The 121,896-nt window shown below is 51.2% G+C and overlaps 9 protein-coding genes and 1 long non-coding RNA gene across 12 annotated transcripts; 7 read left to right on the top strand and 3 right to left on the bottom strand.

The window, feature by feature from the left end:
• Positions 1-57,777: 57,777 nt before the first annotated feature.
• Positions 57,778-61,586, top strand: LOC149915312 (uncharacterized). The gene is made up of 3 exons (XR_016459216.1): positions 57,778-57,803; positions 58,421-58,531; positions 61,205-61,586. It is a non-coding gene; the product is annotated as an uncharacterized LOC149915312 (long non-coding RNA).
• Positions 61,587-65,364: 3,778 nt separating this feature from the next.
• Positions 65,365-87,679, bottom strand: TMEM132E (transmembrane protein 132E). The gene is made up of 9 exons (XM_090122554.1): positions 87,594-87,679; positions 74,993-75,899; positions 74,642-74,782; positions 72,365-72,557; positions 71,927-72,070; positions 69,191-69,396; positions 68,317-68,596; positions 68,046-68,237; positions 65,365-67,417 (listed from the first exon to the last, which is right to left on the bottom strand). Exons 1-9 carry the CDS (start codon positions 87,664-87,666, stop codon positions 66,392-66,394), a joined length of 3,162 nt encoding a protein of 1,053 aa, XP_089978680.1. The 5' UTR covers positions 87,667-87,679; the 3' UTR covers positions 65,365-66,391.
• A 19,547-nt stretch (positions 87,680-107,226) lies between these two features.
• LOC116227836 (C-C motif chemokine 13-like) lies at positions 107,227-108,235 on the top strand. The gene is made up of 3 exons (XM_031591333.2): positions 107,227-107,380; positions 107,519-107,633; positions 107,756-108,235. The coding sequence occupies exons 1-3, from the start codon at positions 107,308-107,310 to the stop codon at positions 107,859-107,861; spliced, it is 294 nt and encodes a 97-aa protein (XP_031447193.2). The 5' UTR covers positions 107,227-107,307; the 3' UTR covers positions 107,862-108,235.
• An 840-nt stretch (positions 108,236-109,075) lies between these two features.
• Positions 109,076-110,515, top strand: LOC116228127 (C-C motif chemokine 3-like). Its single transcript, XM_031591786.2, has 3 exons — positions 109,076-109,434; positions 109,715-109,832; positions 110,226-110,515. The coding sequence occupies exons 1-3, from the start codon at positions 109,362-109,364 to the stop codon at positions 110,323-110,325; spliced, it is 291 nt and encodes a 96-aa protein (XP_031447646.1). The 5' UTR covers positions 109,076-109,361; the 3' UTR covers positions 110,326-110,515.
• A 480-nt stretch (positions 110,516-110,995) lies between these two features.
• On the top strand, positions 110,996-112,024 carry LOC116228125 (C-C motif chemokine 5-like). The gene is made up of 3 exons (XM_031591784.2): positions 110,996-111,168; positions 111,367-111,475; positions 111,639-112,024. Exons 1-3 carry the CDS (start codon positions 111,087-111,089, stop codon positions 111,748-111,750), a joined length of 303 nt encoding a protein of 100 aa, XP_031447644.1. The 5' UTR covers positions 110,996-111,086; the 3' UTR covers positions 111,751-112,024.
• A 553-nt stretch (positions 112,025-112,577) lies between these two features.
• On the top strand, positions 112,578-113,548 carry LOC116228126 (C-C motif chemokine 3-like). The gene is made up of 3 exons (XM_031591785.2): positions 112,578-112,855; positions 113,118-113,226; positions 113,374-113,548. Exons 1-3 carry the CDS (start codon positions 112,777-112,779, stop codon positions 113,528-113,530), a joined length of 345 nt encoding a protein of 114 aa, XP_031447645.2. The 5' UTR covers positions 112,578-112,776; the 3' UTR covers positions 113,531-113,548.
• Positions 113,549-113,555: 7 nt separating this feature from the next.
• LOC116228124 (E3 ubiquitin-protein ligase PHF7-like) lies at positions 113,556-115,541 on the top strand. 3 transcript variants are annotated; one of them, XM_090122494.1, is made up of 5 exons: positions 113,556-113,635; positions 113,780-114,055; positions 114,174-114,280; positions 114,371-114,487; positions 114,716-115,541. In XM_090122494.1, exons 2-5 carry the CDS (start codon positions 113,807-113,809, stop codon positions 114,867-114,869), a joined length of 627 nt encoding a protein of 208 aa, XP_089978620.1. In that variant the 5' UTR covers positions 113,556-113,635; positions 113,780-113,806; the 3' UTR covers positions 114,870-115,541. The 3 variants fall into 3 exon arrangements, with proteins under 3 accessions (XP_089978620.1, XP_031447643.2, XP_031447641.2); XM_031591783.2 differs by lacking the exon at positions 113,556-113,635 and having other exon boundaries at positions 113,663-114,055; positions 114,716-114,834; positions 114,964-115,541; XM_031591781.2 differs by lacking the exon at positions 113,556-113,635 and having other exon boundaries at positions 113,663-114,055.
• LOC116228129 (C-C motif chemokine 4-like) lies at positions 115,534-116,522 on the bottom strand. Its single transcript, XM_031591788.2, has 3 exons — positions 116,396-116,522; positions 116,042-116,150; positions 115,534-115,875 (listed from the first exon to the last, which is right to left on the bottom strand). The coding sequence occupies exons 1-3, from the start codon at positions 116,466-116,468 to the stop codon at positions 115,782-115,784; spliced, it is 276 nt and encodes a 91-aa protein (XP_031447648.1). The 5' UTR covers positions 116,469-116,522; the 3' UTR covers positions 115,534-115,781.
• Positions 116,523-117,556: 1,034 nt separating this feature from the next.
• LOC116241585 (E3 ubiquitin-protein ligase PHF7-like) lies at positions 117,557-119,250 on the top strand. The gene is made up of 3 exons (XM_090122495.1): positions 117,557-118,389; positions 118,480-118,596; positions 118,825-119,250. Exons 1-3 carry the CDS (start codon positions 118,337-118,339, stop codon positions 118,976-118,978), a joined length of 324 nt encoding a protein of 107 aa, XP_089978621.1. The 5' UTR covers positions 117,557-118,336; the 3' UTR covers positions 118,979-119,250.
• Positions 119,251-119,756: 506 nt separating this feature from the next.
• Positions 119,757-120,737, bottom strand: LOC116228128 (C-C motif chemokine 5-like). Its single transcript, XM_031591787.2, has 3 exons — positions 120,583-120,737; positions 120,217-120,325; positions 119,757-120,050 (listed from the first exon to the last, which is right to left on the bottom strand). Exons 1-3 carry the CDS (start codon positions 120,653-120,655, stop codon positions 119,957-119,959), a joined length of 276 nt encoding a protein of 91 aa, XP_031447647.1. The 5' UTR covers positions 120,656-120,737; the 3' UTR covers positions 119,757-119,956.
• Positions 120,738-121,896: the final 1,159 nt, after the last annotated feature.

The following is a 121,896-nucleotide window of genomic DNA, read 5'->3' on the forward strand; positions in this document are numbered from 1 at the left end:
CACAGCAGCACATCCACTGCTGGCAGGAGGGAGCGGGGCAGAAATTATCACACTGATGTAATTAGCAGCACCACGGCCGGCAGGGCTGCAGACACCGACAGCATCACAAAACCATTAAACAGCAAATTTTAGTACTGTCGGGTCTGCTGTCAAAGCCAAAAAGAGGATCAGATGGGGAACTTTCCATACAGCCCAACTGTCAGTGTCAGATCTGGGTCCTGTGGAGCTCCTTTTGCTGTATAAAAGCTGTGTGAGGCCCAAGCCAAACCTAGCAGAAGCTCACCAGCCCTCATCCTCAAAACCTCTGGTTTTCCACCAAATCACAGCCCTCTTTTAGGGTGGAAAAAGAGAGAAAAGATGTAGGAGACCCTGCTCCCCTTGCACAGCAAAGCCCCTCCCTTGTATATGCACATTTGTGGTGCCCTCTGCTTTTATTTTACGAGTTCATTTTATTTTGCGTGTTTATTTTCGAGGGGATTACCAATAAATTTAATTTCAATACTGTTAATCCCCATATATATTTACTGAGGGCAATTAGCTGGCATTTAAATTAAATACACACAATAGAGAGCTGAATATACAGTTTATATAGTATAATTAGATATACACACGCACATAAATAGATGCATAACTCTGTCTGCAGCATGTACTGGTGAGGAAGGGCTGGAGTAATGTGCCGTGACAATATTTATCTCGTACCATATTTATACCCAGAGAGCTGGAGCAATACTGCAGGCACTGAGGGAAAGCAATGCTGTTGTGCAGACTGGGGGAATGCAAGGGGCTGGGGGGGCCCAAGGAGGTGGCACCAAGGGAAAGAGGAGCGGAGCAGAGGGCAGTGGGAGGTTTTCCTTCTTGAACTTCCCAAGAAAAGGCTCGGCTGACAGACATTTGTACTCAGAAAAGTGTGACCCTGTGGAAAACTTCACACCTCTTCCAAAGCGGTTGTCTGGACATGGCAAAGCCTTGCGCTTCACCAACTTGCAAAAACAAGCGTGATTTCCAAGGCATGCAAATGCCTTCGCTCCGTGGCTTGCTCCAGCAGTTTATCACTAACAGTAATAAAACCTGACACTGCCACTTTCCCAGTTTAACCTATCCAGCAGTCATTTCCCCTCCTGGTGGAACTGCAGAGCAGTAGGAGCTGCCTGTGTGCGTTGTGCCCTCAGCTCCAACACCTCAAATCCCAGGGTCGGGAGCTGCCGCGTGGACCCAGTGCTGAGCCAGGTGCTGAGCCTGAGCCCTTTGGCTTCTCCAAAGTACAGAACCAGTGGAAAACTTGGAGCCCAGTCCTGCTCTGCCAGGAGAAGTAAGCCAGGCAACGGCGTAATTAAACCTTCTCCTTACTTAAAGCACTGTTCAGGGAATTTGATTCCCAACCGCTATTTATGGCTATTGATTTCTGCACTTCTTATTACCGCGGTAAGTGACCTGTAACCAGAGCGGCAACTGGCGGGTTTATCAATCTCCTTCGGATAATTAGTAACGCAGGAAGTTGGAGAAGGAAATAAATGGGGAGATTTTGAAAAGTTTGCTTACCGCCCAGTGGGGCGGGCAGAGGAGCAATGCAGAGCTGGTGTCTGTCCTGCCCAGCCTGGAGATTTGGGTGCTGATCACAGAATCACAGAACCATTCAGGTTGGAAGAGACCTCTCAAATCCCACCGTGCAACCGCAGCCCTCAGTGCCACATCCCCGTGGCTCTGGGACACCTCCAGAGATGAGGACTGCCCCACCAATGGAACATTTGATCCCAACGCTGCCTGGCAGAGGTCTCCCTGCTGCATGGGAGCCCATCTTTGGAGAAAGGACATCTTCCCTCATGCCCTGGTATGCAGGTTGGCACAAGCATCGCATCCCCTCCAGCTGCTAGATGTGGCTTTTGGGCAGCTCCATGGGTTCCTTCCCCATACGCTGAGCTGTGAGCCCCGTGCTGGCAGAGCTTTGTTCCCACACCAGCTCCTTTCCTCACGAAACAAGGACCGGTGCACTTAGAACCCGAACCCCCCGGGGTAATTATCTTTCTGGCCTCTTTCCTATTGAAACTCTGCCTGCAATTAACTCCTGGCGGAGGAGCCGGGCGGATCGTGCTCCTCGCTCAGAGCCGTGTGGGTTTTCCGTGGGTGGGATAAAACACAGTGCCCCTGGGCTCCCTGTGCTGGGCTGCAGTGTGGAGGCAAAGAGCTTTGGAGGGCACAGCGGGTGGCTGGAAATGGAGAGATAAAATGAGAGTGAAGCCTCCGGGCTAGGACAGGGCCTTACCCCCAAATCATCGCTTTCGTGCTCCTGGCTGACCTCTTTCCCATGCAAATGGCTTTTCAGTGGAAGGCTAATTCATTCTCACAGCTAAAAATGATCATTGCTGTGAGAAAGTGTTCTGGGCGTGAATCCTTTTTGCAGCAAATAGCAGCATTAGCAGGTTCATTTTCTCCCAGCAATGCTATCAAAATCTCTTTAAACTGCTTGCAGAGCATACTACAGATGCACTAAACCAAGGCTGCAAAATGGGTGGGAAATGTGACTGCATTCCTGTGCCTGGTGGGTGCACTGTTCCCTGTTCCATCCTGAGATGCCCCAGAGCACGGGTTAGAAAGGTCTCTGTTTCCAAAGAAGTAAATTTCAAGGGAAGGTTGGATGGGAAGGGCAGCTCAGAGCACTTTGCTGCATGTGGGGTTTGTTGCCCCAGCAGCAACTTTGCCCGTGATCAGTCTGCACTCCCAGCCATGGGCTCTGCAGGGAAGCTGCTGGAGAATGGAGCCATTTCCCTGCCTGTGGCAGCTTTGTGCTCAGTTATCTCAAATTGTTGTGGTTTCTGGACACTGAGGTTTGCCTGTGTTCACTAATCCCTGTGACTTTCCCCTACCCCCAGGCAAACGAGCCTTTGGCTGCTCTGCCTCAACCATACGTCCCGTTCCCACATCTCCCAGCACTGGGTGGAGGCCTAGCATCAGTTTTCCCAGAAATCGTATTTTAAACCCATGAAATCATGGGGACAACCATTGCTCAAAGTGGGGAGGCACCATCAGCTGCCGATCCCCTGCTTTATCCATCAGGCATTGCAGCGCCCGTGCTGGTACACAGCCTTGCAAGTGTGATGCACTCACTCAGCTACAGATCTGCATCCAGGAGCTGTGTTGGAGCTACGATTTGGGACCAATTCCAGCTGCTCATTAGACTTATCTCCATACAGGGAATTATTCCAGGGACTCAGTGACTCTGCAGTGCCATGCACCTGGCTATTGAGGACAGCACAGCAAAGGCTTCTCCTGGCGCTGGAAGCAGCATGGAAGGGCAGAGGTTTGAATCGGGAGAGGTTGAGCAGCACCTCTCTTGCAGCAGCACAGGGTTGTGGATGCACAAAGCCTGGGGACGTGCTGGATGCAGTGGCTGGCTCTGAGCAAACGCTCTCCAAAGGTCACCAGCGATGCTCCCTTAGTGAAGAAAGCCCACACGCCTTCCCCATGACAACCTGTTACATGCGCCAAAGGAAAACAGTATTGCTCCTTTTTGTTCTGTTTTGTTGTTTGTGTTGAGGCTCAGCTGCCTCTTGCATCCAGTGAAGCTGCTGCTTCTGCCTCGTAAATCCATGCTGTGCTTTCGGGGGATGTGGATCAGACCCCGTGGGTTTTACTGACCCTGTGGTGCTCTGCCAGTGTGCACTGAGGGGAGCTGGGGCTAAATGGCAATGGAGAGAGGATACCAATAACCCTCTTCCTCCTCTTTATCCTCCTCCTCCTCTTCTTCCACCTCTTTGTTCTCCATCTTCTTCCACTTCTTCCTCCTCCTGTTTTTCCTCCTCATCCTCCTCCAATGTCTTGATCAGAGGGGTGCAAATCTGGAATGAAGTGACATGGCAGCTTTACAGCCATGGAGAGAAAAAGGAGGTGGAGATCCCATATCTGGAAAGGGATGGCAGTCATTGATCCCATAGTGCGCTCTGGAGATGCTGGAGGCTTTGCTGACCATGGCAGTGTCTGCCCTCATCCTTCTCTTCCTCTCTGTCCTCCTTAGGATCCAGCTCCAAGTGTGGCTCCAGGGCCAGAGGGCATATGTCACTGCTGTGAGTTTTAGGGGAAGCATGGCTTCCCAGCAAGCCAAGGATGGGATTGAGCTGGAGACCTATCCTGATCCATTGCGCGCTCCTTAACCTACCTTGGGCAAGCTGCTCACGCTCTCTTAGCAGCAAAGTAGCATTAACATTACTGTCCTACTTTGCAGTGATGTTTTGAAGACAAATTTGTGTTTCCCTGGAGAGAAAAACCTGTTCACCAACCAAAGCAGGGCTTAGCCACCCGGTCTGTAAATGGCGTGCTAAGGAACCTGAATCTGCAGCCTCCTGGGAGCAGCCTGCTTTTTTTCCTCCTTTTTTCCCCACGGAGGAAAAACTATCAAGATAAATTCATGGATATGAAATCAAAAGATCTCCGGTAACCTCTTTGACTATTAAAGTAAAATAACTCTAATAATGAGCACTGCAGTTCCACTCATCTCCGAAGATAAAAAAAGTCAGGCCAATTTCTTTTTTGCTTGACAGCAGATAAGAGCCTGACCCAGATTGGCAGCGCTCCGCTTCCTACACAGCTTTGATTTTCTTGGGGAAGCTCAGTCCTGGCTGCAGAGCCGGGTCCTCATGGTTGGGTTTGTGTAAGCACCCCTCTGTTTTGGAGCATCACATCTGGCAATTACTTAACAGGAATCACAGAATTATTAAGGTTGGAAAAGACTTCTAAGATCATTTAGTCCCAGCATCCATCCATCCATCACCACTATTGCCCACTACGCCATGATCCCAAGCACCACATCTACCCTTTCCTCAAACACCTCCAGGGATGGGACTCCCCCACCTCCCTGGGCAGCCGTGCCACTGCAGCACCTCTCTTTTGGAGAAGAGATTCTTCCAAATAGCCAAACTGAAAAAAAAAAAAAAAAAAATCAGAAAAAAACCCCAGCTCCAAGTTGTGAATGACAGCCCAAAGTACAGAGAAGCAGCAAATAAACGCTGAGGAGAGGATGGTGTTCAGATGCTGGCACAACGCCTGCACGCTCACTGTGTTTGGAAGTAACTCCTGCCCAGCCTTGTAGCACTGCATTAAAAAAAGTTTCTCTTGTCACTTTTTTTCCTCTCCTTTTCTTTCTTTCTTTCTTTTTTTTTCTTTTCCTGCATCACTTTGGAGCAGTGAGTTAGGTGGGACAGGAAAAAATAATGCGATCTGATTGAAGAATGAATAAAGATTAATGAATTTTTGCCAATGTAAAGGATTACATGGTAATTGCTTTAATAATATAAAATTGTTTTCTTCGGCAAACCATGATTAATGATACCAGCTGAGCATTTGAATCATGTGCCTTGTTATTATAAGTGCAGTGATTAAATAAATAATATCATAGTTTACTCTTAATTCTCCTATAGGCGGCGGTCATCAAATTGGCCAGGGCACAAGGGCTGAGCACACCTGCAGTTCTATGCATCCAAACTCCATCATTTCTCAGCTCCCCAGCTCACAGCCTATAGAAGCCAAGGGGGGAAAGAAAGAAAAAGGGCATACTGCATATTTTGGGGTGAGACAGCCCTATTTTGGAGAGCATTTCATGCTCATGAGCCCCGTTTTTGGCGACTAAGTTGACAGCACTGAACTATTTGTCTCTCTGGTGACAGAGATAGATAAGCCCTTACCCCCCTTGGAGGATGGTAATGGAGTGTTTAATCATTCCGTGTTTCTTTTGCTTTGGCTTCTTTTTATTTCAGTTTGCAGGAATCAGAGAAACACTCGAGCGTGGAAAAGGGGCGGCTATTGAATGTCTGTATCCGTTATTTGCCCCTTTGATGGGGAATTAATTGCCTTATGATTAATGAGCTCTTCAGAGCCACACTGGAGCCGGGGCTGAGGGGAAGGAGGAAAACGGGGGGAGCGTATCGCTCCCATGAGGTCTGCCATGTCCTGGGGGGTGAGGGAGCCAAATTCCAGCAGTGCTGTGGGGTGGTGCGGTGCTGGGGAGGCAGGGAGCAGGCAGGGAGTTGGGATGTGGCAGCAGAGAGAGAAATTCATGCAGCAATTTAATTTTATGAGTGCTTTCACGCCCCTTGAATGGAGAAGGGGAAAATGATTTAATTAAAAATATATTTACTTTTAATGCAACCATCAATATTTCCATCCGTGCTGATTGTTAAGAGGGTTTGTGTGTTTGCATGTTTAAACACTTCCAGGCTCTGCTTCTCGTTCTCTCCTCCACCAGCAGCTGCTTGCGCACGCTCCTTCGTGGCCCCATGTGCACTCACCCACACTTTTGGGCTTGGGCACTTTCAGGCCATTCCCCCAAAGAGCAGCATGAGCAATGTCCCAGGCTCCAACCGCAGCTCTGCTGACAGCTGGCTGCAGGGCCCTTTCTCTTTCCCCTAAAATCAGTGCATTTTTCAGGGTACGGCCCCGCTAGGTTTCTCCTGGCTCAGCATCCAACCTCAGGTCCCCTGCAGCCCAATCTCCAGCCCCGCTGTGCCATGGGTCAGTATGGGGTGTCTGCAGAATGGGGCTGGAGCTCACGTGGGTCTTCTGCCCCGCAGCGCCATGATGCTTCAGATGCACTGGCAGCACAAGTGTCCCCCAGATCCCAACACTGGGAGCTTCACCCTGCTGCTGTTTCCTAGAGAATTCACTCAATTGAAAATGGCAGGATTTGGGGATTTTGACAACATGCCAAGAGCTGTATTGCAAAGCTCCTTCTGATTTGTATTCCTTCCCAGCATCAAAACATTTCCCAGTTGCCATTTGCCTTTCTTGTTCCTGCGCTCCACAGCTCGATTTACACAATCTCTCCTCAGTAACCTTTAAATCCTGGTGCTGGGCACTGTCCGCAGATGGATGATCCTCTGCCACCTGGATACCACTGTGCCAAACCCAGCACAGGGCTGAGCACCCAGAACAGGGCTCTGCATGAAGGTACACAGGGAAGACAAAAAGTTTGGCTTAGGAGTGATGCAAACAGCCTTCATTTTCATCTTGATGCTCAACCACCACACCACTAAAAATGGTGATGCTTGGTTATCATCGTTCTCTCCTCCCATCATTCCCTATTTTTAGAACTTGGGCTGTATGTTGGGTTGGGGTTGTTTTGTGTTTATTTTCTGTTTTTCCAACATTGCAGCACCACCAGGAACACCTCCTCCTCCCCAAGCAGCCATCCCAGCTGTGAGCTCCCATCCCCGCAGCTCTCCCTCTCAGCAGTGCAGCTCACGGCTTTGCTTCCACTCTCATATTTCAAGTGGAAAATTTGGCGAAAACAAAAAATTAGCAGGACATTCTTAGCAGAGTGGCAACAAGCGGTACGATCTGTTAGCAACAGCCTTTGTTGTGCATGCACAGTTATTGCTGTGCGTATTTACGGCGGGGCTGCTGAGGGATAGAGCCATCAGCAGAGCTGAGAGGCTGTGAATCTTCTCCTCCTGGCAGCTCTGTGGTCGCAGCCCCATCGCTCCGCGTCGCCCCGAAGGAGAAGGCAGCTCCGAGCCTGCGGCCTCTGCTGAGACACAAATGCAATTTGCTGATTTTCTGAAAATGGTGTTGAAACTATATTAATCCCTGGCTCTACAGGAAAGATCAAAAGCGCCAGGCTGGCGGTGTCAGGCATGGAATGAAGTGATGTTTTGCTGGAAGAACAAAGCAAAGCGGAAACCTCCTGGCAGAAATAACTGTGTATTTAAACCAAACCCAATGGCAGCGCAAATTGCATTTGCTGGACCCAAACCCTTGAACACAAATGAGGACAAAAGGCCCCAGAGAGCTTCTGTGCTTCATCCCCTGTCCGGAGAAAGCTCTTCCTGAGCCATCTCTATGCCAGCGCTGCCATCAGCCCTTCGCCGTTATCACCAGTCTGTTCCGCTTCGCATCAGATGCAGCCCTGGATCTTTTTCTGCCGAGCTGCTGCCCAGCCTATTGCGGCCCATCTGGTGTTTGTGCGAGCAGCACTGCCGAGCCTCCCTGAATTTCAGTGTGGTTATGGGATTGCTCGGGCCTTTCCTCCGATTTCCCATCACTGGGTCTCAAATCCTCTCTGAATTCGGTTTCGTGCCCTCCTGAGCGCCAATAGCCCTTCCTGGGGCGAGCCCTCTGCAGATCTAATAAACATCCAATATACATCTCCCCTCGTCCATCACCCAGGAGGTTAATCGGAATATCAAATCGACCAGATCAAGAGAGAACCCTGGCAGACACGTCCCTCCCTGCTGGCAGCACACCGTTGATAATCCCTCCCCAGGTACAGCCCGATTGCAATACGGAGCTGCTTCCCGGCACGCTGATGAGAATGTCATGGCAGACAGCTTGAAAAGCCTTCCTGAAGTAAAGATAGATGACAGCCTCTGCTTCTTCCTCTGGCACCAGTCCTGCCACCCTGTCGCTGGAGAAAATTAGATTGGTTTGACCCAATTTGGGCTTTACGAATTCATGTTGGCTATTACTCATTTTTCTGAGTTCTTCCAGGTGCTCGCGTAGGCTTTGTTTGCTCCCAGTGTGCTTCTCAAAATCGGAGGTAAACTAATTTGCCTCCTTCTCCTTCTACAAAAGCAGGTGTTGCATCTGCCCCATCCTTTGTGTTTGCATCGTCGTGTGTCCAAGCATTGCTCATAGGTCCTGAAATGGCACGGTGGATCCGGGAGCATCTGGGGATGAGCAGATCCCACAGAAGCATCCTCCTTGGTTACAGGTGCTGGGATTCCTCTGTCCCTTCTTGTGTGTGTCACTCATCAGTGCTAATAATTGTGTCAGACACCAACTCACAGCTGATCTGCTTAGTAAAGGCAGAACTGAGGGAGGCTTTCAGCTTCTCAGTGCAGTCTGTCGATAGCTTTCCCTCTTCTGACATTTTCAAAGGCGATGGTTGGGTGTGGTTTGTTTTTTTTTTAAATTCAAGCTGACTATTTTTCTGTTTTAAAATGTAAATCAATGTCTTCTTAAAAAAAAAAAAAAAAAAAAGAGAGAGAGAGAAGCATTTTAATAACGAGGCTGTAAAGGTTGAAAGTAATACTTTGAAATAACTGCAGCCAAATGCTTCTTGTTACCTGAGCTCAATTCTCTTTGGAATAGCCATTAATGGTTGGAGCAGAGTTGGTGGGAAATGACTGAAACCCTCAGATTCCATCATTCTGTTTCTCTGTAATCTAGAAACACCGAACTCCCCCTGCCACGTGCTGGCCCAGCCAGAGCACCTGGTACTGCTGCAGCTATTTCCCTGCAAGGTTTCTCTGGGCAGAAAGCACCAGATTCTCACACAACTCCATCTGTATCTGCAGCAATCGATGCTGCCAGCCTGAATCCACAATGGGGAAAATTGGATGGGTATTGAGCAGAAATGTGTCTTGTCCCACGCACAGCATTTGAAAGCTTGTTTTAAATGCAAATAGGATGGGGAAGACTATGGAAATTCAATAGCAAATGTTCTTTAAGTTTCTTTCCATACAGCATGGATCATTAGGTAAACCTCGAGCTGCCCAGAGACCTCTGGCACGAAGCAGAAATGTGGAATTAGATCTTCCTGTTTCTCTCAAGTCAAAGTCCTGTCCGGTGTGTTTGATGGTGATGAACCCACCTGCTCAGCTCCTTAAAGAAGGGGGATTTCCTTTCTCCCAACCCCATCCTTTCAGGAACTCGTCGCTCCATTGAAAGCTTTCTCCCAGTTTCCAGCATGCACTGATTTGTGGCCGAGCTGCTCTTATGCAAACATTGTCCTTTAACTTAAGTAGCACTTCTCTCCTTGTGTCTGGGTGATGGATGGAGAGCAGCATTTGCCATTTCAGCTGTCTCCCACAACAGCTGCTGCTTCCAGAGAGAGAAGGATGTGGGTATCTGTACAAACAGCTTTCTCCAAACAGTGATTGTTTCCAAGAAGCAACAATCAACTTCTTAAAATCAACACCTAAGTGCTTTTCATGAATTGGAAAGTTCAGTTGGGAAACTGAGGCAGAGGGTTCATTGCAAAGATAACAATTACTCTTTCCCAGAAGTGGATTACAGCCTTGTTTCACTTCTTGTGTTTTTCCCCTTAAATCCTCTCCCTATCCTCAGCACTGCCTGGGATCTGCTCCTCCATCCCTCCACACGCCTCGTCTAAATCCTGCCGCTTAAAATTAATATGATATTGATTGGGAGGGCTTGGGAGGATGGCGGAACATTGGCATTCTGCCGGCCTTCTCCATTTAGGCCCAGAAGTTGGGTGGCTGGAACAGCAGGCCCGGTTGCCATAGCAACCAGCATGGCCTTCCTCTCAGCAAGGAGGAAGAGGTTGCAGGGCCTTGGTGCCAAGCACCATCACCAGGGCTGTGAAAGCCATCCAGGAGTCCCCACAGCCCGTGGGCACAGAGCTGGGCATGGGCAGCATCTCCGAAAATGTCTGCTGTGTCATCTTGGGCCAGGCACTCACTGGGAGCTCTCTTGTCCTCCTGGAAAAGAGCATGGGGTCCATCAGGATGTCCTCTGGGGCAACCTGGGGCTGTGTGACATCTCAGATGGCAGTACAGAATCATGGACTCATAGGATGGTTGGGTCGGAAAGAACCTTAAACCCACCCCGTCCCAACCTCTGCTGTGTGCTGGGTGCCCAGAGCTCCATCCATGATCTTGAACACCTCCAACAGACACCCCACAGTGTGGCTAAGCCCATATGTTGGCATATCCTGCTGCATCCCAAAGAAAGAATCTATACAAATCATGTTTCTTTCTCTAAGATCCCCATGCACCCCAAAACCTGGGCTTTGAGCTCCTTTTACACCACGGAATGTACAGAGCACGCGAAGAGGAGAAGATGGTGTGGGTCCTGTGTAAGACAGACTGCCTTTGTCCCCAGGTTGCTCCAGATTGTCTGTAATTATGCCGAGGGATGCATGCCACGATAATTGTTGATTATTTGCAGCTCCTGTGGGACTGCTTCCTTGAGAAAGAAAGGCAAGGAGCCCACACGTAGCAGAGACGAGAAATTGAGATCAGCAACATATTTCTGGAACAGACTCAAGCACTGAATAAATACATGAATAAATTAAATAAATAAAAGGTAGGGGGGAAGGAGCAGGATGGCCTTGCTGTGTCAAGATAACTGTACCTTGTCCCCTTGCTCTGCAAACTCTGTTGAGCAGATTTATTAGTTTTAATTAACAGGAGGGGGAAAAAAAAGGAACTGGGAATACATCCAAATTCCAACTCAGAAAATCACTGCTCCTTCCTCAAGATTGAGAGAGAAAGAGGGTGAATGACCAGAATAATAATCAGAGAGGAGATCTGGGTGCCAAGAAAGCCGTTTCTCCGCCCAGCCTTTGCGCTGGCTGGTAGGATCAGGACAAACTTGCTTAGAGCTGAATGGGAAATCCCAGCAGTGCTGTAATTTAGGACTGGTGCTGATAGGTCCAACCTATCAGCACCTTTCTTTCAATAGGAACGTGGAGCTAGGTTTACATTTATGTCTGTGTGTAAAGTATCGTTTTCTACAGTGGTTTTCTTCATTAGCAGTCCTCCTGCCCATGGATGATCAGTTTGGGGTCAGACTGGCTCCCCAAGGACTGACCAGTAAGATGGTGGGCATCTGTGGGGAGAACTGAGGTCCTGGACACCCCATTGCAGGGGCCAGCCTTAGCTGGAGGCCACAGCGTCCCCACGATGCCACAGCCAGCCCCCATCCCAGGGACATGTCCCCACACTGCCCTTTGCCCATACAATATCAAGCCTGTTACCCATGGTGCATACTCAGGAATGCTGTTAGAAAGGTGTTTAAATGGGTTGTTGCTTAGGTGCTGTAGCAGAAGACTTTAAAAAATAATACAAAGTCAACTTTCAGCCCAGAAAATGGCAGTTCAAACCATCCAAGAGAAATTGGTGCTGCTCCTTTTATTTATTAGTGGGGTTTTTTTTGTTGCTGTTGGTTTTTTTTTCCTTGTTGGCATCAAGTCTATGTTTCCTGCCAAGGATTTGATGAGGATGAAATGCATTTTCTTCCTGTTGGAAGGCTGGATGAGGATCCTTGCTCTGGTAGCATCTCCCTGCTGCCCATGCCCAAGGCAGAGCCCCAGCAGCTGCTCACTGTGGGACCTGCCAAGCACAGCCTTGTTAGCCCAGCGTGTGCATCAGCTCATTAGCCTTGATGAGTAAGAAAGAGTTAAGCTGCTCCTGGGCTTCTCTCTGCAGATGATGTTGTTTTGCAGCACAGTAGGAGCACACGCTTGCCTCTTGCCTGGTGGAGGAGGCTGACTTTTACAGCCTTGGCCCCATGGTGTTGTCCTGGTGGGCTGAACTTGCCTGTGCACAGGATCTGAAGGTTATGAGGCAGGGAGCTGCTGGATGACCACAAAGTATAAGCTGGTGAGGAGAGCGGGCTTTGTTTTTTCGACCACATTGAAGTTGTTTCCTTTCAAATTTTCTTTCAGCCCAGTAGAAACCATTTTGGACGAAGTGCTGGAATGAACGAACTTGGATGTGGCTGATGCCATCTTCAGGGTTCAGAGGTACTCGGACCACAGATTGTGCCTCAGTCCCTTCTCTGACCTTTACAGATGTTCATTAAAAGTGTTTCTGGAGAAAACACAGCATCACTCTCCAGGAACAGCAGTAGAACATTTTATCTTTGACTTTTGCAACTTCAACAGGTCCCTCGGGGAAGCGCACAAGCAAGTTTTATTAAAAATAAAAAACCCTCCTGGAGACGGCTAACGCTTTGTCTTCCAGATTTAACAGGAGCTGCTGGAGATAGCGAAGACACTTCAGAAAGGCTCTCAGGGCAGAGCAGGGCATAAATAAACAGCTCGAATAAAGGCTGGAGGGACCCAGCACAGTGATGGATGCGCAGGGGCCCTAAGGCCGCGGCTGGGTTGGATCTATCTGGCGATCAAAATGCTGGGAACAACAAGAGGTTGTGATGTAGCTTAGCTGTGAACACCAGCCCCACAGCCTCACAGGAGAAAATCCAAGCTGAAAACCTTTTGTCCTCCTTCAATTGTCTTGTTCCTATTAAGAGCCAAAGCCTGCTACTTATCACCTTTTCTTTTTTTCTTTTTTTTTTTTTCCCAGTTAGAAAAGCCAATAGAACTGAATCTGGACTGTGATTTTTGAGAACTTTGTCACAAGCCAATTATCTCCAAGATTTCATCCCATCTGTGCTTGAAATCTGCCCAGGTGTGCCAAAGTTTCAGGGTGGAAAGGTGACAAATAGTCACAGAGAAGGTGTGATTTTACAGCCTCATTTCCCCAGGAAACCAGTCCAACAAGGGCTATTAGATAAGTTCAGATCTTGGGTCTGATGGCATATGTTCAGATTACTTCATCAGAGGCCTATTTGAAACATTTCCATCAATGCTTCTGGCAGAGAATTGGTCTTTTTTTAAGCTAAACTATGTTGTTTTTTCCCACTTGAGAAATGTTGTCACTGTTATTAAAAAAAAAAAAAAGACGTACCCAAAAAACAGACCAACAACAAATGTTGAACAAATAGAGATGTTTTCACTTTGGGATGAAAATTCAAAATAGATCTGTTGAAAATGGAAATATTTTCACACCGACAGCACAACTTGCAGCTTTTGCTTACTTCAGTTGCCAGTTACGTGGCCAGTCCACTGGCAAAATGCTTGAGAGCTTGCTCTATGTGAAGCTCAAAATTGCAGCTAACCATAACCATGACCATGACCTTGACCATGACCATGACAGCCACCAATTGGCACTGAGCTCACTCCACGTGAGATATCCGTGTTTTGTCACTGTGTTGAATGTTTTCTTGCATTGAACACTTTTTGGAGACCAGATTTACCTTCCTTTCCAAGAAGTGATCTATTGCCTGCATTGGGAACAATCATCAGAGCCAAGGATGAGCCACCACCCAGCCTGATATATTCAGCTCTTTGAAAGTCATGGTGGTCCTGAGCTGCTCAAGGAACACAGGAGGGAAAAGTGCTCATGTGTGTGGCACCTCTGTTGTGACATATCGTGGCTTATAAGGAACAGAACTCCCGTGTCCAGCTTTGGGGTCACCATCCGGGTGCTCCTCACTGGTGCATTTTTGGAGGGCAGATCCCTGCTCTGCTGAGAGCCAGCAGCGAGCTGAAGTGTTTACACGCAAACATCCTGGCATGAGGCCACCTCCACTAGGGATAAAAAAAAAAAAAAAGCAGATAGAACATGAAAAATTAATAGGGTTTTAGACTATTACATTTTCCAGGGCTTGCTGGATTGTGGCTTTCAATCCTCAATCAATCACATTTCAATTGGACTGATTAATTTTCCAAAATCCCTCTTGGCTGGCATGGACGTGTGCTCGGCTCCTGTCCCGGGGAGCAGAGCCAAGCAGGGCAGTTTCCCCCATTCCTGCTTTCTGCTACCCTACAGAATACAGCCCGTGCTGCTCCCATCCCACTGCAGTGTGCCTGGCTTTGGCCATGTCCTGGGGTGCCGGAGAGCCCGCGTTGTGCTAACGAGGCACTTTGCCCATCCAGCTAGAGAGCAGCTCCGCTGTGGATTGTCTTTTGCTTTTTATTGCCCAGCGGGAGGAGCACGGGGAAGGTCTTTATGTGATTTTAGAAGAAGACAAAATGCCTTAATAGCAGCCGGCGCTGCCTCTCGGGGACCCAGGGGACCCTGCAGCAGCCCGTAATAATCATCGTAAATAAAAGGGGCTGTAGCTAGTGTGCAGCATGGGCTGTTAAAACAAGCCCTAGGGTGAAAGGGATGTCTTAAAAACAAGCTTTAGAGAATGTTTCTCTCCGTTTGTCTCCTCATTGCCCCTCTAATTCTCTTTCCCTGCATGGCAGAGCAGTGGAAGGCTGGCACGGCTCTCCCTTCTCCATGCCCCGATTAGCTTGACAAGTGCACATATATATCTTTATCTTCACTCTTCTGCTCGTGTGGCCTCGGGGAGGGGACTCCCACGTGCTTAGCTAAGCTCTTGCCTGGCTTTATGGCCTGGTAAGGCTGAGAGGAGGGAGCAGTCGGGCATCTCAGCCCTCCTCCAGGCCCGGCAGCCTGGAGACAAGTGGCAGGGGGAAGGCTCTTCGGCGCCGATGATGCACAGAGTCCTTTTCCTTTCTTACAACATGTGCTCGTCTCTCTCAGGATGCTTTTCATGGCTTTGCGAGCAACAGATTGGCAGCTATAAGTGTTTTCCTCTCTTTTCCTTATTTTCCCTTTCCCTCTGCAAATGTTTGGCAGAAAGGAGAACCTGCAATAACAGTGAAAAAAAAAAGTTGACTAACGGCCCTGAAGCCCAAGCTGAGAAAATGCTTTGGAGCAACTGCCTTTATTTTGCACATAATTCTCCTGTTCCATCGCAGTCCCACCCTTCACAGCTTCCACACACGGCTGTAACTCTGCTGGGGAGCTTCCAGCAGCCATTTGTGTTAAGCAGTCACTGCTACCAGGCAGGGCATCACCTGGTCCCAAAATGAATGGGATCCCCTATGTGCAGGGACAGACATCTCCCCCAGGATGCAGCTGCTTCCCAGCCACGCTGCACGATAAGAGTTCATCAAGCAATTAGCATCTTTTGCAGTAAAAGCACTTCACTTCCCCGCTGCCTCTCCTGTTATGTTCTCTCCCTCCCCTGCAAGGAACATTTTGACTTTGGACAAATGATCTCTTTGGGTTTGGTGGGGGCTGGAGGCAGTGGTGGAGCTGAGCCTTTCCCAGCCAGCTGGGAGCTGTGTCAGTAGGGGAAGGATGGAAGGACGGGAAGGAAGAAGTGACGAAAGCACTTAAATGAAACATGGGTTCAGGAGGTGGAAATGCTTCTGGACCTGCAGGAGCTAATAGATGGAGCTGGGGATGGAGTGGGGTTTCTTCTTGCTTGCCTGTATTAGCTCTGTAGGATTTAGGGTCCCTGTGCAACCTTCCTCCTCCTCCTCCACATGATTAATCTCCGCCTTGCCTCTCGCATAGTAAGAACATAACTGTAAGTGCAATCAGACAGTTTATGGTCTGTGCAGATCTGCTGGCACCAGCTAAATCCATAAGGCACTTGAGGCACCCATGGCACTTCTTTCCCTCCTCTCCCTCTGTGTATCCATCAGTGCAACAAGTTGCATATGCTCAGTGAGCATCGGCTTGATCCTCTCTGCTCCCAAATTCAGCCCCAAAAGTGGGGGTGATGCCCCCAGAACACCTGTGGGCTGCAGAGAAGCCATGCTGTTTGCAGCAAGCTGGGATTTCCCTCTCCTGCAACACCTGCTATTAAAAAAAAAAAAAACAAAACCAGCAGAAATCCCCAGTCTGGGGGAGGACAAAAGTGTCCTTTATGACTATTTGCATCATTCACACCATGTGTTGCAATGAGAAATGGGAACCTGATGTTTTGGTGCTACTTCACAGCCCGGTGCTCACCCCACACTGCTTCTTCCACCCACACCAAGAAGTCTTGATTTTAGGAGACAGATTATTGGGGCTGCTGTTGTTCTCCTCTGAGAGGTTTCCTGGAAGCCTGCTTCGTGTCCTGCAGCCAGGCTGAAAGCATCTGAACGTCGCAGTATCTCAGCTGTGTGCTGGGCTCTATGGCCTTGTTGGGGAGGGCAATGTCAGTTCCTGCCCCTGCAGCTGTCCTGGGCTATGATGCATCTGGGAGTGGGTGTAGAGAGCACCGAGGCTCCCAGTCCTAGAGTCTACCAAAAGAAATCCTAAAATAAGTGTTATCTGGGGATTTGCATCTATAGGCACCTCTATCTTTTGGCTGCTGGAGAGTGCCAAGCAGAGATTTGAATGGCCCAGCTCTGCTCAGTGCCTCTCTGGGTTACCTCCAGGAGGGGCTGTGCGGTGCTCTGGGGGGCAGTGATTGGGGGGCAATGCAGGACCCCCTGCAGCAGAAACCTCCCTGCAGATCCAGCCCTGATGAGCTCATCCCGACGCAGATTTTACTTGGCAGAAGTGTTTCAGAGGATGATTGCAGATGAAAAACAAACAGAGGGGAGCCAAGGAACATTTGTTTGGAGAACATTTTGCAGGTTTTGTTTAGGGTCTGGTTTTAGCCTGGCACTTGTTGGTTGTGTTTGCACTGGAAATAAGATAAATGTGACACCTGCTCTGTTTAATCTTTCTCTCCTTTTTCTTCCCCCCTCCCTTTTCCCTTATTTTAAGATTTCGCCGAAAGAGATTGGGAAAGGGAGAGAGAAACTGGATCATGTGCCTGACTGATGATTCTCTGGGGGGAAGAGAAATCATTTAACCACAATACAGAGCACTTTGGATAGAAAAGAACTTTAAATTCCATGTTTAAGCCAGGAGCAAAAACTGGAATAACAAACTATCTCAAGCTCGTGTCCGCGGAGTTTATCACCACTGGCCCAGAGGGCTTTGTGCTGTTATTAAGGCAAGCAATCGAATGAATAAATAAGCAAACAAGCTCCCAAGTCCAAAAGCAAACAGGGAGATGATGGAGAGCCTCTAATGAAGGGAGGAGCAGAGGAGCCTGTATTCTGGCACGTGGCACGGTGTGACGTGAGGATGCTTTGCTGCCATCCTGGGCAGCTTGGAGCAGGAGTCTGTTGGTCAGAGGGGAGGGCAGTCCCATGCTAGGGTTTCTGCTTTCTCTTTTAACTTCTTTTTTGGTTGTTTTTGTGACACTCCCCTGCCCCAGCAGCACGGGGCAACAGCACCCTACAGCCCCAGGGGCGCATTGCAAGGAGCCTTTTCTGCGTGGGACGCTGCTCAGGGGCAGTGCTGATAGATGTATGTGTTCCTCCCCTAGCTCCACAAAGCATATTGCAGCCAGCAGCGCAGTGCAATATGTTTCCCCATCTTTTTACACTGCCTTTTAGCATCCGAGGAAGCAAACCAGCAATTTGCACTTCCTTCCAAATAATCCGTAAAGGATGAGCGAAGCAAATATTGTCACAATTGTGTTAATTCTGTCAAGAGCGTACTAATGAGCTATTTCCCTGTTCAGTGGATTGTGCTCTCGCTTCCTCCCGCCCTCCTCCTCATGACACCCCCAGTGCTGTGACATGGGCACGTGCACGGATGTGGGAAAGCAAAAAGCAGGGAATGGCGTGTTCAGAATAAGCTGTTTGCTTTCCCCTGATTGTTGCTATTAATAAAACATTACATTAAATCAGCGCTGGAAGAATATAATTGGGATCATCCATCACATTTCTAGAGGAGAAGGGCTCCCGTTCCTCAGCCAGGCGGAGCAGTGTGGCCATTTAGGGCTCCCTGCTGCTGCTCTCCCCAAGGCACAGCTGCACAGGGAGGTGGGGGAATCCCATCCCTGTGGGTGTTTAAGGAAAGGGTGGACGTGGCACCGGGGGTTGTGGGCAGTATTGGTGGTAGGTGGGTGGTTGGGCTGAATGATCTCAGAGGCCTTTTCCGACTGTAATGATTCTGAGATTCCACCAGAAATAGGTTTCGTCTGCGGTTGCTTTTGGGTTTCCCACATTCGTGCTTTGTTTCTCCCTTGTTACACTAAGAACAGCAAATGAACGATGCCGTGTAAGCACAGATGATTCTACCATAGAAATGGAATGATAACAGGTAACACGTGGCTTGAGAAGAATAGAGAAAGTGCACGAGAAGAAACATTTTTAAAACACATCCCTAATTTCCGAGTATCAAGACATGATCAGTGCTAAAAGTACGGCCATCCGTCAGCATCCTGTCACACAGAGAGTCTGGGGCTCATTTTAGGCAATGACGAACTGAAAGAAAGGCCGACATCCTTCCAACATTAATACATAACTCAGCAATCTAAGAGGAGGATATTACACTAATAGCATAAATGGATTATAATAAAAGACCATTCTGACATGTCAATACTTCTACTGGGTTGTATTAGAGGAATCAGAAATGGAGAAGGCCTTTTAATAAGGGCTGGCAGCTGCATTCCTGATTTCCTTTGCAGTGCAACCATCCACCAGCACCCACCAGCACCCACCAGCACCCACCAGCACCCACCAGTACCCAGCAGCACCACATCATGGAAGGAAATCAACTGTTTTGAGTTGTTTTGAGTTAAAAACTCTTTTTTTTTCTTCCTGTTGCTGAACTTCAGCATTATTATTATTAATATTATTATTATTATTATTATTATTATTGCCCAATCGGTTTGCATTGTTTCTAGCAAGTCCTCCTGTGTAAAGCAGTTCAGGGAGAGGAAGAGCTGCTTTATGTGCAGGGCTGGAAGGTTTCCAGCAGGTTGGCTGTTGATCCATTTTGGGCAAAGCCTGCTCCAGTGATTGCAACTTTCTTTATGAATTGGAGATTAAAAAGTTGGGGGAAGAGGTGCAGAGGGGAAATAAGAAGATGTGGTTTGGAGCTGATCACTTTGAGTTTTTGGATCGCTCTAAAATGGATCTGACCCTGAGTTGTATCTGAGTCTCCCAGGAAGAGAGGAAGACCGTTTTGCTTTGAGCTGAATGGGACCGAAGGGCTTTTCCCTATTCTTTTAATTAAAAGGGATTCCCATTTAAAATAAAATAAAACCAAACAGAGATGCCGGAGAAAAAGCCTCCTACAGAGAGGAAGAAAAAATAGAGGATGCATTAAAAATGGGAAGCAGACAGACGGTGCTCATTTGGGGGAAGGTTTTGACGAACTAATTTGTTTTTTCTTGTTCTCCAGCCAACCTGAGCAGGTGGGGGGAAGGGGAAGAATTGCCTTCTGGGCTGGGTGAGCAGTGTTACTGCCCTCTGGAAGATATTTCAAGGCAATGAAAAGAATTTCAGAGGAGAGGACATTCAAAGAGCAAGGATTGCTGTCTCCCTTCCCATGAATTGAACTCATCTTGTGGGTTCTGCCTGGTGCTGTGGGGTGGGGGATGCCCATATAGGGCTGGGAAAATGCAATACGAAGCAAGGTAGGGGCTGGAGGAGGTGGGACTGCTCTGAAGGTTGGAACCAGATACAGGTCCCTTCCAACCCAAGCTGTTCTATGATTCAATGTCTTCTTCCTTTGAGTCTTCTGAAGCAGTTTAACTCAGTGAAGTTTTTCCTGATGCCTGCTGATCAAATCAGTCATTGTGCCAAAGCTGTCAGACAGATCCATCAGCACAACCTCCTCCTGTCTGCCCATCCCCATCCTGGCTGCCCTGTGTTGCTTGGCCCAAAGTCCCCTCCTGCAGCCCCAGGACCCCTTCTGTCCTCTGCCCCTGCTGGGAATGAGACAACAGAGAGCACCCAGCCATGAGCCTTGAGTTCTCCTGACACATCCAACCTCCTTTTTCCCTTTTGCTTTTTTAACATCAGTGCTGTCCATCAGAGAGCTGCTCAGTGCCCCAAGGAGCTCATCCATCAGTGCTGCAAGCAAGGAGAGCCAAGGGAAGATGCTCCACCAGCATCAAGGAGAGGACTGCAGGGATTCCTCTGACCCTGAACAACCCTTTGCTGCAGCCACTTCCTTGTGAGCCAGGGGGACCCTGCCAGCAAGCTCTGAGCACCCTGGGCTTTGTACTGTAGCATCCTCAATGGTTGGCTTTGCACCGCAGTCCTGGCTGCACAGGGTATGCAGGTTCAAAAGGCAAGGAGACAAATTAACTGAGGACAATGTGTTGAGCCCCAGAATGAAAAGAGAACTTCTGATTCAGGATTTTCTTTCTCTGAAAGCCAAAGAAGCTCCCTCCATCCCCTTGCTGTTACAGTGAGGACAAGAGGTGAATGGCTCAACCCAGCCACAGCCCCTTGCCCTGTGCAGTGCCATATAGGCTCTGCCACGGCCCTACAAGCCACAGCACTGGGGATGCATGGGTCCAGGCTCGCTGCTCACTGACCCACACTCTGACACGGATTTCACTCCCTGTTTGAGAAATGAGAGCATAACCGATCCGAGCAACTTCAGGCGCATTAGTCCAGCCCCCAGAGTATACAGGGAACAAATTTGGAGGGAAGGAGTCATTAAAAACCCAGAGCTAAATAGGAAATGACACAGAATGCAGTGCAAGAGATGTCAGGCTCATCTCGCGTTAGGTGCCGGATGGAGGAAATGCTGCAGATCCCTTCTCTCCATGCTTCAGTAAGGTGGCGGATACAGTGCCTCGTGGGAAATATTAATGAGGACAGGGATTAATGGGGGAGCGGGGAGCACACGCCGAACTTGCTAAAGAGGAGCTGACAGCTCCATGCACCACGCGGCGGGGTCTGGCTTGCAGAAGATCAGTCCTGAGGACAATTGAGTAATTTGGTTTCTGACCTCAGCAGAAATATTAGGAATGCATCAGTGACAGCGCAGGGAAGCGCCGTCAGTGCAGAACAGGGAGGACTAATGCCTCTGATTGAGGCACTGGTGGGATTTTTCTGCGGTCCTTGGCTCTTCTGGTCTCCTCCTGAAGGCAAATTGAATAGGGAAAGGGCAGGAAAGGGCTCGGCTGCGTCCCTGGGCTGCTAAACGGAGGCTGAGAGCACAGCAGAGGGGGAGAGGGCTCCTAAGGTGAAGGGACTCGCTTTGCAACACTCAGTAGAAAATGGACAGTAGTATATTTGAGTTCTAAGTTAGGAGAAGTGAAGTTTAGGAGTTAAAGAAAAAGGAAAAAAGCCAAGGAGGGAACAAACTGGCGTCTCCAACCCCAACGTTCTCTTCCTTTTATTTGGGTTGCTATTCCTGCTGAGGAATTTATACACAGGAATTCATGTTTGGCTTTTTTCTTCTTAAGAAAAATAAACCTACCATATCCCAATAGCTTCCTGGTGCCGTGTAAAACATAAATAGATGGAGCTTTTGATGTTGGTGAGCTCAGCAGCAGTGTTTGCAGAGCTTTGAAGTGAGGTGGGAGCAGTTGGGATAGGAGGGGGTTTGAGTGCTACTGGCTCTTGGGCATCCAGTGCTGGGAGCAGGATGGGGGCTGTGGGTTCTGGGCAGGGAGATGGGGGTTGTCCTGGGAATGGGAATGTGCTCCTCTCAGGTCCTCTATCCCCATGGGATCGCTGTGATTGCTCAGTCTGCTTCCCAGACCTTCATGGTGACAGTTCCTAATGGAGAAGATTGAATGGAGGCTCATGTACCATGCACACATGGATGCTTGTGGGTATGGTTCACATTAGGGATACAGCTGGAGACCCAATAGCAAAAAGTAAGAGAGAAAAAAGCTGCAGAAGGGAAGGGAGGCAATGTCAGCCTCCAGCCCCAGGCTCTCCCTCTTGGCTTTGTGTTCCTTCTCCCACACCAGAGAGGGGATTTCCCATCTGCTTTCTATTCTTCTGGAGCACCATCCTTCTCCAGGCCAGCCAGAACCAGGTCCCCTCAGCACCAATATGGGGGACATTGGGTCTAGAGAAGCTGTGGGACTGCTCTTAAGGAGAGCTGAAGGGCTCTGTCCCCATCCCAAACCATCCCTGTCACCAAAAACTATGAGCCACCCAGTGGGGCCTGGCTCCTATGGAGCCACCATGGGTTGACCCAACAGCAAATTTGACACTGGGACCTCTTACAGAGCATGGCAGGATGGAGGTCTGGATGCTGTGAGCGATGCTGTGTTACATTGCTTGCACATGGGTGGGAAATGGCTCTTTGGGATCAATCAAACAGATGGGCAGGTGGTCCCACCTTCTCATAGGTGCTGCTGGGCAGGTGGCAACTATAAGAGCCTGAGCATGGGGCAGGAGGGCTTGGATGGTGTGGGGGTGGTTCTGCTCCTCCTGCACAGATAAGGAAAGGTTTGTAGGGTTGGCCTGGGGGCAGTTCTGCCTGGGTCCTATGGTGGTTCATGGACAATGCTGCAGGACATCAGAGGGGAGCCAGGCAGGGAGGGTCCCAGGGGCAGCTTAATGACTCCCAGCACCTGCTTCAACCCCTGCAGCTGGGTCACAGAGCAAACCTTTTGTTTGTGTGCAATCCACACATTTACATCAATGGTTTGCCACTTTCCTTCCTTTGGGTGGACCCATACCCTGTGTTTTTTAGGATATAGTTTCTTTGTGACTGAGTCCTACCCCAGTGGTTGGATACCTATGGTGTACTGTGGCAAAGTCTGTGGTGAGGATAAAGGCAATAATGTTATCACTTCCTACGTGATAGGTGAAGACTAATTGCCACCACGATTGAAGCTCCTTTTCAAACTCTGAGGTGTTATCTCAAATGAACTTGAAAAATTCACTGTGTGAGGTAAGGGGAAATTAATGCTTAGAAGCACAAACTCACCCATGGGCAATTCCAAAGTCAGATGGACCCGAAGCTGTCTGGGTGGGAGGGGGATGCACTGCAGTGCCCCAACCATCAGGGGACCAACAGCTGCTCGATGCCTTCTCTGTAGTCTGTTCTTGCAATGAAGCCCTAAAGTGATTGTAGATCATAGGAACATTATGCAAACTGCCATTTGCATAATCATTATGCAAATCGAGATGGATAACCAGCTTTAACCAGACTCAAGATGCTTTCAAGTGCCTTTCTCAGCCGGCTTGTTCATGAACTTCAATCACTTAAAGGAAGAAAAAAAAAAAAAATTACCAAAACCACTAACTTTCTTCTTCGTTTGGTTAAACACCTCGCTGGGTATGGAGGGAGAGAGGTGGCACAGACAGGCACTGCAGTGCCCATGGGGCCTGGTGAGGTCCCTGTGGGGTTTGATATCCATGCAGTGACATTTATTAGCCATGGGATTTCTCATTGCTCTGCATCATGGACCTTGCAGACCATGCCCACTGTGCACCAAGAGTCTTTGGGCAGCTCCTAACCAAGAGCTGCTGTGTGGTTTGGGGTATCACTATATGTCCCCAGGCAAAATAGATTGGGAAGAGAATGGGGTGACCCAGATAAGGTCTTTGGTCAAGCAGAGAGCATGTATCAGTCTTCTCTGGGAAGGTGTTGATGTTATGGTGGACATGGAGATGTCACATATAAATGCTGTTAGTGGCAGCCTGGAGGTGGCTCAGCATCTCCCAGTGTGCCTGGTGTGGTGATTGGGTGCCCTGCAGGAACTGGGGGGGCACCCTGAGAGCAGGACCCCAAGGATCTGGGGATGGGCTTTAAAATTTGGGGAACAAAATGGAGAACAGGTGAAAGCTTCTTAAGTGCTGTCAGATTTCACTAGCAAATGGGGCCAGTTGCTAAGTTACCTGTAATTTGTGGGGAGAGGGCTGAACCTGAGGAGCATTTCGTGCCTTGTAGAACAGCTCAGCCCACCTGAGCTGATGGTTTTCCCGTAGCACACAGACTGTGCCCACCACAGCCTGAGTGTTGGTGAACCCCTCCCTACAGACTGGGGAACACGAGAATCAGAAAACCCACAGCTGCCTAAAGTGGGAGCTGTGATTGGAGCGCACTGCCCAACGTGGAGATGGGTTTTCAGAATCCTCAGGAGTGCACAGATGTGGGGAGGAGGGAGAAAGCTAAGAAGGGTGTTAGGGAATGCTAAAGAAGGGATGTTACCTAAAAATATAGGTAGCGTTTGGAAGAAATCAAAGAAGCTAATGGACTATGAATGACCAGAAGGGTCAAAGACAATAAGAAAGCACTTAAATGCACGGGGGAATTTATTTCTGTGTCAAAAAAAAACGGCTGTGTTGTTAGAGACAGATGGTAAAACTGTAAATAGCAGAGTGGAAAAGGTAGAAACGCTCCATAGATATTCCAAATACAGAAGAAATGAGGCAGGAGGACACATTTAGCACCGTGGCTGGCACACAACCTGCTGTTGTAGGGTGGGTGGTGTGTGTTGGCTATGGGGCCCTTGGAGGCAGCTCCCCAAATTGAATGATATCAGTGTTACGGGTGCTGGGAAGCTGTGCAGGTGAAGCAGATATGGGTCTTTGTGGCAGGTTTGTGTCTATGGTGGGTGACATCTGAGTGGGTTATGACGACTGTGAGATTCTTGGCTCAGTATCACATGGCCTCTTGTTTCCTTCAGGTGCAGTGTGTGAATTAAATCTCCTTTGCTGTGTTAGTTTGAGAGATTCCATTATTAATGGAGGGATCAACTGGGATCTCCCATGGATTCCCTTTTTGGGAATGTCATTTAATATCTCAATGAGGAAATGATAAAATTGCCATGATGTGCTGGGCTGGCAGCAAGTATTGTGTGTGCATTTTTCTTTTTTAAGTTGAGAATAAGAAAAATAACTTAAAAAAAACCCTCTTGCAGCTCCCACACTGGAATGGCAACTTGCCGTGAATAATTTATCTTCCAATAATTAATTATTCAGCTCATTTCTTCATTAGTTGAAGAACCTGAACTCAATTAGGTGCTTACCTCCACAAAAAAAAAAAAAAAAAAGAAAAGAAAAAAAAACCCAACAACCTCAGAACTTTTTCTCATGAAGCAAATAAATAAAATATGAGCCTCCCAGTGACCCTTTGCATTGCATTCCCTGAAGGCATCTCCAAGCACTGCTTTCCTGCAGTGGTTTGGTTTGGTCATGGGCCTCTTTGGGCTGTGCACTCCCTTTCCAAAAAGCTGATTCCAGGCACCTGGGGAGTTTGGTTGACTTTTCTCAACCCAACATCCAGTGTTACCTTATTTCAACTGCCAGACTCATGCATGGGATCTGCAGCCCTTTTGTGTCTTTCAGATATCATTGAATTGTTCTTGGGCATCCTTGAGCCTTTGGATGTGGATTCTTTGGGCTGAGGCTTGCTCCTGGCCTCTGGATGTCCCACCAGGACAGCTCCCACCATGCCCACTAAACCACATCCCCTGCCAGAGTATGAGCTGAGGGAGAACTGAAATAGGTGAATTTCCTTGAAGAGCTGCCTTTCCATCAGTTCCTGGCAGTGATTGCTCTGCAGGAGCTGTCGAGCAGCCTGAGAGCATCCTCTATGTGTGGGATCTGACCAGCCATAACTCTGCACCAGAGAGCAGTGCCACAATGCAACTCATTGGGTGGAGTCATTTAGGGTAGAATCAGCAATCACAGATCCTGGCTCCCTTGGGGTGTGAGCAGCTCACTTCCCTGCTGAGGGCTGACTCTCCTGCATGGATTACAGATGAACACAATTCTCTCCTCCTCTCTGGTGCTCCACATTTATGTGGACATTTCAAGGGGCAGTGACCTCTCTGCCAAGCAATCCCGCACTGAAAGTCCCTGCTGGTGCTTCATAACTCCCAGAATCTTCAGCCATGTTGCCTCTGGCCTGGCTCTTTCTCTTCCTCATTCCACATCAGCCCAGGCTCTGGGGTCAATCCTTTTTTTCCATTTGTTCCAGCATCCCTCAGCTTGAGGTGCCCATCCTATGGGCTGTGCAGTCCATCATTGCTACTTACTCTGAAGACATCTCACTAATTCACTGCAGTTAGAGCCTGCAGTGCCATGTCCCCTCCTGCAGTTGCTCCCAGACCTTCCACATCAAGCTGTCCTGGTCCCTGCATGCCCACCCAGCACAGTGGATGGGATGGCTGAAGTTTGAGCCACCTCTTCTGACACTCTCTGAGACTCCAGACCCACGACTCCCTGCTGCCATTGGGATTTCAGCCTGCTCCAGTGATTCAGAAGCTTGCTGATGTGTTATGGCCGCATCCATCCCCAGTCCTCCAGCACGTAACCCTGCCTTCCCTCCCACTGCCTGTGATGGCGGTGCCTCTCTTTTTCTCTTCCCATTCCACCTCTGAGATGGTTTTGCTTGAGCCTGTTTTGTCAGCTCTGCATTTCTCTGCGTTTCTGCTGACCCTAGTGAGAGTTATGCATGCTTTATCGCATCCTTTCTTATTTATCTGCATTCTTTTGCTTTGTACCAGAGCCAAAAAGACCTCAACACGGTGTTGCTGAGCTCTCCAGCTGCATGCACTGTGCCTCTGTGCACATTTATGCAAAATTACTTCGTCCTACTTTGGGCTATACCACAGCTGTCACCTCACTTGGCATGATGTAACCCACCCCAATGGCAAAGCCTTTGCTGGGGGCTACAGGTGGCTCTGTGCATGCATCCCTATCTTGTGGCCATATCTTTATTTCCATCACACGCACGTTGGCAGGTTGTAATGAGGGCTTTTATCTGATCGCCTGGCAATCTCAGGCACTCTGATTCTTCTGGCTGCTTTTTGCAAATGCTGACTTCTCCCTTAGTGCTGCTGCTTTTTGCATTTCATCTGGTTGAGATTAGGCTGTGTGCTGAAGAATGTGCACCTTGCCTTCATTATCAGCTGTAATGGGGTTGCTCACTGCTTGCTTCCTCCAGAAGGAAGTTGGTCCATCTCTCCACATCCCAAGGGCTGGCAGTGCACATGAGATGAAGTGTGCTTTTGCTCATCAGGCTCTTGCTGTCCAGGGTGAAAGCAGAGCCTGAAGCATCACAGGATTGTTTTAGGGGGCTGTTGAAGCTGTTACCTGGTCATGAATTGAAGCCAACTCCTCCAACAGAGCACGGGAGGGATGCACCCAGGGATGCTGCAGATGCAGAGATGCTGCATGGAGTCTCTTTACCCACCTTTTCCCAAGGGCTGGGATGCTGTCTCACTATCCCATCACAGGTCCAGCACCAAAACCCCTCCAGGACTGCAGTGCTGGGGGTCAGCAGTGTGGTCCAGCTGGGTGTTGGTTGCCAGGCAACCCATCTCCCACTGCTGGGTTTCCATGGTGATGGAGATGTGTGTTGAGGGAGGAGGCTGGAGCCAAGCAGATGCTGATTTTGGGCAGAGGTGCAGCTTTGTGAAAAGCTTCATGTGAGCCTATGGGCACAGGGGTGCCATGGAGCAGGAGCTCTACTCCAAATGTAGGAGCTTGCTGTTCTATGGCATAGGGAGCATAGGGGGTGTACGTGGGTGGATTACGAGTGAGTGACCTTGGCAGCCATCTGACCTGAGTAAAGGGCACTCAAAGAAGTCAGCTTGAAAGCTCAGTGCTTAATTGGGTGCTTCTCGATGTGCAGCAGGGATTAATGATCCTTATGGGTCCCTTCCAACTCAGGTTATTCTATGATTGTAAGGCAGCAGTAAGAAGAACACGAGTCTGCAGGGCAGCCCTGTATCTGCCCTCTGCCCTCTCTGTGCAGAGCAGATTGCTCAGGCTCTCATCCAGGTACTTAGGACATCTTTGGCTGCTCTGCAGACGGTTTTCTCAGCCCACAGAATCAATTTGGTGCAGAGATCGTGGTGATGTGGCTCCATAGGAATCCACTTAGAGCAGGCAAAGGGAAATTTGAGGTTCCAGACAGGCTGTGAGGATCAGAGCAGGCAGGAAAGGGAATTCATGCCCTGTGCCAGGAGTGCTCAGCTCTTTCTGAACAGTCTCTGCTCTTTCTGGTCCAGGAAACGCTGTGTTTCCCCTCCTAATCCAATTAGGATCATCACAGCAGCTTGACAGGCAGCTCAGAGCACATGTGCCAGGGGAACAGAGCGACCTGGGGTCACAGCCAGCAGTTCTCTGCCATGCTTCCCCAACCCAAACCCTGCCAGCCCCTTTCCTGCAGCCCATCTTCTCACTTTTACAACAAAAAGAAACAGACCAAACATGATCTGTTTTCTGGGGGGGGTTGCATGCAGAACACCTGTGGACAAGACTTCACTATTAAATAGTGTCTGTTCCTTCTCCACCCAGAAGAGGCCCGGGACGTTGTACAGCAGATGCCACTTTGGGATTTCTTCAGCAGGTGGCAGCTGCTGGCCACGAGCCTGTAGAGGAGAACAGGCCACCAACTTCAGTCCTCTACCATCACATCCAGTATCTCCTGCCCCTTCCTGGGCAAAGCCTTTGCAATCACAGCACCCATCATGGGAGCAGTTGGACATTTCAGGTTGGATTTGAGGAATAATTTCTTCTCAGAAAGAGTGGTGATGCAGTGGCACAGCTGCACAGGGAAGTGGGGGAGTCCCCATCCCTGGAGGTGTTCCATACCGTGGAGATGTGGCACTGAGGGACGTGTGCATGGTGAGGTGGGCTGGGGTTGGACCTGAGGATCTTTGAGATCTTTTGCAGTCTTATTGATTCTAACGTTCTGTGATTTCCTTTAGCAGTCATCACAGCCAGCTTCTGCCCATTTGTCCTCGTGCCAGCTGTCTTCTGGCTTCAGCAGCTCTTCTCTCTTCTGTGTATTTAGTTCCCAGTGTATTTATAGCTGAGAGCAACGTTCCCTACTGGGTTCTGCTGTGCTAGCTGGGCTCCTTCCTCATGGTCTCACTTGCAAACACAGGCGGTCGGATCCCAAGTTGTCCCCTCCAACCACAGCATTATCCTTGCCTCACACATGGGTCATGCTTCTCCCCCCTGTGCATGCAGAGTCCCATTCACAGCCATATGGCACTGCTGTTTCATGGTCCTGCCCTTCATCAGCCCAGCCCTTTTTATGAGGGACTGGCAGAAATGCAGGGAATGTTGGCAGTCCATGTGCATGGCCTTACTGCCATTACACCACAGTTTCATAGCACTTGTAGGGTACTCAAGTCCTGCAGTGCAATATCCTCGCTTCCTATTTTGCAACCAATCTCATCTGAATTTTCCTCTGGGGGACAAGGGCTGTTAGAAGTGCTCAACAGGCTCGGTCTCACTGTATGCCTCAGGCAGATGAAGAGAATTTCATTTTAATGATCAAATAAAAGCAGCTTTCTCTGCAGAGGCGATGGTCCTCTGGTGCTGCAGTGGTCGTAGGGGTGGTTCCCATCTGTAGATGTTCTGAAGCCTTCTTTTGAGATGTGGGTCTGACACGGAGCTGCTGAAGCTTCTCATCTTCCTGCCTCCATCTCTGCTGTTTTAGCCCATGCAGAGTTTCTTCTATTCCTGCAGCCTCCATCTCCAGGTCCTTTTGCTCTGGGTGGGTGAGAGCAGGTGATCCTGCAGACGAAGGGGTTGTGGTAATCCACCCAGTCTGCTGAGATCTCCTCTGTTAAATCCTTGTGCTGCTATTTACTTACTTTCAATTAGCTCCTCCATCCAAGTCTGCTGTGAAATCTCACCCTCTACAAGATCAGATTAATGGGCTTGTAACCCGTATTTAAATACAGCCCCCACATGTGCTGTGCTCCAAACCAATAATACTTTGTCTTGATGTAATAAAAACAATAGCTGGCAGAAATGCTCTCCCTTGTGCCTGTTCTTCCCCACTCTGGGGAACAGCTGCTCCCATTGCTCTCGCCTGTGTGGCATTTACCTCCATGGCAAACCCCCATTTGCTTCAAAGCTGAGGTGAAGCATTGCCCCCAGCTATGCTCTAATCCTTTCCCTGATCTCAAACAAAGAGAGGAAGAACAAGTGGTTGGGCTGGAGAGCTTCTGGGCTCTCTATCCAGCTTTTTGCAGGCTCCGACTCTGTGAGACTTTGTGCAGTTTCCACTTTGTCAAAAACTCTGTGGCTCCCATGACCCTGATTCTGGGACTTCTCCCTTCCAATCTGTGCAGGGTCTCTGCATCCTCCCAACGCCTCTCTGAGTGACTGCTCAGCCCATTACTGCTCCTCTGCCAGCTTTTATTTTTAGCCCCCTTTCCCTCTGCTCAGGATTTCTTGCAGCTCTAACACCTCTTGACTGCATGCAGTTCCACATGTCCTGTATATTCGGATCCATGACCTCTCTCCAGCTGACCTCACTAAGCCCTTCCTTTTGTTTCCTGATGTGTGTTTCACTTCAGACCCAGCTGCTGGAATTGCAGGCTTATTTCACACGTTCATTCACTTAACCACAAGTTGATTTAGGTTGGAGTACTCCATTCAAGGCTGACTTCTGCAATCAGACTTTCCACAATATCTCTGTATCTTACAAAATTAAGTCTAAACTAAAAGGGGGGCTGTAAGAAAGAAGGGGATGGGCTCTTTAGGAGGGTCTGTTGTGGTAGAACAAGGAGGAAAGCTTCAAACTGACAGAAGGGAGATGTAGGCCAGATGTAAGGAAGAAGTTACTTCCAATAAGGGCAGTGAGGTGCTGGACAGGGGGGGTTGTGCCCATCCCTGCAGACCCCCAGGGTCTGGCTGGAGGGCTGTGAGCACTGATGGACCTGTTGGTGTCCCAGTGCACTGCAGGGAGTGGGACCAGATGGCCTTTGGAGCTCCCTTCCAACTGAAATGCTTCTATGATTCAATGTGTTGGTAATTCAGTTTAGCCAGCTTTCACATCCAACTTTATCTGGTCTACAGATGCAAGCAGCACTTGCTTAGTGGACTCTCCAGATTTATGACTACATGTGAGAAGCATCCTACAAAGGATTATAGCCCCATCTCCCAGTCAGGGGGTTCAGTCCATGAAGAAGTTGCAGCCCCATGTTTGCCCCAGGAATTGCTGCTGATGTTTTATTATTTCCTGACACAACCTTTCTTCCTCCAAAGGAAGTGCTGAAATAATGCAGCACAGCTTGGTGAGCTCCTCCAGCAGCTCTTGCTCTCACTGGGCCTTGGCAGCAGGATCGGTTTGACCTCCTGGGTCAGAGTGACATGATAGAAATGGTCGAAAGAGCAAAATCAAGCCGGGAAGATTTTCAAGAAGGCTAGGAAGGAAATCTCCCTGTGCTCAGCCTCTGGTTTCTTATGAGATAAAGCTGAATTTTCAGCCACTCGGGGCAAAATGTAATTTTCTGGTTGGCTTTGCTCACACCCACCTGGCTGCTCTTTTCACCCTTCTTGCTCTCAGAGGTGCCCCTGGGCTCCAGCTGCCATCCCAGCCCTTTGGAGGGTGAGACCTGACCCTGCCCACATCCCACCGTGCATCTGAGCCCCCTGGGACCCTCCTGGCCCCACACACCACAGGATGCGCTCTGCTGGGTGGGAAGGAGAGGTGATGGAATCGTGGCAAATGGGAGCTGACTGCCCAATAATTGTGGACAACAAGGCTTTTCAGCAGGGCCATAAATCAATTGGAGATGGAGATGCAGTGGGTGGTGGTATTGATTTATTTTTTCCCCACGTTTGCTGCCCTGCAGAGTGGAAAGGCTCCAGCTTAACCGTTTCTTAAGACTTGCCTACCTCTCGGGTGTCTCAGCTCTTCAAGGAGGGTCCTCATGTGATATCTATGTGGTGCTTAGGCATCCAGAGGCTCCCACATATTGACCCCAGCTCATGCTCTGAGCCCTCCAGTGACAGCAACAGTGTTGTGGTCTTCTGGCTCGTGAAGGCAGCGTTATCCACGTGGGGATTTCATTTTAGTAACAGCTTTCTTTCCAGGATGAAAAGCTCTGCCATTAGAGCTGGTTGTATTTTTTTTTCCCATTCCCTTTTGTTCAAGGCTGCACAGAACACTTTGGAATTCATAAACTGGTAATTTATTGAACAAGTCTTTGGAGAAGGGAAGTAATGAGAACTGCCATATAAATTACAGCAAGGTTTGGGATCCTATTGCCAGCTGCCCAGCGGGATCTGACGGAGCCAGCACTGACATCAAGCTCCTGGCTGAGGAGCACAGAGCTGTGCCAGGTGACACCAGGGCTGGGAGCATGAGGCTGGGGGAACACGGCCCTCCTTAGGGGGCACTGCCCATGGCTTTGCACACAGGGCTGCCCAGAGGCCATTGGGTTTTTGTCACCTGGATTTATAGCTAATGGAAATTCCATTGTAATTCCTCCAGCTCAGCATGCTCTGTGGCCAGAATCACAGAATCACAGAATGACCTGGGTTGGAGGGGACCTCAAGGATCATGTAGTTCCAACCCCCCTGCCTAGCAGGGCCACCAAACATACACCTTTACTAGATCAGGTTGCCCAGAGCCTCGTCCAACCTGGTCTTGAACACCTCCAAGGACGGGGCATCCACAACATCCCTGGGCAGCCTGTTCCAGGACCTAACCACCCTCCTAGTAAAAAACTTCCCCCTAACATCCAACCTAAATCTTCCCTCTTTTAACTTAAAACCATTTCCCCGTGTCCTGCTATTATCAGCCCTTATGAAGAGTTTACTCCCCTCCTGGGAGTAAGTTCCCTTCAGATATTGAAAGGCTGCAATGAGGTCGCCCCGCAACCTTCTCTTCTCCAGGCTGAACAAACCCAACTCCCTCAGCCTGTCCTCATAGGGGAGGTGCTCCAGCCCCCTGATCATCTTCGTGGCCCTCCTCTGGACCCCCTCCAAAATCTCCATGTCTTTTTTGTACTGAGGGCTCCACACCTGAACACAGTACTCCAGATGGGGCCTCACAAGAGCAGAGTAGAGAGGGACAATCACCTCCCTATCCCTGCTGACCACCCCTCTCCTGATGGAGCCCAGGATCCCATTTGCTTTCCGGGCTGCCAGAGCGCACTGCTGGCTCATGTTAAGTTTCTCATCTATCAGGACCCCTAGGTCTTTCTCTGCCGAGCTGCTCTCAAGGACAACTCCCCCCAGCCTGTACAGGTGCCTGGGGTTCTTCCGGCCCAAGTGCAAAACCTTGCACTTTGCCTTATTGAACCTCATTAGGTTCACCCGAGCCCAGCTTTCCAGCCTGTCAAGGTCCCTCTGAATGGCCTCCATTCCCTCCACCGTATCGACTGCACCACTCAGCTTGGTGTCATCAGCAAACTTGCTGAGGGTGCACTCCATTCCCTCATCGATGTCATTATAAAGATGTTAAAGAGCACCGGTCCCAAGACAGACCCTTGAGGGACACCGCTCGTTACCGGCCTCCACCTGGACATAGAGCCATTGACCACCACCCTCTGTCTGCGGCCTTTCAACCAATTGCTTATCCATCTAGTTGTCCACCCGTCAAATCCACTTCCCTCCAGTTTGGAGATGAGGATGTGATGGGGGACCATGTCAAAGGCCTTGCTCAGGTCCAGGTAAATGACATCACCCATGACTTGATGGCACCTGCCAGAAGGTAAGTGTGGGGTCACTGGGGTTATCCTCCTGCCGTGCTGAGGCAGAAGTCTGTTTTCTGGATCGTGTGAACCAAAGTGGCATTGCAAGACCTTATAGATAGGCCTTTGACCCCAGGGCTGTTGCAGGTGGTCGACACGACCCAACGTGCATCTTCTACATGTTGTAGGATCACAGAATGCTGAGGGTGGAAGGGACCTTAAAGACCATCCGGGCCCAGACCCACTGCTGTGGTTGGATATTATGAAAAATTTCTTGTCTGAAAGTGCAGCGAAGCAGTGGCACAGCTTCCACAGGGTGGGGGGAGGGTCACCATCCCTGGAGGTGTTCTGGAACCTTGGAGATGTGGCAATGAGGGATGTGGTCAATAGGCATGATGGCTTGGGCTGGGATTGGACTTCAGGATCTGAGAGGTCTTTTCCAACCCTAATGATTCTGTGGCCCTATAATGTGGAATGCCCTCAGTCCCAGGGAGGATTTGGCAAGGTCTTGATTGGGGACAAGGTTTGGGGTTGAGCCCAAATGGCCACAGGAAGACATGTCCTACCCTGGGTCCTTGCAGAGCCATCTGGGTTTAGGAGCAACGTGTCACTGATCCCAGGAAGGCAGGGAGGCTCGAGATGTGTACCTGAGCTGCATAAGTAAATGAATTAATGAATGGATTAAATGTAAATTGTGGTGGCTTTAAAATGAAAGTCATAGTTTCCAAAAGTGCTTTTAACCGCTACTTATTCCTGCAGCAATATAACTGCCAGCAAGAGCTTAATTCATTATCACCAGAACAAAATGAAGACCCCGTAAATCTGAAGTCCAATTTAATTTCCCCAGGAAGAGATTTTTTCATCCTTCCCCTCTCCTTCCCTCCCTTCTGCTCCCTGCCCAATGAAGGGCAATTTCACAGAATTTCCCCAGCTCTGAACTGCTTTGCACTTCCTGTGAGTAGGGGTTGCTTGACATCCCCACTTGTGAAGCTTTGGTGGCGTTTGGGGGCAAAATCATCCATGTTGGGTGACATGCTGAGGAGAGGTGATGGCTTTTTGGGGATTGCATGGGGAAGGCAAAGGGATGGAGAGGCCGTGGGCTGAGCAGCTGCTGAATTTGCTGCTGAACCTCTCCCTGATGGGTCCCACCTACAGCCAAATTCCCATCCACAAATGCTCTGTTAGATAACTGTGCACATGTGTGCCTGTTTCCATAGCTGGAGGAAACCATGAATAGCGTGTTTCTGCCCTAAATCATAGAATTGATAGGGTTGGAAAAGACCTCTCAGATCCCCAAGTCCAACCTCAACCCATTCCACCATGCCCACTGACCACACATCCCTCAGTGCCACCTCTCCACAATTCTGGAACACCTCCAGGGACTGTGACCCCCCCCAACTCCCTGTGCAGCCAATGCTGCTGCAACACCACTTTTTCAGAGAGTAAATATCTCCAAATATCCCAAAAATGTGAGACAGAGGGGGAGCAAATAGGAGAAATAGGGGCAAATAGGGAAATAGGGCTGATGCAGTGGGAAGAGCGCAGGGACAGCTCTGGCATCCACGAAGGCTGTGTTTATACTCCTCACATTTTCCCATCTCCTTTTTTTTTGTTGCAGATTTTTATTTTTTTTTTTAAGGGAGTATTTTTAGCATCCAGGAAAGAGAGCAGCGCGCCGCTTTGCTGGGTGCAGGGCGAGCAGAGCAGATGGCATTTGAGCTTCCCCCGCTGCACTCCCTGCACAGACACCTCCATCCTGAGCCACTCCAGGGTGGCCGCTCTTCCTCCTCCTCCTCCTCCTCCTCCTCCTCCTTCTCACTGATGCCCTCAGCTCCAGGGATGCTCCAGCGCTTCGCTGAGGCTGGCATGTGGCAATGCAGAATAAAGCAGCAAAAGCATGAATGAATCAGGGAATGATGGTTACATCCGCTGGTGTCTGCCAAGCTCTCTGTTATGGATATTGGTGTCTCCAGGGTTTTGGCAGCTCTCTTGGGATAAAGGTCCCAACCGGAGCTGCTGGGGGGCCCACATCTGGGTGTGAAAGGGAAGGGGATTGGGCCATCACAGCTCTGCCTGGGCACGGCCCCGACATGGCCCTCCTCTATTCCTCCCTGTGAAATATTTAAGTATAATTAAATCATGTAATTTCAGCTTTTATACTGTGGTAAAATATTCATTTTCAGGTTGAGGCTGCATCCATCAAAAATTAAGGGATAAGGGTAAAACTTGACATATAGTGTTTTTTTGCCCTTTAGGGCACTGGGTGCAGAATTCAGCACTGTGTGCTCCATGCAGAACATCCCTTGGTTGGGGCTTGGGCTCCTTCTGGGGGCAGGTAGAGGATCCTGCATTCCTACTGCTTTCACCTGGCACACATCACTGCTTCCAGTGACCATGGCCAGCAGCCGGCCATGGAATGGAGAGGGAAAAGCAATGGCTGCAGATAGAAGGGCTGAACCTGAAACAATTAATGCCTCCAAGATGGGCTTAATGGATTGTCTGAGATTTGGGGCTGTGAAGTACAATTGAGAGCAAAGTGTTTGAGTATTGTTATAATTGTTAACAGGCTCCTTCTGAAGCCCCGTGCGAAGAAATGGATAGACTTCAGCCATCAATAATATCGCTGGAGGAGAAAATTGAAGGGATATCTGCCCAATTAAATAACCTACAGGGCTGGAATTGAGAATCAATGTGGCATGAACGATGAGGTATGGAGTACAGAAGCTGAACACTAAATCCACTGGAGCCTCTGATTTAACAAGGAGAAGGATGGAGAAGAGCATTGCAGTGGGAGAGGAGCACTGCCATGGGAGAGGAGGCACTGGCACAGGCTGCTCAGGGATGTGGTGGATCTCCGTCCTTGGAGGCATTCAAAGTCAGGCTGGACCTGACTCTGAGCACCCAACAGAGCTGTGGGTGTCCCTGTTTCTTGCAAAGGAGTGGAACCAGTTGGCCTTTAACAGTCTCTTCCAACTCAATGATTCTATGATTCTATGAATGGGAGAGAAGTGATGCAATGGGAGAGGAGCAGTGCAGTGGCAAAGGAGAAACACAACGGGAGAGGAGCAATGCAGTGCCAGAGGAGCAACACATTGGCAGGTTTCCTGGCTGCAAGAGGTGGGAGGTAGGAGAATGCTTTGGCATCGCTATATACGGATATGCAGGGATGCAGCCAAGCTACAGGATCTTGTTGCATGCACCCGTGCTGGCAGATGGACCTGCAGATGGGCACGTGTGGGACAGGCAGGGCTGGCAGTGCAGGAGACATGGGGACATGTAGCATCCATATCCCTGGGCAGGATGAGGAGCTGCCTCATCCTGGGGACAGCAGTGGGGGCTGCTGGGAGACTGGGATGCTGTTTTCTGGATTTATTCCTCCAGCTGGTCCAGGGGTGAAGGAGCACCAGCAACATGTGGCTCATGTCAGGGGGAAATTCTTTATGGAGAGAGTGGTGAGGTGCTGGAACAGCTGCCCAGAGAGGCTGTGGATGCCCCGTCCCTGGAGGTGTTCAAGGCCAGATTGGATGGGGCCCTGGGCAGCCTGGTCTAGCATTAGGTGGAATGGTTGGTGGCCCTGCGTGTGGCAGGGGGTTGGAGATTCATGATCCTTGAGGTCCCTTCCAACCCTGGCAATTCTGTGATTCTGTGATTCCTGTCCCTCCCGCACTGCGCTGGCCTCATGGGATGCACAGTGGGGGCACAGCTTGGCATGGGCCCTGCTGCTTTAATATTTTTTTTAAAGAGAAATTAATTTTGTTTTTGCCTAAGTACCTGTCACTTTAAATTAACGTCTGTGATAGTGAAAATGACGAAGAAGCCAGGTCATTAGGCAAATTTTAATTAGAGGCTCAGATGGCCTTTGCTAATAAGATGCTACATTCCTTTCCTGGCACTCTCGCTTTCAGTCCATGGGGCCTTTCCCAGCCCGCCCAGACCCAGGGCTGGGGTTGGAGTTTCTCTTCCTCTCAGCACCACGTGGGCTGCTGGCATCACTGGTCCCCATCCCCAGTGCCTCATGCATCACCTCTATGGGGCTGCAGGACCTTGGGTTCAGAGCAGTGCTGGCGATCAGCCCTTAGTGGGGGCTACAGTATGGGACCCCATCTACCTGAAACCCCAAAGGATTGATATATTGAGCCCACACTCTGCCTTGGGAGCTTTTGCCAATACCTGGGAGGGGTTAACAAGGGTGATGTCTTATGGAAGATGTTTTATTAAGGCTTTTTCTTAAAGCTGCTCCCCCCTATGCACTCCTTCCCATATCCAATTTCGCTTTGTAAAAGGGCAAGAAATTACCAAACGAACAAAGTCCCCACTTCTCCTATTTGAATAGATATGTTCAATAAACCAGCGAGGGCATCCCTGGGTTGGGGTCAGTCCCAAGCACAGCATTGCAGGGCTTGGGAGATTCATCCCACAGTGAGGGGAGAGCACATCAGCACATCTGGAAGCACAGGGAAAGAGCTGGAGGGAGCAGGATGGAGATGGGCTGTGATGGGCTCCCAGCTCCTCTCCTCATGCCACCGAGCCCTGCAGGTACACATGTTTCTGTGCCGGGTAATTTCACAAGTGAGCTCCATCCATTAAGCTGCTGGCTCCACTCACTCCACCCGGTGCAAAGGAGCTGACAAATGGTGCTCTGACCTACTTTGTGTTTTTTTTCTCTCCCCATCAATGCAATGAGGCCGCAGCCGGGCAGGGGAATAACGGTGACGGGAGCTGATCCAGGATGAAAGTGAGAAAAATCAGCCAGAAAAGCTTCCTGCAGTGAGAGCAGCCCTGCCTTGACCGTGTTGACCTGGGCTCACAGCACTGGGCCTTCCCTGTAGATTCACACACAGCTCAGAAATTCTCTGAGAGAATATTTTTATTGACGGGAAAAAGTGTTTTCTGAAAATGGAAACTTCCTGCAAGTGTTGCTTTCAATCAGATTTTCTTGGTGAAGGGAAAGGGAAAATAAGTCACGGAGCATTTTGGTAAAGTGGAAATATCTCTGATTCCACAAATCTGGAAGGGAAATCTTTGACGTTTCACCTCCAGCTGATTTTTGTGCTGTTTGTTTGCTCCCCATCTGATCAGCCAGCTCCAAGCATTGGTCTCACTACCAGAAGGATGTCTTTGGGCTTCTCCATGCCTTCCCTTCTCTTCCTTCTCTTGTGCTCTGGGACATCAGCACCTCCTTTACCCTTTCTCCCCATATCCACCTCACTTCCCAATCCCCTCTTGCCCAGTGGGAGCCCCATGGAGGCACCAAACCCTGTCATGGGCCATGTGCAACCCAGTGGTGGTGGGCATCACAACAAGGAAAGGAGATTGATAAAGGAGATTATTCAAAAGAAGTAGTGGTCCTTTTTTTCCCCCTTGCTCCTTATCTTGTGCAAATTACCCTATTATTCTGCTCCCTTAGGATGCCTGATTGTCCTTATTTCTTCTTTTGAGCTAAAGTCATCCATGCATTAAATTAGTTCTCTGCCTAGAAATAGCTTGATTACTTTCTCCAAGCTGCAGCTAACGTGAGGTTCTCAGAGAGTTGCAAGAATAAAAATGGGGCAAAAAAGGAAGGAAATGGGGGTGGAAGGAGGAGACCAGCTGGGCTGCAGCTGCCCTGGTCTGGCAGAAAAACACTTGGTCTGGAACACGAGGCCAGGAGGTGTCACCATGGGGACATGGGGCACTGCTGGGGGGTGGCTGTGCCACCTGTCCCTTGTCACATTTTGTGTGTGATGAGGTTCCCCCCATCTTGTGTTATTTCTTCTCTGTTGTTCTGTTTTATTCTGTCTGAAGTGAAGGATGGGATGCCTTGTGCCATCTTTGGGGATGGGTCAACCATGAGACAAACCCTAGGGAGCCCCAGCATCCCTCAAGGTCCTGGATTTGTATCGTTTCTACACACTGGCTCCCAAGTGGGATCACTGCCAAAGACCAATGGTGTGTTTCCCCATTTCTGTAATGAAACCTCTCATTTTGCTGTAGTGATGCAACAGGAGCAGGCGTACTTCCCAGCTGGGATCAGCTCTGCATCCCATGGTGAAAGACCACAGAAGGTGATCCCCAAGCTCCTCTCCTCATCCCTTCTCCCCGCCCCAAAAACCACAGTAAACTGTCCCATAAACCCCAGCTCTCCTTCTAGTCTGTAATCAGCAGAAATGCAAAATTTCAGCCCTGCTCCCCTCTGAGCTCAGCATCCCTGGGTTCCCTGCTGGTGCCAACAGCATCTCCCACCTACACACCCTGACCCCCTCTTATCTTTTCCCCTCTCCATTTTCCTTCTCTTCTCCTCCTCACTTTCTGTGGAGCTTTTCCAGGAAGGCAGCAGGAGCTGAGATGATGTGCTGAGAGGGGCTGTGAATCTCAGATAATGGCCCTGGAAAATGCCCTGTGCTCTTTCATGCTCATTTCTTTGTGTATTCTTGACATGGGACTGAACTCCGTGCTAGGTTTTGAGGTTTTTGAGGTTTTTTTCCTCAATTCCTCTGACTGTTGGGCAGGTGTCTGCTCCAAGCTGTTTGCAAGAGCTGGTGCCAGCACATCAGCTGCTAATTCAGGCCAATTATCCCTCCTTCCAGCTGCGCTTTGCCATGTCCGGTACAGCACTGCATGTGCAGACATGGGCCTTCCTTTATTCTCCCAAATCCCTGCTGCCCCCTTCACTTCTACCAACAGCTGAAAGTGATTTAGGAAGTGTTAATAAAGCTGCAATGAAGGCATTTAGCTGTCATCCTCTCCCAAAATTGGTGTTGCATCCTATCGATGCTTCCCCTCAATGCAGACCCAGTGCTCCCAGAGGCTCAGAGGCTGGATGCCTCCTGCGTGCAGGAATAATTTGTACATCCCAGAGCCTAGGCTGCCTGCCCAGCCCAGCCACCATCCAAGAAATCAGTTCCCATTCAGCACCATGGCCTCCCGTCCCACTCCCACAAACAATGACAAATGGAATGAATTGGACAGAGCAGCGAGCATCGGCAGGAGGAGTAATTGGCCATTTACCAGATGAGCTGGGACATGCTTTTTCCTGCACCTCCTTCCCAGTGCTGGGTGGCAGAGAGAAGATCCCTGCTGCAGAGGGATCGATCCTGCTGGAAGTGATGCTCAGTGACCCCCAAGGCAGGCACAACTGCTGGAACTGGGCTGAAGATAACTGTAGTGTAGCAGTGCTGGGCTCCAGTGCTGGCTTATCATTGCTTTAGGAGGGACCAACAGCTTGCAGCATGGCCAGTGAGCACAGTGGGGAAGTTTTGATGGTTGGACTAGATGATCTTAGAGGTCTTTTCCAACCGTAATGATTCTGTGATATTATCATCAAATGATAGAGGTGCTGAAGAGTTCCTTATGAAGATGAGGAGGATGAACCTCCCAAAACAGGCGTGGAAAATGGTGCCAGCCCAGCAGGCTCCAACTGATGGAAGTGAGAAAATCTGCTTCAGAAAATCCCTGTCCATGTGAGAGGTGGAATGATGTGTGCATCACTACAGCTTTCCTCTTTTCTTCATTTAATTAAAAAGAAAATGTCTCCCTCCAAAGTCATTAATTACTAATGACACAATTAGAGCCAATAAAGAAGGAGAGGAAGAATAGGATAAAAACGGAAAGAAAAATAAAACCAAACCATAACCAAAACCAAAAAAACCCTCTGGCACTTCAAGCCATTTGAAGCTGAAGAGAAATTAAGGAAATAATTACTTGATTTAAACTTTATTCTCATTCCTGTTGTGCTGTGCAAGATAGGCTATGTGTGATGGAAACCCCCGTCAGAGGAAGGAGATGCATCTCATTCATTTAACCTGGTTTTCCTGCTCAAGGGATGACCCTGAGGCAGAGTCTCACCTTGGGGTCCTTCTCTGCACTGTGCTGAGGGTCCTGTGCCCCACAGTTTCTTGGTTCTGGACGAGAGTCCAACACTGTAATCCCCCATGGTCACATTTTCCACATTTATATGGCCAGCACCAACTTTATCTGCAGCCTGAGCCTTTCTTCCTCCCCAGCCATGCCACCCCATGGACATCACAGCACTGTCCCCTTCTTGTCCCATGCTGGTGGCCTATGGGGATAAGCAGGGACAAGTCCCGGTGTGTGAATTTAAAGCTCCCCGCTTAAAAGGATGGCTTAAATTGCTCGAAGGCTCCCTATGAAAAATAGATTAAGGGTGTGGGAAGAGGGAAGCCCGGCAGAGCTGCTGGCTGCCTGCTGAGTGCTTATTATTTCTGCCAGCTGGGTGTATTTGCTCAGTAATCTCGGATTGAAGTGGTTTTATGGGAGGGGAGGGAGCAGCTCCAGGCGCTCCCCAAGGGGTCAGGATTAGGCTGGGAGGGAGGCTCAGCCTCCCCTGTGCTGCTGGAAGCCAGAGGGACCTAAGGTAGGGGTTTGGCACGGGGACAGCTGCAGAAGGTGGCTTTGGGATCTGCGGTCCAGCTCTCCATCCTGAGCATCCCTTGTGGTTGGGTCTGCCTGAGGCAGCTGTGTGGGATGGGAATGGGAATGGCTGGCTGGACTCTGAGACATATGGGCTGTTTTTTTGGTGATTCTATGGAGCCAGGACTCGATGATCCTTATAGGTCCCTTCCAATGTGGGATATTCTATGGCTGCTCTGGTTCCTTCTAAGGATGTTAGGAATCTGCTGCAGTGCTGCATCTCTCTGTGTTCGCTGTGCAACGTGACCCTCTGATGGCAAATCTGAAACAGTCTGCATTTGTCATGGAGATCCTAAGGTCTTAAAGGCCAACAGGGTTCTGCTGGGATGTGTTCTGAACCCTGATTCTTATTGACTTTCTTCTTCTGCATCTATAAGAGATGTGCAAAGAAAATGCAGGGGAAAGCAAAAAAAAAAAAAAAAAATTAGGAAAGAAAAAATAAAGTTCTTATTGATTGCTGAGCCCTTCCTGAGGCCATGGCAAATGGGGATGGGGAGGGAGAGCAGCTACTAATACCTCGTTTTGTCTTCAAGCAATTATGTGAAAATGAGTTAATCACAGGGTCACAGGAGCCATAACCATTAATTAATCCCCAGCATGAGCCAAAAAGATGAATTTCCTGCAGTAAACAAACGTGAGTAATGGCGTGGCAAAGCACCAAGCCGCCGCCGGGTTATCGCAGCCCGCACCAGGCTGCATCCCTGCTGCATCCCTGCCTTCAGCAGGGAATTTCTGCCAACACAGATACTCGGTCACTCCCAGAAATGGGGAATTTTCCCAAATATTGATATGTGCTCACTCCTACAGGTGTAAGTAGTGTGAGCTGGAAGATGGACGGGTGGAAATGCAGAGAGCTGGGCGGTATCATCGCTGCCCCTAAGCCGTCTGGATTAGGCTTGGTTGTAAGCTGATGAGACTCAACGCTGGATCTCAAATATTTGTTTAATACCTGTTTTCACATTATTGCCATCGAAATAGCTGTTCTCGTGTCGTGAACCTTTATGGGAAGATCCTGTTAAATCCTAAATGCAGATAAACTCATCAAGTCTAGAATCCAGCCCAAGGCAAATGAAACATTGCTGTAAGTGTGAGCATCTCTTGGAAAGCTGGCTGCACGGCCACCTATCCTCTTTTTTTTTCTTTTTTTGGTACTTTCTCTCATTTCTCCCCATTAAGCAGTTCATTACTGCCCCGGTGAAAAGGGCAGGGAGCCCTCTGAAAACTCATCTCATCGCAGACGGTTCCTCTAAAAACTCCAGCCGCACCAGTTCAATAAAAATGATGATTTGCTTTCAGCTGTGCAAGTTGGCTGCATGCACACGATTAAATTAGTTTAAACCCAGCCTCTATTTATTTAGCTAAATGGAATAGGAATAATGCTAAAACCAAACTGAAATCATCCCAATTCCTCCTGGGCTGTCAGAAATTGGTCAGGGCAAGGCACGGAGCTCCGCTCTCCGCTCTGCTTTGCATTTCTTGTGCTTTATTAAGCCCCCTGCTCACTGTGGTCAGCTCATGGCAGTGCTGCCAGAGCCTTCAAGCCTGACCACCAGCACACTCGTGGCTCCGTGACTGCAATTCCAACAACACAATGGAGCGACACTGGGAAGAGCCTTTGCTCCTGGAGCACTGGAGATGCTCAGCAGGTTCCTGAAGCTCTGGGTGCAATGGTGGTGATGCTCCTCCTTGGGATGCTGTGCCCATGTTTGCCCTATGGGATGTCCACGGAGCCATGGGCGTTAAAGGCGAGTGCAGCTGATGTGGCTTATTTGGCAGTGTCAACCCAAACGATCAGATTTTCTTGTGTCTGGGGAACGTAAGAGAGGAAAACTATAAAAGCTGTCACTACAAATCAGTGGGAAAGGTTTTTTCTTTTTTTTTTTTCCTCCCAATAAACATCATTTCAGGGCCCATCTACCCTTTTATTTCTTTAAATTCAGTCAATTTTTATTTTAAAAAGCCCTTCCATTAGAAAAAAGAAGTCAAAACAATTCACTTTAAAACAATCCCAGGGGAGCAGTCCTGAAGTGAAATATCTCATTCTGAAAGTGCCGAAATGAAACATTTCAGCTTCTCCCAGTACCATTCCTTCCAACTTCAGCCTGAAACTGGGCTCCCCAAATTGTCCCTGTATTGGATGCTCCCAGGTCCAGGTGTTGGGCACTGCAACAAGCGACTCTGATGCTGAAAGGACAACTCCAACACCTCTTGGCTGTGATTTCACCAATGCCAGTTGACTACAAGTCCTTGCATGCAAAAATTAACTCCAGGAGCTGACAGACCAAAGCCCATTAGAGCATTCATCAAGCTCGGTGCTCGGATGGCTTTAAGAAGAAGGGGCATTTTGCTGAAATTTCTCATCTCTCATTTATTTGATAACTGACCTTTTCAGAATTTGCTGTCCTGTGGCCGGAGCAGCGCACGGCTGTGTTTGTTTTCCTGCTCCCAACTCCTAATGATCTCTTCGCAGCCACGATAACCTTTGGCAGGAACACTTGGTGAGCCTTATTAATTTATTACACTGTGCCCCATGAGCAAATAAAGGGATCATGAAAAGAAATCTCCATCTGAAATGAGAGGTTTTGCATAAAACCTGTGGCTCTGACAGGAGCAGTTGGTTTGGAAGAGGCATGGCCAAGATGAGGAGCTCTTTGGTACCTTGGACCAATGGGATGAATGGGTCTGGAGCCAGGAGGAACCCAAGTGGTCTCTTCAGATTCAGCCAGGCAAGTGCTGGTCTCACTTCCAACAATAAAACCCTTCTTAGGAACAGGAAATGCTTGTGCCCATGCTGGGGGAGGCATGGTTCTCAAAGCACTGCCAGTAGCAGAGCAGAAGGGAAGCAGACAGCTCTAAAAGCAAGAGAGGCAGAAGAGAAAATGAGCCTTTGCAATATCCTCACCCATTTACACACATAAAACTTTCTAAATGCTAAGCCAAATAAAGTCGTCTTATCGGCGTATTACCACTTAAGGCTCTTTCAGGCAGATTTAGGATGAATTAGTGCTTTTTTTAACTACAAATAGGAGCAAAGTGAAATTTGTTACTCCATCACCCCACATGGCTCTGCCTTAACCCTTCGAGGGCAGAGCTGCTGCCACTCCAGCTGCAGGCTGGGCATCGGGCTGCTGGTGTCAGTGCTCTTCCTTCCTGTCCTGGAGATGCTAGGCCAGGTTTGGAGTTTTGTGGTTTTGTTGAGGTATGTTGGCTCCATAGCATCCTGCTCTCCCCACTTTGAGGTGGTTGTTTATTTGGAGGCATGAGTGGGATGAGATGTGGTGATGCATCCATCTCACTGCAGGTGGTATTTAACAGCCCCATGCACAAGGGCACAGGGTGACTCCTTGGCCTCTCTGTTTTGGGAACTCAAGTGCCCAAGTTTGCATCTGAATTCTGAAAATCCAGTGCACATCCTCGTGTCTGCACAGGACTGGTGTGGTCAGGTCTCTGGGCACCTCTTGGGGACTGTCCCACCAGGTCAGGGCTCATAGCCCACTTGATCCCTGGAACACATTCCTACACACCAGCTCCATCACCCGGTGGAAATACGCTGCTTGTTAGCAATTAGTTGCCTGACTTACTTGCTCTCCAATCATCTGGTGTTAGTTCTGCTCATTCAGGAATGCTAATGTTTTACAAAGACTTTCCCAACCTCCCCCTCTTTTTTTTTTTTTTTAATTTTATTTTTTTAAGTGAAGGGGAAACAGCCATCAAAGGTTTCGTGGCTAAAATTATTTACAAAGATGTGAGCTTTGGTGGCTCCAGGAACTGAGTGACCGTATTCTCCTAGCACTTCTCATCAAGTTGTGTTCACCATGCACACATCCACCCGTGTCTCCTCTCCTTTCTCTGCCTGTGGTGGTGTCTGGGGGCAGCCAGGAAGGCCCTGGAATGGGTGGGGTTGGATAAGGGGAAAGAGGGACTCCAGGTGTGGTACCCAGCTCTGACACATTGAGAATGATGGTTTTGACCACGCTGTGATTGTTCCTCTCCTTGATGGCCAAGTCCTGCTCGGTTCTTTAGCTGAGCCCCATCACCCATGGGACTCCTGGGGCTGTGGAAGCAGGAGACACCACAGCCTTTCTCCTCATGGAGGCCAGCCTTCTTCAGGCTTGCTGCAAATCCTCTGGGATGTTAGCAACCAGCATGCTTGAAACCCAGAGGCTGGAAGTTCCATAAACTGTGGCCATGAACTTCCAGCTGCTCAGTGCATGGCGAATGATGCTATCCAAACCATCACTGCTGGTGCTCGAGGCGATCTGGGCTGTTTGCAGAGGTGAAAATCTGAAGCCAAATCCATCCATAGAAGGTTCACCTTCAAGAGGGGCATCGCTGGTGCCCTTCCAGAGTCCTGCTATTAATGAGGAGTCATTAGCAGAGCAGCTGTTGGAAGGGGCCCCCTGGGACCTGGTGTGAAAGAGCCATATGGTGCAGGAGGGATGGGTGGAAGCACGATGGCAGGAGCCTGGCAGCAGCTGCCAAGCTGGGGCAATGCAGGAGGCATCTTGTGCCAGTGCTGTGTGACGGATGGCAAGGAGAGGTCTGACAGCCCCATTCGTTCCTCATCCATGTAACACTTGGAAATCTTCTTCATGCATTGTGTTGGGGCCGTGAGCCTTTCCCACAGGCATGTGCTCATGGGGCCGGTGGGAAATTCGCCATGAAAAACACAGGGAGGAAGCATTGCTTTGGTTAGGGATTTTCAGGTTGCTCTTTTGCACTGTGTTAATCTGTGCACTCCAGTCCCCAGTGTTAGCTGAAAGGAGGATTTTCCCCTTGGTGAGGAATTGGCTTCTTCACAATTCCTGTTCAGTACCTGCCAGGATGAGAGAAAAAATCAAGATATGCTAAATCACCAGTCGGGCAGGGGAGACCCTCCTCAGCCCTGCTCGACCCAGCTTGCAGTCTGTTAACACCAATCCCACTCTGTTATTCTCGTTGATATGGGAGAGCTCCTGGGCCATTCTACAAAATTCAGAAGCTGTCCGTCTCTCTTTTTTTCTTTTTCTTTTTTTCTTTTTCTTTTTTTTTTTTTTGAAGAGAGCTTTCTTCCCAAGGCAAAACCAGACTTTTCGAGCATGTCCTTTTCATGCAAGAGCAAGCGGAGCTCACTTTGAAAAATTCACGAGTGAGTCTCCCAGCCCCTGTTCCCAGCTTTCCTCTGCTGCACTGAAGCAAATTAAAAAGTAATTTACAAGCCCTCAGCCGATGGTCCAACACAGGAGAGGCACGAGGGATGAGTTTTGGTTTGCTCTCCCCTCGTCAGGAAAGGGAAGCGGTGTGTGGCTTTGGTATGTCCTCAGGCTCTGCTTCACTGAACAAAGCACCAGGCATGAGCTAAATGAGCAGAGCAGCCTCCGTGCGTTGGTTGAGTTCCATCAGAAATAAGAGAGCAGCAATGTGAAGAGCCCAGACTTTTGTGCCCATGGGGTGTAGGTTGGGGCAGAAACAGAGTGCTGCTGCCTTTGGGATGTCAGCACCATCTTCATCATGGGCTGCATCATCCTTTCCCATGTCCCCATCCAGCATCTCCACTGCTGCCATTTGTCCTCAGACCTGCAGCCTTGGCCCCAGCCACCACCTTGCAGCACAAGAACTCCATTTTCCCACAAAAGAGAACTCCAAAAGAAATGTCATGCAACAAACTTCTTCTTTTTTTTTTTTTTTTCCTCCACTCCTAATTACAGCCACAAACTGCCTTTTGTTGTTGTGTTTGGGAAGGCTTTCTGTGGAAAGGTGTGAATTGAGACCTTTCCTTGCCTCCCACTTCCAGCCCTATTTTTCTGCCTGGTCTCCATGTAAACCTCATCCTAGCTAACAACATCACAATGCTGCTAACGAGTTCAGCTGTTGTTATTTTGCCCCAGGATGGCTCACTTGGGCTCAGCAGTGACATGGCAGGCAGCGAACACAGAAGCTGCAGCCCTAGGGCACTTGGACACTGGCTGGCTGCCTTCCTCCATAGACATTGGCCCAAACTCCAGAGGGTTTGAGAGGTGCATCAGCTCATGGATGCTCCAGGTGACCTTGTGCCTGGTCCTAGTGTCCATTCTTTGCAATGTCCCAGCTCTCTCTGTGGTGCTTGCCCACCACAGCAGCCTCAGCCCCAGGACAAGGTGCCCAGGGATCCAGCCACCCCACATCCATGCTTTTTCCATCCCCAAGTCCCCTTTCCATCCCCAGGCTGAGCCATCAGAACAATTTCTCTGTGCTTTCTCTGCAGCCCTGGAGGGCAAATATATTAAAAAACATGACGGAACATCTGAGCTGTTGTGTTTCTCACTGTTATTTGAGGAAAAAGGGCTGGAGCTTGTAGCTGTGATAAGTATATAACAGTGAAAGAACCAAGTTAACAAATATGAGTAAAAAGAGGACCTGGGGGGGAGGTGGATCAACACTGTGCCTGGTCTGACTGCTCACACAAACTCTCCAGCAACTGCTGTGTGCTTCAGCATTGCAGGGTTACTGCCCAACCCTCTCTTGGAGCCATTTCTTCTAGAATAAACTCCTTTTTGCTTGTATAAAACCGGTAGTTTCACATCAGTACAAGATACTGCTTTTTTCCCCCCTGCACAAATTGTAGAATATTATTTCTTCTGAAAAGTCATCATTTTTCCACTCAATCCACCAAGCTCTCTGTACAGCATTACAAGGTGCTGGTACATCCAAGGCCCATTTACAACATATATCCTGACAGCTCTGACACCGGGACTCTGTGTTTTGGAAGCTTGCTTTAGCTGCAAGCCCATTCCAGTTGGATGCCTGCAGTCAGCAGAGACTGCTTGTCTTGATCTCATGCTGACATCCTCCAAGGCACTTCCAGAAGGTGAAAGCCCAAGACGTGTTACCATGGCAAGGTGATGCTCCTCATTCCTGAGCAAAACCCAAACCAAGTACTGTCAGGCAGGATTTTTATAGGATCATAGAACCACGGTATGGATTGGGTTGGAAGGAACCTTAAAGCCCATCCAGTTCCAACCCCTGCTGTGGACTGATTGCCATCTACTAGATCAGGTTGCCCAAGGCCCCATGCAACGTGGCCTTGAGCACCTCCAAAGTTGGGACATCCACAGCTTCTCTGGACAACACATTCATTTTCATTTATTACACTATGGCCCATTTAGATGTCCCCCAAGCTGCTACCAGGAGCTGCACACTCAGGAGCCAGCTCTCTTGATGGTCAATGGCCCAGATTTAAGTAGAAAGCACTTTGGGTTCGTACTGACATCAAGCCTTCCGCTCAGCATCCTCTAATCTTATGCTCAGGATTCTCCACTCAACACGCAGATTCTCCAAACCAGCCCCAATATTGCTTCCTCTGGCTCGTCAGCCACAGAGCCAATATTTTTTTCTTGCCAAATCTCTTAAATTTTGCTTTCTAGCCCGTTTCTCCTGTTTGGCTTGCACATATAATTTTTAGCTCACAGATCAAGGCATTTGGTACCAGTCACCAATCTGTGCTGCATGGCTCACAGCCAGCAGTTCCCTCTCCCCCATCATGGGCTGCATCTGCATTCCAGGGATCGTGCCCCAGAGGATGGCTCAGGGGCTTTGCTTTGCTCCTTGCAGTCCTGCATGGCACAGAGATACGTGCTGGGATCGTGGATGGCCAGGGAGTTCTGCATCCCCAGTCTCATCTTGAGTGGGGAATGGGGACCACACGGCTCCAAAACAGGTGATGCCCAACAAGCTTCCCCATCCACCCCACTGCTTGGGAAGCCCTACACATCCCTACTGCCTCATTTGTCTGTTTTGCCCCACTTCTCCAGGAGGGATCAGAGACCAGCAGCCCCTCCGCAACAACGTGAATGTGGCTTCATTTTCCCCAAACTGTGAGCTTCTCTCCTCCCCAAACCACGACATGCCATAATACAAAAGAAATTCAAAATCAGTTGCTTAAATCACTGCATTCGCCAAGAAAACTGTTCCTTTAAGGGCAATGCCAGGCGAGCCCCACCTGCAGCCCCTCAGTTCCCCACAGGTGATGGGCTGTGGGCTTCCACAGCCCTTTATAAATGAGGCCCCAGGGCATAGGGGGAGGTTTGGGCTCCTGTCTGGTGGTAAGTTGCTTTGGTGCTGTAGGAACAAAGCTATTTTTGTCTGCCGTCTGGAGCTGCAGAGGGGATGGGCTTTTTTGGGGGATGCTTTGCTCTCATTTCAAGTGATGCTGGGGCTGTGAATTGCATGACTCAGGGGGATTTAAGGAGAAATGTAAGGAAAATAGGAGGGTGTTGGTTCCCACCTGCTGTCCCTCCTGGTTCTTAAAGAAGTTTCTTCGGGTGCTGTTGGGAACTTGGTTTGGGGAAAAGCAGATGCTTGGGTTGTTTGTGTGTGATAATAGCACAGAGGTGGGGATGCAGTCACCTCTCTCTTCTGTGTCACCTGTGGGGAAGCTGGGGCAGCAGCCAGTTGTCCTATGTGGCTGTGTGCCCTCTTTGGGGTCTGCATCACCTGCTCTCTGTTTTTCCCCTTTAAAAGTGAGAATTCAAGTAGCTGGTGCAGAGGAAACTTGATGATGTAGGGTAACTTTGTTAATTTTTTTCTGCCTTTTTCTTCCCTGTCCTTATGTCAGAGTCTGGGGCCTCATGGGCAGTGTGGTCCCTTTGAAGCAGATCCCACAGCCCCATTTAAGTGCTCATCATTCTCCCAGCTCTGGCTGCTGCTCTAGGATGCTCTCCCTGCTGAGCTGGGAATTACTCGGAGCAATGTTCCCTTTCAGATATTCAATTTTAGCTTCCTCTTTCTTAATTTAATTTCATCATTCTTCCATTTTGCCCCCTGGGAGGAAATATCACATCCTGATATCCAGGGAGAACTTGCTCTGCTGTCCTCACCTTGCCTCTATTAGAAGGTGAGGCAGTGCTTCCCTTTGCCTGGTGGGATTCCCATCACCTTTTCCACACCACAGCACATTCCATGGTTGGATCCAGCCCTGCATTTCTGCTGCTGAACCCAATGGCAGATTTGGGCTCTCTGCAGGATAGGGCCCCATAGGCCAGGCCCATGGGTTCACCCTACAGCTGATCACCCACTGGTGATGCCTCTGCCATGCTCCCTCTTTCCGAGTGTTTCTCTTTTCCTGCAGCTGTTTTCATGAAGCCTTTGTTACTTCCTAATTGTTCAAAGCACTTTTCCACATTTCTCTCAATAAAAGCAGGTTTTTTTTAAAGAAAAAGCAGTTCAGCATCTCAGCCATTTTAGACTCATCATCTGCTTCATCCCTTTTATTGTTTAGCAAATGGCCTACTTTCTCCCTAATGTTTTTTCCACTTCCCCCCAGAAAGAGTTGATTTCTTCCTTTTTTTTTTTTAACTGCTTTCTTCTGCCTCTTAAATAATTTCTCCTGCATTGACTCTGTTTTTATGTTATTCCCACTCGCTCCTTCCCCAGGCCTCTCTCCCCACTCCACAGCTCTTCCAGTGCTGGGAATTGGATTTATTAATCTTTTTTTCTCTCCTCCTAGCAAATCTCTCAGGTTTGGGGTTGGTTGTGTTTATTCCAGAAGCTGAAGGGTTTCCTGTATCCCTGGCAAGGCTGGGAGAGGTGAGGGCTTCTGTATTCATCATCCTCTTTCTTTTTCCTCTTTTATTTCTCATACAGCATTTGTCTCAGGTGAGCATTTGAAGGATGATATATATTGGAAGGAAATGAAGGCACTTGTTACGTTGGCTAAGAAGGGCAATTTGTTTATCTTTTAAAAAACATTCAGACTGTTTCACGGCTGTAACCCACCATTCAACTCCTCCACCATCAACCCATCCCCACCGTGCCCACTGACTGTCCCTCATTGCCACCTGTACCCATTTATTGAACACCTCCATGGTTGGTGACCCCACTGCCTCCCTGGGCAGCTGTGCCACTGCATCACTGCTCTTAGGAGAGGAAATTTTTCCATATATCCAACCTGAACCTCCGTGGTGCAACTTAAGGCCGTTATCTCTCATCCTTTACCCTGAGTAAGGGGAAGTTGGCCCCAAAACACAGTGTTTGTGGGCCAGTGCCAACTTCAGCAAGTTGTTCTGTGTCAGAAGGAAGGACACCGAAGACAAAATGTGTTGCTGCGAAAGAGCTTCTCTTGCAAATATTGAAATAACTTTTAATCTTGAAGGCAAACAAAGCCTTTCCCTTCAGCTGGAGTTAGGGATTTGTCTTGTGGGGAAGGCACTTGCAATGTGGCCTGTTCCTCAGTGGGGCCGTTAATTACATCTCTTACTGCTCTGCCAGGCTGCAGATCCTCATGCAGCCTGTAGTAACACAATTCTTTTCAGATTCCTATTACTACTGTCAGATTTGGTTGAAATTGGCTGGTAAGCTATGAAATTCCGAGTGAAGAAGCAACAGCTGTGTCAGACACAGGGGGGTGAGATTGCCTGGGCCTCTTTTTTTCTTGGGAAGCCACACTTAAGGAAAACAAAATACCCTTTATTTGCTGAATGTTCTGCTTGCAAGGTGAGCGGCAGGTTGGGAGATGCCCACTGTATCAGGACCTTGTGCCAGGGGGAAGGTGAATTTTGGCTGTAGGATGGCAATGCTTGATGCCAACCTCAGCCCATTGCTCATGGAATCATTGGGCATCCCTGCTTGCTGCGGTTTGGCACTTGCTGTCTGCATAAAGGCCACATGGGGAGCATGCATCCGTATCCATTGCAACTTTGCAACAAACAAGAATAGAAGATCAGATGTTCTATCTTCTCTTTTAGCATCCCTTATGCCTTATTTATGACTCTCATTGAAGGGAGCGAGTGCAGGGACGTGGGCAGAATAATGCATGGGTTAGAGGTGAGGAGAGGAGAAACTTCTGCAGCAAAGTCAGGGGGAACAGCTTGCAGAAGTGCTGTTTGTGTTGCTGCTTCCCAACACGGGAAGGCGTGTGTGCAAACACGAGCCCCTGTGTCCTCTGCTGCAAAGCAACCTCCCTCTCCTGTGAACCAAAGTGAGAACATTAAATCATCATCCTCCACAAAAATACTCAAACACCAAAATTAACCAAGAGTCAGCTGAAACATAGATCATTAAGGTGCTGGGGAGGTTGGTGCTGCTGTTGCAGTGCGTGGTCATGCATCAGTTGTGCCAGGGGAGGTTTGGGTTGGGTATTTGGAAATATTTATTCTCTGAAAGAGTGCTGATGCTGTGGCACACGCTGCATGGGGGGGAGGTCACTATCCATGGAGGTGTTAGAGAGCTGTGGGGATGTGGCACTGAGGGAGATGGTCAGTGGGCACGGTGGGGGTGGGTTGGGATTGGACTTTGGGATCTGAGAGGTCTTCCCCAACCTGAATGGTTCTGTAGGGAAAGCTCAGAGCTTTTTGTGTGCGTGAGTACCTGGATGTGTCTGCGTGTTTCAAGGACTGTGGGTCAAAATCAGGCTCCTGGCAAAGCTGTGCTAAGGGAACATGACTTGCTTTAACATGCCAGCAACTTGGAGATTAGGAAATGCCAGAACTTGTGCTCATAAAGTCTGGTTCATCCAGCTGCTCCGTGTAGAAGCAAGCCCTGCAGGTGCAGCAGAGCAGGTAATGCATGTCCCTCATCATGAGCACTTACCCACCAGTGAGTCCATCCCAGGGTGCTGCACCCCAAGGTGAGCTCAGAGCCCCAAACTCACTGCAGGATGCTCCGGTGCCAGCAGCTGATGTCTTTGAGACAAGAGACTTCAGAAGCAAGAGAGCATCCTACCTCTGACATCTCCACTGAGCCGTATTATTAGTTTTGGCGATTAAATAGAAACCCGTTTGCAGGTGACAATGCTGTAAAAATAAGTAGGTACCAGAGCCAACGTTGTGAAAATAAGGCAGGAGAACAGAGCTCAGGCGACATACATAATCCGTGGGGAAATAAGCGTGTGAATAATGAATGTGCACTGGAAAAAATAAAATACATTATTGTGGTAAAGATAAGTCTATTAAAGTCGTGCTGCAGAGCCTGCGCTGGGATGCTGATGGATTATTGAGTTCTCTGCCTCCAGGCTCTCCTGCACTCAGCCACGTGTGCCCAGCCCAACAGCCAGCCCTCATCCCTCCATCCCCACCAGTGGCTCATTGGGTGCATCAGACCTTCTTGGAGTGACTGTGCCTCGATGCAGGAAGCGATGGGGCTGCTGCAGTTTGGAGATGCTCCAATGTCAATGTGAGCCACCCCCCTCTCTTTGCCCAAATATGAGGTTTTGCTGTCGCTGCTGCTCCGGAGAGTAAAAGTCTTAATTAACAACGCCGACATGAATTGCTGTGCTCTGTCACTCCCCCAGAAGTGCCTGTGTTGTTTCTCACTGACCCGGAACAATTTGTCTGTGGTCTGTGCAGGCGTGGCAGGACAGTGTCTGCTCCCATTACAGGGCTCAGTGCTGATCTGAGCTTTGTTTCCATGTTGTGTGTGGTTTGGGTTTTTGTTTTGTTGTGGTGGTTTTGTTTTGTTTTTTTTTTTCCTGAAGAAAAGGGTGTTTTTGTTCATTTTTCTTCTACAGCAGGAGGGAATTTCCAAAGGAGCAGTCGCTTTGAATCAATGTCTTTCCCTTTGGAGAGGGCCTGTGCCATTTGGGGATGTTTGGCCGTTCCTTTTTGAAGCTCTCCAGGATGTGACTTGGGTGAGGTGGGATGAAAGGGTAGAAGAGGGTTTGGTGCTTCATCATGGCCCTTCTGGGGGGGAATGGGATGTCAGGGCATGGAGTTTTGAGGCCGTTCAGTGAAGGAGGCTATCCCACATCTCACGTGGATGGATGGATGTTCTGCTGAGATTGTCTGTATGTTGACCCCCACCCCACCAAAAGGCAATGCAGTGGTGCAGGCTGCCCTGGGAGGTGGTGGAGGCGTTGCCCCTTGAGATGTTTGAGAAATGGGACTTGTGCCACTGGGGGAGGTGGGTTTTAGTGCATAGGTTGATGGTTGGACTGGTTGATCCTGCTGGTCTTTCCAAAATTAATGACTCTATAATAAAAAGTGAGGACAGGATGAGACCAACCAAGAGCTGCCCCACATCTCCCAGACCCATAAGCAAAGTCCAGCTTCACTACCCTGAGAGAACAGAATTCAAATGCTGATGTTCCACTTGGAGCTCTTCACATCCTCCAAATCCAACCATCCCCTGCAGAACATTAGTGTTGTTTTTTTTTTTACCACTTTTATCATTATTTTCTCTAAAGCTCTGCTGACAGCCAAAGCCCCTGAGTTGGTTTTTCTCCGTACACAGATGAGCATGGGCTGGCTGGGAGTGGAAGCTGTGCTTTTGTGGGATTGCTTGAAAATGAGGAAGGGGAAAAAGTAAAAAGACAGAGTGGTGGGGGAATAGAAATGAATTGCACAGGGAAAACTTCACAGGAAAGCCACAAAATGCAAGGATTTGCTGGGGGAATGGAAAGGTGTCCTTGATGCTTTGATGATGGGATTGGAGGCTTGATGGTTTGTAGATGGGCTCCGTTGGCATTGCCTTGTTTTTTTTCTTATCAGTAGGGATTTTTTTTTATCTCCCTTCAGGAGGATATTTTTAACCTACAGCCTTCCAAGAGGATGTCAGCTGGGAACACTTTGCTTTTCTTTAAATTCTTGTGCAGGAAAAGAAGAGGAAGGCAAAGTCTGGGAGTAGGGCAGTTTTGGTGCGAAGAATGCTCTCATTTCTAGCATTTCTCTAGTCATGAGCTCCCAATTCTATTTCTTCCTCCCCATTTTGTAGAATTAAAGCAGTCTCTATAAATCTGAGTGCCTAAATCCTGAGGCTTTTGGAGGAAAAAACAAAAAAAACTGATGTGGTTGCATCTGCCACCAAACCCATCCAGTTGACCACTCTGGTCTGCACAGAGCTCATTGTGCCCAGGCAGCATCACTGCAGTGAGCCCAGCCGGCAGCTGGAGTTTGTCCCCTCTAGCACTTCACTCCCTAAAAAATGCTGAAAGCCACCGATGCTGTTTTATCATTGCTTCTTGCTCCTTTGGGGGAATTGGTGCCAGCCCTCCCAGAGCAAATCTGTGGCTCTGCTCTGCAAAGGGAGAGGAGCAGAGGCAGGTGTGTGAGGACGAAGTGCTGAATAGTGATGAGTGCCCATCAGCTACAATCCTGCCTTTGACAGATCAAGGGAAGTGGCTTCAGGGTCTTTTTCTCCACACTTCAGCCTGGAGCTGTGACAGCTTGGGTATGGCCAAGCATTTATTGCTGCAAATGGGACAGCGGGACTGGGAGGTTCTCATAGCCCTAGGTGGGGAGCTGGATGTGATGGCATCAAACACCTATTGGCTTTGATGCTGCTGGGCACCATGGGGTGACCCCAGAGCATCTCAGGCATCCTAGAGCATCGTTGAGGACAGTTCTGAGTGCTGACAGCAATGTCCCTGCCTGACCCTGGGGCAGTCAGTGGGAGCAGCAGTGCAGGAGCACAGCCAAGGCTCTCCCTCCCCCCCATACCTTTCCTCCCCATGGCTGCCGCTTTGCATTTTCATTTTGCAAACACCTCATCATCAAGCTAATTAATACGTTCTGGAGGAACTCTTCCTGCCTTTCATCAAACTTAAATCAGCATCTATATTAGTGTGTTGCCAGCTCTGTGCTATTTAGTAAAGTCCTGTGTAACTTTTATATTCCTCCCAGATCCTTGCAGCCCCTCTGGGCTTTTTGGCAGCACCTTGCTATCACTATGCCCACAGTGTGGCTGCAGGCAGCATTAGCTCATGGCCTCTGGGTCCCTGTGCTGCCCCATTCAGCACCATCCTGGTGCCACGTCTGGGCTCCCTCTCCCTGTCATCATCCTGGAAGGTGACACCATCGTACAGACAGACACTTGGTATTGATGTTTTAAATCCCTTCCTTGCTGCAAAAAGAAATGCTGCCCTTTACCTTTGCTCTCTTCTTGCCCCTGCTATGGAGTGATGGCATGAACCAGCACTGGGGTCCTTTTATCAGTGCTCTGTCCCAACCTATCGATCAGAGCTGATCACGACACCCCCTCGCTCTGTCTCTGGGAAGATGAGCAAACAGGAGGGTTTTTGGAGGGAGATGGCGAGCGAACGTGTGATGTGGCACTGCTTCCCCCCTCCTGCTGCGGTCCCTGGAGGCCACCATGGATGCTGAATGCCTTTGACGTTGTGATTTCTGTGTTTGGAAGAGAGGGGAGGTCTGCAGGCTGTGTGACACAGCTGCTCACAGTTTTAAGGTTCAGGGTCACACACCCCTTGCTCTGTGCCCTTCCAGCCCCTGACGAGCAGCCAGAAGGTTCAATGGGGGTGAGCAAAGATCCTTAACAATCCTTTTGGCACATTTATTCCCATCGGCTGGGAAATGCCCCCATTGGTGTGCAGCAAGCCTCCATCCCTCACTGCATCTCCTGCTCCCAGCAAGCATGCTGTCATCGATTATTGGTGTCAGTGTGGGTGCAGGAAGGGTCAGTGATCCCCTGGGGGTTGGGTAGAAAACCATCAGTAACGGTGATCGGAGGTGCTGTGGGGGTCAGAGAATCTCAGCTCACAGTGGGGCAGGAGGACTGGCAGTCACTGGGGCTCAGTGGTGCAGGAGGTTTGTATTCATTTAAGGTCACACTGATACTGCCTGGCCCATCTGGGGGCCTTCTATGATGAAGTGACAGCATCCGTGGAGAAAGGAAGGGCATCTCCCTGGATTTGTGCAAGGTGTTCCTGCACCTCATCCTTATTGCTAAATTGGAGAGTGTAGTGGAAATGCTAAGTCATGGCCTGAAGCAGTGATTGAGCACCTGGTGGAAGGCAGGGCCAACCCAGGGGAGCTCAGGTGCAAGCAATGTACCTGAGTGACTGGAAGGCATGGAGCCAGGATCCACCCCTTCCAAGACCTCATTTAAGGGCTGGCAGTGCAGGTGAGGGTATCTCTTGCTGGAGATCCCTGTGTGCCTGAGGCCTTCCAAAGGTAAGCAACTCTTTTCCTTCATTTCTGTATCTGTGGCTGCTGCATTTGGGCTCGTTCTCATTAGCTGTAGCAAAAGACTTTGCTACCCTGCTGTTATTGTGGCACTTTCCATCCCATTATAGCATTACAGAGAGGTATGGATTTGAAGGATGGACTACTTAAGAGGATGAGGAATTGGTTGGATGGTGGCAGCCAGAAATCTGTGGGCAATGGCTCTGTCTGTTGGAGGCAGTGATGAATGGTGTCCTTCAGGGTTCCATCTTGGGACCAATGCTCTTCAGCATCTTCATTAATGACATAGGTGGAACTAGGTGATCTCTAAGGTCCCTTCTAACCTAAAGCCATTCAATGATAACAGAGCTGCCCCTTCAGCTCCCAAACACCAGTGCAGCCTTGCTGGGCTGGCTGCTTTGCCCTTGCCCCATTCCTTCCCAATAGACCACCGCTCCCTTGCACAGCTTGGTGCAGAAACCCTGCAGTGGGACAGGACCACGCTTCTCCTATTTTATCCAATTGTTTGCATGCTGAATTGCAGAGACTTTTGCCTCTGGCTTAACAAGTTCTCCAAACCCCTGGTAGCTTCGCTCCTTGTGAGCACGTTCCCAAAACATTCTCAGGGCTTTTCCCAGCTCCCTGGCCAGTTAGGAGGACAACAGATGATCAAACCACACAGGCTGCTCGGTGCACCAGGGCTTTGCTGCTGCTTTCGCTGTATCAGCTCGGAAAATGTATCCTTCAATCAGTTTAAGCCCCTAGGCTTGATGTAATTTTACCGCTGCCTTCTCTCTAAGGTACTTTTAGGGCTGCTATCTCCAAGTATTTACAGGCAAGGAGAGCAGCAAAGTGAGAAGAAGCTTGGCTAATTTTGTCCCTGACCTCAGCAGCTCAGGGCACTGTGGGTGAAGCTTTTCCCCTTGTGGTTTAGAGGGAGGCACCTGGTTTGCAAAGAGCCCTTTTCACACAACCCAGCAACACCAGCAAAGCCCCCAGCCTTGGTATGACCTGTGGTGTTTGCTGCTCCTCCAAACTTCCCACCCCGTGCCTTTCTTTGGGATGGGAATTGGGTTTGGGGTGGGCGCAGCACCATGCAATGATGCTCCCAGACTGCCTTCTCTTGGTCTTCATTCCTCTCTCTAATGCTCCAAAGAGGGGTAAATCTCTCTGGAGAGGTGGAAACCCCAAATGCAGACTGGGATCTACACAGGGAGACAGGAGGTGCCTGTGCCGAGCATTGCTGAGCTGATGGCTTTATCATGTCAGTTTATAACCCAGTTAGATTTTGCCTCCGTCTCTGTTCATAAAAATTATTCTTGGACAGGTCTCTGAAGCCTGAGCTGTCAGCAGCGCTACGTTACATTTTTAAATAAATCAGTCAATAAATCAAGCACAGAATAAGCACTGCAGTGAGACATATGCTTCATCTGGAGTCAGCGAGACAGGGACCTGCTGGAAGTTGAGCTTTACTCTTTGGGGTGGGATGAGTTTGCTAAATCCAGCCCTGCAGAGAGCTTTTAAATATAGCTAATTGAGCATTGTGTGTCACAGGCAAGTCCTTGCCTTCTGAATAACCCAGTGGTTATTTATATGGTTATAGCACAATGCCTGTGGCTGTTATTGGAAATGTTCTTTAGCCATCACACAACAGTGTGCTTAGCAGCCCGATTTCTCCCTTCCTTTGGGTGAATCCCAAACCCAACCCATGCCCATATGGGACTCACTTGTTCCTCAAATGCTTCCCTTTATCCTACCTGCAGCTGAGTAGAGTTAATTTACACAGCCCTGGGACTCACACCATCTTCTCCAGTTCCTGCTTTTGGGATCTGATGTGCCAGACCCAACTGTCCCTCTTCCAGGGATTTTGCTATGGCCACGTTGGGTTGGGTGGCAGAGATAGGAAATGACCACAGAGTGCAGCAGAAAATTTTCCCTATGATTTCTTTCATCTCTTTTCATTCCCACTGCTGTGGTGCCCACCCAATGCGTTTTCCACCCCACGGGATGTTGTGCCCAGCACTATGGCAATGCAGAGCTCAGCTCTCCTCTCTCTCCATCCCTGCACCCCTCCATCCATCACATCTCCATTTGGCTCTGCTGAGGCCACCTTTCACCTTGCAGATGAAGGTATAGTTAATCAAGGAGGAGAGAAAAATGCGGAGGGAAGTGTGTTCATTCATCCACTCCCTGATGTTTCTTACAGTGCTTTTGTTTGCATCTGCTTTTTGTCTTGCACACACGCAGTGATTTCAGGACCAAGCAGAACTGAAGATTCCAGCAGTAGAAAGACAACAAGCCCCCTCACCTCCTCCCGCATCCTCAAAACTTGGGAGGTTGCTTAGTGACAACGTTGCTGCTCTCACTTCCTCACTCGAGCTCTTAAAAGCAAGAAAATGGTTATTTGAGGTCCTGATAGCTCGTGTTCCTCGATGGCCCCTTCCCTGCAGCCCACATCAGCAGCAGGCAATGAATGAAGCATCCTGGCCACTCCTCTCCTTTCTGCTGGCCAGCTCCATTTATTTTTTTACTATTGTTCTGCTGTTGTTAGGATTGCTATTCTGTGATCCCATTTAAAATCATTGATTTACCACCGAGTCCTCAATAAGCAATTTGGAGCAATTGGAGCTGTTATCTTACAATAGATCACACGGTGGTGGAAAAGGGGGGAGGGAGAGAAGGAGAGGGAAAAAGAAGAAGGAAAAATGGATGGGGCTGCCCACATGGTTTGGGACCTCTAGCCACAGGTACCAGCTGGGCTGGAGCCATGGGGACTTGTCCCAGACAGGCTTTGAATCACAGAGCCATTAAGATTGGGATAGACTAAGATCATTTAGTCCAACTATCAAACCATCCCTGCCATGCCCACTAAAGAGGAATTAAGTCCCCATCGTTTCTCTTAAAAACCCCTTCACAACAGCCACGCTGCCCAGCCTTGCTCCCATCCTTGCAGACCAACCTGGTGCAGAGGGAACCAAACCTACCCTGCCTGGGCTGTGCTGGTTGCTCACACAAGCCAAAAACCAGGAGAGTGCTCTAGGGAAATATCTTAGCAAGAGTAAGCTTGCTAGTTAAAAGCTCCCCAAAGGCTCCATCTTTCCAAGAGGAAGAAGGAGAAATCAACAGCAGTGTTATTTCCCATTATGCCAAGGCAGATGGTTATCCCTGTGCCAAGTCTGAATCACTGGAATTTCCCCTCCCTCCCCCCCAAAAAAGGACCATTCATGTGCTGGAGAGACTCAGTTGGGAGGATCTGCCAGCCTTCCTCTGCCCAGCACCATGGGTCCCCATGCTCCTGATCCCATCCAGCCTTTATTGGGGGCATTTTGGCACCTCCAGGTATCAGTTGGGTTGAGCCAGGCCTGTCTCTTGTATGCTTAGTGTTTCCTTCACTGATTTGCCAACAACAGATTTATTTGGGGTTTTTCTGCTTCCCAGTTCTGGAGTGGTTCGGGAAAAACGAAACTGCTTTCCAGAGAGATCATCTGTGCTCCTGCTTTCAGTCAAAATCAAAAGGGTTTGGGCTGATTTACAGCTTTTTAAGGCAAAACCCAAATAAATGCCATCAAAGGACATGTCAAGGGTGGAGAAAGATCAGAAGGTCACCTCAAGATCGAGGTGGAGAAAGATCAGAGGCCTGCTATAAGCCAAGAAAATATGTCAAAAAGAAATATTTTCATTTCTGGTTGTGTTTCTTTCTGTCCAGAGTGCCCCAGTGTTTCAGCCATGACTGATTGGGTGAACTGGGAATGAATTGGGGTGATTCGGGGCGAGCACATCCTCCTTATGGAGAGGGATATGGATTAGATGGAGCAGCCCCAGCTCTCTGATCCCCAGCTCCTCTCCACCCTGGCCATCATTCAGCTCTATACCCCAAACTGCCTTTGTGCATCCCTCTCCCCATCTGAAAGCACTCATCATTTGGGGTCAGAATGCCACCGACACTGGCACAGCCAGGGATCAATTGGGGGTCAGGAGTCGTCCCTGCACTGCTGAAGGATTTTCCAGCAGCCGTTCACCCCCTATTTATTGACCCAGCAATGTTTGCAGCGCTGAACGTAGTGAAGTCGCAGTGTTCTGCAGGTCCCTGGGGTGGGGATTTTACGGGAATGCTGATTCCCCATTGCGCAGCCTCTGTGTTAAAATGGTTTTGAACCCACATAGAGCCAGAAATCGAGTGAGGTCCTGCCGGGCTAAATGGATTTCACCGCTGAAACAGAAAGGAATGGGCTCCCAGGAACAAGTGATATTATTTACATGGCATCGATCGGTGCTGAGCTTTTGCTGGCTCAGCACTTTTAACCCCTGGTTTTCATCAGCTGAGTGCTTAACCCTCAGCTAATTGGATTTGCAGCTGTTATTGTGATCTATGCTGCCTCCAATTACTCTCCATGGGGCACCCATAGGATGGGGAGCCCAAATGGGGCAGAAAGCCCTCATAAGGGCAGAAAGAGCAAAGTATCACAGCACATGAGGGCAAGAGTGTTGGGGTGAACTGGGGCACAGATGGATGAAGCCTTTTCCCAGGGAGCTTTGAGGGACTCAGCATCTTGACTTCTTTGTGCAGGATCATGGTGGCAATGCCCTTGTCCTCCTTCTCATTACATCCATTGGAGCCCTTGTGGCTGAGCTGCTTTCTCCCACCAGGAGGTCATCCATCTGATGGAACAGTTCTTCCTTTGGGCTCCCAGCAAAGACTGACAACAAAAAAAGCCATAAACCAGCTGATGGGCAAAGAATGAGGAGCCGTGATTTTTCCTGCATGGCCACAGGGCTCTGTTGTCTTTGGGCTGACACCAAAGGACTCATTGGCTGTCATAAAATCACAAACATTGAAGAAGACCACTAAGATAATTCATCCAACCTAGATCCTGGTAGGCTTTGAAGTGCAGAGACGATCAGAAGCAAAATCTTCCATAGGTGTGTGTGGGGTAAACTGGTGAACAAAACCATGAGCGATCTCTTGTGTCTTGTCTTCCATCACAGCCAAGAGAAATGCATTATTGGTCTTGACACGGAGGGGCAGCAGACGGATAATTGGGTGACATTTGCCGCTCTGCATCACGCGGGGTCAGATGAGATGGTCTTTTGTGACCTTTAAATCCATGAACTAACAAAATTTGGCCTTCTTGAGGTGATTCTGTTGGAAAGGATGGGAAAGCTGAGACTCCAGAGACTGCTGGGGCTGGAAATGCAGTGCTGGGTGCTGGGCACAGATCTGCAGCATCACAGGGCTCCCTGCAGAGCCAAACTTCCTTTTCCAGTTATTAATGGTGTTTCCTATGGCCCAGATTCTCAGTGTTTCCCAGCACAAACCATCTAGCAATTTGCTTATGCTATTATCCAGTGTCTGCAGCCAATTGTTTGGAAGACAGCTGGAGAGCCTGGAATTAATGAGAAGTGACAGCAAAATCCTGGAAAGGGTCAGAAAATCCCTGGAAAATACATGGGAATTCCATAGCAAGGTCCTTAACCAGGAGCTCTGCCTGCAGGCATTTCTGGTTTTCTCTTGGCTAAAACCCAGTGGTGACTGCCTCAGAGCTTCCAGGCATTCTGAGCGTGCTGAACACTTCCCAGCAGAGCCATCACATCTGACTGAATCCTACAACTCTCTCCTTCTGCCTTTCCCAGGGACAGCTTTTGGCAGCCCCAGGGCTGGCGGTAGGGGAAAATCATCCCAGTGCAGAGCAGGAGCCCTAAAATATTGAGACCTTATGGGTTTTCCCATTCCTTGCTGAGCCAGGCAAAAAGAGACCCCAGAAATAACCATGCAATTACCGAAGACGTTATCCCAGGTGCTGTGCAAACCTACATAATGTCAACAGGTGTGGAAGGAGAGCAGACAGCTGGAGGAGGAGGAGAGTGATGGGACCCCCAGGTGCTGCAGGGTCTGAGCTCCATGCAGAGAAGCGGGGAAAATTCCTGTTTTCCTCCTCTCTCCCTCCTCTCTTAATGGCTTAGGGGCTGGGTGCGTTAAGTGGTTTAATTATTTTCATAGCACATAATTTAAAGGGGATATTTGGCTCCCGGGAAGGTGGGGGGCTGCAGGGGTGGGGGTCTGGCTCTGCCTCCCCAGAGCTGCATGCAGCCTCTCTGCTCTGCATTAAAATGCAAATGTGTGCCTGCCTGCTGGGAGCAGATAGCGGAACACCAAAAAGCAAGAGAATAAACAGAGGGCAGAGCGGGAGGGGAGCTGGGAGAGAGGCGTCTGTTTAATTATTTTCCCCTATTTTCTTTTCTTCTTCAATGAGATTTGGCCATCGGAGGGCTGTTCAGTTGTTGTATTTACGGGTGCTGAAGCAGTAAGCAGGAAAAATACTGCTTTGGCACTGGCTGAGCGCTGGGTGCCATGCAACCCTATCATCACACCCATGCCAAAACACAGTTTTCTTGGGTTTTGACCTCAGGATTTCAACTGGTGCCTCCCTGGCACGTTTCCTGCAAGGGTATTAAGGCCCAAACACCTTTGTGGTGAGCTGCTCCCCTTATGTTCCCATTGCCCAAAGAGAACTCTGAAGGACCGGTGTGTTCACACGGCTGTGCACATTATGTATATGCATTCCTGCACCACTGCACCTAAGTAAAGCCCTTGGCATCAATCCACTAAGGGAATGCACACATAATTATATACGTGTGTATATATATATATAGACACACATTGTATATGCATGTATATATACATATGTATTTATAATGTATAAATACATACATATTTATGTCTCAATAAATAGTTTTACCTATCTAGATTTTGCTCTCTTCATTGAAAAGAAGACCTGAGCAGGGCTGTCAGCATCCCCACCAGGGCAGGAGAACACTCCATTGGGAGGAGGAGGTGGGGCAGAGCTCTTCTGTTCTCCCCTGCCCACCTCCACCCTACAATGCAGGAATGGGGCGCATGTTATTAAACAGTTTTCTCACTTCTCCCCTCTCCCTTTTTCCTTTTTTTTTTTTTTTTTTTTTTTAATTTTAAACAAATATTCATATATGTTAATTTGACGAGGAGGCTTGGCGGCTCCAGGCAGGAATTTGGCTGTATTAATTTTACTGCTTGGAATCACTATCATGCAGCCAGACCTGGGTCCCTCCGATAACAGGGCACAGTGAAACAGGAACGCATCACCCACCTGGTCTTTGAGCACATCTTAATTTCCTCATATATATCTCTCTATAGAAGGATATGTATATTTAAAACCAGCACAGAGCTATCAGGAAAGCTTTAAGGCCGCTCAGGGGAGAAATTTGCACAGTCCCAGAATGATAAACTCTTTAAAGAGCTTTTCAAGACACTGCACAGCGCTTTGGGGAAACTGAGGCACAGGGCCTGGCTGTGCCATCACTTCTTTGATGGGGCTGTTGAGGTGGGGAGGATTTTTGAGGGGTGGTCCCAAATCCACAGCTTTGACCCCAAAGCACTTGCTATTCCGATGGGTGTCAAAGCCAAGCAATGCCCCCAGGATGGCGCATTTTGGTTTTGGCTTTTCATTTCCTTTGTGGTTGTGTTGTTGGTTTTTTTTGTTTGTTTGTTTTTTGTTTGTTTGTTTGAGTTTTTCTAGTCTTTTATTTAAGAAAAAAAAAAAATAGACACAGTGGTGGGTAACTTCCGATCCAGAAATAATCCGCTGCCAGCTGCCGCCTCCCCCTCTGCTGGGCAATGCTGGGCGCCCACATGTTGGACCCCAACTGCTGGTACCCAGGTGGTCCCCCTGGAGTCAGCCTGTCTGAGGATGCTCTGCAATGGAAGGGGGACTTTGGGGCTGGGAGCGGGATGGCGAGGGAGGTTATGGCAGTCAGAAGGCACCACGGAGGCTGAACCTGGCTGTGGGAGTCCCCAGTGGGCTGGGACTGGGGGAAATGGGCTGGGATTGGGCATGGGAATCCCCACCAGGCAGGGAGCTGGGTGGGCAATGCGAAGACCCAACAGCATCTCCCAGCCTGGTGCTGGGAGGGCAGGAAACAGCATCCCTGGGGGCAAAGGCAGTCCCCAAGGGATGCTGTGATGGCAAACATTAATGTCACCACCCCACATGAAGCAGGTGGTGAGCTTGAGGTGGGGGTGCAGGTTTTGCCCCCACTTTTTCCCCACACAACCCAATTGCCATAGGATGCCACACCAGCGCTCACCTCCAAAACTGTGCAACCAGGTGCAGCAATTGTGCAACCCCCATGTACAGTGGATGGCTTTTGGGAACCCCCACCCACCACCTCCCTGCAGCGGGCTGGTGGGATGTCTCCCCTTTTCCAATCTGTGCACCGCAGGACCCACAGCACCATCTCATCCCATTCACCATTGTACGCTCACAAGATCCATCCCTATCCATCCCCAGCCCCCAGCTTGCATCCCTCGTGGACCCCGCTCACTGCAGGTTTGGTGCCCCCACCCTGGGGACAAGCAGACGGCAAAGGGCAAGAAAAGAAAAACAGCCCCCAAAGGTGCCTCCGCATGGGGTGAGGAGGATGTGAGATGTGCAAAAGGGAACCTGCGAGAGAGCCCAACGTGGGTCTCAGGCCCCAGGAAGCAGCCAGTGTGGCGTGGCGTGGCGTGGCGTGGCACGGCGTGGCAGCCCCCTCCCTCCCACCCCATCCCCTCTGCCCCTGCGTTAAGCGATCTCTTTGATTCTGCGGATGTAGTTGTGAAGCTCTTCGGGGTCTTGCAGCCCCATGTCCTGGCAGACCCACTCCAAGTCCTCCTCATCGGCGATGGGGATGGAGTTGTAAGCCAGCTCATCAGTGGGCAGCGTGGCGAAGGTGGTGAACTTCACCCGCTTCCGTTTGGAAGTGGGCGAGTTGAGGGGGTCCTCACTCTGATCCCGTGTGGAACCCCCCGAGGAACCGTCCCCACGACCATGGACCTGGCTTTGAACACTGGTCTGTGAGCTCCCACTGCTATGGTGGTCCGCATGGCAGCAGGTCTGCACATTTTCCAGGGGGTTCCCGGGGCTCTCAGGCTGTGGGGAGAGGTCACTGTGAGCCCGCAAGGGCTGCCCATTGCCCAGGAAGACCCAGTGGTGGGAGTGGTCCATGTTGGTCTGACCTTCAGGTGGGATGCGTTTGTGCCGGTATTTCAACACAAAGACAATGCAGTTGATGAGGAAGACCAAGATGGCCAGACAGAAGACACCCAGAAGGGCGTACATGCCTATCTCCAGGTCCGTCAGCCCTCGGGTCACTTGGACAAAGCCAGTGGGGATGGTGGGGAAGTCCTCTGTGGGGTGAGACGCGCTGGGCATCCTACTGTCCTCGCTTGGCTCCGCTTTTCTCTCCACCTCTGCCCGCAGAGTGGTGCTCGACCCCGTCTCCAGCCCTGGTCTGCTGGGAACGTGGTCATAGTCATAGGTCGGGTCCTCCTCGGAGCCAAAATGGACCCGCACACTGGCCAGGGCTGTGAAGAGCACGCTCTTACGCTTGGTTTTCTGGCAGCTCTCGCAGATGACCAGCTCGGCCCGCAGCAATTCCCCCACACCTTCGCTCTCTGCCACCACCAAGGGGAAGGCTCGGTCTTGAGTCACCGTCACCACCTTCTCATCCAGGCTGCTCACCACCAGGTTGTAGTCCTTGGGGTCGTAGAGGGAAAGAGGGGCTGTGGTGCCATCGCTGTAGGAAATCCACAGGCTCAGGAGCGCTTCCTGCAGGACCAACACAGGCACCGGTTGCCCAGCACAATGCCAGTCCCACCTGCACCTCCATCTCCCATCCATCCCTCCTCCTTCACATCCTTCCCCCATGCAATTCATCTTCTACCCATCTGCCTATTGATTTGTTTTATTCCTCCCAACCACCATCTAGCTTTTCTCTTTTGCCTGTTCTTCCCTCAGTTTTCGCTACAGTTGCCCAAACACAGGATCTGTTGAGGGTTTGGAACAAGTTGCAGACCACTTTCTGGCCTGGTATCAGATTGTCCTGATGCTCAACCCCTTCCCCATTTCTCCCCAGGGCTTGGTGTGGAGGAGAGGTTCAGGGGATAGAGCTCCAAGGCTCCCATGTAGAGGCCACAGGACAAGTAAGACCTCTACAGATGAGGTTCACCCCAAATCTCAGCCCCACAGGATAAGCAGGACTTCCACAAACCCCAAATCTCAGCCCCCAAGGCATGAATCAGGGCTACAAGAGCTACAAACTCTATGAATAATTTTCCTCCAGAGCTCTGTCCACATGGACATTGACAGGAAGATTTCTGGGCTACTTTGAAGTGGGAAAAGGACTTTTTAGATGGAGCTCCATCCCACCTCGAGTCCCCCAAAGCCCAGACCTCACCTGCTTGAGAAAGCTGAGGGTCTGCTGGGCAGCTGTGCGAGCAATGATGGTGTGGCTATTTCCAGGGCTGGGGTGGAGGGACAGTGAGAGGCTGGAGACCACCTGGGCCTTCAGGTCCGTGATGCTGACCTTCTCCTCCGCCACCGTCACCAGTGTCTCACCCAACACCGCCTCCATGAGCGGGGACACGACCTGCAGGGGATGAGGGGACCGTCACCACCCACCAACCTCAAGCCATGTTGATGGAAAGGGGAAAGTTAACCAGGGGTACCTTAAAGAGCGTGGTGCCCGGCTCTCTGCCAGCCAGTGTGAAGCTGTCCACCAGGTGAGCCACCCGCGGGTCATCCACGCGCATGAAGTCACTGACCAGGTCTGTAACCTCCACCAGCCAGTCAGGTCCCAGCATGGTGACCACCTGCCCCGTGCCCTCTGCCGCCGTGGTGTGGAACTGGGTGAAGACCTGCAGTGTGGCATGCTGGTACTGCAGGGCACAGCCCCGGCTCTGCTTCCGCTCCTCTTCATCCTCCTCGTGCTCGCTGTCCCGCACTGACCTGTGGGACAGGGACAGGAGACAGGTGGCAGGGCATGGAGAAGTGCAGGGTGTTCCAAAGCAGGGGAAAAGCATGGTGGAGCCTGGCCAAAAATTCTGTTGTTTATGAGGTCTCTGAGGGCTTTAGCAGCACATGAAAATGGGGTAGCCAAAATCTCCACCCTCTAATCAGCTGAAAGGGCAAGGTCCCTTCCAACCCCTACAATTCTGTGATTCTGTGATATCTCAAGTTGGGAGGGATACCTGGAGCTTGGCAGCTCCTGGCCTTATCCACAGGAATTTTGACTGTTGACATGGATGAATGTTCCTCACTGGTCCCAGTGTTCAACAGTTCTCATTTTGAAATTTTCATCTTTCCATCTAAAAATGCAACCTGCATCCATGAGCCACGTTTTCACTTGCAGAAAAGTCTGGTTCCATTATTTCTGAAACCCCCTTCACTAAGAAGCTGAGCATGGCCACTGGACTTCTGCCACCTTCACCTTGTCTTCTCCAGCACATCTCATGCCCCGTATCTTGGGGTGCTGTTGTGGACTTCTCCCAGCCTATCACTGCCTCCCTTGTGCACCCCGAACACTGTACCCCCAGCACCCACCTCCTGTCTGGCAGGATGGGCACCCTCCAGCCCTTCACTTGGCTCAGCCGTGAGTCTGAGAGCTCGATGTGCAGCGGCAGTTTGGGCACCCACACCGTCATCTCCAGCGGGGCAGAGAGGTGCTCGTAGGTGAAGGTGACCCGGGCACTCATGGAGCCCCGCGATTCCTTCCCACTGACAAAGACGTAGTCACAGCTGCTGGAGACCTGAGGAGAGGGGAAAACGGGGAGGGCATAATCTGGTATCTGTCCCCAGATCTCCCCCACGTACAGCTACAGAGAGCAGGCAGCAAGCAGTGGCCAGCCTCTGTAGGTACCCACCAGTGCCTGCCATGAAAGGGAATGCAGCCCCATGCCCACCTCCATCCCCATCCACATACTTCCTGCTGACTCCAGAAAAAGCTTCCCAGAGTCCATCTGAATCCTCACATTCACCTCTCTCTCTCTCTCTTCCTCTTTTAATTCCCATTTATGCAAATGCCATTAGTTAAATTTGCTATAAAACAAATACTTCCTGTGGGGGCCACTTATTACCAACCAATCCAAGGCAATTAAGGAGCTAAGAGGATGCCACCACAGCACTGCTTGGCTCAGTGCAGCAGAGCCAACCTTCTCCTTCCCAGCCAGCAGGAAGGAGGCACTGGGCTGGGGACTCCCACTCCACGTCTGCAGCTTTCCCTGAGCCCAGCTCATGGGGTTTGCTCCTTGTCCTTGTACCAGAGCTGTCTGAAAAGACAATCTCAGCTCTGGCAGGGTAGCATTTGAATAAAGATGAGCTCTTGCGTAAATCCTCCATCTCTGGATATTGAGCCATTTATCACAATAAATATGATGGGATGCTGCTTGCATTACCTTACCTAATAAATCCCCCCAGCATCTCGTTCTGGGGGCCACTTGTTTTTCTGTTGGTTGGAACTGTGGAGGGAGGGGGGGGTACGACAACAAAAAATAGCAGCACATCAGCCCTGTCCTGATGATGGAGTGACTGCAGATTAGCTTTTAAATGAAGTGTACACTTGTTGGGAGATACTTCCCGGATTTGCAGCAAGGCACTGGGAAGCGAGGCGGAGGTCTGCCTGGGCTGAGAGCCAAGGCACTGACAGCTCTGCTCCTGTGCAGAGCTCCTCCCTTGGCACGGCCTCAAGCATGGGATCAAGGGAAGACATCATCTCTCCATGCATATCCCTCAGCATATGCATGGTGCCTGAGGTCACCACGTGTCCCTGGGTGGGCAGAGCATGAGGAGATGGCCCATGTCATAGAATCATTAAGGTTGGAAAGACAACAAAGCTCATTGACACATGCCTGTGTGCCCACAGAGGAGATGAGGGTGGCATTTCACACCCACACTCTGTCACCAGCCTTCATGGGTGGCTGCAGCACCTTCACTGCCATGTCATAGAATCACAGAATGACTTCAGTTGGAAGACCTGAAGATCATCAATCTCCAGCCACCACGTCCTCCACATCCAAGATGCACTCCCTCCATGCAACCATCACCGCTACACCACACACAGCATGGAGAGAAGCAGACTTTCCCCGCTCCTCGTCCCTCCTTATTGCTAAATTATTTACAGTAACAGACAGTGGATCTCACCATGTAAGCTGATTTATGTAACAGCTTTATAGCCCTGACACCGTAATCATAGTGCCCAATCTCAGCAGGAAACTGAGAGCTCCCTCGGAAACACATCACCAGCACAAACACAAAATAACTCAGCAAGGAATTGCGTGGGGCTGCGGATGGCGAGCGGGAGGAGAGCACATGGGGCTGGAGGGCTGCTTTATGTATTATTCATCCCCGCTTGTGTGCATGTGTCTGCTCCCCCCAGGTCTGGGGACAGCGTGTAAATAGATTTATGAGTCGAAAGGCAGCACATTAAACAGTTTAAGTGTCTTGGAGTCCATCCTGAAGTGTATTATTGCTCCAGTGTTTTATCACGCTGCGGAGGACCAGCCTTCATAAATTAGAGCTGTTGCTGTAAATCGCACGGATTGGGGTTTTGTTGGAGAACTTGGGTAAACAGGTTGTGACACCAGATCCCACGGGGCTGACGGCTCCCAGGGACCCATGGAGAGAGCACATCCCAACACCGACGGGGCTGGGAGAAGGCGCGATGTCTAGGGGTGGGTGGGCGGATGGATGGATGGGTATGGTGATGGAACAGTGCAGGCGGGCGGCTGGATGGATACATAGAATGATAGAAGAATATGTATGCTTGAATGGGTATGGTGATGAAAAAATAGACACCCGTGGCTGGGTTTGAGGGCTGATACTGCCGAGTCAGCTGAGGGATGCGTGGGCCATCATCGCCATGGGAGCCTGCACGTGTTTTGTGCTCACTGGAGCAGCCACAACCCCACGCAGCCCCAATCTCCTGTGTCCCATTGTCCCCAGTGCTTTGCTTGACCCTCCCAGCTCAGCCCAGCATTAAATCCCACACAGGAGATGAATGTCACCCAGAGGCGCAGGTGAAGCCACTGATGAAAACGTGTGGTTCACATTTCAAGGCGACAGTATTTTACCTTATCAGTGCTAAGTAGTGCGATAACCCATAGTTATTGCTGCTGCCTGGTGCCAGCGTGCACAGCACCACAGCATCTAATGGCCTTCAGTGGGGACAGTGACAAAGTGCATCGTCCTTCCCTCTGCAGACAGGCAGATTGAAACACCAGAGAGGCTCAGCAGGGATGTGCTCCTGGGGCGGGAGATGGGAGTTATCTCTCCCGTACCCACCTTGATGATGTCTTCATTGTTGGATTTGCACTCCACCATGGCTGAGACGTCCACGATAACACCACTCAACTCAATTGCAATGACCTTCACAGGAATGGCCACTGTTCGGCCCGTCAGGATGGCTGTGTTGATGATTTCCGTGTCCTGGGAGAAAAGGTGCAAAGGAGACAGTCATTGGAGGGCAGCCTGCTCTCCTGCTCCAGCCCTGGGGCCGAATTCTGCCTGGTCCCTCTCCTGCTTCTCCTGCTTGAGCCCTGTACAGCTACAATGGGATGCATGGATATATGGATTCTGCAGAAGGGGATATGTGGCAGATGGGCTATTGAGAGACATGGTAGACCACATCCACACCCATCTCTCCCTGCAAAATCCTCGAGGGACAATAAACCATCCCCACTATCAAACAAAAAAGGCAGGAGCAAGTGCAAGGCCTCTTACCATGGCCAGGGGCACAATGGCCCGGATGTCCCTCTGGATGACTGTCAGCTCTGTCACCACCTTCTCCAGGTCAGGAGGGGGGTTACGGCCCCGGTAGTCGATGTGCCACATGATGCGGCGTGTCACCGACTGGCTGGTGAAGTTCTCCATCTCGAAATCCAGCTGCATGATCTCAGAGGAGGATTCTCCATCCCTGGCAGGGGACCAGAGGAGGATGCAGTGAGTTGGGTGCTACGGATGGTCCCTGATGCAGAGCATCTCCAGTGGATCCCTCCTCAGGGGTGCCCCTCCATGACGAAGGGACCAGAGTGGTCACCACCATGATGCTCAGCCCAAACACAGCTGCTCCTATGAAAGCCCACACAAAGGGAAGGCATTTTCCCTGTAGATCCTGCAAAAGCCTCCTTGGAGCAGGAGAATGGAGAGCGGTGAGGAGTGCTGAAATAGGCCTGCTCTCATCTCGGCATGCAGCAGCCATTGAGAAGGTCCCATCAATCTGGGGACGCTGGATGCAGTTTCTCACTTATAAATATATAATGAGTGAAAGGGATTCCTTGTAGCAGCACAACAAAGACCAATGTCTTCTGCATCCTCCTGAGCATCTCTGGCAGAGCAAAGCTGCCTGGATTTGGGGAATGACTTAAGATGCAGATGCTGGAGTGCAAATTTGCCGGTATTGGCCATTATCAGCCTAAAGCTCTGGGTGTGCCAGGTTCCCTCCAATCCCCACTGCCCCTGAGGCAAAATGCTTGTGCTTACATGGCCCAGAGGGCAAAACGGCTTTGAGTCATTCATCATTTCCATTACGTTAATATTTGATCGAGTTGTTTGTCTAAAAGGTGATTGTAATCACTTTAAATTCATCTCCCGTCTCTAACCTTTCAAGGCTGATTTGAGCCGGCAGCAGAGGCAGAGGGGGGGCTGGGGAAGGAGAAGGGAGATGGAGCCCTCTATGCCTGCAGTGCATGGCTCCTTGGTGGCACAGGGCTATTCCTGCAGTGGGCAGGATGGCTTGTGGCCATGGGGATATGCCAGTGTCAGCCAGGGGCTCTGATGTCTCTGCTACAGCTGTATTTGACATCTTCCAGCACAGCTTGAGAGCATCAGTTTGCTCTAACCCAGCTCCTGGAGGCATTTCCCTCCCTGCTCCCAAAGACACCAGGTGATGGAGATGTCACCACCTGGGAACAATCCAGCATGACACAGTTCTTCCTGATGGTGACTTTGACCCGGTGCAGTCCAGACCCTGCCCCTGCAGTTCAAGGAGCCCCAGCAGTCCCCCTATGCTCAAGGGCCAGTCCCATATCTCCCCTTCCAGAGCAGCCTCTTGGTTTTAACTCATCTTTGTCCTTCTGATCCTTCTCAACTCTGTCCCCTAGGTTCTCCTTGTCCAACTCAAGCCTTTCATCACCCAAGCTTGGACCATGAGGAATGAGCATCACCCTTGTGCCCAGCAGAACAGAACAGCTCTGTCCAGCCCAGGTGGTGTTTAGGTTCATGCTCCCCATCCAATACTCATCCATGACCCTGGGGACCAGAGAGTCTGTATCTGGGGAGTGCTCCCGTTCCTTCCCAAAGGGATTCTCCATTCAGGACAACCAATAAAGAGCTGCTACCATCCATAATATTACAACTTTTACAAAATTAAAATGCTTCCACCTCAAACTGGAGGATCTTTCATGCCTTTACAATACCACCCCAAAGCCCTCCATGTGCACCCACCGGAATCTGAAGCAACTGGATAAATACCAGCTGAGAAATAGGGATGCAGCAGCAAAATGTTGGTGATCGAGGAGCACATTGCTTGAGCCCCATTTTGGTGTTGGCCATAGAATAGATCACACCCAACCACACCACCCTGCACCCCACACCAGGTGTTGAAGACCCGTGGAGATATGGAAGTGACAGACATGATTTAGTGGTGTGTGGGAACTGCTGAATCACGGCCTGAACTTCTGATTGAGCACCTGAGGAAAGCAAGGAGTCAGCCACGGGAGCACAAGTGAGGGCAATTCAGCTGTGCTGCCAGAAGGGGTGGAGCCTGGCTGCACCTCTCCTAGACCCATTTAAGAGCTGACTACCAGTGGGGAAGGATCTCTTCTGGAGATTCCCTCCTCTGGAGTTTTATAGTGAGCCCAGGATACGGGTAAGCATTCTATCTATTCTATTTTGGTATAATAACTGCTTAGCCAAACTCTCTGGTATATTTCATAATTATAACATCTGTACGATCATTGATTGTACAAGTGGGTATGGTGGGGATGGGTTTATAGTTACCTGGGCCTGGTGCCCTCCACCTTGGCCACGTCAACGGTGGCTGTGGAATGTTTGCCACCTGTCAGCAGCTCCGAGCTCACCAGCCACTGCCCGCTCCTCGACTTGGTGCTGAGCAGGTTGACACCTTTCTTGGCCTTCACCCTGCAGAGAGCCATGATCAGGGCAGGATCCCATATCCCTGTAAACCCCCCAGACATCTTCACCCCTCTGCTATGTGTACAGAGGCACTTTTCACCCCCAATTCCTCTTGAATCTCAGAGACATCGTCCATAGTGAAGATGTCACTGCTCCACCCAACCCAGCCAAAACAACCACTCCTTGCCAACATGGCTCATGGGATCAGGACCCTACCTGAGGGTGAAGTGCTCCACCGTGGAGTTGGACATCAGGTACAGCAGGATGCTCAGCACCTCACCCGGCTTCAGAGGCCGGTCAGGCAGGCGGATGAAGACATTGCCATCCAACCGATGCTCCTGCATGGGCTGTGCAGGGGGAGGCTGCAGGAGGCTGACACTCCCGATGCGCAACAGTGGGTGCTGCGTGGGACCCTCAGTCCTTGCCCCTCCACTCCCTCGACGAGGGGATGATGCGGATGTGTCCCCAAGGCACTGTCCGGCCCCATCGGGGGCGTGAAGAGTGTAGTAGAGCTCGACCTGTTGGCTCTCACCTGGCACCTCCATGCCATCAGGGCCCTTCCTGCGTCCCAGCGGCACAGCGGCGGGTCGGAACCAGGCGTGAGGCAGCTCAGCCTGCACCAGGCAGGTGGCCAGGCTGCCCCGCAGCCGGCACGAACTCTTGATCTCGCGGGCATCGCGGAAGGCATGAAGCCTGACGCAGGGCAACCGATCGGTGACGTCAAAATCATCCCAATCCCGACCGGCCACGTAGAAGAGCACTTGGACCACGGGCTGGTTGGCCACCAACCGGGGTTGGATGATGAAGGCGCGCACCTTCCAGTTGACTGTGAGGCGGTTGGGGACTTCCAGGGTGCTGGAAGGCTGCAGGTGCTCCTTGGGCAGCACCAACCCTGTGCTAAAGGGTCCCAGGGTGACATTGAGCACGGGCAGCTCCTTGGTCTGGAAGACGACGAAGGGCTCGGATCGTTGCAGAGGGGTGCTGCTGTTGGCCGGGGGGCTGGCCCCCACCTCCTTGAGGAAGAAGGCCAGGCGGGTGTTGGATAGGCGGTAGCTCACGGGCAGCATCGCAGCACCAGGAGGCTCAGAGGGCTCAGGGCTGGGGGCTGGCCCCTTGGCCTGGGCTGTGAAGGGGATGGAGAGGGTGGTTACTGTGGGACATCCAACTATGAGCTCCCATAGCAAGTATGAGGTGCTGCAGCCCCAGAGTATCTAGTAAGTGCAGCAAAAGTTGAGATGAGTTTCACTCCTGTTACCCATCCCAGAACCTCAGTGATCTCTGTGCTTCCCAGTGAGATCTCCAGCCCTTGGCGTGGGATGGAGCATCCAGGATGTCAAGGGCCTGCCTAAATTTGGGTCAGGATGTGCAGGAATAGGGCATAAAAGGCTGAATCCTCTTTCCAACCACCCTTTGCCAACATGCTGATGGAGCCTGTGGGACACATCCTGCCCCAAGACACAGCTGGCGAGATTCACTAAGCCCAGCTCCTTGAGCAGCATTTGCATCTCCCATTCAGTACCCACCAGCCCTTGTGCCGCAGCCCCTCACTGCAGACATCTCAAGGAAGACATCTCAAGGTCTTCTCATCTGCATCTGCCAGCAATTCCCAGGATGCTTCCCCTCCCTGCAGCTCCACGTCTCACAGCAAGCAGCCCTGGCACTGATTGCAGCCATTCCCCAGCGACTCCAGTCTCCACCAGTGGCACCCAAATTACGGGTGGTGAAAGGCTGCTTATGTGACAGCTCAGCACTCAGAACAGCAGCTGGATGGGGACTTCCAACGGGGGATTGCTCTGGGGGGCTGCCAAATCTATTGCTCCTATTTTCTACCGGGACACGGACACGGGAGGGAGCATGGATACCCAGGCAGGGTTCTACCAGCTGGAGCATCAATGTGGTTGCACCCCCACAGCTGCAGGGTTGGTGCTGCTTGAAGCTCTGCCTCGCTTTCCCCTGGTGATGCAGAAGAGGGGATGTTGGTCCCAAAATGCTGGGGCAATTGGCATGCTGGTTCCTGCAGCACATGGCTCAGTGAGGCGAGACTGCGTAACCCAGCCTGGATCTAACTGCTGCAGGGGTTAAGGGATGAGGAAGGCTCTTAACAGGATTAGCACTTGATAGGGGCACCAATGGCATGTGCAGCTCTGTCACTCAGGATGCAGCTTGTCCCACCCTCAGGACCAGGCACGATGCTGGGGACACAGCGGTGGCACCGCTGTTGATGCCACCACGTCGGCTGCAGCACAGCCCTGCCCTGTGCAGCCACAGCTGCTCCTGCTATTCCCCCTTGTTTTTTTTTTTTTGTTCCAAGCCATGAGACTGTTTGCTGAAAAGCAGAGTTGTGAAAAGATCCCCCAGTCAGAGCTGCATTGGGATAACCACACAAATGCCTGCAAGAATGAATGAGGCATGGGGAGCCAGGCAAAACGCTGAAGCTTGACGCTGAATCACTGAAACTGTAACTGTTATCCCTTAAAAATCACCAGTGTTTGGAGAATACTTAAATCATTCCACAAAGGAAATCCACCCAAAGGCCTGCTCCCCTCAGGGGACCCCCACCCCCTCAGAACCAGGGGACATGGGTGACAATGCTGATGGGACAGCAGTGTGGCACCAAGCCCTGCATCGTGCACAGATCCCAGTGCCATGAGGGATGAGCCAGGCTGCAGATTAACGCTGTGGTCATGATTAGTGCAGCACAGGAGGACTGCTGGCACCCTGGGATTCTATTTCCTTCCACAGACAAAATGCATTTAAACGATGCTATAATCTGTCGCTAGGAGGGGGGACGTGGTGGGTGTCTCCACTCCTTGGCCATAAACTAATCCTACAGGGCAGGGTCTGGCCAGCCACGTCCAGCCCAGGGCTAATAGCAGCCCAGAGCTTTTGTTCCTACAGCCTCTGCACCGAAGGGGGATAGAGCATTAGAGCATGGGGTGAGGAAGGACATGGGGTCAAGACAAACAGACGTGGGTGGAGAGGGATAATGGAACCAGGGGGAAGAATGGAGAATGGATGGAAAGGATGGAAAAAGGGTGGAAGGAAGGGAGGAAGGACAGGTGGAAGGAAGAGCAGATGGAGGGAAAGGTGGATAGAAGGGAGGGAGGGAGGAAGGAAAGCCCAGCAGCTCAGGGGACCTCAGCCCAGGCAGACTGCCCCAACCCAGCAGCCCCCAGGAGGAAGCATGGTTCCTCTGCCATCACCCCTGGCTCAGTTTAGGGAGACAGATGGGTTAAGCCCCGGCCACTGACTCTGCTCCTCACCGGCCCGCTGCAGTTAACAGGATTTGCAGTGCCTGACCTGCATTCCTGATTTTATTAGGCTGGCACGGGGAGGACCATATGGTTCTTCCACCCTCGCAGCTCAGCACCACAAGCAAAAAGCAGGCTCTGACCAGCCCAGGGGCTGCCTGGGCCCCATGGACTGAGGACCCCCCCCAACCCCATAGCAGGACAGGACACCCACATCCTTCCCAGCTCCCTCTGTGGCAAACCAGGGTGGACTATGAGCCACAGCAGGGGGAGAGGGCAGAGAGGGAGGCAGAAACACACAACTGGCAATGACCCCCCCTCAAGCAGCCACATCTGCCTGGCCAGATGTGCCCCACGCCGCTGCAGCCATGCAGCCAGATGGGCCACCGGGCTGGCAGTGGGGGCACATGGGGACAGCAGTGCAGGACATGATGTGGCAGCGCCCACGACCATGCACTGAAGTCAACAAGAGCCCCCCAGGCCAGGGGAGATCGTTGCTTCTGGGGGGTCTCCAGTGCTGAAAGAATCCCCCAACCCCATAGAAAAACCCAACTACATCATCGCTGCTTGTGGCTGCTGGGGTCAGACTGATGGACACATGGGAAGGAAGGCTGATGGTCAGACTGAATGTGGTTGTGGCTCCTCAGCTCCTCCATCCCTGCTCCCAGCAACTGTCCCAGGGCTGAAAAGCCTTCTCCTCCTCCTCCTCCTCCTCCTCCTCCTCCACTTCCCCTTTATCCAGCACTGATATCCTGCACTGAGCTTCAGCTTAGCTCCAGCCCCAGCTGTTTGCCATAGGGATCGCTTTAGCCACACTCCAGGGGGGAACTTGATCCCAGCTTATCCTGTGGGATATGACAGGGGGCTCCCGGCACATATATCCCCACTTAACAGGGGAAAAGCAGATAAAAAAACACTGGAAAATAAAATAGGGCTGTTGCTGGGGGCTGTGGCCCAGTCTGTTCCAACACAGCCCAGCTCCACAATGCAGTGATGGGTTGACACTGCAATCAAAGCTCCTAGCAGATGGCTTTGTGCTGGTTTGAAGCTCTGCTGGCACTTTTTGGAGTTCCTGGTCACCCAGGGGGACAAAAAGACTGATGGGGTTTAATTAGTGGTCAAAGACCCCAAAGATGGGCCCTGAGACCCTATGCAGCCCAGCCCTTATGGTGCAGCTGTCACTTCCAGCTCACTGCTAAGGTTCCAAGAGGACAGTCCCACCTTAAAGCAGCATCCAGTCCAAGCTTTGGAGCCCTCAAACCCAAAGTCTGTGGGGGTGTCAGCACCCACAGTCCACTCTTTGCCTCCACGGCCATTAGGGCCAACCACAAAGGATGCACATGAGCAACAAACACCAGGGATGTCCCAAATCCGGATGCTCCAATCAGAGGCAGACCCAGATGAGTCGCACACCCATAAAATCATTAAGGTTGGGAAGATATCTCATCCACCTCATCCATCCTGGGACCAGACATCCCCTTTCCATCCTTACATCAGGGCACTGACCCCATCACACTATGCTTTTATCCAAACAGAGTGTGCACCTCCAAGCAGCATAAAAAAAACCTCAAACCAATAAAAATGGCAAATGGAGGCTTCTACCTCCATCCAAACCTCAACAATTCAGCCCTGGCAGCACTACAATTGGCCACAGCCTCAAGCACCCCATTTCCATCCCTGCGAAGTTTGGGTTTTGAGGTGTCACAGGGCAACAGGACCCCTGTGCACCATAGCACAGCATAGATTGGGAAAACCCTCCCAGCAATGAGACGGGAGCTGAAATGGGAAGCCCAGCTCTCATGAGGGACTCAGAAAATGCTTCCCATCAGCCAGAGCCTTGGAAATTGTTTTCGGCGACATGAAAGACAACAAGATCCCCGGCGCGGTGCGAGCTTCCATCTCCAGCGTTAGCTAATTGGAAGTCAATTAAGTGAATAATTGTTACAAATGTACAGGCACCTCCCCTGGCGCACAGCAGTGAGATGGCCAATGGGAGGCTGCAGGGACAGGGGACACAAATCCCTTGGCCATCCTGGTCCCCAATTCTGCCCCATAGCGGCGATGGTGTTGAGAAGCCCCATGGTAAGAAGGAGCACAGCACTCATCCCAGAAGGGTGATCTCGTACAGCCCAGGGGAGGGATTGGGCTGGTAATGAATGGGAAAACTGACTTGAGTCTTCCTATGGGTGGCAGTGGTGGATTCTTCAGCGTCTAATATAGGATTATGCGGGTGCTGGTTGACTCTCCCTTTTTTTAGGGTTCCAGAGGAGAAGGACAGAGATGCTGTTGCCTGGGGGCATCCTTGGAAATCCTCCTCCCACCCCCATCCCTCAATAAAAACACTGTGGCTGACAGTACAGCAGCCCTTCCAGCTTCAGCCCAGCACAGTGGCAAGAAGCAACACCAGGCAATGCCAGCAGGACGGACACCGGGTGCCCGAGGCTGCAGTGCTGAGCCCTACATTTCCCCCAGGAAACTAATCAAAGGGAAGGGGCAAGAAACCCAAAGGAATAAATAAATATGGCCTAAATGGGATGTGGCGCGCACAGGCACAGCCTGCTATAAATCCTGGGAGCAGGCAAGGCTTTTACGCAGCAGCTACTTTAGAGCAATTTCCACAAATCACACCAGGGGACAGGTCGGGGGCCGGGAAGGAGAGGCCCTTTGCGGAGGAGGAAGAAAAATGAAGAAATGAATTAAAAGGCGGTGGGGAAAAAAAAATATAAAAAATTAAAAGGATGAGGGAGTGCCTGAACCCACGGGAACGCCCAGGGGCTGCAGAATGCAGAATGCCCAGGGGGATGGGGTACAAACTGCAAGAGGGATGAAGTCCAGCATGAAAAAGAAACCTGGAGAGCAGAGAGACTATCCCAAATGCTGAACTTTTGTCTGTCCTGCAAGGGAGAGAGCAGAACCTGCTGCAGTAACTTGCAGGACTAGGATGCAAAAGCACCTGAGGTCTCAGGCAGAGAGATTAAAAAATCAAGCACGGCAAATATTGCACAGCAGCAAAGGGAAAACGCTGCCCAGCGGGAGATGGTGGCTTCATCAGGGTGGAAAAGCAAACTGCTGTGATTGCAGCATCCTCCTGGGACGGAGCACAGCGGGATGTGGGTTATCGACCCGGGCAGCAACAAGTGGGGCAGCGGCCTGGGAAAGCAGGGCACAGCGAGAGCATCTATACTGGGGTCTTTTGGGGGAGAGGCAACGGCCAACAAATCCCCACACTTGGGTTTGTGCCTCTCCTAGCAGAACACATCCTGGGCCACCACAGAATTTGGCTGGAGGACCCCAGTTCATAGGGAAACTGAGCTCGAGCAGCTCTTCCTAAGGCAGGAAGCACCAGGAGCTGCCTCCTCCCACAGCAGAGCCCTATTGGCACTGTGCTCCCCGCTGCACACCCATCCCAAAGGCACCCAGCCCTGGCGCCGCGCGGTCCCCCCATGGAAGAAACCACCGCCTCCTCCTTCCCAAGAGGCAGCTCGTTAGCAAAGCCCTGTATTTAATAATAGAGGATGCCAATTAGATTAGAGAGAGTGACCTTTTCCAGACGGATGGGATGGGATGCTCGTGCAGCAGCTGTGATGAGCACTGGATGGAAGGGGAGCACACTGGTTCCTCTGCCACTCCTTTGGGGTGATGCGCTTGCAGGAGCCAAAATTCAGGTTGTGTGACAGCAAACCCTCTTCCATCTCACTGTATTGCCCAGGACAAGGCCACATTTCATAGCCATGGGGTAGGGGGCAGGCAGGTGGATGCTCTGTGCCCATTCAAATGTCAGGAGACGCTCTACTGGAGAGGGGTTGGGGTTTTTTTAGGGAGAGGATGGGGGAAGAGGGACTCCAGCAGCTGGGAAATTAAATCACTGAACTGAACCACAGAGCCAGGTTTCTAGAAGCACTGAGCAATGCCCAGCTGTAGGATTGCTGCTGCCCTATGCCCTGCCTCTGTTCTGTAGAACTTAGTTCCCAAATCACTGGGGCAACCAGGCACGTGCACACAGACAATGCACAGTATCAAGGCACCTGAAGCATCTTTACGCACACTGCTCCCATACCCAGTTAAAAAGGCCCCACTTGTTGCAGGGCTGTCAAACAGCAGGCAACAATTCAAGTTCGAATTCAAGGGAAAGAAAAGGTGATAGGTGAGCCTGGGGGAGCGGCAATGGGATTAGGGATGAGGCGAGGGGCTCGGCTGAAGTGCATCTACACCAATGCACGCAGCATGGGCAACAAACAAGAAGAGTTGGAAGCCATGGTGCGGCAGGCAAACTATGACCTAGTCGCCATTACGGAAACATGGTGGGACTGCTCCCATGACTGGAGTGCTGCAATGGATGGCTACAAGCTCTTCAGGAAGGATAGGCAAGAAAGAAGGGGTGGTGGTGTGGCTCTGTATGTTAGGGAGTGTTTTGATGTTACTGAGCTTGTGGCTGGGGATGATAAGGTTGAATCCCTATGGGTAAAGATCAGGGGAAGGGCTGACAAGGCAGATGTATTGGTGGGTGTCTGCTATAGACCGCCGAACCAGGATGAGGAGACAGATGAGGTGTTCTATGAGCAGCTGGCAGAAGCTGCGAGGTCGCCAGCCCTTGTCCTCATGGGGGACTTCAACTTCCCTGACATATGCTGGGAATTCAACGCAGCGCAGAAGAAGCAGTCTAGGAGGTTTCTGGAGTGTATAGAGGATAACTTTCTGATGCAGCTGGTGAGAGAGCCTACGAGAGGAGCTGCCCCGCTAGACCTGCTGTTCACAAACAGAGAAGGTCTGGTGGAAGATGTGGAGGTTGGGGGCTGTCTTGGACAGAGTGACCATGAGATGGTAGAGTTCTCAATTCTTGGTGGAGCCAGGAGGAAGAACAGCAAAACTGTTACCTTGGACTTCCGGAGGGCGGACTTTGAACTGTTTAGAAGACTAGTAGGGGGAGTCCCCTGGGATTCAGTCTTAGAGGGTAAAGGGGTCCAAGACAACTGGTTGCTCTTCAAGAAGGTAGTCTTACAGGCGCAGGAGCGGGCTGTCCCCCTGAGCTGCAAAATGAGCCGGCGGGGAAGGAGACCGGCGTGGATGAATAAGCAACTATTCTTGAAGCTCCGGGAGAAAAAGAGAATCTACCTCCTGTGGAAGAAGGGACGGGCAACTCAGAAAGAATACAGAGAAGTTGTTAAGATATGCAGGGAGAAAATCAGAAAGGCGAAAGCCCAGCTCGAGCTCGACCTGGCCACTGGAATAAAAAGAAACAAGAAATCCTTTTACAAATATATCAACAGTAAGAGGAGGACTAAGGAGAATCTCCATTCTTTACTGGATGAAGCCGGGAATGTGACTACTGAGGATAAAGAAAAGGCAGAGGTCCTGAATGCCTTCTTTACGTCTGTCTTTAAAGGTCAGACCAGTTATCCTCAGGATATTCCACTTTTCGACCAGGTGGTCTCGGCTGGAGACCAGACTAAACCACCCATGATTCAGAAGGAAACGGTCAGAGACCTTCTACTCCAACTGGACTGTCACAAGTCCATGGGGCCGGATGAGATTCACCCGAGAGTGCTGAGGGAACTGGCGGAGGTGATAGCCGAGCCGCTTTCCATCATCTATCAGCGCTCCTTGTTGACTGGTGAGGTACCAGAAGACTGGAGGCTTGCCAATGTGACTCCCATCTACAAGAAGGGCTGTAAGGAGGACCCGGGGAACTACAGGCCTGTTAGCCTGACCTCGGTGCCAGGGAAGGTTATGGAGCAGATTGTCTTGAGGGAGATCACGCGGCAAGTGCGGGACAACTGGAGCATCAGGTCTAGCCAGCATGGGTTCACGAAGGGTAGGTCCTGCTTGACCAACCTGATCTCCTTCTATGATCTAGTGACCCGCCTGGTGGATGAGGGAAAGGCTGTTGATGTAGTCTACCTAGACTTCAGCAAGGCCTTTGACACTGTCTCCCACAGTATTCTCCTGCAGAAGCTGGCAGCCCGTGGCTTGGACAGGTACACTCTTGGCTGGGTAAGGAACTGGCTGGAGGGTCGAGCCCAGAGAGTGGTGGTCAATGGAGCTAAATCCAGCTGGCGACCGGTCACGAGTGGTGTTCCCCAGGGGTCGGTGCTGGGGCCTGTCCTTTTCAATATTTTTATTGATGACCTGGATGAGGGCATTGAGTGCACCCTCAGTAAGTTTGCAGATGACACCAAGTTGGCTGGAAGTGTCGATCTGCCTGGGGGTAGCGAGGCCCTACAGAGAGATCTGGACAGGCTGGAGAGCTGGGCTGAAGCCAATGGGATGAGGTTTAATAAGACCAAATGCCGGGTTCTACACTTTGGCCACAGCAACCCCAAGCAACGCTACAGGCTTGGGGTGGAATGGCTTGAAGACTGTGTAGAGGAAATGGACCTGGGGGTGTTGGTTGACGCTCGGCTAAACATGAGCCAGCAGTGTGCCCGGGTGGCCAAGAAGGCCAATGGCATTCTGGCTTGTATCAGAAGCAGTGTGACCAGCAGGAGTAGGGAAGTAATTGTTCCCCTGTACTCAGCTCTGGTGAGGCCGCACCTTGAGTACTGTGTCCAGTTCTGGGCCCCTCACTGCAAGAAAGACATTGAGGCCCTGGAGCGTGTTCAAAGAAGGGCAACAAAGCTGGTGAGGGGTCTGGAGCACAGGCCTTATGAGGAGCGGCTGAGGGAGCTGGGATTGTTCAGTCTGGAGAAGAGGAGGCTCAGGGGAGACCTTATTGCTCTCTATAACTACCTGAAGGGAGGTTGTAACGAGCTGGGGGTCGGCCTCTTCTCTCGTGTAACTGGTGATAGGACTAGAGGGAATGGTTTCAAGCTTCGCCAGGGAAGATTCAGGCTGGATATTAGGAAATACTACTTCTCTGAAAGGGTGGTCAGGCACTGGAATGGGCTGCCCAGGGAGGTGGTGGAGTCACCGACCCTGGAGGTGTTCAAAGAACGTTTGGATGTTGTGTTGAGGGATATGGTTTAATGAGAACAATTCAAGTTCGAATTCAAGGGAAAGAAAAGGTGATAGGGAGCAGCTGGGGTCACGCAAGGGCAGCCTGGAACCAAAGCCTGTGTTTGAGGTTGGGGTGACTGCTTTCTACCTGGTTCAGCTCTGCTCGGGGGCCAGATCCCTCCAACGAATGGGGGCACCGTGATCCCGCTGTTCTCTGCCTGCTCTGGGCTGTGCTGGCTGTGCTCAGGGATTGCACCCATGACCCATTCAGTGAGAGAACGCCGGCTGCGTTTTCCCCATTTCGACAGCGAGTTATGGCATATCTCCACCTGCTGGTCTGAAATATCCCGAAGGTGGGGATGCTCCGAGCCCACATGGGGACGGGAGGTGGTGGTGTGTGCCCTCCCGGGGTTGGGGCACATCCTCCACCACCAACCCCATGCGTGGGATTTGGTCACATTGGGAATTATGGGGTAGGAGATGCAGGGAGATCGGCACGGCCCCAACCCTACTGCCAATGGGATGGAGGCACACGTTCCCCCCACTGAATAACACCACATCTCCATGCCCACCGCCCAGTGAGAGGGGAAACTGAGGCACACAGCAGGGATGGGGCTGGGTGGGCAGCAAGGAGAGCACATGGAATCCAAACCCAAACCCCCAACACAAGCACAACGCCGGGTGAATCCCTGTCGTGCCGCAACCCCAAAGGGCTCCTCTGGCTTTGAGCTGCAGGCTCCGTCCCTCTGGAAAACCCTCATGCAGCCCCGGGGCCGCCCCGATCCGGGATGTGGGATGCCAAAATCCCCATTTTGGCAGCTGCTGGTTGGGGGAGCATGATCAAGCAGGGCTCCCGAAACAGAAGGGAGCACCAAGGGGTGAAGCTGCCACTGAGGTATTAAAAATAACAAGAAATAATCATTGTAAAGGGAATAAAAAATAAATCCTTCACCCAAAGAGAAGGGCTCTGCGTGGCCGTGCGCTGACCCCAGTGGCCATCCCAAGCATCCCACAAGGAAGGCTGGGGGAACGAGGAGCCTTCAGACACTTTCTGGCTCCCCGCAAGACCTTTATTTGTCCAGGAAAGGCCACGAAATCAGCCCTAACTGTTGGCTGGTGCCTTGCAGGGATTCCAGCACCCTAAACGGCAGCCCTGGCTTGGGGTCCCCTTGGTCCCTTATGGCCACTGAAGGGCTATGTGTGCCCACCACGCTGATCTGAGGAACAACACGGGGCTCAGGGACCCCCAGCAGGGGATGGAGAGAAGGGGCTGCATCGTGTGGGCACGGGAAATGTGAGCACAGGAGATTTCCCATCACAGAGCATTCCTCTGGCAGCAGGGCTGACAGCCGCCTGTGGTGCCGTGGGGAAGCCAGACCCAGACGTCTGCATCTCATAAAGGCAAATTCAAGAGGGAGGACAAGCACGTTTCCCCGCTGGCTGCCCATCCCATACCTGTTGTTCCCCCTAAAGCAGAGTGCTGGGGCTCTGCACCTGCTTTTGGGGTGCCGTGAGGGAGCAGCACCCAAAAGCTCTGGGTGAAGTTGTGGGGTCAGCAAGGCAAAGCTGTGCTGCCGGAGCTGCTCCGGGAGCCTTTGGGGGGGCTGAAGGAAAACAAAACAATCCCTGCCTGCTCTCTGCAGCACTCTCAGTGTCCCCCCTCCCTAATTATTTTTTTGCTCCCCAGGAGCCTCAGGGGCTGCAGATGCTCAGAAAAGCCCCAGAGTGCTCTGTCTATGGGATGCTGGGACACGATCCAGACACCCCAAGGCTGCAGCAGTGCATCCTTTAGAGACACCCGGTGCCCACAAAATGGGGTATACATGGCACCCCCAATTTCCAGCAGCTCCCTGCTTTCTGCTGCTTTGCCTGGTGCATTTGCAGGAGTTGCTTCTACAGGAAAACCACCCCAAAAGAGCCACACCCTAATAAAGTCGTCCCCCCCCAACCCCCAGAAGCAGGGTCCCCTATCCCCAGGGTTATCACTGGGGCAGGCCAGGATATCACCAGCGGGCAAAGCATGGGGGTAAGAGCTGTGATTTGAATGCAACTCAGGCAAAGTGAGAGCAGGCAGTGCCCCCCCACAAAGAAAGCAGCTGGGAACCCCCATCCTGAAATGCACGAATCAGAGGGAGAGAGGAGGCTGCACCCCATCGCTGTACCCCCACCCTATATGATGGCATAGCAGTGACTCTCAGCACCCAACTTGGCGCAGGATGCAAAGCAACCCTTGGCCAAGTGGGGGGCCGGAGAGGGGGACCACCCCACTCTGCATCAGGGATGTAATGGGTAGAGGAGGATGGGGGGGGGGGAGCTGCCCCCTTCCCAACCCCCCCGTTCTTTTTCCCCCCCCCCCCCAGCAAACAGCCCATTAGCAGCGCTCAGAAGCAATCTGTCATTTTATTAAGCCGGGAATAAAGTCTTAATCTTCACCCATTTCCTCGGGGGGGGGGGGGGGGGGGCACAGGGTGTAGGGAAGGTGGGGGCTGTGGAATGCAGGGGGCACAGAGGGGCAGCGACTGTGGGATGGGGGGGGGGCAGAGAGGGGAGAAACCCCCCTCAGGGATGCAGACACACGAACGTACACACAGACTGGTGATACCCCCCCTCCCCACCGCGCCGGCAGCACTCACCGAGCAGCAGCAGCGAGCAGAGGCAGCAGAGCAGAGCGGCCGGCCCGGGGAGCATCTTCTCCGGAGAGCCCATGTTGAGGTGTTGGGGTGGGGACGGGGGGGGGAACAGCGATAGGAGGGCGGGGGGCAGCCAGGCCCTGAACCCCCCTTCTTATCCCCCCCCCCCCCCGCTTAAAAAAAAATATTATAATAATTTAAAAATCCAAACCGAGCACCAAAAAACCCGCAGAAATCCCCTAAATCCAACCACGTGCGAACCGGCGGCAGCAGCCAAGGGTGGGATTTGGGGTGGGGGGGGGTAAAGGGGGGGGGCTCGGTGTCCCCCCCTCAGCTCAGAGCACAGAGCACCCCATCCCCGGCCCCCCCACCCCTGCCTGCCGCAGCCCCCCCAGCGCCTGCGGGGGGCTCCGAGCCGGGGGTGGGTCCCCCCCTCCTTCTTCCTCCTCTTCTTCTTCCTCTTCAGGATCCAGGGGGGAGAAGAGCACGTGGACCCCCTCCCCCGAAGAAAAAATCAAAGCAAATCAAAGCTGTGCCGGTGAAGGATGATGCTGCAGGGCTAGCGAGCTGCCGGCCCCCCCCAGTGCACAATAAAAATAATATAGATAGATAAGATGTCCAAATCTCAGCCTTCCAAAAAGAGAATCGGAATTAAAGCGCTCCCACCGCGAGAAAATAAGAGAGAAAAAAAAAAAAAAAAAAAAAAAAAAGGCGATAATAAGGATAATTTTAAAAAAGAAAAAAAGAAGAAGAAAAATACTGAAAAACAAGAGGGTGAATAATTAATCCGAGGCAGATGCAATCAATTAATCAGCGGTGGCGGAGTCCCCGCATCCGAAGGCAAAGTTTGGGGGGAGCGGAGCCGGGGGGGTCGGGGCTGGGAGCGGGGAGACCCGGCCATGGGCGTGCAGATGGGGGGGGTCCCCGCTGTCCCCCACCCCCCCTCCGGGTTAAAGAGGAAGGAGTGCCCCGCTCGTAAAGAAAAATAATACAGAGGGGAGCGGGAGTCGTGCAGCAGTTTGGGGGGGCTCTGCACTTCTCCCCCCTCCCGGCCCCCGTGGCCGCTCGGCCGGAGCCGCATCGGGCTCCGGTGGGTTCCAGCGGGGGGAGGTGCCTTCCTCCTCCTCCTCCTCCTCCTCCTCCTCTTCCTCCTCCCCCTCCTTGGGTGAGGGGGTGGGAGCAGAGCGGAGTCCCGCTCCTGCTGCTGTGTTGTGCTGCGGTGCGGTGCGGTGCGGTGCGATGCAGCCCCCGATCCCCCAACCCCATTTACCGAGCAGCCTCTCAGCTGAACCCCCCCCCCCCGTCACAGTGTGCAGTGGGGGGGCTGCAGAGCTCTCCCTGCCATCCCTTCTCTGCTGTCTGGGGGAGTGAGGGCACCCCATCACCCCAGGGTGGTGAGGACCCACTAGGGTTGACTGCGGACCTCCCCCCTCTCCCCCCCATGGCTGAAGGATCCCTGCAGTTTCCCCCGGTCCCTTCTGCCTCGTGCACTGGGAGCAGTTCCCATAGGATTCGGAGATGCTGGCAGCGCAGCTGGGCAGGGATTTCCCTCATCCCGGTGGAGAAAATGGGACTTGGGGGAGCACGCTCAAGGAATGCACAGTGCCAACTGGAATGTTCAGGGACCCCAAAAGGAGAGCAGGGAGCCTCCATCCCAACACCCCATCTCCCCACCCCGTTCCCAGACCCCACCAGTGCATCTGCAGGAGGCGGTGCTGAGTTCGCAGCGTGGAAACCCCACCGTCTCCCGCTCCTTCCCCATCCCATTGGCACTGGTGTAGGGCTGGAGCTGCACAGACCGCACACCACTCCCACCGTCACACCCCCACGCTCTGCCCCCCGCATGCCTCCCATGTCCCCTCCCTCACATTTCCCATTCCCCCGCATGTGCTCCCATCCTTCCTCCTCCACCGCCATATATTTCCCCATCTCCCTCCACTAGGAAATATTGGCTGGCATGCTCATCCTGGAAGCCTCATTTATAGTGGAAGTGCGTAAGACATCTCCATTAATGCCAAAATAATTCACGGCAATTAATGGGGTTGACCTTGAGCAGTGACAGAAGCCAAAAATGCCCCTGCAAAGGGCCCAGTGGTGGCATTGGTCAGTGGCACTGTGGGGGGAGGACGGCCCTGGGGCAGCCCCCACAGCTTTGGGTGCTCTGGGAGGGGCTTTTTGGAAGGATAATATGCAGATATTCCTGGCTGGGGCCATGGAAGGTGAGCTCTGCCCCCAAACTCAGCACCCAGACCATGCCAGAAGGGCAGAGCATCATCTTCAGCATCTTCAAAACGTGGCCTCACCGCACCACTTGTTTTCATACAAATCCTGTGATTTATAACCCAATCTCCCAATTGCTTTGGAAAGGGGAGGGCTGACTCACGGGCTGTGATCCCTGGGGATGGAGAAGGGAAGCGGTGGCACAGCTGTGATTCATCCCTCCTTTACCCAGCACGGGCTGGTGGGGCACAACCTCAGTTTCCTCTCCCCAAAATGGAATGGGAACAAGGGGCAAGGTGTGCAGGAGCAGGCAGCTGTGATCCCCTGGCTCAGACTGGAGGATGCATCACATCAGTGGACATCGCATCCCCAATGGTTTCCAGACAGAGGACCATGCTCCCAATCCCAAACCCATCAGTAGCAAACCCTAAGTAAAGGCATTTCTGAAAGCACCCATTCGGGACAGCCCAGCTCTCCCTCTTAATCCCCATCAGCGTTTCACCTGCTGATAATCCCAGGGCAGCACTAATCGCTGGGATAACAGTGGCTGCCCGACACTAATCTGGCCCTAATCCCTGTGGGAGAGGCAGAGGTGTTGCACGGGGTCAGTAGTGGGCACGGGGCTGGCAGCCCACCCTTCTTTTGGGGGCTGTGAGAGAAAAGCAAAGGAGCAGAGCAGGGGTGTGCGCTTAGGGGACACCGTGGGGTGTCCATAATCTGACCCTAAAGAGCCTCCAAATCTATATAGTGCCCATAAACAGAAAAATAGTAGAGTGAAACAAGCTCAGTGGGCACCCCAGGAAGATGATGCCCTCCCATTTACCAAAGATTTGCAGTAAGGGTTAATGCAGAGAAGTTCCTCACCCCAAAGAAGCTCCGAAGTGGCCGTAGCCCCATAACTAATTCTGCACGGGTGTGGAATGGATGAGCCTGATTAAAAATATATATCAATTCCCTCCCCTTCATCGCAGCGCCCGAAATACATTTATATCATCCAGCTTTCCTTATATAGTTCTGATAACGACATAAATATAGAAATCCCGTAATTGCCATAAATTCATTTTATGTTATTATTTCTAAAGGAAAAAAAAAAATCCTTTTATTGTAACTCATTGTCCAGCTGCTTTCCTCAGGGGGTTGGTGTCACTGCAGTGGTTCCTTGCGTGTGCCCATGGTTCTGTCCTGCTCTTCATCCCACATCCTGGTGAGCCTTGACTTGGTCATCTCGGACATCTTCTCCAGCCTCAATGATTCTATGGTTTAGTGGGCACAGAATCATAGAATCATAGCAGTACTACCAAGGTTGGAAATGGGATGGTGGTGATGGGTTGATGGCTGATGATCTTAGAGGTCTTTTCCAACCTTACTGGTTCTGTGGTACTATGATCTCACTTGAATCAAGCACAGGGTATGAGGTTCCTCCGGGCTTCGTGCACGAAGGGTTGGGGACAGGGGAAAGAGGCTGCTGGGTGCTGGCATCACACAGAATCACCGAATCATTCAGGTTGGAAAAGGCCTCTCAGATCCCCAAGTCCAACCCTAGCCCACCCCACCATGCCCACTGACCACATCCATCAGTGCCACATCTCCATGGTTCTGGAACACCTGCAGGGATGGTGACCCCACCAACTCCCTGTGCAGTCTGTGCTGCTGCAGCACCACTCTTTGGGAGAATAAATTGTTCCCAACATCCAACCTGAACCTCCCCTCGTGCAACAGACACAAAGGCCACCCATCTCAGGAGGTCCGGAGCCCCATGGCCAACAATTGATTTGGCTTCAGGCACCCCAAACATCGTAACAATGCATTAGGTATCAAATGCAATATTTATAATATTAAAATGAATATTTTAATAGCTTACAAATGTAATGGGAGGGCGAATCAAAGCGGTAGCACCAAGCCATTTCGGTCTGGTGAGATAAAAATGTTTCATTTCAGTTTTACTGTTTGGATTCGTCTTTGCCTCAACTTTTACGTTCTGTTAAAATATTAATTTTGGACTATATCATAGGCCTTTAATATTTTAGCTGATGTAACAAGTCAGCATTACCAACGTTGCTGGGGCTCCACGTGGGGGAAGGAAACAGCCCCACGAGCTGAAAACCCCACCGAGCAACTGCTGCAAAAAGGCATCATCTCAATAGGCCAGCACTGATTTATTCCCCTTCCCTTCCAAAAATCATTACTCGGTGGGGCAATTTCAGCACGGGCAAGCCACCAGCATATGGTTCAGTGCCATTTATCCATACAGGCAGCTCAGCATCTGCACAGAAAACCCCCGACTGCCGCATTTCCCCAGCGCCGGGGATACACGCACCTAATTATGGCAGCGACAGAGGAGGGGGTGGTTATCTTGGCAGCCGGGAAGGACAGCAATAGCATTTCTTTTCTTTCCTTGCTGTTTGCTTTTTTAGTTGTTTTCTTTCCCTTGAAGACAACAGCCCTCCCCCCCCCCATGCAGATTCGGGGGAGTATTTGGCCACGGTGAGCTACAAAGCGGCTCTTTATTAAATGGGGAGGTTGGTGGCCCTGCATGTGGCAGGGGGTTGGAGATTCATGATCCTTGAGGTCCTTTCCAACCCTGGCCATTCTGTGATTCCGTGATCTGTGATCCTCCCAGATGAGCGCAGTGATGCTGAGTACAGGGACACATCTCTGGTTGAGGATCAGTCTGTGTTTGGGGTCGTTTTGTTGTCGTTTTGGAGAGGGAAATGGGATTCACCTCACCTAAATCAAATAACAAATCTTCAGTGAATGAGAGGAGAGATAAGAATCAGCAGATGCCAGAAAATCAAAGGCAACACATTCTGCCTTAAGCAAAAGGAAGTTTTGCATCCAGATTTTAGTGATAGCTGCATCCTGACCTGCTGAACACCAAAGCTTCATCCTTTGGCCCCAGTGGGGCCAGGTGGACGTGATGCCCAGGAGATGTTCCTACAGCCCCTGTGAATGTGTTCTCTCTCTCTGGCCCAAATAGGAGCCATTCATCATCTCCAAATGGCTCAAAAGTCACTAGCATTTATTCCTACACCTTGCACCCATCTGTTTCTAGATCTTTCAGCCATTTATTCCCAGACTTGAGCTGGAGGATTCAAGATGGGTGTCTTCAACCACCAGAGGGACCTGCTTCTGGGGGAACCTCCACACACCCAGACCCCTTCACCACCCATACACATGTGTACTATAGAAACTACCTTCAGCATCCCTTCTTTTCCAGCTCCATTCCCTATGTTATCCGTGGATATGGTCCTGTGCAGGGTGCTGGAGGGTGCATGGTCGTGAGGATGGGACAGGTGGACACGTCCCTGCACTCCAGCATGGGGACACCAACCCGTCACAGCCGGCATTTCCACCACTCCCCCTCCCTCCTTCCCTGCCTCTCTGGCCAAGTAGGAAAGACAGACAGCAAAAAGCACTTAAGAGGAGAAGAAAAGCCCATTTGCTCTGCTTTCCCAGTAGCCCCCTCGTTGGCTCAGCTCAGGCAGTTCAATTTTCTGGAGGCTTTCAGGCCTCCCCCAGTCCCTAATCAGATAAGGGCTGTGTGGGGGAGGACACAGGGACGCCCTTGGCAGAGCTGTGGGGATGAGCTCATGGCCCAGCAGCTCCTACCTGCCCCCAAAAGCTCTGAGCACCCATCCTCACCAATCCTGCCTGGGTAGCATCTCTCCATGAGCCCCAAACCCAAAAGACAGGTGAGCCCTATGCTGCTTGTCCCTGCTTATACCCCATGGAGTATCATTGGAGTCTCTCTCTCCTCCATCTCCATAACCCCATTTGGATTTATCAGCTGGACCCCACTTGGGGCAATCCATGGGCTACAGAGATCTTGGGTTGGAGCTGAATTAATTTGCAGGCTGAGGGGTGGGACATGGGAATATCAGGGTGCCCCAAGAGTTGCTCAATTCTGTGTACCCAACTATATGTGCAACATTGGAATGGTTTGGCCATCGTAGAATGGATCCTCACACTCCACTCTTTACCTCCCCCCATCCAATTTCCCCTCCCTCCTCACAGCTCCATGACCTTTCTGGGTGAGAACCCCACAGCAACAGCTCAGCATCCCCCTCTGCCACCTGCACCGCAGGGATGGGGCCAGCTGGGCAGCGAGGGGCCAGGCATTGCAGGGCCTCCCTTTCCCCTTGGCTGGACCTGTCACAGCTGTGCTCATCGGGGATGGGAGAAGAGCTGAGTCTGGCTCAGCATCCACAGCCTGGCTTTGTGTTATGGACACCATAGTGCTGAGCTTGTTGCTAGTGTGGTTCCATGGCCATTGTCTCTCATGGGGTAGCACTTGGGCTGGAAAGGATTTGGCAAATTCAGAGGAGGGAAAAGTGGTTAAATTGATCTTATCTTATTCTATTTCCCCACAGAACAGCTTCACCACTCCCCCATCAGACCAATGCCACCCACTCCAAAGCCCCCCCAGCAAAGGGTGTCCACAGCCAAGCTGGTGACCACTGTCCAAAGTGCTGTCTGTTCATGGATACCCCCACAAACGGGCATGTTAATGCTGCTAATTGCAAGCAGTGAGGATCCAATGCAACCTTGGGGTGGGCATCGCAGCCCAGTTCTCCCTTCAGACCCACAGCCCCAGTGCCTGCCCAGCTTGCACCTCCATTGGGATAACAATGGAGCAGCTGCTGATGCATCGATGGCCATCCTGCTAATGGCCAGGCGTTTGTCCCGGGGGTGTGTGGCCCCATCTGGAGCCCAAACCCATTGAAGCCCTTTGCTCTGTGCCATTAGCAGCTCCCACTGGGATGTGGGCTGCTGCCCCCCGCTCTGCTTCTGCTGCATGTCCCAACTCACCCCAGGGGAAAAGAAAACCCTATAAGACCACTTAGGACCATGCATTTTTCAGAAGGGTATTTAGTAGCATTAGAGGAGAACATTTCCCCATCTGCTGTAGCACAAAGTGGATTAACCCCTTCAGCAGCCCTGGGGGGATCAGATTTTGGAGAAGGGAGGGAAAGTTGGGGTCTATTGGAAAAGAGGCTCTTCAACTGCTCAGTGGGGCTGGAGTAAAAATAATCACAGAATCACAGAATTGTAGGGGTTGGAAGGGACCTCCAAAGATCATCGAGTCCAACTCCCCTGCCAAAGCAGGTTCCCTAAACCAGGTAAAAAAATTAATGATAGCGCTGGGTTAAACAGAGCCTCTGCCCAATAAGCAGCAGCCATTGAAAAGAATACAAAACCACCAGAAAACCGGAGCATGGAAGGGAAGGATGGGAAATTATTGGGAGAAATGAGGGATTTTCTATGGGGATACATTGTGGGCTGTCTCTTGGGAGCCAGTGGAGAAAACCTGGCCATTTCATGGAGAAAAAAAAGTAGTGTTTAAGACTTCTGGCACTGATTTCTTTTAGATCTCAGTGGTTTTTGGACAGAACTCTTGTGACCTTGAGGGTATCTGGCCAAAGATGATTCAGGATTTGGCTAAAAGGTGTCCACATCCCAGTTAAAGCCCCCAGTGTCTCCAGTGCTCCAGTGATGGATCTAATATATCCTCCCCACAAATAGGGCTGGACATGGGGCTGGTCTGCAGCAGGAGGGAAAAAATCACCACCAGGAACAAATTTTTGCGGCTAATTTGGAGTCTTGATGGGTTCCTCCATCCACACAGGGATGAACTCGATCAATGTCCCTATCACCACTGGCTCCTACGTGTGTAATGCATCCAGTACATTCCACCTCCTCCCCTTGGTGATCCTTATTTCTCCCCATCCTGGGAAGCACCCAGGGAACCCCCACGGTGTGGGGCACAGCAAATCTTGCTGAATGAACGAGGCAGCAAGGAAAATAGAAGTGTGCAAAGGCCACGCAAGGGAAAGCAGCAGGTTTCTGCTTGGCTGGGCAGCAAGGGGGTCCATGCTGTACCAACAGCATCCCTTTGTAGCAGTGACATTGAAGAGAGTTGGAAAAAAAAAAAAAAAAAATCCATTTTCTTCACCCAAAATGGAAAAGGAAAGAAAAAAAAAAAAAGATATTTGCAGCATTGAAATATTTATGTTCCCACTCCGAAAGGCAGCAAGAGGCTCCGCTGCGGCTCCATGCAGGTGCTGAGCACCAGGAGGGTCCCCAGAGCCCTTCTCATGGAGGGACACAGGTGTGGGCAGCCCCAGGGCTGGGAACGAGAGGCAGAGCCCACCCTGGTAGGGTCATTCCCCAGAGATAGTGGGGCTGTGAGCACCTGCACAGCTCCATCCATTCGTGATTTTAATTAATTCTCATCCTGGTTAATTAGGATGCCACCCCCTTGTAGCGATGTGCGTCTGGGCTGCGGCTGAGCCCAAAGCAGGGGGATCTCACAAGCAGTGCACAGCAGTGACTGAAGATGGCTCTGGATAAACCCTGACAAAAATCCTTCCCAGCCTCACAAAGGACCTTCCCAGACCCACACATCCCCGTCCTCCTTATGGGCTGCAGAACCCCACTGGGACCTGCACACCTTAACTGGGTGAGGAGTCAACAGCGCTTCAAAACCACATTTGTGCAGCTGATGGTGACGAGAGGGTGGAAAGAAAGGAGTAGGGGGTTTCCTGACCTTTTCGCTCCCCTTTTGAGCATCTTTCACCCCAAAAAAGTGTAGGGTCGTGGAGCCGAAGCGAGCACAGCCCCAAACCTACTGAACCCTGGCATGGCATTTGGAGCACTAAATAGCAGTATTGCAATGAGAATCTGCCTCCAGTACTGCCAGGCTGATGGGATCTGGGCACGAGCCCCTCACTGCTGACCCCCCCGGTGTCTGTCTGCCTGCTCTCCGGGCAGCACTCCGGCGCCGGAGTTATCAGCACGGCCGCAAGCCAGATCTGCTGAGCGTGAGTGCCATCCCAGGAGCCAGCCAGCTATTTTTAATGCCACTAAAAAGCAGGCAATTTTTCACTTAAGCCTCCATCCCGGACTCCCATTTACCCGGACTGGAAGTGAGCTCTGACAGCCCCCAGCACAGCGGTGCTGCCATCCCATGTGTGCAACCCCAAAACTGGGTAGCAAAGGGGACTGCTGTGCTCAGGATCTCCAGCAGCAGGGCAGTCCCTGTCCTTGGGGCTGGGAGAGGAGCCTGCCCTGTTCCTTTCCCCTTTTTCTTTTTCCCTTTTTCCTTTTCCCTTTTTCTTTTTCCCTTTTTCCTTTTCCCTTTTCTCTTTTCCTTATTCTTTATTCTTTGCTCCTCATCTACTTCATCCTTTCTTCTTTATTCCTTATCCTTTATTCCTCATTCCTTATTCTTATGCTTCACTCTTACTCAACGTTCCTTATTTTCTCTCTCCTCATTTCCTTATTCCTTATGCTTTATCCTTATTCCCTAGTCCTATTTTTCATGCCTCATTCTTATCCATTATTGCTTATCCTTATGCTCTAATACTATTCCTTACACCTTATTTCCTTATTTCCTTTCCCTTTGACTGATACTTTCTGCCATTTTAAAGGCAGAAAGACCCTTATTCCTTATTCCTTGCTCCCTATTTTTCCACTTTTTTTCTTATTCCTCATCTATTTATTTACTTACCTCACTCCTTTTTTTGACCTCCATTATTCTGCACGTGAGGAATTCAGCCCATTTTGGAGGCTGGGATTATCCTGGGTGCCCTGTTTAAGCCGGATGGGAGCATTCCCTATAAAAACCTCATGGGGTGGTCACATCAAGGAGAGGGAACACAGTCCCCAGGGCTGACCCATAGCAGGAAGACCCAGGGTTTTCTTTCCCCTGCGCACCCATAGGATGCTGCCGCCACTTTGCGTCTCAGCATCTCCTGATATTTCTGCATCTCCTGATGTTTCAGCACTTTCTGCTCTTTCAGGATTGAGCAGTGCTTCCTGGCAGCCCCAGGCCCTGCTCTTGGTGTGGGATGGCTGCAGGGCTGCCCACGGGGAGGCACGGGCAGAGAGAGCATTAAGAGGAAAAGCAGCGAGTGCATTAACGCAGCGTCCAGACCCCATCACACCAATGGCCTGCGGGGTTCATAGGTTTTCATAACACAGATTAAATACAGTGACAAGGGTTTTGTTGTTTTTTTTTTTCCCCCCTGTGCTGGAAAATGAAGGCTTGGAAATAAAAAAGGCGGAGATCCACCACCCCAGTGCCTCACACTGCCTCATCTCCTGATGCTGTGCCCCAGGCTGGGAGCCCATTGTTTCCACTTCTCAGTGTCAGAACAGGAAGGAATAAACTTCCCCCAACCTCGATATGTAGAACCAAGTGATTTTTTCCTAGAATGAGATTTTCCCTTTGCACGCTTCCCTGCTGAAGGATGGGCAATAGGCACAGCACTGCAGCTGGGGGCACTGATCTGCATTTTGCTGGGGGGAGAGAATCCCTTCTTCCTCCAAACATGAAACTGTGTGTCTGGGAGCAGGAAGCTTGCAAGATTGGCTTGTCCCAATGATCCCCCCCAAAGCCACATTATTCTGCACCTACAACATCAGAGCCAAGTCTACCTTCCTTCCACCTGCCACCAATTTGGAGAGCAGCAGTTTCCAACTGCCCCAAAGCAAATCTCCTCTCTTCTCTAAGGCTTCCATGTGCAGGTGGTCAATTCCATTTCCCATCTCTCAAGGATGCAGAGTGCCTTCAAACCCCATTGCTCTTCACAGCAGCCCTCGTGCCCAAAGGACAGTGCACTTGGATGGTTCCTCTAGCACTACAATCTCCATAATGAATAGGATTTGGGGTGTGGGTTGGGTTTCCCAGTAAACACATTCACCCTTTGAGTCCCATGGCCCCTTGTCCCATGTCACCCAGTGGGGGCCAACGGCTCTGGTTAATGGGGAGTGCTGAAAAAGAAATCAAGTTGGGAATTAAGCACAAAAACCCATCCCTACGGAATGACAAACAGCATCAGATAGCAGCACAGCCCGTTCAGGTGGGCTGATGGGAGATAAGGAGCGGGTGCTGTCACAAGCAGAAAGCTCTCCAGGAGGAATATTAAACCTCACCGCAGAAGGTTTGGAGGTTTATCAGCATCTTTTGATGGTAATAGATTTCTGTAATAACCTGACTTTATTACTGGAAACAATGCGAGAATGCAAAGTACCTTTGTGGAGTGTTGGAAGCATTTCCCAAATTTCAGGGCTTGAGTAAATCCTGTTGCAGCCCCATAACCTCCCCTCAGACCTGAGCTGACACTCCTGCCCTCGCCAGCCATAAATATGGCAATGAATATAGGCTGACAAATAATTTAATTCCATTTCCTCTTGACCGAATCACTTTCAGTAAACAGGTTACATGCTTGACAGGTAATATTTGTACATATTTGGTGAGGAAAAACACGGCACTGGTGTTAAAGCTGTGCCTGGCTTTCATCCTCCAGTCCATAGCAGTCAGCTTAGGGGGAAAAGAGGAGCAGGGGTCTGGAACAGAGGGGGAAAGGGTGCTCTGGAAGGTCATGAAGCAGCAGATTCTCTTCATTTTGACCCTAATCTGCTGGGGAAGGTGCCACAAGGGAGGTCCCCAAGGGATGCTTCATCCCACAGCATCCTCACACCTTCCTCTTCCTCCTCCTTTATGGGGCTCCTCTGCATCTGTTCTTTGCCCAGAGAGGCTGGGGGGGATTTAGGAGAAGAGCTGAAAGCAAACTGCCTTCTGGGAGCACTGAGCCAAGCTCTGAGCCATCCCTATGGGGTTATTTCCTGAATTTTTGACCAAACCCACCGGATCTCAACCTTGAATCGGTGTCTCATTTCCCTCCGCCAACCCAAAACCACAGTTTTGCTTCTAAACAAAACCAAGTGCTGTTGTTCCCCACCACCAAAACCAAAGCTGGCAGCACCCCACAGCACCCCAAATCCCTGCCCCGAGCCCGGCTCCCACAAACCAGCATTGCACACATCATACTGAATTATTCCACTGCCTTTTCTGCGAATTGCCAGTAAAGATTTCCTGATTGTATCCACTTGCTGTCTGGGGGTTTCCAACCCCATGGGAGAAAAAAGGAAGGGGAAAAAGGTAAAGCTGTGCCTCGTTGTGCAGATCCATCTGTTTCCCAGCTTATAAACATCATTACGCAGATACCCATCTGAGCACCAATACCTGCCCGTCACCTGCACGCGTGGCACAGCACTGCTGTGTCTCCTGCAGATAACGCTGCTATTAAATGTTCTCCTCTCCCCCAGATTTCTGGGCCCTGAAGTCAGATCTGGAGATGTCAAAAAAAAGAAAAAAAAAGAAAAAAAAAATTGACAAACTTGCTAGAGTTCTGCCAAGTGGTTCATCAAAGAAAATAAAAGCAGAGGAAATGGGAATGCTTTGGGTTTTGCATCACAGACAGATGCTCTGCCTTGCAATCACTTTTTCTCTTTGAAGGAACCTTTGGGGATGCTGGAAATACCCTGGAATCCATGCATCCCCCTCCAAAGGGTTTTCTTTCAGCCCCCCAAAACTTATCATTTAATTAAATCCAAACCCACACGCTTTGATTAGAGCCCAAGACAGATGCATCTCTTTTTTTTTTCAAGCACTCTTATTAACAAAAAAACCCAAAGGCCATGGGGGTGGGTGTTTCCTGCTGGGTTCTAGGGCAAGCAGAGATGAAGCAGCAGCAGGGATCCATGCAGTACCCAAATGGAGAGTGCCTCCAGCATGGGGATGGGATGGGGATGGGATGGGATGGGATGGGATGGGGTGGGATGGGGATGGGGATGGAAGAGGAATGTGGGATCCAGCATCTATCTTCTCCCAGGGCAGCTCTAGCTCACATATTCAGCTCTTTCCACTCAGTGCAATCCTCTTAATACTTTTTGTGTTGCACTAAGATTTGATTATTAATTTCTCATACCAGGAACAGCCGAAAATAGTGGCCAGGACACAAACATAAGCTTCACAGCTTCTTCTGACCTCAGCTCCTTTTTTTTTCCTATAGAGATGATATTTTTTTTCTTGGCTCATTTCAAGCCCGAGTTCCCCAGACGCTCGGCCCCAGATGCTCCCTGACATCTGCTAAAATCCTTCACAGTGCTGCAGAAGCCAAAAGAGGCTGGGAGCATCCGGAGCCACACACAGGGCCATTTTGGGGCTGCAGTGGGGCCAGGAGGGTGTTCTCCTCCTTGCACTGTGCTCCCTGTGGGATGGGGCAACGCTCAGAGCAGGGCATCCTCCACCTGAGTTTTCCATCCAGTGTAGGAAATGCACTTTAGGGTCCAGCCAAAATGGACTCAGTGCTCTCCATGTGCCTTAGCAGCATGGTCCATGCAGCGGTGTGAGGCTGCAGGAGCCTCTCCAATTGTGCTCCTGGATGGAAAGATGCAGATGGAACCAATGCAGCCCAAAATTACAGGGCAATGTGCACCAGCTCTGCTGCCTTCCCCTCTTCCCTTCCCTTCCCTTCCCTTCCCTTCCCTTCCCTTCCCTTCCCTTCCCTTCCCTTCCCTTCCCTTCCCTTCCCTTCCCTTCCCTTCCCTTCCCATCCTGCTAATTTCAATTGCGAAAAAACTCCATCTGGGTAAAATATAAAGCCAGCTTTTTTTTTTTCTTTCTTTCTTTTTTTTTGCATATTGAGAGTGTAGTGGATGTAAACCGTGTTATCTGGATGGCTTGCTGGCTTAGCACAGCCTCCGTTTTACCATACTAATGACTTTTTACACTCCAGGTAAAATCAGAACAAGACAAGAAGGTTTTAGAAAGCTCGTTCTGACAAATTCCTCACTGTAATTACTGGAGCAGAAAGAACTCATCAGCAGTACATGCCGTTGCTCCGGGCGCTAAAAGTCTCGAGTGGTGAATGGCCCAGATACGGCAGCCAGGCAGGTTCCCACGTAGACTGATGGCAGCATCCCGTGCTGCACGAGAAGTGATTTTATAGCCGAGTGCCTGCATCGTCCTCATCCTCCCAGGGCAAAGCGGGTGCTGGCATCATTGCTGGGCTCTGAGGTTGGCAGGTCCTGCAGTGGAGTGGGAGATGGCTTCACACTGCTGGGGAGGGGATGGAGCGTGGGATGAGGGATGCTGTCAGCTTCCAGCTGCAGGTGGGAAACAGCTTTGTGTGTAGCAGCGTTCACAGCTCAAGAGATGCTCAAGGACCGTGGAAGGCATGAAACCCAGATTAAAGTCATTGGGATGTGTCACTGCTGCTTGGAATCCAGCAGGATGGAGCATGGGGACTGGCAATAGGACAGAAAGCGACAGTGCGGTCCAATCCCAGATCAATTCCAAAACTTGATCCAGAGCAAATGCACTGGGACTGAACCCTCTCACAGCTTGCACGAGGAGCCACTGGATGAAGAAGGAGCTGGGAAGTGTGTCTGAATCATCTGGGTACTGTCCCACAGCAGGCAGGGAACCACTCTCTCCAGAATTTGTTGGCACTTTCCAGTCCCCATTCAACCAAGGACACTCCATAGAGGGAAACAACTCCCAGGTGTGAAAGGGGGGTCCCAAAGCCCAGGGCTGAGCTGTGCTGGCTGTTCAATTCCTGCTACACTCCCAGGGATGGCCAAGGTAAGTCAGTGGTTTGCAGGAGGGATGTGATTAAGCATCCCCATCCTCACCCCTGTCCCACAATGGCCAAGGATGAAGGAAAGGAAAAGCAGAGGGAGGGGACATCACACTGCCACACCTTGTCACTGTCACCAGGACAGGATGGAGACCCCGGTGTGCTCTCCCAGCACAGTGATGGTTGACAAATCCTCAATCTTCATTCTTTCCTATAGTTTTGGGACAGTTTCTCTCCTTGCTTTTCCAATCCTCCACCTTACTGTGTCCTGGACAGGCTTCAAGGAAGGGCCATGCTTGGGACTGCTGCAGCTCTGAGCCTTTTCTTCCTATTTGGGGCTTCTTTTCCTTTCCCCATGGAGACTGCATCATGAGTTCCATACCAAACCCAGTGGTGCCGTGCCCCCACTGCACAGCACAGGGCTGGTGCACGCAGGGGATGGGTATCCTTGCTCTTAATCTCTCTCTATCTCCTAATTAAATATTGATGGTAGTTAAATATTCATAGAACATTTTGGCTCAGAGTTTTTATCTGTCTTCAGGCATACGTGAGGTCTTTGATGTGTTATTTTTCTGGTCACCCAGGGTCCCAGAAGCCTCCAGACTTGTCAACACTCTTTTGAGGATTTTTTTCCCTTTTTCCACATGTGATGGGTAAAGAGTTTCATTTTTGATCCCCTGCTTCCTTTTACACCATATTCTCTTTCATATTCTTTTTCCCAGTGTGGAGCAGCTCGTGCACCCCCACACCCAGCATTTCCCATTGATGTTGAGCAGAGCCATATGTGCCCAGTTGGATCTCATATTCCTTGTTGATAGCGATGCCATGGGACACAGGGATGGGGCTGATGTCCTTACACCTCCTCCATCCCATAAAATACCCCAAATGATTCCATGAGGGATGGCGAGCTCCACCTTACCCCCAAAATTAAGGCCACAAAGCCACAGGACTGGATGAGACCTACTCTGAGCATCCCATCTCCCCCAGGCCCCAAAGCCCTCGGTGGTCCCCTCCAACTGGGTGTCACCCCTGAGCCCCAGCAGCACCCACAGAGGATGACGGGTGGAGGGCAGCACCGTTCCTTGAGCAGCACTGACATCTTGTGCCAAAGGGAGGAAAAACAGCAGTTGAGGCTCAGGGAGGTGATTTCCAGCCCGGCAGGACATTTTCTCCCAAGGCCAGCACGGGCAGAAGGAAACTGTAAAACGATAACAATTTAGATGAAAAAAAAAAAAAAAAAAAAAAAGCTTCCCACTGCTTGTCTCCATCAGTAGTGCTGCGTCCAGCACAACAATCCTTGGCTTTCACTCTCCTCTGTGCAGCCACAACGTGTCCAGCTGAAGGAGCAGAGGAGAGGAAGGTTTTTCCCACAGCCTTCCCAGAAAACACTTGCAGAAGCACTTCAGGGAAATTTCCCATAGCGATGATCTCCTGCAGAAGGGCAGTGCTGCGCAGAGAGCAACCTGCCTGAGTTCCCCATCAACACCATTTTTTGTTCCCCACTGATGTCATTCTCTGTTCCCTATTGATGCTGTTCTCTGTTCCTTATTGATGCCATTCCTTGTTCCCTATCAATTCCATCCCCCTGCTCTCCATCACTTTCATTCCCTGCTCCCCACTGATGTTGTTCTCTGCCCCCATCACCACCAACCTTGGCTCCTGCGTCTGGAGAAAATCCAGCCCAGAGAAAAAGCATTGAGATTTCTGGCTGACACCACAGGCGCTGCAATGCTGGAGGCACACAGAGAGCCCACCAAGGCCCCAGGGTGAAATTTTGGACTAACTTTAACCCCAGTTTCCCACTGCAGAGGATTTCATGAGCATCTTATTTTATCTTTTTGTTTTTTTCCACCAATTAATGCTGCCTCTTGGCTCTCAGGCTGCTGGGAAATGATGTGCGTGCAGCCTGCAGGCTCAGAAGTCAGAGTGCAGATAAGGAGGCAGGGAGTGTCTTTGGGTTTGGTTTTGAAAGGCCAAAGTTAGAGAGTGGGAAGATGACACTCAGTTCGAACAGCCCAGCCCTGATTGTTATCTCCAGCAGAGGAGTTTGGTGTGAAATCAGCTTTCAGCCATGATGCCGGGGACCAAAGGACACAGAAATGAGTCACCAATACACCGTGGGGTTCCTGGGGCAAGCAGGGTCTTCATCCAGCTTGGACAGGAGAACTACCAAGGGTTCAGCATCCCAATGAGAAGGCAACAAAGATCCTTGCCCATGTAGTCTGGAGAGAAGCCATCATCACAGACAAAAGCTTTTTGCCCTTGTTTTAGGAGCTTTGGGAAAAGCTCTGCTATGGGGTCTGAACCTGCAACCCACTGCAGACCTCAGGGCTGCTGTTTTGGGTGGAAAACCTTTCTTTTTGGGAATAGCCTTCCCACTATGGGAGTGAAGGACACCCACAGCCCACAGCTCAGCGCTGGGAAGGGGGAATGCCCCAGCCTGGCCACCAGCCTTGCACCCCAAAATCAACAGGTGGCCCCTGCAGATTTACAGAGTAGCAACCCAATTCCATTGGTTTTGCTGAGATTTTGGTTTCTGGGCTGCCTTAACCTGGTGATGTGGATGCATCCCTGCTGGTCACTCGTGATTGATGTCTGTGAATTTAGGACTTGGCTGTGACTTGGTGCATTCTCCCCTGGACAAGGACAACACCATCTGTTCCATACTATTTCTATATGGTTTCAGCTCCCAACAGCACTTGGGAACAGAAGATGAGCACATCCCCACAGCCTTTGGGCAGGCAATGCCTTGGGGGCTGCAAGCCCACTCCCACCCCTTTGACCACCCAGGTTTCAGGATGAGGCTCCGATCCTTGTGGGGTTTTTCAGCCTCAAATAGAAACCACCACTTTTTGAGGAAGATGTCTGCAGGTTTGCAGCTGCTCTCCCTGCACGAGTGTGGGTTGTGGCCACGATGACTCAGAGCCACCTCTTCACTGGGACAGGCGAGGGTGGACAGGTCTCAGACCAGGTTCAATAGAAACCATCTCCTCCAGCAGTGGGGGAAGTCCCAGGTGGCCACAGGGACAGCAGGGACCTTGTCAGCCCATAGGAAGGAAATAGCATAAGCGGGGTGTGCATTAAGTGCTTATCTCACCATCAGCCTCAGCAAGGTAATGGAAACACTGCTCTGTTCCAACCGAGACAGAGTTTTTAAAAGGAGAAGAATAAATCAAACAAATCCTTATGGCTTTATGGAAAGCAGACCCGACCTGTCAGAGTGGCTTTGATTACAGGCATTATTTTGGATGGCCCAGCTGCTGCAGCCATCCTGTCCCGCAGGCACTGCACTTAGATCTCCGTCCCCTGGGGTTATCGATCAAATGGAACGAGGAGAGCTGCAGCATCAATAAAGCTTGGGTGAACACACTGGAAAGAGCAGCATTGCTGAATTCTGCTTAGTGCAGGTGCCCCAATCCAGCACCAGGCTCAGGGCAGAAGGAGGCTGCAGGGATGGGAGCAGCATCCTCAGACTTTCCCGACCCATAGCATCCCATGCGGGAGGTTTTTGGCAATGGGCCTTTCCCAGTCCGGTGAAACTTCTTCATTTTCCTTATGTTTCTCTTTCTTTTCCTTAATGCAGGGAAAATACCATCACTCAGGAGTTATTTCCTGTTTGGAAACAACTTGAACTGGAGAGGGTCCAGCAAAACTCGTCTGAGATTTCCCCTTGGCCACATCCAGAATAATCTGTGCTACTGAAAGCAGATCCTGGGGCAGCACCGTGCCATGCTGTCACCAGGGTGGGAGTGGAGGATCGATGTGGCTTGGCAGTGAGGTTTCAGTCTGTCCTGCTCAGCCAGATGACCTCAGGGTGTGGGGATGAGATGGGGGAAAGGAATCCAGGGAGGGAAAACAAAGACAGGAGCCTACACCATCCCAGCACCATCTGCTTCCTTCTGCTCCCTAGGCTGGGACAAGATGGAAGTGGAGAAATTAAACCAGTGTTGGGCTGATGGTGGGATGGGACACAGAAACACAGAACATCCCTTTCCTTGCACACTGGGATATCCTACAGTCCCTTCAACTGCACCCTACACAGATACACTCCATCACAGCAGTCTGGAAGATTTCTGCAGCCAAAAGCTTGAGACTGATTTCTGGGAAATAGGTTTGGAGAAGAGAAACCAGAGGGACGCAGAAGTACTAGTGGTCCCACCATGGAGGAGGCCACAGCATCCTGTGGGGATGATCACAGCCTTGATCAGTATCCACAGACCTGAGATCTGTGCCAGCAGGGACTCACATCTGTGCACATCTGCCAGCATTTGGAGCTGTCTGGACTGGAGGAGAGGGGGATTTTGGACAGCTGTGTGCAGGCAAAGACCACTGGGGAAGCTCAGTCTAGTTTTTGCTATTTCCCAGTTCATCGTGGCCAAGAACATGAGCTGCTTCTTTGGCCTTGGGGATAGGAAGTGGAAACACCTGCCCAGCCTCACCCAGTCCCACAGGGCTCCAAAGTCCCCTGAATTAGCACAGGGCCATGCATGTGCCTTCTGCAGCTGAGCAAAGGCTATCTACTTTTTAGTAAATTTATTTTATAAATAGGCTATTTTATTTTTATTTTTAGAAGAGAGTGTCAGGACTGGGATCGGCCATTTGCCTCCCCACTGAGACACAAATCAGTGGGATACAAACCATTACTGTGCTCCCATGGACTGGCAGCTGCTGCCAGCTGTGATGTATGTTGGGCATGTCTGGCTCCAGACACTGTCCTGTCCCATGCACCCCTCCATGGCCATACAACCTGTCTAGGGATTGGGGTGCAGAGCCAAACTAGGGGAGCAACCTAGCCACCAGCCCCAATATTGCAGGAAGAAGTTTAGAAAATCCCAAGCCCCTCAGAGTCTGAGAGCAGGTTTTTCCTCCTCAGACTGTTCTGGGAGGGGAAGGATATCACCCACTCTCTGTTCTTTGGGACATGTCCAGTGACCAGGTCCTCCCCCTGTCCACGCAACTACTGATCTCATGGGACCCAAGCACTGCCTCTGCTCTATAAAAGAAGCCCAGCAGTCCCACCCCAAGCAGAAGGGAGAGTGAAGCAGCCCACAGCCCTCCTACAACCCGACATGGCCAAGGCATCTGGGGCCTTCTGCGTCCTCCTCCTCCTCACTGCGCTGTGCTGCCAGAGCCTGGCCCAGAGTGAGTGCGGCCACCTGCGGGACCAGGGATGGGAACACCAAGGAGAAGGGAGGGGTGCATGGGGTTTGCTTCATGCAAGGAGGCCGGGATGGGAACTGGGGGCCTCCAGGCTGAGCTGGGCTCTCATTCTCCCCCCAGGAGCCCCAGCTGTGCCTGACAAGTGCTGCTTCAACTTCCATACCAGAAGGATCAAAATGGACAACATTGTCGCCTGTTATGCCACCAGCCCTCAGTGCCCACACCGAGCTGTGATGTGAGTATCCCTGCCCCCCTGGTGACATCAGCATGGCAGTGAGTGGGTGCTGCTGGAGGACTCGCTGCCCTCAGATCTCTCCTGGGTTAGGGGACTTAAATCCATTTCTTCTCTCTGCACAGCTTCAAGGTGAAGAATGGCAAGGAGATCTGCACCCCAGCGGACAGGATGTGGGTGAAGAGGTACCAGCAGAGGTTCCAGGTCAGCTCTTACTCCATCCCCAGCTAGAAGAGCCACAGGAGCAGCACAGGGCCCTTGGAGTCAACCTCATCACAGAGATGGGGAGACCAGGAGCAATGCGAGTCCTCCCCATCTCAGCCCTGAGCTATACGGATAAGCAACACTCACCTCCATGTTTTCTTTCCATTCATCCCACTGTGAGATCCTGGAGCTCTTAGCATCACTGTGCACACATTTCCTATCTCCTGCATCTCTTGCTGTTCTCCACCCTGAGACCATGGCTGGACTGGGTCTTAGGCAGGGGGTGACTGCTTTGCATGTCAGTGTCACTGTGCTCCTTTGGCTTTTTGCAGTGCAGTGGTTAATAGGGAGTAGTATCACTAATGTTTCTTGTACAACACTGTGAACAGAATTAAACTCAATCTTGTGTATGCAAAAAACATCTGGCTGTGCAAGTGTCTGGGGAGCAGAAGAGTTCCTGCTCTTGGCTTGCTTTGGGTGAGAAATGTCAGCTGTGAGAGCTGAACTCAGTAAAGGGCTGGGAAGAGATCATGTTGTGGTCATTCTTCTCAATTCCTTTTTGGGAAGGATCTGGGAGTACATAGGATCAAGCAGTGTCCACATGGGACCTGGGGAAGCCACCTGCAAAAGGGGCAAAAGGTGAGCACATCTGTGGGTGCCAAACCTGAAAAGAGGGGTCTTCCCTTGCTCTTCATCAGCCATCCCCAGACAAAATTCAACACGAGCTGCACAGTTAGGCCCTGGTAACAGCTCACACACCAGGGTTGCCATGAGGAGATGCAATGGCCATGGCCACTGACATGGTCACTGTGATGGGCACAGCCACCACCATGGTTGCCATGACAAACATGGCCACAATTACAGGTATAGCCACCACTATGGGCACCATGATGGACACGGCCACCACTATGGGCAGCACTATGGGCACAGCCACCACCACCATGGGCAGCACCATGGGCACCATCATGAACACAGCCACCATTACGGAAAGCACCACAGGCACAGCCAAAACCATGGGCATTTGGCACACAGCCATGGGGTCTGGGGTGGTCTGGCCTGAGCTTGGATGCAGTCAGTGCCAAGCCAGTCAACCTCGGCTCAAAATTGCAAGAGCAGCATCACAGTCAGGATGAGTTTTGAGCATAAGATCACCCAGGTCTTCAGTGAGCATGACTATCATCCTGTGTGGTTTGTCGGTGGCAGCAGCTGAACCCAAAATAGACTGCAGGCTGCTACGCATTGCAGCAGCATAGGGCTGTGCTCGCCAGACTTTCCAGAAGCCCTAAAGCACCACAGGCAGGGTGTGAAGAGGGGCTGGAACAGCACCAGCCAGGGAGAGGAATTTCCATTCCCCAGTTGCCCTTTAGTAACAGCAACGACCGGTTCTTCCCCTGGGGAGAGTCCAGAGCTGTCATGGAAATCCTGGTCAGGGGCTATATAATGCTGAGGTACAAGCAGGTAGCACTCAGAAGCACCAAACCAGCAAGAGCTACTGGATCCTGGAGCTGACAGACATCCAGATTGGACATGAAGGTCTTCTCCTTGGCCATGGTCACTCTGCTGCTCGCTGCTGTCTGGACTGAAAGCTGGGGCAAGTCCTGTAAGTACCAACATGGAATCTTAACCCATGTCCTGCTGCAGGTTTGGGGTTGGAGATGGGGGGATGGGTTCAGTCCCTGCTTCTGCTGTGGGCTTAAGGTGCCAAGGGGTCAACACTGCCTTGGAAGATGTTTGTTAATGACAGCTCATTCCTGGGGATTTCTTGTCAGAGAGGAATATGGGGTCAAACCTGCAGAGCTGGAGACATGGCAGGGATCCTCATAGTGGGGGAAATGGCTGGGGTCAGGCATGGGACAGCACCAACCCCTTCCTCCTCTCAGTCCGCAGCTCCTACAGCTCCTGCTGCTACAAGAACATGTTCATCCAGAGGGAAATCAACACCTCGCTCATCCGCAGCTACCGGGAAACACCTCCAAACTGCTCCCGCAGAGCCGTTATGTGAGTCCCTGAGGCCCCAACCTTCATTCTCAGCCTTCTTCCCCCAACCTCCCATGCCCAGCCTTTCTCCACCACCCTTCCTCCCCAGTCTTCCTTCCCACCACACTCCTCGCCCTCAGCCACCCTGCCTGTGTTTTCACTTCCCACTATGAATGTCCACAATAAGCTCCTCTCAGGGTGCTATATGCTGAGTTCTATCCACATGTTCCTCCTCCCCCCAATGCTTTATTTCAAATCTTCCAGCAGCCCCTCATTTCAGCAATAAAAATGGGAAGGAAACCAAGGTTTAGAAGGGATTTGAGGCTTCTAGAAGTCCAAGGTTTGGGTGATGCTAGGAATGATGCTGCAGGCTAGGGAAGGACACTCCAGCTAATCCAACCCCTCTACCCACAGCGTGGAGCTAAAGAAGGGGAAGAAGTTCTGCGTGGACCCTGCAGAGGGCTGGTTCCAGCAGTACCTGCAGGGAAAGAAGCTGAGCAACGCCTCAACGTGAGCCGCCACCAACACCAGCTCTATTTCTGTGTACCCTGCCATGACCTGTCAGTGCCTGTAATGACTCGTTAACTCATGAAGCCAGGTCTGCTTTGTTCCCATCTGTCCCACTTCACACTACTGTACAGTTCTACTGAGATTTAATAAAGCTACTTGCTCTGACCTGCACTGTGGCTGTAGTGAGATATGAATCCTGCACTGGGAAAGAGAGGTTGTGTTGGGGTTTGCCTCACTGTGGGAACCTGGGAACAGCCCAGAAGGCATTAGGAAATGTGAAACCAGAATGGTGAAGGTTCTGTATGCCCTCCAACAGTGTAGACCCTGCCTGGGTGTGGGTTTAAGGGTGCTCTGCACAGCTGTTCACTCCATGGGATGTTGATTTTGATGTTGAATGGCAATGGAGAAATATTGGGTTTGAGGGGATTCACTGCAGGGTCAATGCAGAGCAGACAGGTGGGTTTCGTGAGGCATCAGGAGCTGAACAGTCCCCACTGGACACTAAAGCAGAAACTGAAAGCAGTGGCCCAGTGGCCAGCACTTCCCCTTTCATAGCTTTATTTCTCCATTTCAGCAAAACTGCAGGAATTCTGACATGATTTCCTAGTTATTATGTACTCATCTTTATTCCTTGAAAACCTGTGCCCGCCCAGCAGCTTGGGGGATAAAAGTGGCAGCATAGCAGAGGCTGGGCACTGTGCAGAGCAGAACCCTGTAAGCCACCCAGCTCCAACCCTGCTCACCGTGCCAACGTCCCACAGCACCATGAAGGGCCCTGCAGCCATCCTGGCAGCTCTGCTCCTCCTGGCCCTCTGCTCCTCGGCTGTGGCCCAACCAAGGGAGACAGGTATGGCTGTATGGGACCTTAATGTGGGCTGTGGGGGACTGCCACCAGTGCTGGGGCTCAGCCTTGGAGACGGAGCGTCTAGGGGTGTCCTTGGGGGATATGACATAAGGGGGCGATTGTGTGATGGGAGATCCTTGTAAAGTCCCTTGTAAAGGTAGGGCATCTGTGGGGTCTCACCAGGGCTCTCTTTCCTCACAGATGGCCTGACCACAACCTGCTGCATCTCCTACATTCAACGTCCCATCCCACGCAACGCCATTGCCTCCGCCTACATCACCAGCAGCAAATGCCACCTGCCGGCAGTGGTGTGAGTATCCAACCACAGCTGGGGTGGTTGCAGTGTGATACCAGGACAGTATCCCACAGCTCTGGGTGTGGTTGGGAGGGGACAAGAGTGTGGCTGTGGACATGTGGGTGCTGTCTGCAGGACCAGTCACTGTGTGAACCTAACGCTGGTTTTCTCCCTGCAGCCTGGTCACCAAGAAGGGGAAGGAGGTATGTGCAAACCCCGAGGAGCCCTGGGTGCAGAAACGCCTGGAACTCTTCCAGAACGAAGAAAACTGGCCTTTTATGGAATCATAGAATCATAAAATGGATGGATTGGAAAGGACCTCGCAGCACACCCAGCTCCAGCCCCTGCTCTAGGCTTTTGCCTCCGCCACCAAGTTCAGACTGCCCAGGGCCCATCCAAGCTGGTCTTGGGCATCTCCAGGCCTGGGGCACCCACAGTTTCCCTTCTATCCGTGCCACCAATGCTAAGGAAATGAAAATACAGAGATGATTCAGAACACACCAAAATGCTTGCCAAGGAGTCAGGAGCTCTGATGCCTAAATAAAATTCTTGCATTTGAAAACACTTTGTCTCCCTGTGAAGCCCACCACCAAGCAGGACAGCTCCATGGAGGCAGCCAGGTTGCAGATTTAAGGATACCCTGCACAGCTGTTCCCTTCATGTGGTACAGATTTGTGTTGATGTCAGATGGCAATGGAGAAAAATTGGGTTTGAGGGGATTTGAGCTTTGTTTTTCTTTCCCAGCAAAGAGCAGGGAGTTAATGCTGATGGCTGCAGAAGGAGGGGTGCCTGATGGCGGTGAGGCTATCAAGTGGTCAGCAAATTGCTGTCAGGGATGAAGGAAATTGAATCACGTGTGTTAGGCACTCATCACCAAATTCCCTAGAACCAAGAAGTGCTTGAAAGCACAGCTGCTTTTGAGTTTGTGGAGCGTAGTGAGGATGGAGCAGCCTTCATCCACCCAACTCCCATCAGGGCTGCAGCCATGGAGCTCCACATCCCAGCCTGGCTCTCATTGCAGGGTCAGTGCAGAGCACCAGGGTTGGTGTCACGTGTGCCCCACTGGGCACTAAAACAGAATCTGAAAGCAGTGGCCGTATGGCTGGTGCTTCCCGTTTTTGCAGCTTTATTTCTGCAGGGGTTCTGAAATAATTTCCTAGTTATTATGCATTCATATTTTTCCCTTCACACCCTGTACACGCCCAGCAGCCAGGGGATAAGAGTAGCAGTGCAGCAGGGACTGAGCATTGTGCAGAGCAGAGCCCTTACGCCAGCCGGCTTCAGCTCTGCTCCTCGTGCCCACGTCCCACAGTACCATGAAGGGTTCTGCAGCTGCTCTTCTCCTCCTGGCCCTCTGCTCTTTGGCCGTGGACTCTTCTCCTATTGGCAGTAGTGGTAAGTTGGGTTTTACATTTCCCTCTTGGGACAGGAGACACTGTCCCTACTTGGTAGGATTCTGGGATCTGGAAAATCCCTGTCCCCATGGATGGGACCAGCACTGTGCTGAGTGTGGGCAATTGCCAGCAATGCTGGTGTTCAGCTTTGGAGATGGGGTCTTCTGGGGGATATGACATGAGTTGGGGGGTAGCTGATGGCAAATCCTCAGGGAGCCCCACATAAAGCATCTCACCACGGCTCTGTTTTCCTGAACCCACAGATGACATTCCCTTAAGCTGCTGCTACAGTTATGTGTCACATCCGATCCCTTACAGCCTCATCGCCTCTGTCTATGCCACCAGCAGCACCTGCTCCCAGCCAGCAGTGATGTGAGTATCCAGCCAGGGCTTGGAGTACAACATCACGGCTGTGACACACAGCTGTCCAGGAAGGGATGGCAGTGTGGGTGGGGACATGTGGCTGCTGCCATGTGGACCCAGCACCCCATTGCCCCAGTGGTGCTTTTCTCCCTGCAGTGTGGTCACCAAGAAGAAGAGGGAGATATGCGCAGACCCAAAGCAGTTATGGGTGCAGGCACTCCTGGAGCTATCCAGAAGAGAAAAGCTGCTCTCCCACCGCTGTGAAGGAAGTGAAAACACTGAGATGATGCACAAAACATCAAGTGCTTGTTAATGAATCAGGAGCTCTGATGCCTAAATAAAACCCCTTGCACTAGAAAATTAGAGATTATATGGTTTATTTGCGAAACCATCTTCAGTCCACATCCTTCCATGACCTGTGAGTTGATGTATCACCAACTCCCTGATGGAGCTCATTGCCACCCATCAAAGCCCCATGGGGAGACGTGGGCATCCCAAAGCCACCCCTCAGGGCCCACTTTATTATTTCACACCCTTTGTCTTTTCTCTACCAAATATCCAGCACACAGCTAGACAGAAACATAACGCGATGGGGCAGCAGATGGCTGATGGGCCGGGCCCCAAGGCTTCTGAAGACGGGGATCCATCAGGCTGCCGCCCTGCATCCATCCTGCAGGTCCTTCTGCTGGCAGCACCGGCCGACACAGCAGGTGAAGCTGCTGCAACAGGAACAGCCCAGTGCGCCATCTGCTTGGAGGCGGTGGAGGGACGCCCCAGCTACAACACCCTCATCTGTCCCTCCTGCACCAGCGCGCAGTTCCACCGCCACTGCATCCAGGTAGGCAGCATTACCTCCAGACCACAACAGCATCGTAACCCAACCCTGCCACCCTGCCATCATCCCCAGCCTTGGGGCAACACGCACGGACCCCCAGCTCACGTTCTGCCTTCCCCAGGGCCAAGCTCTGCGCGCTGCCCTGCACCACTTCCGCTGCCCGCTCTGCCAGGACATGCAGGCCTTCCAGGCTGAGATGTTTCGCCTCGGAATCAATATCCCAGACAGGTCAGCACCCACGGCCCTGCCACCGCACGGCCCCCCACCCTACGACCTCCCCTCGCACTGCACAAACCTGTCCCTGGCTCCCTCCCACAGGGATGCAGCCTGGGAGGTGGAAGAGGGCGCCTTCCACGACCTGTACCAGCGGCACAGCTCCTGTGACACCAGCCTGTGCCTGTGCCCGATAGGACGGGACTATTCCGAGAACACGGGGTGAGTGTGCTCTGACCCCAAAGCCATGGCGACCTGGCACCTTCATCCCCTCCTTCCAGCTGGGATGGAGGCTGGCCAGGATGCTGAGCTCAGCACGGCACAAGCTGTGCGCTGGTAGCTCAGTGCCAGCCAGCGCACTGGGAGTGGCACGCACCACCCCACGGCTGGCATCCCACAGCCCTGGGACCCCCGGTGACCGTGCGGCTCTGCCTTCTGTCGCTCCCACAGGCCCTGGAGGATGCTGCTCTGCAGCTCCTGCGGTTCCTGCGGCACCCACCAGCACTGCTCTGCCATCGCAGAGGACGCTGAATCGTGGGAGTGCAGCGGCTGCAGTGGTGAGGGCACCGGTGAGAAAAGCAGCACGGGGACGTGGTCCCCATAGACACGTGGCCCTATGTCCTTGGGAGATGTCCTCCCCGTTGGAGCCACGACGGGCACAGAGATGTGCACTGCGCTCATCTCCGCGCACCTTACAGCCCCTTCAGTGTCAGCCGCGGCGCAGTGATCCCCGCACAGCACCCAGCTCCGGGCACCACGGCTGCAGCACAAGGAGCTGCGACGCTCCTTGGGCACCCCGACGCTCAGCTGCCTGCACAGCCCACGGAAGCCCCTCAGCCACTCCACCTTGCCAGCCTCTGAACAACAACAGCCTTGCTGGTTGAAACACCGCAAGAGAGTTTGCTGACGTGCCGAGCACTGCAGGGCGCAACATCAACGCTGCCACGACTCTCCTGCCTGCACTTCCCTGCTGTGCTGCTGCTTGCTCTACCAGAGTGAGTGACAGGAGCCCAGCCAAGATGTCATGGACCATCAGCATGGAAGATGACACAGGCTATTGCATGGAACTGAGACAAAGGCTTTTGATAGTCCAAGTCATTTATCTTGGCATCAAAACTCCTGACTTCTTACTGGACTGCTGCATCTGATTGTGACTGCTGCCCAGAGAGGCTGTGGATGCCCCACCCCTGGAGGCATTCAAAACCAGCTTGGATGGAGCCCTGGGCAACCTGGACTGGACCGGACCTCGAGGATGGTGGCCCTGCCTGAGGCAGGAGGGTTGGAACTTGATGATCCTTGGTGTCCCTGCCAACCCAAGCCATCCTATGATTCTACCATTCTGTGTGTAAAACTATTCTTCCTTTAATTTATTCTCCTTTTCATTTCAAAATAAATATTTAATTTAACTTAAATAAGTTAAATACAGTAAGTTTCCTGTTGAAGAAGGCAATCCAGTTCAAGTGCTCTGATGCGTGAGTGTTCCTGTGGGCCAAGCCCAGGGGCACAGCACAGAAGGTCAGTTTCCTTGGTTCTGGAAGAGTTGCAGGTATTTCTGCACCCAGGGCTCCTTGGGATTTGCACATACCTCCCTCCCCTTCTTGGTGACCAGGCTGCAGGGAGAAAACCAGCGTTAGGTTCACACAATGCTGGGTCCTGTGGTGGGCAGCACCCACATGTCCACAGCCACACTCTTGTCCCCTCCCAACCACACCCAGAGCTGTGGGATACTGTCCTGGTATCACACTGCAACCACCCCAGCCGTGGTTGGATACTCACACCACTGCCGGAAGGCGGCATGTGCTGCTGGTGATGTAGGCAGAGGTGATGACGTTGCGTGGGATGGGACGTTGAATGTAGGAGATGCAGCAGGTTGTGGTCAGGCCATCTGTGAAGAAAGAGAGCCCTGGTGAGACCCCACAGATGCCCTACCTTTACAAGGATCTCCCATCACACAATCGCCCCCTTATGTCATATCCCCCAAGGACACCCCTAGACGCTCCGTCTCCAAGGCTGAGCCCCAGCACTGGTGGCAGTCCCCCACAGCCCACCATTTACGTCCCATCCAGGGGGATGGGGCTCCCAGGGAGGAACGGCCACCCAGACTGAGGGACACAGTGAGACCCAACTCACCTAGATGGGCCACAGCCGAGGAGCAGAGGGCCAGGAAGAGCAGAGCGGACAGGATGGCTGCGGGGCCCTTCATGGTGCTGCGGGACGTTGGCACGGTGAGCAGGGTTGGAGCTGGGTGGCTGCAGGGCTCTGCACAATGCTCAGCCTCTGCTGTGCTGCCACTTTTATCCCCCAAGCTGCTGGGCGGGCACAGGGTTTCAAGGAATAAAGATGAGTGCATCATACTAAGGAAATTACGTCAGTATCCCCCAATTCTGCTGAGCTGGAGATGGAAAGAGAGCTGCAAAAGGGGAACTGCAGGTCAGATGGTCACCACTTTCATGGAATCATAAAATACAATCACAGAATCATTACGGCTGGAAAACATGTGTAAGGTCATCTTCTCCAGCCACCCACGGGTTCCATTCTGGTTACCACTGCATGGCCAGCACCGGTAGCCCCATGCAAGGCTGCTCTGCTGCCACAGCACCAACACCCACAGACACCATCACCACTGCTGGCAGAAAAGTACAGCCAGAAGGAACATCCGAAGCGAGCCACAGCTTTACCAGAAACATCACTTCTCAGTGTGCTCCACGATAGGGATACAGAGGTGGCTACAAAACAGTGTCTTGTGCAGACTTTAAACTCCTCTTGTGAAGCCACCTCTTTGTGGGATATCTAGAAAAGGAAAGATGGCACAGGAAGGAGGCTGAGGTGACTCAGAGGCACTGGCGATGCCACTTTTGTCCTTCTGGATGTCACAAGCTGCAGCCTCCCGCTGGAAAGATCTCCCTTAAAATATCTGCACGCGTACTCCAAATTAAAATCCTTGATGGTTGGAGGAAACTGCCCCCGGAATCTCAACCTGGGATATGGGGCGTGCAGCTTCCAGGCTGCTCAGGGAACTAGTTAGCGAGGTCCCCTGGGAAGCTGCTCTTTGAAGACACCGGGATCCGTTAGTGCTGGGCACGAGTGGGAGGACCACGACTGTGGTAATGATCAGCTCCCAGCCAGCCGTGAGCTCGTGTGGGATTTGCAGCCCCACCTGGGCGCACAGAAATCCGCGGGGCCCAATGGGATTTGTCCCAGGGTACTCAGAGAGCTGCCTGATGGCACTGCGAGGCCTCGCTCAACGCTTTCTCATCTGTTTTGGGAATCTGGAGAGGCCACAGTTGACTGGAAGCTGGCAAACGTCGTTCCAGTTTTCCAGAAGAGGAGCAAAGGAGAGCGCGTAACCACAGGCCTGTCAGTCTCGCTTTGGTGCCTGGTAGAGCGATGGAGAAAATTCTGCTGGGCGTCACTGATCAGCACCTGAAGGACAACGCACGCGGCCATGGCTCACAGCCAGCAGCCCTTCATGAAGGAGGGGAACCATTTAACAAACTTAGTCCCTTTTTCGACGAGCTCACCCACCTAGTTGACCAAAGGAAACCACTCCCTGATATCTTTTTGGATCTCTGTACAGCTTTATTATTTCACACCCTTTGTCTTTTCTCTACCAAATATCCAGCACACAGCTAGACAGAAACGTAACGCGATGGGGCAGCAGATGGCTGATGGGCCGGGCCCCAAGGCTTCTGAAGACGGGGATCCATCAGGCTGCCGCCCTGCATCCATCCTGCAGGTCCTTCTGCTGGCAGCACCGGCCGACACAGCAGGTGAAGCCGCTGCGGCAGCAACACCCCCAGTGCGCCATCTGCTTGGAGGCGGTGGAGGGACGCCCCAGCTACAACACCCTCATCTGTCCCTCCTGCACCAGCGCGCAGTTCCACCACCACTGTATCCAGGTAGGTGGCATTGCCTCCAGACCACAACAGCATCGTCACCCAACCCTGCTACCCTGCCATCATCCCCAGCCTTGGGGCAACACGCACGGACCCCCAGCTCAGATTCTGCCTTCCCCAGGGCCAAGCTCTGCGCGCTGCCCTGCACCACTTCCGCTGCCCGCTCTGCCAGGACATGCAGGCCTTCCAGGCTGAGATGTTTCGCCTCGGAATCAAAATCCCAGACAGGTCAGCACCCACGGCCCTGCCACCGCACGGCCCCCCACCCTACGACCTCCCCTCGCACTGCACAAACCTGTCCCTGGCTCCCTCCCACAGGGATGCAGCCTGGGAGGTGGAAGAGGGCGCCTTCCACGACCTGTACCAGCGGCACAGCTCCTGTGACACCAGCCTGTGCCTGTGCCCGATAGGACGGGACTATTCCGAGAACACGGGGTGAGTGTGCTCTGACCCCAAAGCCATGGCGACCTGGCGCCTTCATCCCCTCCTTCCAGCTGGGATGGAGGCTGGCCAGGATGCTGAGCTCAGCACGGCACAAGCTGTGCACTGGTAGCTCAGTGCCAGCCAGCGCACTGGGAGTGGCACGCACCACCCCACGGCTGGCATCCCACAGCCCTGGGACCCCCGGTGACCGTGCGGCTCTGCCTTCTGTCGCTCCCACAGGCCCTGGAGGATGCTGCTCTGCAGCTCCTGCGGTTCCTGCGGCACCCACCAGCACTGCTCTGCCATCGCAGAGGACGCTGAATCGTGGGAGTGCAGCGGCTGCAGTGGTGAGGGCACCGGTAAGAAAAGCAGCACGGGGATGTGGTCCCCATAGACACGTGGCCCTGAGACAAAGGGTTTTGATAGTCCAAGTCATTTATCTTGGCATCAAAACTCCTGACTTCTTACTGGACTGCTGCATCTGATTGTGACTGCTGCCCAGAGAGGCTGTGGATGCCCCATCCTTGGAGGCATTCAAAACCAGCTTGGATGGAGCCCTGGGCAACCTGGACTGGACCGGACCTGGAGGATGGTGGCCTTGCCTGAGACAGGAGGGTTGGAACTTGATGATCCTTGGTGTCCCTGCTAACACAAGCCATCCTATGATTCTACCATTCTGTGTGTCAAACTATTCTTCCTTTAAATTATTTTCCTTTTCATTTCAAAATAAATATTTAATTTAACTTAAATAAGTTAAGTACAGTAAGTTTCCTGTTGAAGAAGGCAATCCAGTTCAAGTGCTCTGATGCGTCAGTGTTCCTGTGGGCCAAGCCCAGGGACACAGCACGGAAGGTCAGTTTCCTTGGCTCTGGAAGAGTTCCAGGTATTTCTGCACCCAGGACTCCCTCGGGTTTGCACATACTTAGGCGGCCTTCCTGTTTGCACTTTGTTGTTGCTGAACTATTTCTCGTCGAAATACCCCAGCCAGGATGCCATCACCACCCCATGGCGATGTGCTGAGGTCAGGGCTGGCCCCGGGGAGCTGATCCCACCCTTGGAAGGGGAAGCACCGTGTGATCCCAATGGGAACTGAGACGAACAGTGGGGTTTGAAAGTCCATATGGGAGACAAACAAAAGTGTTTGATAGTCCAAAAAATTTATTTAGGCATCAGAACAGCTAAGACCAAAATGGATTCTTATGTAGTGATATGTTTCAAATTATTTTTGTATTTTTCATTTTCTTAGAAAAAAATATTTAATTTAACTTAAATAAGTTAAATAGAATAAATTCCGTACTGAAGACAATCCAGTTCAAGTACTCTGGTGCGTGAGTGTTCCTGTGGGCCAAGCCCAGGGGCACAGCACAGAAGGTCAGTTTCCTTGGTTCTGGAAGAGTTCCAGGCGTTTCTGCACCCAGGACTCCTCGGGGTTTGCACACACCTCCTTCCCCTTCTTGGTGACCAGGCTGCAGGGAGAAAACCAGCGTTAGGTTCATACAATGCTGGGTCCTGTGGTGGGCAGCACCCACATGTCCACAGCCACACTCTTGTCCCCTCCCAACCACACCCAGAGCTGCGGGATACTGTCCTGGTATCACACTGCAACCACCCCAGCTGTGGTTGGATACTCACACCACCCCTGGCAGGCGGCATTTGCTGCTGGTGATGTAAGCGGAGGCAATGGCGTTGCGTGGGATGGGGCGTTGAATGTAGGAGATGCAGCAGGTTGTGGTCAGGCCATCTGTGAAGAAAGAGAGCCCTGGTGAGACCCCACAGATGCCCTACCTTTACAAGGGACTTTACAAGGATCTCCCATCACACAATCGCCCCCTTATGTCATATCCCCCAAGGACACCCCTAGACGCTCCGTCTCCAAGGCTGAGCCCCAGCACTGGTGGCAGTCCCCCACAGCCCACCATTTACGTCCCATCCAGGGGGATGGGGCTCCCAGGGAGGAACGGCCACCCAGACTGAGGGACACAGTGAGACCCGACTCACCTAGATGGGCCACAGCCGAGGAGCAGAGGGCCAGGAGGAGCAGAGCGGACAGGATGGCTGCGGGGCCCTTCATGGTGCTGCGGGACGTTGGCACGGTGAGCAGGGCTGGAGCTGGGTGGCTGCAGGGCTCTGCTCTGCACAGTGCTGAATCCCTGCTGCGTTGCAGCTTTTATCTCCCAAGCTGCTGGGCGGGCACAGGGCTTCAAGGAATAAGGATGAGTGCATCATACAAAGGAAATCATGTCAGGATCTCCAAATTTTGCTGAGTTGGGGTTGGAAAGGAAACAGTAAAAGAGGAAGCATTGGCCACAAGGCCATTTCTTTCAGATTCCATTCTGGTGGCCAGAGCCGGAAGCCCCATGCAGGGCTGCTCCGCTGCCATGGCATGGACACCACTGCTGGCAGGAAAGCACTGTCAGAAGGAACATCTGAACTGAGCTACAGTTCTACCAGTAATACCACTTTCAAATGTGCCCCATTGCAAAGTGTAGTAGGAATGCTAAGCCACGGCCTGAAACAGTGATTGAGCACCTGGTAGGAAGGCAGGGCCAACCTAGCAGAGCTCAGGTGCAAGCAACTCACCTGAGTGACTGGAAGGCATGAAGCCAGGATCCACCCCTTCCCAGATCTCATTTAAGGGTTGGCACTGCAGGTGAGGGTATCTGTTGCTGGAGTTCCCTGCATACTGGAGGTCCTCCAATGGTATGTTGCTCTTTTCCTTTGTTTCTATATTTGTGACTTGTTTTTGGGTTCATTCTCATTTGTTGTGGCAAAGGACTTTGCCTTTCTGCTGTTTCCATCCAACTATAACATTACACAAGGATACTGAGTTGACTACAGAATGGTGTGTTGTGCAGACTTTATCTCCAGTAGTAACACCAGCTTTTTCCTGAACTTGGAAAACAGGAAAGATGGTACAGGGATGAAGTTGAGTTGACCTGAAATTATTGAGGAAGTTGACTTTCATCCTTTTGATGTTACAAGCTGCAGACTTATGCTGCAAATCTTGCAGGTATGGAGATAAAGGCAGCCCATAGGAAATAAGTTTTGTTCACTGGTCACTACACCTGGGATGTAGTCTGCTGCAACCCCCCTGACTGTAGGGCAGACAGAGGACATACACCTCTCTGCCTATAGATGTTAATGTTGGTTCTTTTCAGTGAAATTGTTGCAGTTCCTGCTTGTTCACTTCTTCCCAGTATGGGCAACTTTATCCTATTCTAGTTATATATACTGGTTTGGCATCTGGTTTCAGGGAGGAGATGTGGTCCTGAGGTTAGGAGCTGAGAGAAGAGAGGGTTCTGCCAGAACTCT

This window comes from Phasianus colchicus, chromosome 21 (assembly GCF_987193195.1).
Source record: "Phasianus colchicus chromosome 21, bPhaCol1.hap1.1, whole genome shotgun sequence".
Classification (NCBI taxonomy): domain Eukaryota; kingdom Metazoa; phylum Chordata; class Aves; order Galliformes; family Phasianidae; genus Phasianus; species Phasianus colchicus.

What these genes read in the sequence shown, in the direction of transcription:
- TMEM132E (XM_090122554.1), bottom strand. Translation starts at nt 87,666, where the DNA reads ATGGGCTCTCCGGAGAAGATGCTCCCCGGGCCGGCCGCTCTGCTCTGC. An exon ending in GTGGAGCACTTCACCCTCAG is followed by an intron (nt 74,783 to 74,992) that starts GTAGGGTCCTGA and finishes GGCTCTCTGCAG; the next exon opens with GGTGAAGGCCAAGAAAGGTG. An exon ending in ACAATGAAGACATCATCAAG is followed by an intron (nt 69,397 to 71,926) that starts GTGGGTACGGGA and finishes CCCTCTCCTCAG; the next exon opens with GTCTCCAGCAGCTGTGACTA.
- LOC116227836 (XM_031591333.2), top strand. Translation starts at nt 107,308, where the DNA reads ATGGCCAAGGCATCTGGGGCCTTCTGCGTCCTCCTCCTCCTCACTGCG. An exon ending in CTGCCAGAGCCTGGCCCAGA is followed by an intron (nt 107,381 to 107,518) that starts GTGAGTGCGGCC and finishes TTCTCCCCCCAG; the next exon opens with GAGCCCCAGCTGTGCCTGAC. An exon ending in TGCCCACACCGAGCTGTGAT is followed by an intron (nt 107,634 to 107,755) that starts GTGAGTATCCCT and finishes CTCTCTGCACAG; the next exon opens with CTTCAAGGTGAAGAATGGCA.
- LOC116228127 (XM_031591786.2), top strand. Translation starts at nt 109,362, where the DNA reads ATGAAGGTCTTCTCCTTGGCCATGGTCACTCTGCTGCTCGCTGCTGTC. An exon ending in TGAAAGCTGGGGCAAGTCCT is followed by an intron (nt 109,435 to 109,714) that starts GTAAGTACCAAC and finishes TCCTCCTCTCAG; the next exon opens with TCCGCAGCTCCTACAGCTCC. An exon ending in TGCTCCCGCAGAGCCGTTAT is followed by an intron (nt 109,833 to 110,225) that starts GTGAGTCCCTGA and finishes CTCTACCCACAG; the next exon opens with CGTGGAGCTAAAGAAGGGGA.
- LOC116228125 (XM_031591784.2), top strand. Translation starts at nt 111,087, where the DNA reads ATGAAGGGCCCTGCAGCCATCCTGGCAGCTCTGCTCCTCCTGGCCCTC. An exon ending in GGCCCAACCAAGGGAGACAG is followed by an intron (nt 111,169 to 111,366) that starts GTATGGCTGTAT and finishes CTTTCCTCACAG; the next exon opens with ATGGCCTGACCACAACCTGC. An exon ending in TGCCACCTGCCGGCAGTGGT is followed by an intron (nt 111,476 to 111,638) that starts GTGAGTATCCAA and finishes TTCTCCCTGCAG; the next exon opens with CCTGGTCACCAAGAAGGGGA.
- LOC116228126 (XM_031591785.2), top strand. Translation starts at nt 112,777, where the DNA reads ATGAAGGGTTCTGCAGCTGCTCTTCTCCTCCTGGCCCTCTGCTCTTTG. An exon ending in TTCTCCTATTGGCAGTAGTG is followed by an intron (nt 112,856 to 113,117) that starts GTAAGTTGGGTT and finishes CTGAACCCACAG; the next exon opens with ATGACATTCCCTTAAGCTGC. An exon ending in TGCTCCCAGCCAGCAGTGAT is followed by an intron (nt 113,227 to 113,373) that starts GTGAGTATCCAG and finishes TTCTCCCTGCAG; the next exon opens with TGTGGTCACCAAGAAGAAGA.
- LOC116228124 (XM_031591781.2), top strand. Translation starts at nt 113,663, where the DNA reads ATGGAGCTCATTGCCACCCATCAAAGCCCCATGGGGAGACGTGGGCAT. An exon ending in GGAATCAATATCCCAGACAG is followed by an intron (nt 114,281 to 114,370) that starts GTCAGCACCCAC and finishes TCCCTCCCACAG; the next exon opens with GGATGCAGCCTGGGAGGTGG. An exon ending in GACTATTCCGAGAACACGGG is followed by an intron (nt 114,488 to 114,715) that starts GTGAGTGTGCTC and finishes TCGCTCCCACAG; the next exon opens with GCCCTGGAGGATGCTGCTCT.
- LOC116228129 (XM_031591788.2), bottom strand. Translation starts at nt 116,468, where the DNA reads ATGAAGGGCCCCGCAGCCATCCTGTCCGCTCTGCTCTTCCTGGCCCTC. An exon ending in CTCGGCTGTGGCCCATCTAG is followed by an intron (nt 116,151 to 116,395) that starts GTGAGTTGGGTC and finishes CTTTCTTCACAG; the next exon opens with ATGGCCTGACCACAACCTGC. An exon ending in TGCCGCCTTCCGGCAGTGGT is followed by an intron (nt 115,876 to 116,041) that starts GTGAGTATCCAA and finishes TTCTCCCTGCAG; the next exon opens with CCTGGTCACCAAGAAGGGGA.
- LOC116241585 (XM_090122495.1), top strand. Translation starts at nt 118,337, where the DNA reads ATGCAGGCCTTCCAGGCTGAGATGTTTCGCCTCGGAATCAAAATCCCA. An exon ending in GGAATCAAAATCCCAGACAG is followed by an intron (nt 118,390 to 118,479) that starts GTCAGCACCCAC and finishes TCCCTCCCACAG; the next exon opens with GGATGCAGCCTGGGAGGTGG. An exon ending in GACTATTCCGAGAACACGGG is followed by an intron (nt 118,597 to 118,824) that starts GTGAGTGTGCTC and finishes TCGCTCCCACAG; the next exon opens with GCCCTGGAGGATGCTGCTCT.
- LOC116228128 (XM_031591787.2), bottom strand. Translation starts at nt 120,655, where the DNA reads ATGAAGGGCCCCGCAGCCATCCTGTCCGCTCTGCTCCTCCTGGCCCTC. An exon ending in CTCGGCTGTGGCCCATCTAG is followed by an intron (nt 120,326 to 120,582) that starts GTGAGTCGGGTC and finishes CTTTCTTCACAG; the next exon opens with ATGGCCTGACCACAACCTGC. An exon ending in TGCCGCCTGCCAGGGGTGGT is followed by an intron (nt 120,051 to 120,216) that starts GTGAGTATCCAA and finishes TTCTCCCTGCAG; the next exon opens with CCTGGTCACCAAGAAGGGGA.